Source organism: Leptopilina heterotoma, unplaced genomic scaffold (assembly GCF_015476425.1).
Source record: "Leptopilina heterotoma isolate Lh14 unplaced genomic scaffold, ASM1547642v1 Lhet_267, whole genome shotgun sequence".
Classification (NCBI taxonomy): domain Eukaryota; kingdom Metazoa; phylum Arthropoda; class Insecta; order Hymenoptera; family Figitidae; genus Leptopilina; species Leptopilina heterotoma.
Genome location: NW_025110976.1, coordinates 950,691 through 1,094,869, shown reverse-complemented (window position 1 = coordinate 1,094,869; position 144,179 = coordinate 950,691). Strand labels below are relative to the sequence as shown.

General features: G+C 30.9%; 1 protein-coding gene and 1 long non-coding RNA gene across 4 annotated transcripts; one reads left to right on the top strand and one right to left on the bottom strand.

Annotated features, from left to right (window-relative positions):
• Positions 1 to 62,757: 62,757 nt before the first annotated feature.
• LOC122503628 (alpha-glucosidase-like) lies at positions 62,758 to 141,436 on the bottom strand. 3 transcript variants are annotated; one of them, XM_043614249.1, is made up of 9 exons: positions 141,382 to 141,436; positions 111,689 to 111,840; positions 108,789 to 109,123; positions 98,082 to 98,207; positions 96,962 to 97,381; positions 96,023 to 96,236; positions 68,198 to 68,393; positions 64,986 to 65,126; positions 62,758 to 63,333 (listed from the first exon to the last, which is right to left on the bottom strand). In XM_043614249.1, exons 2-9 carry the CDS (start codon positions 111,834 to 111,836, stop codon positions 63,261 to 63,263), a joined length of 1,653 nt encoding a protein of 550 aa, XP_043470184.1. In that variant the 5' UTR covers positions 111,837 to 111,840; positions 141,382 to 141,436; the 3' UTR covers positions 62,758 to 63,260. The 3 variants fall into 3 exon arrangements, 2 of the variants coding, with proteins under 2 accessions (XP_043470184.1, XP_043470185.1); XM_043614250.1 differs by lacking the exon at positions 141,382 to 141,436 and adding an exon at positions 113,593 to 113,606; XR_006301765.1 differs by lacking the exon at positions 68,198 to 68,393.
• On the top strand, positions 124,012 to 125,294 carry LOC122503630. Its single transcript, XR_006301766.1, has 2 exons — positions 124,012 to 124,116; positions 125,125 to 125,294. It is a non-coding gene; the product is annotated as an uncharacterized LOC122503630 (long non-coding RNA).
• Positions 141,437 to 144,179: the final 2,743 nt, after the last annotated feature.

Sequence of the window (144,179 nt, the reverse complement as noted above, 5' to 3'; positions counted from 1 at the left end):
CACCCTGTCTCTACCGTATAGTTAAGAACTACCTCAAAGATAGAATGCTACTGTACGACACAAAGCAGGGCACTCGCAGAAGAAAGGTGACCGCAGGAGCCGCACAAGGTTCGGTTCTGGGACCGGACCTTTGGAATGCCACCTACGACGACATCCTAAAACTGGAGATGCCAGAAGACTCCTTCCTAGTAGGCTACGCAGACGACATAGCTGCCATAATTGCAGCCCGCAATCTTGAGCAGTGTCAATTGAAGCTGAACGAAGTGATGAGAAAGGTGTCTAGCTGGATGGAGGACCATAGTCTCAGCTTGGCCCTACAGAAAACTGAAATAGTAATCATCACGACGAAGCGCATCAACCTGGAAGTGAAACTACGAGTAAGTGAGAACGACATACAGACAAAGACCGCAGTGAAGCAACTTGGAATCCAAATAGACTCGAAGCTCACGTTTTGGAAGCGACGAAAACGATGAACCTAAGCAGACTCATGGCTAACATAGATGGACCTAAAACATGTAAGCGTCGACTTATTATGTCTGTCGCTATATCCATTATGTTATATGGCGCAGAAATCTGGGCGGACTCACTTAAAATCGAGAAATACAGGAAACGGATGGCCGGAGTTCAACGTAGAGCTGCACTAAGGGTTACCTGCTCCTACAGAACCGTGTCAGAAGCAGCAACACTCGTCATCGCTGGGATGATACCAGTTGATCTCTTGGCGCTAGAAAGAAAGCTCATCTTCGGTATGAAAAAAGAAGTCGAAACAACTATAGCAAAACAGGAAGCCAGAAAAGTCACAATCGATTCATGGCAGACAAGATGGGAGAGCGCAAGCCAAGGAAGATGGACAGCTAAACTTATTAAAAATCTTATATCCTGGACACAAAGAAATTTTGCAGACGTAAATTACTACCTAACACAATTCCTGATAGGACATGGATATTTCCAGGCGTTCCTCTATAAAATAGGTAAAACAAGAAGCCCAAAATGCTGCTACTGCAACTCTAAGAAAGACGACGTTGGACATACATTTTTTGCATGCGACAGATGGGTACACAAAAGAACGGCGCTAGAAGTTGAAATAGGAGAAATAACACCTGACAACATAGTAGGAAAAATGCTTACCAATCAACAAACCTGGATAAAGGTCGCCAACTACGTAGAATATGTACTTCGACAAAAAAACTGACGAAATAGAAAGATCAAAAAATTAAAATAACCAAGAGGGATAACACCAGTCGCCGATCACCTTAATTCCATGATGTAATGCGAAAGCGGTTTCCAAGGAATAAAGATAGGCGTGAATATTGTAACGTGTTTTTTTTAGCATCGAGTGTGCACTGTATCTTTTTTAACTATTTTGTACATTCTCTGTATTTTTTCTCGTTACCACCAATAAATTATTATTATTATTATTATTATTATTATTATTATTATTTTTTTTTTTTTTTTGCTTAGGGACTTTTGGGAAATCTGCCTACAGATACCTTGCATTCCGCACTCCAAGGTTATGTGGGGTTGGTATGATAAAAAAAAACAAAAGGAAATATAAAAAAAGAAAAATAAATAAATGTTACAATAAATTTAACAAACTGGCGACCTACTACCAGCCCGACCCACTAAAACCCGTAACCCTTCTTTTGGAGCCCTTTACCCTCCCTCGGAACTGTCGTAAGACTTTAGCCTTCGAGGGTGGCGCTCCAACTCTGTCGCTAATGCGACTTTCTGCTTTTCTCTGCGGTTATCCTGCGTTAATAGTTAAAAATTTAAAACTATTTCAATATAAAAGCGGAATTAACAGCACAACAATAATAAAAAAAAAAATGTTTAATCAAGTGTAAACAGTCAAAAGATAAAATTGCAAACGGATATATAAAAAAAAAGAAAAAATAAACGCGTATATAATATTGAAAACATAAAACAAATTAAAAAATGTAGAAGGACAAGTAAATCACAAAATAAATTAATAAAAAAAAAACAAACAAATTAAAAGCTGTTTAAATTACGCTTTCTGGCGGCCGTCGAGATCCTTCCTCGACATAACCAAGATTATGAAGTTCTCGACTTGCCGCCAATTCTCCTCTGACTGGGTCATCAGCGATACCATGTTCTCCGGTGTAACTTGACTGTTTACACCTTCGAACATGGCCTGCCTCTCCAAGTCCCATTTCTTGCATGAGAAGAGGGTGTGCTCCGCGTTGTCCTCAGGGAACTGGCAATATGCACACACCTCGTCCTCGCGTAATTTAAAGCGGCACAGGTACGAGTTAAAACACCCGTGACCTGTGAGCGCCTGAGTCAGATAATAGGAGACTTCTCCATGCTTTCGGTTTATCCAGGTGGTGAGTGTTGGAATCAGACGGTAGGTCCATCTGCCCTTTTCCTCCCCATCCCATCTGTCCTGCCATGTCTCGATAAGTCTGTTTCTCGCGTATTTGCGGATGCGGTCTTTGCTAGGTCTTTCTTCCTCTGGGTACTCGGGATTATTTCTTCTTTTAAAAAGAAGAAATACTTCCTCCCTTTCCCTTGCCATAAGATCTGCCGGCGGGACACTTGCAAGGACTTGCACAGCACTCGTCGAGACCGTCTTATACGCAGAGACGATACGGGTAGTAACACATCTCTGCGCAGACAGCATATTATCGCAAATGGTTTTGCTTCTTGTTTTAAGTGAGGGAGCCCACGCTGCTGCTGCGTAAAACAGCTTAGCGTGGGCAACACTAACCACCAGTCTCCTTTTCCTTTCACGTGGTCCGCGAACGTTTGGCATAAGTCGTGCCAAGTCTGACGCACACTTTATCGCCTTATTCAAGGCCGTCGCTATATGGTAATGGAAGTTTAACCTTCCATCGAGCTCCACTCCTAAATACTTAATATGTTTACTCCACTTGACCTCGAATTCGTCTATCACGATTCGTGGGAAACTATAACCACGTCTGTCTGTGACGAGCAGAGCTTCGGTTTTTTCCAAGGCCATTTGAAGACCTCTGGCATCCAACCAGCATTTATCTCGCCGCAGACATTCGTTCACCAATGTCCCAAGGGCTTCCTCGCTTTCGGCTGAGCACACGACCAACGCATTGTCCGCAAAGCCGATGATGACCGCGCCTTCAGGTAGACCCATTCGCAGGAAGTTATCATAGGATACATTCCACACGAATGGTCCCACCCTCGAGCCTTGGGGGGCACCACTTTGCATCTCTTCCTTCAGAGTCCAGTTGTCCCCCTCATATATTACTCACCTGTCGCTAAGATAATCATTCATTATCCGCAACAAGTAGGGCGGTATTCTCTTCTCCATCATCGACTGGATGAGATCTTTCCATCGTGCGGAGTTAAACGCGTTACGTATGTCAATAGCCACCAATGCACAGAAGCCCTTCTTCTTCTTTGGTCCCAATTTGTTTTTTCCCGCTTTGGCTATGTCCACAACTGCCTGAATGGCATCAACCGTGGACCTGCCTTTGCGGAAACCAAATTGGTAATCGGATAGACTATTCTCTCCGGTCAAATGGGTTTGCATTCTCTGCAGAACCATATCCTCTAGAAGTTTACCCATCGTATCTAACAGGCAAATAGGCCTGTACGACGAGACTTTATCCAGAGGTTTTTCACCTTTTCTTAGGAGGACTAGCCTCTGCCGCTTCCAGTCGCGGAAGAACTCTCCTTTTTTAAGGCAAAGATTGAAACATCGGAGCAGAATCTGGGGTGAAGTGTCGATAACCAATTTTAGGATCTCGTTACTTATCCCATTGATTCCAGGCGCCTTGCCTGTTTTCAATCTTCTACCTGCATTTTTCAATTCTGTAAGAGTGAAGAGTTCCTCCTCACCGACTTCGCAGGTACTCTAGTCCTTCCTAACCCACTGTTCTGCAGGAGGAAATAGAGCTCTTATAATCCTTCTGACCCAATCGGGATTGTCCAGGCCGGGGGTCTTTTGCCTCGTTCCTAATTTCTTAGTAACGATTTTAAAAGCCAGACCCCATGGGTCCTTCTCGACTTCATCAATTAGGTCTTTCCAGCAACGGCGTTGTGACGCTCGAATCTCTTTTTTCAGGCTTTTCTTGGCCTCCTTAAATACTTCCTTTAGCAAAGGATCTCCCTTAGAACGGGTATAATTCCTTCTAGCTTTGAAGCACGCTTTCCGCAAGGAGGCCAGCGCATCCGACCACCAGTGCACCGAGCTTTTACGTGAAGCGGTACACCTGCGACGCGGCATAGATGCATCGCAGGCAGCGGTGATGGTTTTCCTCACCGCTCGTACCTCTGCATCCAGGGTATTTGGCCTCTGCACCCAACCCAATTCCTCAATGAGGCGGGATTCTTCCAGGGATCGGACAAATTTCTCCTTATCGATTTTCTTTACATTCCAGGAGAGGCGTTTTCGACACGGTGCTTCCTGTCTTCCACCATTTCCTGTGTCTCCCACTGAGACTGAAAACTCGATGTACTGGTGGTCACTTGCGGTATACTCCTCAGAGACTCGCCATTCGTTTATGCGTCTGAATAGAGGAGATGATGCAATCGTAAGATCAATGATCGATCCAACTGCACCCCTCCTAAACGTCCATGTCCTTCCCCGGTTCACAATCGTTAAATTGCTCCTGGAGACCATTTCTCCGATCACTCTGCCTCTTTTATCGAGCCTTGACTCGCCCCACTCCGGCGACTTAGCATTAAAATCTCCGGTGACCAGTACATCCAACCTGGATCCTCTAAGGCTCGACTCGAGTTGCCGAATGTCAGCTTCAAAGTCCGTCAGTGCATCGTTTGGCGAGAAGTAGCAGCTGTACATACGTATGCCCGCAACCTCTACCCAAACGAATCCACTGCTCGTCTCCAGATACCTGGCAACCCGCAGCTCAGGATTGCACACTTGAACAGCGGCCCTACCTGATTTATCCTGGTACCAAGGAGCGAGGTCGTTTTTCCTGTGTTGCTCGCTGCAGAACAGGATGTCGATCCCTTTTTCCTTAACCGTCTGCATCAGGAGGGCCTGCGCCGTCCTGCAGGTGTGCAGGTTGACCTGCAGAAACTTTAAGGGTTTGCCTTTTAAGCCTCTGCAGCAATTCCCTGTAAACCGGGCAAGAGCTTTTCCCGGATATATGGACAATATCTGTCTTTCCTAAATCTGTGCATGTTAAGCACTTAGGTTGTTCGACAGAACAGTTCTTTGCCATGTGACCCTCACCGCCGCATCTCCGACAGTTTTTAGTTATGTCGGGGCCTTTGCATGATCGGGTCACGTGTCCATATGTAAGGCACTTTTGGGCACCTCACAACTTCCAGATGCTCTCTGACTTGGACGTTTAGCCATCCTATTTTCACTTTGCCGATCTTGAGCAGAGTCTGACTATCAGCCTCTGCCAGGCGGACCAACGCAACTTTTGTGCCACTAAAACGTGGCAGAAGTCTGCACACTATGTCCGTGTCAGGCTTCCCCAATTTCTCCCTCAAAACTGAAACTACATCCTCCTCAGTCGTAGTTTCATCAAGGCCGTTCAATTCCAGACACCTCTTATTTACAAGAGCCGTAACCTCGGCCCTACCATGTGAGGCCGAGGCCAGAGCCCCCGCAAACTTCAAGGTGTCACCGCCCTTTCTCACAACGAGGAGAACATCTTTATTGAGTGCCCTCCTGATCCTGAGAACCTCAATATTGGACTCTTCAGGCCTCACAGAGCGTTTCATTTCAGTCACGATCTCAGCGATAGCCTTTGGGTTTTTCGCTGAGATCCTTACTGCCTCTGTATTTCTCGGCTTTGAAGGATACTTTTAGAGCTCCTTTTCTTTTTTCTTTTTTAAGACCTTCTTTTTGGCCTTTGCCTTTTTATCGATGACAGCGGCAAAGCCGTCGCCATCCACTGTGTCATCCTTTGAGCTAACTGAAGCGTAAGTCTTTTTGACTTCTTTCTCGGCTTTTTCTCCACTACCTGGCTTCAACGGAAGGGTTTGCGCAGGTACTTCCTCGAACTTCCTCTTCTCAGACTGGCCATCAGGATGTGGACTCGCTTCTGGACCATTCCCGCTTCTCCGGCGCTTTCTATCATTAGTTGCACCGCTCGGACTCGCCGCAGCACGCCTCTGTGATGGTGATACACAGTTTGCGTTTGTTGGCTCTGGGATTAGGAAGGGCTCGGGGATAAATCGCATGTTCCTGCGAATTATTTCGTGCACCTTTCCTAACGCCACCATTCCGTCCTGGACGTCCTTGCTAATGTTTTTCTGCTTTTTGCAGGCCCGCCACATACCCTCGAGTATTTTAGGCATTAGTTCGACCTGCTCTACAACATTTTTTTGGAAACTGTTAAGTCCCTTCTCCGCAGAATTTTCGTTTTGGCCCCCCCCAAAATCCGTGGGGCCTGCGACGGTCTTGGAAAGACCGACGGGAGTATTGTCCCCTTGCGGGGTTCCTCCTTGGGGTAATTCATTTACACTTTGACTCATCTTCATTAATTATTATTATTATATATATTATATATTATTATATATTATATATTATTATATATTATATATTATTATATATATTATATATTATTCATTATTATTATTATTATTATTATTTATTTTTTTTTTTTTGGTGCCTACAGATACCTTGGATTCCGCACTCCAAGGTTATGTGGGGTTGGTATGATAAAAAAACAAAAGAAATATAAAAAAAAAAGAAAAATAAATAAATGTTATAATAAATTTAACAAACTGGCGACCTACTAAAAGCCCGACCCACTAAAACCCGTAACCCTTCTTTTGGAGCCCTTTACCCTCCCTCGGAACTTTCGTAAGACTTTAGCCTTCGAGGGTGGCGCTCTGACTCTGTCGCTAATGCGACTTTCTGCTTTTCTCTGCGGTTATCCTGCGTTAATAGTTAAAAATTTAAAACTATTTCAATATAAAAGCGGAATTAACAGCACAACAATAATAAAAAAAAAATGTTTAATCAAGTGTAAACAGTCAAAAGATAAAATTGCAAACGGATATTAAAAAAAAAAATAAAAAAAATAATAATAATAATAATAATAAACGCGTATATAATATTAAAAACATAAAACGGAATAAATTAAAATTGTATAAGGACAAATAAATCACAAAATAAATTAATAAAAAACAAACGAATAAATTAAAAGCTGTTTAAATTACGCTTTTTGGCGGCCGTCGAGATCCTTCCTCGACATAACCGAGATTATGAAGTTTTCGACTTGCCGCCAATTCTCCTCTGACTCGGTCATCAGCGATACCATGTTCTCCGGTGTAACTTGACTGTTTACACCTTCGAACATGGCCTGCCTCTCCAAGTCCCATTTCTTGCATGAGAAGAGGGTGTGCTCCGCGTTGTCCTCAGGGAACTGGCAATATGCACACACCTCGTCCTCGCGTAATTTAAAGCGACACAGGTACGAGTTAAAACACCCGTGACCTGTGAGCGCCTGAGTCATATAATAGGAAACCTGAACGTGTTTCCTATTTATCCAGGTGGCGAGTGCCGGGATAAGGCGATAAGTCCATCGACCTTTTTCCTCACCATCCCATCTTTCTTGCCATCTTTCTATGAGCCTGTGCCTCGCTTCTTTGCGGATCAGGCCCTTGCTTAGTCTTAATTCCTCATTCAAGGAACTGCTTTCTTTAGAAAAGAGAAACATTTCTTCCCTTTCCCTCGCCAAAAGATCTGCTGGCGGGACACTTGCAAGGACCTGCACAGCACTCGTAGATACCGTCTTATATGCAGAGATGATACGCGTTGTTATCGATCTCTGCGCAGACAGTATCTTTTCACAGATGGTCACACATCTTTTACTCCTCAGGGATGGGGCCCACGCTGGTGCTGCATAGAGCATTTTAGCGTGAGCGACACTCGCCACCAGTCTTCTTTTTTGTTCACGGGGTCCGCCAACATTTGGCATTAATCGTGAAAGATTAGCCGCACACTCGATCGCCTTATTTGACGCCGTAGCCATGTGGTGGTGGAAGTTTAACCTTCCATCCAACTCCACACCAAGATATTTAATTTGCTTACTCCACTTGACCTCGAATCCGTCTATCACGATTCGTGGGAGCTCATAACCACGTCTGTCTGTGACCAGCAGTGCCTCGGTCTTTTCCAGGGCCATTTCAAGACCTCTGGTATCCAGCCAGCTTTTTGCTAGTCGCAGACATTCGTTCACCACTGTCCCAAGAGCCTCCTCACTTTCGGCAGTGCACACGAACAACGCGTCGTCCGCAAAGCCGATGATCACCGCACCTTCGGGTAGATCCATTCGCAGAAAATCATCGTAAGATACATTCCATACAAATGGACCCACCCTCGAGCCTTGAGGAGCCCCACGCTGCATCTCTTCCCTGAGAGTGCAGGTGTCTCCCTCATATATAACCCACCTGTCGCTAAGATAATTATCCATTATCCGCAACAAGTAGGGCGGCATGTTTTTCTTATCCATCGACTCGATGAGATCTTTCCATCTTGCGGAATTAAACGCGTTGCGTATGTCAATTGCTACCAACGCGCAGAAGCTCTTCTTTTTCCCAGGTCCCAACTTGTTTTTTCCTGCTTTGGCTATGTCCACAACTGCCTGGATGGCATCAACTGTGGACTTGCCTTTACGGAAACCAAATTGGTGATCCGATAGACTATTCTCTCCGGTCAAGTGGCTTTGCATTCTCTGCAGAACCATATCCTCTAGAAGTTTACCCATCGTATCTAGCAGGCATATAGGCCTGTATGATGAGACTTTATCTAGAGGTTTTTCACCTTTCCTCAGGAGGACTAACCTCTGTCGCTTCCAGTCGCGGAAGAACTCTCCTCTCTCAAGGCAAAGATTGCAGCATCGAAGCAGAATCTGGGGTGAAGTGTCGATTACCAACTTTAGGATCTCGTTACTTATCCCATTGATTCCAGGCGCCTTGCCTGTTTTCAATCTTTGGCCTGCTTTTTGCAGTTCACTAAGTGTGAAGAGTTCTTCCTCTTCGACTTTGCAAAAACTCCAGTCCCTTCTAAGGTATGGCTCCGCAGGAGGAAACAAAGAACTTATTATCTTTCTGACCCAATCGGGATTGTCCAAGCAGGGGTCTTTTGCCTCGTCACTAATTTCTTAGTTACGATTTTAAAAGCCAGACCCCATGGGTCCTTATCGACTTCCTCGATTAGGTCCTTCCAGCTACGGCGCCGCGACTTACGGATCTCTTTCTTGAGGTTCTTTTTCGCCTCCTTGAAAGCCTCTTTCAGCAAGGGATCTCTCTTAGATCGGGTATATGTCCTTCTTGCTTTGAGGCATTCCTTCCTCAAGGAGGCTAGCTCCTCTGACCACCAGTGCAAGGATTTTCTTACGGGAGTGGCGCCTTTGCGTGGCATTGACGCATTGCAAGCGGTGACTATCATGTTCCTCACCGCTCGCACCGCCCCATCCAGACTGCTCGGCCTCTTCACCCAGCCCAAGTCCTCAATTAAAAGGGCTTCTCTTAGGGACCGGCCGAATTATTATTATTATTATTATTATTATTATTATTATTATTATTATTATTATTATTATTATTATTATTATTATTATTATTATTATTATTATTATTATTATTATTATTATTATTATCGATGTGGCGCCAAGAGTCTGCGCTTTGGAGCATAGTTGAGACCATGTCATCAGCGGTGAATTGAGTTTTCACCGCGTCAAACATGGCCCGTCTTAGCTCACTCCATTGCCCGCAGGAGAAGAGAGTGTGTTCCGCGTCGTCTATTTCAGCGCCGCAATACACACATTTCGCCTCTTCTCTGATCCTAAATCTATGAAGGTACTGACCGAAGCAGCCGTGACCAGTCATCGCTTGCGTAAGGTAATAGCCAACCTCACCGTGCTTTCTTTCTAACCAGGTGGCGAGGTGGGGAATCAGGCGGTATGTCCACCTTCCTTTGGATTCCCCATCCCATCTTGCCTGCCAACTATCGACTAGTCTGATTCTTGCCGATATGCGGATAGCCATCTTTAGGCTACCGCCGCTCTGTTGTTCCTGCGAGACAACTCGTTCTTTATTGAGCTGAAAGACTTCCTGTCTTTCTCTTGCCAACAAATCTGTTGGCGGTGTACTCGCAAGAACTAGAGCAGCGCAATCAGACACCGTCCTGTAGGCTGAGATTACTCTCCGTGCGCTCCCTGTCTGCACAGAGAGCAACCTGTCCAAGATGGCGTGGGTCTTAAGGGCATCAGCCCATACAGGGGCAGCATAAAGCTGCTTTGCTAGACCCACGGTCGCCACCAAGCGCCGCTTCTTTTCCCTGGGACCACCGATGTTGGGCATTAACCTAGATAGGTTACCCATACATTCGGCGGCCTTGAGTGCTGTGATGTTCACGTGAGGACCGAAGCTTAACCTTCGGTCCAACGTCACTCCCAGGTACTTAAGTTGATTTCCCCATGAGACTTCAGTTCCTCCTATTTTCACCTTTGGGGCTTCAAAAACTCGCCGGACTGCAACAAGCAGAGCCTCGGTCTTCTCTAAGGCCATTTGCAGGCCATGACGAGACAACCAACGCTCTACTCGTCGCAGACTTTCATCGAGTTTTATCTCGAGGAATTTGGTTTCCTGCGCTCTACACACCAGAAGTACGTCATCTGCAAAGGCTTTCAGGATCGTGTCTTCGGGCAGCTCCATTCCCAGAAGATCGTCGTACATGACGTTCCATATGAATGGACCCACCTTAGACCCCTGTGGTGCCCCGCAGGTCATCTCTTCCTTGAGATGGAACACATTGCCTTCGTACACGACCCATCTGTCGCTGAGATAGTTGTCTATCATTCGCAACAGATAAGTCGGCACTCCTTTGCGTCTCATTGACTCAATGCAGATGTCCCATCTCGCGGAATTGAACGCATTCCGGATGTCGATGGAAACAAAAGCACAGAAACCCTTCCTCTTCCCCTGATTGACTTCCTTTGCCAGTTTCACAACAGAGAGTATTGCATCAACTGTTGACCGACCTTTCCGGAAGCCAAACTGGTTCTCTGATAGGCTATTTTCGCCTACCAGGATTCCCTGAAGTCTTTCTAGAACCATCCCCTCTAGAAGTTTGCCCATCGTGTCCAATAAACAAATTGGTCTGAACGATGAGACTTTATCCAGAGGTTTATCGCCTTTCCTAAGGAGAACCAACTTTTGCGCTTTCCAGTCGCTGAGGAACTCTCCGGCTTTTAAACACGCATTAAAGACGTTGAGAAGCAACTCTGGGTATACCGCGACGACCTCTTTTAGGATCTCGCTTGGTATTCCATCCCTGCCTGGCGCCTTGCCATTTTTCAACGCCCTTGCCGCCTTTTTAAGTTCTTCAAGCGTGAAGAGCTCCTCCATCTGTACTACGCAAGTATAGTCCTCCCTGGGGCTCGGTTCCACATGGGGAAACAGCGCTCTTATGATTTTTTGGACCCAAATCGGATCGCCTAGACCAGGGGTTTTTTGTCTTGAAACTAATTTCTTAGTTACAATTTTAAACGCCAAACCCCATGGATCATTCTCGGTCTTCCCGATTAGGTCCTTCCAGCACTTTCGCTGGCTACTCCTTATAGCCCGCTTGAAGATTCGCCTGGCTTTATGCCAATCTTCTTGCAGCGTGAGGTCTCCCTTCGAGTGGGTATATTTCCTCCTCGCTGCATTGCATTCTCTCCTTAAGCGGGCTAATTCATCGCTCCACCAGTACAGAGCACCCTTCCTAGCTTTTGTTTGGCGCCGGCGAGGCATGGAGCAGTTGCAAGCATCCGCTATAATCTGCCTCGCCTCTTGCGCTATACCCTTTGCAGAAGTTGGCTCCTTCTGCCAGCCGGACCTCTTGATGAGGCGAGCTTCGGCCAGGGTCTTTACCAACTTCTCCCTATCTAGTCTCCTGAGGTTCCAAGAGGATTTCTTTTTGCCCTTTTGTGGACGATTGCACCCTCCCGGCTCTTCCTCGGAGACTGAAAACTCAATGTACTGGTGGTCGCTCATGGTCACCTGATCCAGCACCTTCCAGTTCTTTACTCTGCGGGCCAGGCGAGGAGATGCAAATGTCAGGTCAAGAATTGACCCTAACGCTCCTCGCCTAAAAGTGAGCTGTTTGCCCCGGTTCATCACCACCAGGTCATTCGCCGAGACCATATCGGTGACCAAGATTCCTCTCCTGTCCTGGCGGGTCTCCCCCCATTCCGGCGACTTACTATTGAAATCTCCCGCAATGAGGACATCCCCGCCGAAAGCTTTTACGCTTTCCTCAAGAGAGCGAATCTCGGTGTCGAACTTCTCAAGGGGATCGTTTGGGGAGAAGTAGCAGCTGTAAATACGAACACCCGCCACCTCCACCCAAACGAAGCCCTTATCCGTCTCGAGGAAATCGCCTACAACGATGTCCGGGTTGCAAACTTGTATCCCGGACCTCCCTGATGCGTCCTGAAACCAGACAGAGAATTGTGGCTTTCTATACTGCTCACTGAAGATCAGTATATCGGCCTTCCTCTGCCTGGCAGTCTGCATCAGGAGGTCCTGCGCGACTCTTCCTCTTCCGAGGTTAACCTGGAGGACCCCGAACTTTGGCTTTCAAACCAGACAGGATTCCCCAATAAACTGGGCAAGCCCTGCTTCCCGGAAGGTGGCTTATCTCCTTGGACCCCTTGTCGGAGCAAGTCATGCAACTAGCTGGGCTCTTGCAGGACCTGCTCTTGTGATCCAGGCCACCACACTTCCAACAAGCGTTCCTTCGATCTGGGCCACCGCAGCCCCGTGCCAAGTGGCCGTAGCAAAGGCATCTAAAGCACCTATCTACTTCCACTCTAGCCCGGATTCTGCAGTTAACCCAGCCGATCTTAATGCGACCGGTCTTCAAAAGCGACTCCGCGTCCGCATCTGGCAGACGCAGAATCGCCATCTGCGTGCCGCCGTACCGAGCAACTAGCTGGCAAGGCACTTCCAAGTCGGGCTTGCCCAGACAACTCCGTACTGCCTTTTGTACTCCTTCTTCGACTACGGTTTCGTCGAGGTCAACGATTTCTACCGACCTCGTCGAGACCACAGTCGTGACTTCCGCCTGACCTTTGAGGACAGTAGCCAGCTCACTGCTGAACCGCGTAAGATCCTGCCCCTTCTTAAGAACCAGAAGAACTTCCTTCTTTCTGGATCTACGGACTGACAGGATCTCAACGTTGTTTTCAACAGGGCTGACCCCTGCGAACATATCATCCATGATCTTGCCATAATCTTCCTCTTTCTTGGCGCTTATTTTTATGGCATCTGTGTCCCTTCTCTTTTTTTTCTTTCCCCGTGCTTTTTTTTGGGTCCCCCCTCTGGGTCTTCCCCAATTTTTTCTTTCCCACTTTTCTTTTTTTTCTTTTTCCTTTTCCCTGTGGCCTTAATCCAGGTATCCCCATCATCCCCAGCGGTTTCCCGAACCTCATCAGCAGATGGCTCTCTATCAATCTGCCGAGGTGACTCGAACCCCTTTCCTTTCTTCGAAACCCTATCCTGGGGTGTCGTTGAAGCCTCCCTCTTCTTTTTATTTGAGAGGGGAGTCCCCATAGGACTATTGGCATGCTTCGGGATATTTCTTCTTGCCTTTAGGAGGAGAGGGCCAGCTTCTAGTTTTTTAAGAAGCTCTCCCCCCTCCTCTTTTAAATCCCTGGCAATGCCGGCGGCACTTTCACTAAGGTGAAAGGCCTCCACGGCACTGTCCTTCACTGGCTTCGGGTTGTTCTTCAGGATGCCCTCCTTCACAACTTTAAGGGCCCTGGACATTTCCTCCGAAACTTTGCATTGCCTCTCCATAAGAAGAAGCATCTTCTTAAATCCCTCAATCAACAGGGATGTATTTGTTTGCCTTGTAATGGAGGCAAAGGTTTCTACAACCTCTGTCTCCATTTTTGAGTCACCGTTATGGTCAGAAGGACCAGTGTGCTGTTGGCCACCCCCAAAATCCGTGGGCCTTGCGTCGACCACCGGGGCTTTCACCCGATCGGAATCGACGGCAGGATTACCCTCTGTCGAGGTACCTGCTTGGGGTATAATGTTGTTTACATCACACATTTCCATTTTAAACTTGAAAAAAGACTGACTTATATGGGTGTGATTTGTGTATCGTGTGTATTGTGTTGTGATTAATGTGTAGGTGTTGTAATTGTGTGTAACCCATATATGTGTTAGAATAGTGTACATTTGTTGTGTACTGTGTCTGACGGACCAGAACGACCATGCACATCCCCCGTCTCTCATGCGTATCTCACATTCACGGGGGTAGCGCGTTTATAGCACCCCCCCACATGCAGAAAAAAGGAAGAAACCTCCGCAAAATGTTCCTCTTTCATTCCACATACTCTTTCATACATCAGTCTCAATTTCATTGAGACAAACCGGATACCGCCAAGGCTGGCCTATTGGACAGACTTCCCGGTTCCATAGTGTCATCAATAGAAAAGAGACTGCCCAATCGTGGAAGCGGCCGTCTATAGGCTACTCTGGTTCCGCATTTAGGGCAGGGGCCGTTTATAGGCTACTCTCCTGCCCACATGTACTCCTTCATACACATTTGTTAAAGCGGCCGTTCATAGGCTACTCTGCTTCCCATTCATGGAAGGGGCCGTTTATAGGCTACTTTCCTTCCCTTTCATGCTCTGAATATACCGAACACTTTGGTTCGGATTCTCCTTTGCCCAAACAAAGGGATAAACGCGTTTATAGCGCACCCTACGTTCATACTGTACCATTCACACAGACGAGGAATATACACGGACGCACCAGTCCGACAAACTACCCTCCTCCTCCTCCAAACTACTTCACCCATGTACACGCATATACGTAAAAAAAAATACATAAATGAGTATAAATGCGTATAGAAGATGGAGTCCCGAGCTTGGGACACGGTTCTAAGCGGAGTTATTATTATTATTATTATTATTATTATTATTATTATTATTATTATTATTATTATTATTATTTTAATATATGCTTAGTTTATAATCTTTAACGTCCGAGATTCTTCATAAATTAAGGCAAATTAAACGAAAACATTCGGACAATGAATAAAATATTTATTTACTCCAACGTTTCGAAATCTAAATGATTTCCTCTTCAGGGAGTCAAAAACATAATAATTAAAATATACGAAGACTTAAATTTTCATATGCTATGACGATACAAAATTTTTTAAAAATTGATTAGATTTTTTTCAAACATGTTTCTTGGGGGTTTTTAAGATCGCTGATTACGAATCTGCAGTCATTTTTTAAAAATTCAAAATGGCGGATCCAATATGGCGGCCAAAATTGAAAAATTTGGTGGATTTTCACTTTACTTGGTATATAGGGGTTTTCGGGGTCGCTGATAACAGATTTGCATTCAGATTTTATAAATTCAATATGGCGGATCCAATATGGCGGCCAAAATTTAAAAATTTGGTGGATTTTCACTTTACTTGGTATATAGGGGTTTTCGGGGTCGCTGATTACAGATTTGCAGTCAGATTTTAAAAATTCAATATGGCGGATCCAATATGGCGGTCATTTTTTTGAAAATTGATTTATTTTGCTTTAAAATGGGTACTCAGTGGTTTTTCGGATCACTGATAACAAATCTTCAATTAGATTTTGAAAAATCAATATGTCCGTTTGAAAATAATGTAATTTTTATTTATGTCTGTTTATGGTAACGGACTCGTTTGGCTTCGAAAGACCTGTGCAGTAGTTTTCTTTTTAAGTTTACTCTTCCTGGAACAATATCCCTTTTTAGCATCCAACAATAGTCAGCCATCATATTTACGTCCCATCTGCCTTGATATCTGCTCTCCATTTCATTAATATCTTGATGAAACCGTTTTCCTTGTTCCTCGCTGTAGTCTCCTAAATTTTTGGGAAAGTAACTTAGATGCGAATGTAGAAAATGGAGCTTCAAACTCATCAAGCATTCCAATTTTTTAAAGTTTTTGATCATACCATTCACTATTAGTTCCCAATTCTCGCTCTTATGGTTGCCAAGAAAGTTTTCAATAACTCCCTTAAAACTAAGCCATGCAGCTTTCTCCTTTTTACTCATTACTGTGATAAATTTTTCATCTTTTACTAGTTTGCGAATTTGAGGCCCAACAAAAATTCCTTCCTTTAATTTAGCATCAGATATCTCTGGAAATTTTTGTTCCAGGTACTTGAAACATTTCCCTTCTTTATCTAAAGACTTTACAAACTGTTTTATTACCCCTAGTTTAATATGTAAAGGTGGTGGAATTACCTTTGTAGGATCAACTAGAGGTTTTTTACATTCTCATCATATGAGAAAGTATTAGTTTTGGTCGAAAATTGACTTTCGCTAATTTCATGAAATCTCGACGTTTTGGGATCCCCTGAGTCCGAAAAACATGGTCTAAAAAAAGTGTCTGTCCGTATGTCTGTCTTCGTGTCTGTCTGTAGACACAATGGTGTCCCTACGATAACTCTTGAAAAACTTATTGCATCAACTTGCAACTTTGCATGCACAAAGTTAGTGTTAAAATACAGATCGAGTTCGTTAGCCAGCAATTTTCGTCGGAAACTACGCAAACTACAGTAGTTTCAAAATTTTAAAAATTCAATTTTTTCAAATTTCACTATTTTTAACTTTATATTACTTTAGATTAGACAAATACAAACAACTTTCCACTACAACATTTTTTCATAGAAAGTCAAATTTCGGAGTTATAGGCTCTTAAATAGCAAAAAAATACTAAAAAATCCGAAAATAACGATAAAAATCAAAATTTCTCAAAGGAAAAAAATTATAACATTAATTTCCACATATTCTCACCCCATTGTACTTAAAAAACACTCACATTAATCAAAAACTACTAATTTCTGGAAAAACCATTGTATATATATATTTTTTATCATTTTTTTAACAAAAAATCCATATTCCGACTCAATTATCTCCAAAACTATTGCCTCTGGGAGCTTGCTACCAGAGACTTTTTTTCTCGTCTTACCATCAGCTACAACTTTGCTGTTGACAACTTTTAACTAAACTTAAAACTTTTCGACTTATTTGCAAAAAACTAATTTTTTATTACATTCTCATCTTATGAGAAAGTATTAGTTTTGGTCGAAAATTGACTTTCGCTAATTTCATGAAATCTCGACGTTTTGGGGTCCCCTGAGTCCGAAAAACATGGTCTAAAAAAAGTGTCTGTCCGTATGTCTGTCTTCGTGTCTGTCTGTAGACACAATGGTGTCCCTACGATAACTCTTGAAAAACTTATTGCATCAACTTGCAACTTTGCATGCACAAAGTTAGTGTTAAAATACAGATCGAGTTCGTTAGCCAGCAATTTTCGTCGGAAACTACGCAAACTACAGTAGTTTCAAAATTTTAAAAATTCAATTTTTTCAAATTTCACTATTTTTAACTTTATATTACTTTAGATTAGACAAATACAAACAACTTTCCTCTACAACATTTTTTCATAGAAAATTAATTATTTTTTTTTTAAGTTTTTGGGTCAGGCTAGCTTAACTGGGTTAAAAAAGTTTTATTGATTTTCTAAAATGTTATAACTAAAATATATTCATAAAAGTTTTAACATTTTAGAAAATCAATGAAATTTTTTTAATGCAGTTTGGCTGGTCTGGCCCTTTTTTACATTTTAATTTTTGGTCCTATCTTGTTGAAAATGGTTTTTTACATTCTAATCACATGAGGAGGTATTAGATTTGATGAAAAATTGACTTTTTATACCTCAGGTTGAATGAAAATGGCGACCTTTTTTTCCCATGGACAAAAAAAACAGCTAGTCCCATGCGTTATTTTTGCTCATGGAAAAAAAATGCCGCAATTTTCATAGAAGTCGAACAAGTGAATGAGTTTTACTCCCTGTCGTCTGCTATCTTAAATCGCCACTTTTGTGCCTTTGGAATAAAAAATATCGTAAGTTACACGGGACTTAAAGGCTGCCTTTACGGTACCTTGTTGCTTAATATACTATTTGATAATTTTATGAAATCTTTGCGTTTTGAGGTGCCCTGAATCCAAGAAACATGGTCTGTCGATTACGTCTGTCTGTCTGTCTGTCTGTCTGTCCGACGATAACTTTTGAAAAACTTAATTTTTTCAAAAACTTTTTTCGAATTTTTGACTTTTTGTCTCAGCTTAGTGGAGGTGTTTTACTTTTGCTTGTTAAAACGATGGGTAAATATTACATTCACTGTATCCAAATTTACATGTTTTTAATCATACACTTGATATATATTTACAAATCACGTATATAGGGAAAACGGGACATAATGGCTAAGAGGCGTAATTAATAATTGTAATTTATTTAAAAATCGTAAATCGAAATGATTTCACTCCACAGACAACTTGATGTACTGCAAGTTTCTACAAAGGTTGATTATTTATTATTCAATAACTATTGTAAGAAATATAGTAGAAAATCTGTATTTCACATATGAAAGTAACTTTTCAAAATTTTCATTTTTTCATTCTAATTTTTTTAAAATAACTTTAAAAAAGAAACTAAAATCGCGTTTTAAGCTTGAAACATTTTTTGAGGGTCAATTTTAGATTTTTGATTCACACTTACTGTATTGATAAAAATTACAAAATATTTCCTAAGTACCCCTAGGGCGTGTTGGCTAATGCAACACGCTATGTATAACCCGTGTAGAAATTTACCGTGGAAGTGTATGAGAAACTGTCCAGTTGCGCTAGATTCAATCTAGCAACTAGATGGGAAAAATGGACAGGCTTGAACGAGGGATGTAACACTAGCAACGTCAAGATTTTGTACAGTTATTTTGTCTAGTCCTTGTATAGTAAAATAAATCATTCCTAGCCAGTTCCTGGAAATTAAAATAAGCAGTTTCTACATACTGGCAATAATTGTTAGGTTTATAAATAATAGAACAATATTTTTCAACTTTATTCTTTTGTTTGTTTAACTTTTAAACAAACAAAACAGTAATACAAAAGTATTTGTTATTATCACAATTCCTCTTACAATTATTTTTGAAATTAATTGTAACATATTTTGCTACATTGGATTTTTTCTTTAAAACACAAACACATTCACTATAAAGATTCATACTTGTATACCGATAATAAAATTAATTGTATATTATATTGTTGCAATCACAAAAAATTTACTTAAAATTACCAAAGTTTTATTACTTATTATGAACATTATAATATGAAAAACAATCTAGACTATTAATGATGACATCACATGTCCTTTTTCTAATAAATCTTTTTTTCGCTGTAATATATTTAAACTTGTACACTGTCCCTGTTCAAAAATGGAAAACTGAAAACTTTTCACTAGATTTATAAATTTGATTTTATCTTCACAACAAGATAAGTTACAATTGTAGACTCTTGGTTTCTTTTCATCAAGCACTACGTCAAGAACTGATTTCGTCTGCTAGCTTAGTAGACTCTCAGAGCCACCTTCTCCACGAACTTGTACTAAATTCTTAAGTCAGCGTTCTAGACAGTGCCCAGCTAATTCTTGGACAACCTGCTATACGAAGTTGTACTGAATTTTCAATTCAGTATCCTAGACAAATTTTAGCCAGATTCTAGACTGTCTTCATAGCGAAGAAAATAAAGGGGAAAACTGTACATTAACATTTCGGGGCCAGGACAGTTTATTCAGAATAATTTTCCACGACAAATGCTATCTAGCTGTAGTCTATTTCTAGGAAGGCCACGACAAATTTCTACACGGGAAAGAGCAATACCTACGATACCGACGAAGTGTACGTTCATTGTAGAAAAAAAGTAAGCGTAATATAGGGACGTTCGACTTTTTAAAAGAAAGCTGAGGTACTAGAGTAACTTTTCTAGGAGATAAACACTTAATTAAAACAAAAATGTCCGTGTAAATCAACAAAGAGTGAAAAGTTAGCCATTACGCTCCGGTCTACACTACACAAAAACCTTGATACTAATACTTTAAGAATATTTTATCTGCTTCTGCAAATAATATTTCTACTAAGAGTTAGTATAATTAAAAATAACTTCACAATTTAAATCATCAAGACCAAAAATATACATTTAAATCCACTTTATCTCGCAATCATCAGCAAACAAAAACATGTGATGAGAATGTAATCCTTAAAGTCGTAGTAACTTTAAGAAAAAAAAATGTTTTACGAAACATATAATAGGAAACAAGAACAAGAACACAAATAATGCACAACAATTGCAGACCGCCGCAAGCGAAGCGAGCCATTTGCGCGCGAAGCGCGCAACAACACACGGAGCGCGAAGCGCGACGATCAATATTCGCGCGCCCCGAGGCGCGCTGAAACTTGCGAGCGAAGCGAGCCCCCGCGCGAAGCGCGGATGAGAATGTGTCCGCGCTTGCGCGGACAGATTTTTTATAATATTTTTGGAACCTGGTGTAAAGGATGTTCTTTTGGTCGATTCTTTTTGTACGTAATGTTTTTTTCGATCTCTACTGTCCCACAAAAATAAAAGCAAGGTGTTTTCGTAAAATCTGCTTGTTGGCCCAACATGATACTTATAATTTTAAAATCTCCACAAATTTGTAAATTCATTTATTAGTCCTTCAATGCCAGAACAATATACTAATGAAAGCTCATCATCTTTTGTAAAATATTTCCGAAATTCCTTTTCTCTGTCACGATAAAAGTAAGCTATGGTGCCTTTAGATAACAAATCTTTCTTTTTTAAAACTGAAGCTCGATATTCTGCTCCATTTTTGGGTAATTTCAAATCTTTGATGAGGTTGCTAAGCTCTTCTTGCGTAAAGCCTTCTTTAACCTTTTCTTCCTGATAACCATCTAAAACATAAATATCATCATTGTCTTCTACAATATTACTAATCTCATCACTTATATCGGAAAGTACATACTCTAATGGTGAACTGTCGATTTCCATATTTGCAGAAGAAAGAGTTAAATGACTTAAAATTTCGGGTTTTTTCACAGATACTACACATGCGTAAATTATATTCTTTTTATTATTTTTATTATAGCCCTTTACATTGGTCATGCAAAAGTAGCAATCTTCTCGATTCAATGGTTTTTTCCACAATGTTGGTTAAATAAAAAAAAAATAATAATAATTTATTTAATGTTTTAAACTACAGGTGTTTATCCTCTTTCGTATCATTCCAACGAGTTAACATTGTGTAGCAGGAACTGCAGATTGTATGTGGAACCTATTTTTCATTCTGATTGACTATCTCATAATCAAAACAATCTTTGTAAATTTGTTTAATGTTTTCATTAATTGATTTGCGATTTTTCGGGATATCAAATTGTCCGCATACGTAACAAAATACATCTGCATTGCTGACACATGTATGTTGTGAGGTTGACACTCCAAAAAGAACTTTTGAAGCGTTTGAAGTTTTTTTATTGTTTTGATTTTTGAAAGCCATGATATTTAGGAAAATGCCCGCACGCTAGGGATCCTGGTCCGATCGCAGGCGAGTTCACCGTCCTAGGGGTGATAACCCTCATACCTCCGTAGGCCTAAGTATGAAAGCTTTCCGACTTTGACGAGGACATTGTCAACTCGTCGTCGGACACACTACGGTATCATCCTCACACCCTAACGTCCCCCTGCAAGGCAGCGCGCCTTCGCTGGCTTTGTTACTTCGATAGGCAGGAAGCAAATCATTCTACACATCCCATTTCGGGGCAGTTGTCATCGCCTACTACATCTATCGAAGCAGCAGGATTAATAGACCTTTTCATTTAAGGAATCTGTACTGCGCAAGCGCGGAGTATATATATATATATATAACTTCCGACAAAGTTTCGAGCACTTTTTGTACAAAATGCACAGTGCCAATAGTAAAAAGTAATTAAAAAATATTACTAATGAATGTTGAGAAAAAAATTAGCGTGTATTAAAAATGAGCAGTATCCCTGAGAAAAATAATCCACAAAGGAAAAAAATTGATGCACAAAAAAAATATTGTTTTTTGAATTGCAAAAGTGATGCTCGTTGCAAGTCTTATTTGACTGAAAATTATTACTTTATATCTTTCCCAAAACCGTTTAAAATTTAGAAAATGAAATATTAGGAATGAAAATATTCGAAGTAATTGCAAAACTTGTCAAGTATATCGAAATGAGACCTTTGGGTAAGGTTATGTTTATAACATAACATAACCTTATTTACATGTAAACAATATAGACTTTTTTCCCTTTAAACACTGACTTCGGCTTTATAACCATATTTTTAATTGACAGTCAGTATTTTTCTCTACCTGTTCAAACATTAATTTTGCTTCTGGAATATCATTTTCATCGAGTTTTTAATTTAAATTGTTATTAGCACAATATACATTCTGACACAAAGTTGCTCAAAAATTTTGAAATCGCGCCGTCTGTCATGGCGTAGCTTCAACTTCCGGTCTTAAATGAAAAGGTCTATATTGTGCCAAAGCACAACGGAAATACAATACAGTATTATGTCCTAGCAGGCCTGCGTTCAAGAGAAAAGTATTCTGCAATTGTTGAATTGAACTTCATCCAGAAATTATGCCTAATTCTCTAGAAATGTTCCTAGATGTCGTCTCGATAAATACATTTTAATTTAGGCATTCAGGTTACCAAAAATCTGCATTTCCTGCTGCATAAATGTTTACCAACAAACTTTTCGAAACTTTTAAATTTACCGACTCCCAAAATGCTTGCATATCAAGTCATATTAGACCAGTTGTTAGAAATTTTTAAAGTCTGATTTGAAATTTGTGATCAGCGATCCGAAAAACCAGTGAGTACCCATTCTAAAGCAAAATAAATCAATTTTCGAAAAAATGACCGCCATATTGGATCCGCCATATTGAATTTTTAAAATCTGACTTCAAATTTGTAATCAGCGACCCCGAAAACCCCTATACATATACCAAGTAATGTGAAAATCCAACAAAAATTTTTAATTTGTCCGCCATATTGGATCCGCCATTTTGAATTTTTAAAAACTGACTGCAGATTCGTAATCAGCGATCTTAAAAACCACCGAAAAACAAGTTTGAGAAAAATATAATCAATTTTAAAAAAATTTTGTATTTTACATAAATTACATAAAATCTGACATGTTTTTTGAGGTTAGAAAAAAATCCTGACGTGATGGAGCAAATCTGACTTCGGATTCGTGTTCAGCGCATCAAAATACATAGGGGTATGGTACTGTGGACTTTCGCGCAGGGTACTTCTCTTTTTTTGTGGGGCTGTGTAATTCACAATAAAATAAAATAAAAGTAATTTGTCAAATTAAGTAGAAACGTATTGCAAGCTGCAAAGTCAAATTTAAAATTTGACATTATTTATTTAATTATTTATTATCTATGTGTTATTTATTATTATTTATGGTTTTATACCAATACGGATTATTTATTTATTTATGATTTTACTCCATCGTCAGGGCATATAAAAATTTAAGTCTTCGTATATTTTAATTATTTTTTTTTGACTCCCTGAAGAGGAAATCATTTAGATTTCAAAACGTTGGAGTAAATAAATATTTTATTCATTGTCCGAATGTTTTCGTTTAATTTGCCTTAATATATGCTTATTTATTTTTCTAATATTAAAAAATGATTGGTCAGATTCTTACCATTTTTGCTCCTCCTACCGGCAAAACAAACGTGACACTGAAAACGTGTATTAGCTCTTTTAACCTTAAATTTCACAACCATACCACTTTCCTTAAATGTGTTTAATTAATAAAACTTCTTTAAACGGAGTATCATAAGAAATTTACTGACACCATCTACTATCAGAATTAATTCAGTAGATAAAATTGAATTACATTAATTTTAATAACATAATGTGTCGCGCTATTGAGCAGTGGGAGCCTGTACTGAATATGTTGGTATTTTGAGTGTGAAAATTCAAACCCCGTTTCTAAGAGACTTGAAATTAAAAAAAACATTTACTTACCTCCAAGCGATTTAAATTTAAGTGGTAAACACAAGTGACAGCATCTCTCGAAAAAAAACGAAAACTGAAATGTCGGTAAATTGAGTGGGAAAGTTTAAAATCCCACCAAGCGACTTGAAATTTGAAAAAAAAATTAATCTCCCACAAAGGGGATTTAAATTAAGCAAAAAAATGGCGCCATCTAGCGGTGGCAGCTAAAACTAAAAATGTCGGTAAATTGAATGGGAAATTTAAAATACCCCATCAAGCGACTTGGAATTTGAAAAAAAATTAAATCCCCCACCAAGGGGGTTTAAATTGTATGGGATTTTGGTATTAAATTAAGTGGATCCCATTAATACGTGAACAAATAATAACTGACTCCATTATTAACAATAACAAATATTTATTTAATTCGAGATATAAATGAGATTAACAATACCTCTGAGAAAACCTTACTCTGAGCACAGCCAGACGAATAATAATCAGAATTGTACAGAGGAAATTGATAAAATAATAATGATTTCGTGATTTCATCGAAAAATGAAGTTTTTTATACCAAGTGCACTCTTTCTAATGTGACTACAAAAAGTTCCGCGCTCTATTTGATAATATAAAGTGTGAAATTCTTCTGTAGAGTGTGCACTTCAAGATAGGTTTGCACATTTTAACACACATAGAAGTGTCACAGAAATCATTTAACCTTATTTTCTCATTAAATTGCACAGGCCTGTAAAATTCAATTTTTTAAATTTTTTATATCGGGGTAGTTTCATATGTATGTTTGTGGTTTTTTATTGTCCGCTGAACACGATTCCGTTGCTCAAAATTTCCTAGCACGTAAAGATTTTCAGAAAAGTGGAGGTAAAGACGCTAAAAATTGTATTTTTGGGAGGTTTTCAAAAGTTTTTCCTCTTTAACCTTAGGTGCTGAAGAATTCCGTGTCAACTTTTATCAGTCCATCTAAATATAGAAATTTTTCAATTGATGTAAAATAATCAAAGAGTTCCACGCAACGTCCTGCACTTTGACAGTATATCGACTCGTCTACGCCAGCGCAGCGAGGCGAATAACACTTGTTTCTGAATTACCAAACCGAGCAGTAACTCTTCATATCGATAATGATATTTTCTTTTTTTAACTGTCATTTGTATTTTATTTTTTATTCAATATCTGGTGAATTTATATTTTTCTAAAATGGTCAAATTTACAAAAAAATAAATCCTGGAAGAAATTTTTCGAACTAGCAGTATAGATTCCACTGTTAATTTTATTTTAAATAAATCAAATTTAAATATTCAAACTGTCGAAAATGAGGACTTAATATGTTCAAAAAAGAATTTACAGCTTCTCAGAAGTAAAAGAAATGAGAGATTTGAAAAGGTACACAGAATAAAAAGTAGATTTAAAGAGAAAAATGCTTCATAGTTGGAATCTGATTTTCCAGTTAAACTTAATATTAAAAGCACTTCCGAAAAAGTCGTAACTCCACATTTTGGTCGTCCAAGACTCGAATTTGATAAACTGTCTGATTGTTCGAAACGTAGAAAAGTACAAAGTATTAGTTCTAAAGCACAATATGATCCTAACAGACAAATAATGGCTTGTTGTTACGCAGCAAAACGAGGTAAGTACACAGATTTATGTTCTAATTTAAAACTTATTTCTGAAACCATAAAATCAGCAATAGTTTCTCTCCAGTCTCTGTTAAATCATACTGCAAATAGAATTGCTGAAATGCAGAAGTACGTGCTACTTCAGTATATGCAGAAGGAAAATCTGACAGAAATAGAAATTCTGATGATAAGTTCATGGGGAATGGATGGCAGTACAGGCTATTCTTCTTATAAACAAGGTTATAGATTAACTCCAAACAATGAAAGCCTTCAAGTTCATAGCTTACTTATTACTTCTGTAATTCCTTTGACATTAATAACTGGTGACTATGTTATTTTGTGGAATAACAGAATGTCTCAGTCACCAAGATCTTGTCGGCTGCTTCAAGTGTTACAAGTTAAAGAGTCAGCGGAAGTAATTTTAGAACAGAAACGTGATGTTGAAGCCTAAATAGAAAATCTTAAAGTTCTTGAAATTTTATTAGATGACGGTAAACTCGTAAGAATACATTTCGCATTATTTTTAACCTTAATTGATAGTAAAGTACTTAACATTATTACAGGAACAAAGTCAATGCAAACTTGCCCAATATGTCATGCGACACTAAAATTGTTCAATATCTTGTCTAATATACAGAATGGCACTTTTTTACCAAATGTTAATTCGTTAGTTTATGGAATAAGCCCACTGCACGCGTGGATTAGAATTTTCGAATGTTGCCTACATATTTCATACAGACTACCCTTCAAGGCTTGGCAAGTACGATCTATCCAACAAAAAGCCTTGTTTGCAGAAAGAAAAAAAACATATTCAGAACATTCTTTGGGAAAAGATAGGACTTATAGTTGACAAGCCAAAAGTAGGAGGTGCTGGACCACTTATGATGGTAATACTGCTCGCAGAGCCTTTGAGAATCCAGATTTGTTAGCTGAACTTCTGGAACTGAACGTTGATTTGATTCGCCACTTTAAAACAATTTTAACCGCTATTTCTGTACAGCTACTAATCGATGCCCTTAAATTTGAACAACTCTGCACTCTCACTGCAAAACTTTATGTGGCTCACTACAATTGGTATCCAATGCCTTCAACGCTACATAAAATTCTCATACATGGGGGAGATCATAAGATCATGTATGTTACCTATTGGAATGCTTGTCGAGGAAGCTTCAGAAGCTCGCAACAAAGATTATAAGAATTTTAGGCAATTTTAGGCAATTTCATAGAACCGCGAAGTCACGTTTCACGATGTTTTTTTATAGAATAATGAATACTTCTGATCCTCAGCTATCAGCAACTTCCTTATCTAAACGTATTCAACGCAAAAAATTTCTGAAAATTTCAGAAGATGTTAGAAATTTATTGGCTGTTCCTGAAATAACTCGAATCAATGAGGACATTGGTAACACATCTACTTCAGATGCAGAGGAAGTCGAAGATGATGAAAATGAACATTTTGACCTTTCCGAAACCTTGTTACTATTGAACGAGGTCGAATTATCAGACGAAGAAGATTTTATGTAATTTATTTCGTTATAATTTGTTTAGTTTCGTTTCAAGTAAACAAATTTGTAAGTAAGTAATGCAAAATTGTTTAAAGAATAAAAAATGTTTTAAAATAAAAAAAAAAAAAAAAATTAAAAACAGAAAAAAAATAAAAATAAAAACAGAAAAAATTTAAACAGAAAAAGCAAAAAAAATAAAGCGCTTCGATAGTCCAACTTTCAACCTTTACGTGGTGAAGCGCGTGAGTAGGATTAATATAATTGTCTGAAACTAATGAAATTGTTGGCATTTTATAAAAATATTTTACCTTCTATTTTGCTCCTTTGTGTTTTTAATACCTAACATTTTTTAATTTGATGTCCGCCATATTGAATCCGCCATTTTGAATTTTGAAAAACTATTACCGGATATGTAACAAGCGACCAAGAAAACCCCCGAGTAACGATTTTCGAGACAATCTGATGAATTTTTAATTTGATGTACGCCATATTGGATCCGCCCTTTTAAAAATCTAAAGTCATATTCGTAATCAGCGACCCCGAAAACCCCCGTGTAACAAGTTTCAGACGAATCTGTCAACTTTTTTGACTTTTGGCCAAAAATCTACCTTCCTGGCTCACTGTGGATACGTATAAATAAAATTAAAATTCTAAGTCGCAAGTGTGACTTTTTTCTTACGAGAATACGTTCTTAAATTAGGCTGATTATTAACACTAAGGTCTCGATTGCTGGACTCGGGCAAAGGGTCCGAATGACCATTCAAAGAATCATTCAACAATGAAGGAAGAGAACCCTGATTTTCAACCTCTATGTCTCTCGCAAAAAAGGCAGGTTTGATGTTCTCCACCAAAACGTTACTAGCAGACCCATTTACGTCAATCTTGAATACCCTGTCCGAGAGTCGACTAAGAACTCTGTGAGGTCCAGAATATGGGCTCTCCAGAGATTTGCGAGCCAAAACTCGAAGAAAGACTTGCGAACACTTAGACAACTCCTTATAAACAAAGATCTTTCGCTTGTGTTTGTGTTCTACTAGAATCAGTCGAACCTCCCACATGTGCTCTCGGAACTCCTCAAGAAAGATCTGCGGATTAGGCGAAAAATCATCCGGTAGAACAAATTCTCCCGGAATACGCAAACTAGTCCCGAAAACAAATTCCGCCGGAGATGAACCGCACTCTAAGACATTATTCCGCAATCAATTCGCCATCTTGAAAAGCGATCAATGATCGTCAGGCAATAGCGAAAACCGTTATCGATAAGTAAAGGACGAACAACGTCCATATGAATGTGTCTAAATCGAGATTCAGGGGCAACAAACTGTGAAGGATTGAGAACAGTATGTCTTCTAACTTTCGAACGCTGGCAATCGAGACATGACTTACACCAATTCCCAATATCACGACTCCTATTCGGCCACACATAACGCTTCCGAATTATGCGATCAGTAACTTTCGCGCCAGGTTGGGAAGGGTTGTGCAACATTTTAAAGATCCGCTCTCTAAAAACCTTCGGGATGAAAGGACGAAGAGTTCCGCCTCCCAATTCGCAATAAATTGGACTGCTACTTGGGCCCCATAAAAGTTTTTGCAATTTCAGCGATAGATCAGATGACTGCAACACACGCTTCAGATTCTTATCGGACTCCTGAGCTTCGGCAAGTTCGGCAAGTTGAATTTGAGTCGGAATTACAATAGCTTTGACCCGGGACAAGGCGTCAGCGACCACATTTTCATCACCGGGTAAGTGTTCTATTGAAGTTGTATACTGAGAAATAAATGACAATTGGTTTTGTTGCCGAGGAGATGCCTTTTCCGGGCGATCTGAAAAGGCATAAACCAAATGCTTATGATCTGTAACAATTTTGAAATTATTTACTTGAATGAATAAGGTCCTTGAAATACTTGAGAGACTCGAAAACGGCCGTGAGCTCGCGATCATACGTACTGTAATTCAACTGTGCCGGGCTAAATTTACGGGAAAAAAATGCCAGAGGCTTCCACGAATCATCAAGAAACTGCTCCAGCACTGCGCCCATTCTCGAACTAGATGCATCGGTGACCAGAAGCATTTTTGCATTCAACGATGGATGAGATATCAAGGTCACATTGGCTAAATCACTCTTCACCTGATCGAAAGCGGCCTCCGCGAGGGAGTTCCAAGGAATCCTACATTTATCGTTTTTTTTAGAATCCTTGAGGAAACTGTTCAAAGGACCCTGAACCTGCGCTGCGTTTGGAATGTTACGGCGATAAAAATTCACAAGACCAAGTAATCTTCGAAGCTTTACAATAGTTTCAGGTTTTGGAAATTCTAAAATTGCTTTTACCTTTTCAGACCTTGGTCCAATACCATGTTCAGAATTTAAATATCCCAGGAATTCAAGCTCCACCTGACCGAAAACACATTTCGAAAAATTGATTCGCAGACCGAAGTCCTTGAGGAGCTGAAATACAGTTTTCAGATGATTCTCATGCTCCTCTTCATTTGAGGACGCAATGAGAACATCGTCGACGTAGGCAAACACAAAATCTAATCCGTCCAAAGCTCGATGGATAAATCTTTGAAAAGTCTGGCTAGCGTTGCGCAGACCGAATGTCATCACCACAAATTCGAAAAGACCGAATGGGGTGACAACAGCCGTTTTCTCGATATCTTCGGGCGAAATTGAGATCTGGTGATATGCCGCCTCAAGATCAAGTTTTGAAAAGATTTTCTTTCCATGGAGATTAACCAAAAAGTCATGGATATGTGGCACTGGATACCTATCCGGAATTGTAATGACATTTAAACCGTGATAATCCCCGCAGACTCTCCACTGATTGTGCCCCTTCAGAGGTAAATGAATCGGAGATGCCCATTTACTAGAAGAACGACGACACTTTCCTGCTTTGACCCATTTATCGAAACAATCTTTCGCGTATTTCAGTTTATCTGGTGGAAGAGGACGTGCACGAGAGAAAACTGGATGACCTTCCGTGATGAGCTGATGATGAACATCACACGATACCGGGCGTTGGAGTTGAACTAAACCAGTAATTTTGGGAAAAGATGGTAAAATGATATTCGCATAAGTCGATTTTCGATCAGTGGTTGCCACATCAAGAAGAGATACGTCCTTCATAAAACTAACGACTTCAACACGCGTAAGAGGATTAACCAATCTGCGCCGACGTAGATCGACGACTAAGCCAAAATAAGACAAGCTCCTATGATGGGACAAGGGACTGCTGCTACGCAAAAGTTCCACGAAATCGCACGCCTCAACCCGATATTTAAGGATAAGTTTCTTTCGCCGTAGGTTGATATTCGAGTATCGTTAGCAGCAAAAAGAACAACTTCCGTCGGTTTAACCTTAGATTTTTTATTTACAGGAACAAGAGAGATGTCCGAGCCAGTATCGACAAGGAACCTCATCCGAGTTTCGCGATCAAAAATATGAAGACGCTTAGACGAGACACCCACCCCGATTGTTTTCACGAAGTGGGGGGAATTCAGTTTTCCGAATCGTTCTTTTTGTATTTCTCGGAGTAATCAATCCACGAACCCGGTTCTCTACACGTTTTTGCATTTTTCCCGAATTTACTATGGTAACAATACCTTCCATTTGAATTTGCAGATTTAGATCGACTTCTATGTTTTGAATTGGATCGAGATCGTTCAGTAGGTCTTCTCGCGCGAGAAGGATCAGATTTTCGATCTAAAGAAGCAATTTTCGCAGTTAACATATCAATTTTCTCCTCGAGCTTAAATCTTCAACCCTAGTTGAAGCAACATTTACGGTTGTCAGTTCAACACTCTCGAATATTTTATCGGCCATGATGGCAAGATCAGGAAGTTCCTTGATTTGCGACGCCTCTAAAATAGCACGATGCTGAACGGGCAATTGATCCAAAAAAATAGATCGAATGATATCGGTACCGCACCGATTATCATTCAAGATATTCAATCGACTAAGGATTTGTGATGGTTTCCCTGCAGAAGAAACATCACCCTTGAGTAACTGCCGTAGACGAGCTAGAAGAAACAGAAAAATGACTTATAATTCGCGTTTTAATCTATTCGTAAAGATCGTCCGGACGAGGAGCTTTAGTAATCAAATCACGAATACACACGATCACTTCCGGACCCAACTCGGATATAACATGGTTAGCTTTTGTTCTGTCGCTCGTAATTCTCGCGTTCGCGAAAGCAGCCTCGACCTGAATGAACCACAAACTCGGATCTTCGTTGTAAAATCCCGGAAGCCTTGATAAACAAGTAACATCCACTTGATTATTAACATGGAGTTTCGCAATGCGCGCGACAGCTTCGTCAAGTTCGAGCTTTAATTGATCTACCTCCTCTTTACATGCCATTTTGAGAAAAATAATTTAAATAAGAATAAAGAAAAACACAAGCGAGATTTAAATATTATAAATATTTATAAAATTCTTTAAAATAATCAAAATGAAAAAGAAAATGCTTTAATGTTTTCAAAAATAAAATAATATTCGGAACCTCAATGAGTTAGAGAAAAGAAAAAAATCATTTGTTATCAAAAACAAATTCTATACCCGAATCCAGCAATCGAAACGCAATTCGAGTCACATAGAGAAAACAAAAATTTTTAAAAAGCAAAAACAAAAATATCGTTGTCACTATCGATGAATAAAATATTTCTAATAAAATATTCTCAATGTCGCAGTTAAATTATTAGAAAACAAATAGACAAAAATATAACATAATCAGAAATGTCATTGAAGGTCGTAACAATTTAAAGTTTTTCAAAAGTATTATAATTTTCAAACTAATAAAAGAAAGAAAAAATTTACGTTAATTAATTACAAATAATTTTAAATCATTCGTAAAGATGACGCGAAAAAAAGTAGAATTGCAATCGTTACATAAAATGATACAACGAAAATTATGTTATCAACCCACACGGGTGTTGTCAAAAGAATTCTCATTTTGAAAACAATTCTTTGAACAATAGATTGTAAAAAAATAATTTTTAAATAAAAAAAAAATCTTAAATATAAAATTCTTTGAATATTTTTCATAAATTTTCACGAATAGTATAAAATCGCAAAAAAGAAAATGTTATATCAAAAGATAATGCGCGGAAGCACAATTCAAATATAAGAAATTTTTGTAATCTTATGAGTTTTTAAAGAGAAAAAAATTTTTACTTAAATTAGTTTGCGTCGATTGTAATACGTTAAAAAACAAATAAAAACAATAAAGATTGAAAACGTAAGGAATAGTCCCTCGAGATAGATGCAGTCAGTATATGAGATGTACAGTTCCATCCAAAATAAAGTCCTTCATTCAAATTGGCGCCAAAAGTTAGAGTCGTAAGGAACCAGGCCTCGTGATTGAACTCCAGAATATACGCCGTGAAATTTATGAAAAGAAGGGACATATAAGGGGACAGAATATTTTGAAACTGTTATATTGCACACAGGAAGGAAAAATTCGCGTACCTGTTAGCATAGGCAGGAGTGGTATGCCTATGCGCCGTTTCAAAAAGCATTTTAAAAATACTGTTTTGACTGCAACCTCCGTGAAAATAACGTCACAGATCAGCTGAACATCCTTCGAGGTAAAAATGTTTGTAACAACGAATATTCTGCCTTGCATTACAACAAAAATAAAATTCGTTAGGATCTCCTCACTGTTGGTGAATCCTTTACAAAACTGGCTCATTTAAAATTACCGACACAGGTAATTGGTTAACTCCAAAATAACTGGCACATGGCATGATCTCATGGCAAATATATTTTTAAAAAATGATGACTTAAAATCACTTATTTTCTCGGAAATATTGCCAGGGATTAATTAAGGAAATTTTTCTAAACAGAAAATTACTTGAGATGTATTTAGATTTCTCATACTGACAGAGATAATCTCGAGTACAAAAAACTGTATTGTCCCGACGCGAAGATCACATCGGAGTCACCACTATGGGATTTTGGTATTAAATTAAGAGGATTCCATTAATACGTGAACAAATAATAACTGACTCAATAATTAACAATAACAATTATTTATTTAATTCGAGATATAAATGAGGTTAACAATACCTCTGAGAGAACCTTCTTACTCTGAGCACAGCCAGACGAATAATAATCAGAATTGTACAGAGGAAAGTCACTAGCCACGTGATAATCAAAAGTCACTAGAATTAGGAGCAACGTCGAGGAACATAAGTCCCCACAATTTAGAAAAAAATGGCACCATCTAGCAGTGGGTTCCGGGACTAAAAACTCGGTTGGTAAACTAAACACCCCTTATAACCCACTTTTGAAAGTGAGTTATTAAGAAAATCTACCTTACCGACCACCGGTAACTGGGCCAAGATCCCCATATCTCTACTACTTATATAATAAAATATATTAGGGTCAGTCCATTATATTTCACCTGAAGCCGTTGCGGCCTATTTTTAAAAAAATCTCATAATTTGTAAAAATGATGTTTAATATCCATAGAATTCATTTTTGAGAATTCTTTTATAAAATTTTTTGAATTAAACTTAGAATTTTAATTTTTAAGTTAAGTTGCACAGTAAAAAGGTTAGATTGTCAGTTCTGATAATTTAATAAAAAATCATGGAAATTATTTAGATAATACAAATTTCTTGATTGAAACTTGTTAAAAATGAGCTAATTTACTTGTATAAATAGATTATTATGTAAACATACCCAAAATAATAGATAAAAATTGATTTTAAAACTTAACTATAAAATGTCAAAAGTCACTACATTTTATTTTTACACTTTTCTAAAAAGTCTATAAATATTAAAAAATTTATTACTACATAATGTAAAGTACTTTCAATATACTTTCATATTATGTGCTAACTTTTTAATTAACTATAATAATCTTCGTATTCTTTCATTCAGTCTGTCCAGAGCGTGTACATTCTGTCCGCAGTGAGAGAGAAAGGTTGATAGAGAGAAAGAGAGGTAAGTATCGCCTGTCCTTTTAGTTTAGAGTAGGAGCGAAAGAGAGGCGAATATTATTATTATATCTATATATATTAAGTTAGTCTTTCCTTATATACTCTGTTCACAGTGAGAGAGAAACAGAGGGAGAGAGGTATTGTCTCTCCTTTTAGTTTAAAGTAGGAGCGAAAGAGAGACGAATATTTAAGAAAGTAATTCCCACTTTTTGGGTTTAGAAGGGGGTACCATGTTTTCTCCATTTTCCGTGTCAGGTAGAAAGAGAGGAACAGAATTTGATAGGGGAAGGAAAAGTGGGGAATTTTACTTTCAAGCCAAAATACGAAATGGGCGTCTTATTTCCTTATTGGCTAATTATTTTTCTTTTTCCACTCACAAATAGATTAAGGAGTAAAAGAAAGGCAGATCGAGAACGAGGTATGAGTGAAAGGTATAAATTTTATCGTTGTTCCATAAACCAAATGGACAATTTTTCATCAATTTTTGACTCCCACCCCGCCTCCAGTTGTGAACAATCGCAAATATTTTAAAAAACTAATTCGTATAATTATTTAAGATTCAATTATCTTCGAACAATGGGTAAGGCTTTCTGAAGTGTGCCGATGGTTTTTTAAGCCTGTTACGCGCTGTAAAAAAGACATGGAGCGTGCAGTTTCACGGGCGGTTGCACTGCCGCGTTAAATGCGTTTAATTGGTTTCAATCTGTTAGTTAATGCTTTATTTATTAAGCATTTGAAACATAATTTCGAAAATTTTAATTAAAATTAAATTCAAAATGGCGGATCCAATATGGCGAATAATATGGCGCTTAACAAAAATATAGCTTTATTTTGTAAATAAAATGCGGGCCCAGAAATTTTTTTTTGTTTTTATTTTCGGATTTTTTATAGTGTCAAGAATACTCTCCTAAAATAATATTGCAAAATTCGAAGTAAAACAAAAATTATACATCCTTATTCTTCGCCACGTCAAAGATGTTTTTGTATGCGGATAAACAATCGTATGATTTAAATGTTTTCTCATTTGCATTTTTTAAAAAAGACAAACAAAAATGTATTTGGTGTTGCTGATCAAAAATTAGATATCAAATTTTCAAAATTGAAAATGGGGGATCCAACATGGCGGAAAAGAAAATTTTTTTATTTAAATTTTTTTTTGTTTAATTTTTTTTCGTACACCATATTGTATCTGCCATTTTTCATTTTTAAAAAATTATGTCATATTCGTAATCAGCGACCCCAAAACCCCCGTAACGATTTTCAAGCAAATCCAATGATTTAAAAAAAAGAATGTCCGCCATATTGGATTCGCCATTTTGAATTTTAAAAATCTGATTCAATATTCGTAATTAGCGACCTCGAAAACCCCCGAGTAACGATTTTCAAGCAAATCCGATGATTTTTTAAAAAAAATTTCAAATCTTATGAACAAAAAAATCTCGCCATTTCGGAGATATTGACATCTGGACGGTTTGTCCCACTCTCCCCAAATATTATAATATTATTTTAATGATTAACCCATTAACGCCTAAAATAAGAAAATTCTTTGCGCAAATTCAACCTATACTTTTATGAATAAAACAGATTATATTTTATACCGCAAGTATGTTTCTTATAGGTATTGAGTGTGCTCTTATCGATTCCGGGGTGAAAAAAAAGAATTTCGTTTAAAACAAAAATTAAATATAGCGGTTTTATCTTTAAAAACAGAAAAGAAATTTCATTTTTTCAAGTTTGGTTATTTTTTTTACCCATTTACCCATCCAAATATTTGGATTCAGTAACCTCAAAAACATAAAATATAATGATATCTGGCATTAAAAGAAATAAAAAAATTTAGCAAAGTTGTGACACGAAAACCTTATTTTGACTGCTCTGCTAAGGAGTTAAACGTGCGTGAATAATATTCAATTCTCATCCATAGAGGCACAAAAATTGTATACTTTAAAAAAAAGTAAATTAGAATGTAAAATTTAAAGATAGCGGACCAAATATGGCCTAAAATATGAAGGGAACTTTAAAAGGGGTGGTGACTATTTTTCAAAATACTAAAATGTAATTAAATTCGCCTAAGTTTTCCTACTCGAAGGCTTTTGGGGTCGCTGATTACTAATTTAATGTTATTTTTAAGAAATTCAAGATAGCGGATTTAATATATAGAACAAATTTTTTTTAAATTTATGCAATAAACCTTAATTTTGTCACTCGGGAATTTTTGTGGTTGCTGATTACGAATTCAATTTTAGTTTCCCATAAATCAAAATGGCGGATCTAATATGGAACAGAATGTTTACTTTATGCAATTAATCTTAATTTTGTCACTCGGTGGTTTTTAGGGTCGCTGATTACGAATGCGATGTTTGTTTTCAAAATTTCAAATGACTAATATAATATGGGAAAGAGAAATTAAAAAAAATTTTCTATACACGGTCGCTGGTCGTGAATCGACGCAAGTGCTAAAATAATTGTCAGTGAGCGCTCCTATGACATTTACAGCTAACTGACTGGTATTAGAACTCTCGAGTAACAAAATTACGGTCAATTGCATAAATCTAAAAGAAAATTCTGCCATATTGAATACACCATTTTAAATTTATGAAAACTTACATCAAATTCGTAATCAGCGTCCCTAAAAACCACCGAGTGACAAAATTAAGGTCCATTGCATGAAGTAAAAATTTGTGTTCTATATTGGATGGGGGGAGGGTCAAAAATTAATATAAAATTGTCCTCGTGGTTTATGGACGGCTTATACCTCGACTTATATCATGACTATTAATAAATCTCGGTGTCAATGTTTTGACAAAGAAGGAAGAATACTTCAATAAAATAATTCTTCTGATGTATAATTAATATGGGACATTCCACGTCAACCGGATCAGTAGAATGTCCAAAATTCTATGGGACCAATATGGCGGTCGAATTTAAAAAAATTAATTCGATTTACCTGATAATTGTTACTCGGGGGTTTTCAGGGTCACTGATTACGAGTCTGAAGTCAGATATAAAAAATTCTAAATATCGGGAACAGCGGATCAAATAAATGACAATTGCTGATTAAAGACAATGCTATTATTGGAGCCCTGAAAAGGGCTGATTGCAAATCATTCTATTTAACTTGGGTTTGAAAATTCAATACTGAACTATAGAAAGATTATCTACTGCACCAGAGTATCGTTTTACTGCCAACTGATTATTACCAACAGGAATAAATGCATGCCCACTTTGGATCTTAGTGACGCTTGGTGCCTTTGAAAATCTTTTCGCAAGTTTCTTTTGAATCTTGCAGTGCATTTGCTTGGTGTAATAAAGAATTTTCATGTTAACAAATTTATTTTGTGCTCATTTGTATAAATCTGGCGAATTTACAATTGCTTTTGATGGTTCAGCTTGTAGGCTAGCACGTGTAGCTTCTCTTTTCAAAATAGAACCAACGCCATCACAAGCACCTTTGCCGTGGGCAATTGCATGACAAAACCATTCTGCTTCAAGGCTAAAGTCCTGTGCATGATGCATTAAATTCATCATTTAAAATTTATTTTTATAATGTTGCTTAGCACCATCAGTAGCATAAATAATTTTTTTTACTTTTGGGCACAATTTCTTTATTTCAGGCACTACCATTTCTTGCATGATGTACACAGCACTTGTATCGTGGGTTGTAGAGTCAGATAAAAGTACAAAACTAAAGTGCTTAATTTCATTCTCAGATCTATAGTAGACTACTACAGGATGTACTGTGCATTGGTCATTATTATAGTGGAATGCTTGAGCAGCATTTTGTACAATATATGCATAATTTTCAGAAAAATCGCACTGTACTAAAACCTCATCATCACTTAGATTCTCCTTTCGCTGGAATAAAAATTCTGATTGGTTCTTAGCAATAAAATGATGGGTTAATAATTTTTGCAACTGATCAGATAATTCATCAACGAAATCTTCAGCAGAAAGACATTCTTTATTAAGCGTACACCTGTCAGTAGACTGCCATTTGCTATAAATGACTTGAGATATTTGGTTTTCTTTTAGAACTTTCATTATGTAATCAGAAAAGATTTCAATTTTCGGACAGTTCTTGCATTTATTTAAGTAACAAAGTGGTGACGCGTTCTGACAAGTGATGAAGTTCAAGCAATCAGTATAATTTAGTAGGGGGCTCTCTTAATTATTTGTCAAACTTTTGAAATCAAGAGCGTCAAACATTAATTTAAAATTCTCGTGAATAACACATACACATACGCTATGTGTCCCACTTGCACCAGCAAGTACACACCATTTTGGTCTCAAATATGCAAATTTACTTAATCCAATATGGATTTCAGGATTCTCTTCTCTGAATTGACTATAGAGTACTTTTATATCAGAAAGTAACAATCGTTTCTGTACACACTGTTTTTGGCCATTAATTCTTACGCTTACGACATCTTTTTTATTCGCCATAATCCTGCTATTTACTTCACTCTCATAGAATTTCTTAACTGCTACTACAGTACTTTCAAGTAAACTTTTACCCTTTTTTGGAGGTGGTGTACCTAAAACTCCTGCAGCCTTTTTTAATTCCTTGGATTGTTGTGCCATTCTATAAGAAGTATTAAATTCTTCTCCAATTTTACGAATTGACCAACAATTAGGAGCAATTGTGAGAATAGATAATCTTAAAGGGTCATTTTCCGGTAAACTAGAAAATTTTTCTTTGAGTCCTGTCAAGAGTTCTTCTAACTCATTTTCTCTAGACAAACATTTTTTTTCTTCGGATTTCCTTCTTCCGGTGTGTCTAAATTGTTCGATTTTTCAGATAAAGTTACATCTTTCGCACTAGAGTGGATTTTTTCAGCGCACATAGTTCTACAAGTCTTACATATTTTTGCTTTATCTGGCAAATCAGGAAAATTAATTACCCTGAAAACCCCCGAGTAACAATTATCAGGTAAATCGAATTAATTTTTTTAAATTCGACCGCCATATTGAATCCGCCATTTTGAATTTTTAAAATCTGACTTCAGATTCGTAATCAGCGACCTCAAAAACAAAGGCACACAGTGTTACTTACTTTTTTTCAATGTTTTGTTTTATGAAATCAGAAGATTTTCAAACGAAAATTTTATTTTTAATCACTTTAGGCGCCATATTTGTTCCGCCATATTGTTTTATTCAAAAAACCAGATTGCTTTTGATAGAGGACATTCACACGATTATTTTAACCCTTTAACGTCCAAATTTTTTTTTCCATTCAAAATTCATGACACTTGGTACCTAGGGGTTTTCGGGGTCCCTGATTACGAATCTGATGTCAGATTTCAAAAATTCAAAATAGCGGATCCAATATGGCGAAACTGAATTTTAAAATTTGGTGAATTTTTATGAAACTTGGTATCTAGGGGTTTTCGGGGTCGCTGATTACGAATTTTAAGTCAGATTTTAAAAATTCAAAATGGCGGATCCAATATGGCAGACCGAAAATTTAAAATTTGATGGATTTTCATGGAACTTGGTATCTAGGGGTTTTCGGGTTCGCTGATTACGAATTTTAAGTCAGATTTTAAAAATTTAAAAAGGCGGATCTAATATGGCGGACCTAAAATTTAAAATTCGTTGGATTTTTATGAAACTTGGTATGTAGGGGTTTTTGTGGTAGCTGATTATAAATCCAATGTAGCTTGGAACTAGTGGCTTACTAAGTCCACGTTGTTAGTTCTGGGTCACGCAAAGTGTAAGTTGGTTTCGTATTTAAAAATTATTAAAGACCTAATACAGTTTCTTAAATTTATCCATTATCTTTAAATGCGACATTTTGAATATTGAAAATATGACATCTAATTCGTAATCAGTGACATCGAAAACCCCTAGATACCAAGTTCCATGAAAATTCATCGAATTGTAAATTTTCGTCCGCCATATTGGATGCGCCATTTTTAATTTTCAAAATCTGACATCAGATTCGTAATCAGCGACCTCGAAAACCCCTAAAGACAAAGTTTCATAAAAATCCATCAAATTTTAAACGTTTCGATACGCCATATTGGATTCACCATTTTGAATTTTCAAAATCCGACATCAGATTCGTAATCAGCGACCTCAAAAACCCCTAAATACCAAGTTCCATGAAAATCCATCAAATTTTATATTTTTGTCCGCCATATTGGATCCGCCATTTTGAATTTTTAAAATTTGACATCAGATTCGTAATCAGGGACCTCGAAAACCCCTACATACCAAGTTTCATGAAAATCCATCAAATTTTAAATTTTTCGGTACGCCATATTGGATCCGCCATTTTGAATTTTCAAAATCTGACATCAGATTCGTAATCAGCGACCCCGAAAACCCCTAGATATCATTTTGTAATTAAATATATTAACCCTATTTGAAGATAGGTTTTTTTATTCTTTATGGTACAGCATATGTACCGCTGGACGTTAAAGGGTTAAGACCTTAACTTTTGAAATCGGTCCCATAGAATTTTGGACATTCTACTGATCCGGTTGACGTGGAATGTCCCATATATATAAAGTTTTTCTATCGCTTGACTGAACTAATTAAAACAAAAACCATTATTTTGTAATTTGACTTGCTTGGCACTTTGAAACGTCTGGCAACACAGCATTTCTTTAGTCGTGTTGCAAATGCTTGGTATGACTTGTTTACATTTAGTTTTGAGCAGGCCCGTGACACTTTGAGTTGAAAATGGCAAATATGATGTTATTCGACACATGGCGGCGCCACGTATGTAGACGTCCCATGCTTATATAGACATTCATGTTTACAATGTTTACTTGCGTCCAAGGGTGAAAAGACAGTTGGGTTTTCAAAAATGTAATTTAGAATTTCCATTGTACACATTGTTTTTTAAAATATTTATTAAATGTAAGTTTTTATGAGTAAATTAAGTAATTCTATGCGTTATTACTAAAGTGCAATGGGTTTAAAGTGTCTTGCTTTCGGTTGCAAGTCAGGTTATGAAAGTAACAAAGCAATTGACAAACAAGATCGTATAAGTATTTTTAAAGTTCCGAATGATGCGAAAATTATTAAAAAATGGCAATTGGCTATAATGAGAGACGACATTAAATTAAAGGCGGGTAATGGTGTGTGCAGTAGACATTTTAAAGATGAAGACATCATTCGTGAAAAATTATTCAAAGATCTTGAAGGAAATGTTGTAGCAAGGGTAGGTGTTTAACAGTTAATATAAATTTTTTCATTTTAATTTAGCAGTTTTATTAATGTAAATTTTATTGTATTGGTCAATAAAATTAATTTATTTTTAATTTTAAATTTCTTTTAATTAAAAAAATTAAATTAAATTAAATTCTAAAACTTACGCATAATTTTATATAAATATTTTCCTTGTAAATTTAATAATTTATAATCATTAATTAGAAAAAGTAGTTTTTTGCAATCAATTATGGTTAAATCTATATTTATAATTAAAATTGTTGAAAATTAACTCGTGAGGGCCAAGGAAAAAATTTTTTTAAATTTATTTATTCATATAAATTTTGCAGTCCTTATGACTGCTTATGACAATTAGCTTGATAAATATTATTTAGTTATGTAAATTTTCTAAATTTTTGTAATTATTTTATAGACTCCATATCTAAGACCAAAAATGAGGGAGGGTGCAATACCATGTCTCAATTTAGGCCGACCAGAGAAACCAATTCCAAAACCTACAGCTTTAGCTTTAAAGAGAAAAGCAATGGATAAAAATTTGCAAGCAGAGAGCTCAAAAAAAGCAAAGATGAAAAATTTGACTGAAATTCTCAATGATGTACGAAATGTGAATGAACCGTATTCAGACACTCCAAATTCAAAAGATTTATTTAATCAAATTTTGAAGGACGAAATACATATTAATATACCTGTCTCTTGGTATAAAGCAAATGTCGTTTGGTGTGGTCAACAAGGCATCACTTTCTCTGATCGAATTGGAATTAAGGGCAAAAATAATAGGATAGATTCAGTTTGTAGAAAGGAAATAACGATTGATGAAAATATAGAACTTCTAATAAAAATTAATGGTAAAGATTTCAACCACACTGACTTTTCTATTGAGAATAATCAAATGCATTCTGCAAAGGACTTAGAAGAGGCAATTAAATCAATTCACGGACTTCAAGTTTGCCGAGGTTGCCCTGATGTTGAAATTAATAAAACCAATGCTAACGATCTCTATTCTTTTGCCTATAGAGACAATATGAACATTGTGCGCCATAATAATTGTTTTAAAATTTTAAAGGAGGACGAAGAACAAAAGGGTCATCAATGCAAATCTTGTAAAGTTGTAAAGCAACGGTTACATATGAAGATGATTAGAAGACAACATTGTAAAAAATCAAATTATTTAAAAATCAACGACTTAAGTCCCAGAAGGCAGGAAAAAATAAAAAAAATTGGACAAAAACTAAATTCAACGGGTAGGGCAAAAGAAAATGCACAGGCCAAAGTTCGGCAAAGCCGCTGCAGTAGAAAATCCAAAAGGGAGAAGATATTCCGATGAATGGATAGTCCTCTCTTTAATTTTGCATATGCGTTCTCCTGCTGCGTACAGATTAATGCTCGAAAATAAAATGATGCCCTTTCCTGAAGTTCGAACAATTCGAAGGTAAGACGTCAAGTTAATTTAAACATCAATAGTAAATCTTAAATTTAATTTTTTTTTACAGATACCTGTCAAGAATGGAATGTCCATGTGGCTTCGACTCCCGATTTTTCGAAATACTGAAAAACCACTTATCTGAAAAAACAGAAATGGAGAGACATGGCATTTTATTGCTAGACGAAATGGGAACCAGGAAAAATTTACTGCTCGATCATAAGACCATGCAGTTTAAAGGAGTCGAAGACTTTGGCGACAATGGTCCAAAAGATCTGGATAAAGAAATGGCAGATCATGGTCTCGTGCTGATGTTTCAGCCATTGTACGATGCTTATTCGCAACCAGTTGCCGTTTTTGCATCAAGTGGACCAACTAAAGGTGATGTATTAGCAAAATTAGTAGTGCAATGCATTGTTCTCCTTGAAAAAGCAGGTGCAAAAATTCACGGAGTTGTTGCGGATGGTGCATCTACCAACAGACGAATGTGGTCAGAATTGGGATGCAGTGGAAAAATGGGAAAAGGAGTGTTTAAAAATTATTTTGAAAACCCAGTCGATGAGAACAGAAAAGTATTTTTCTTCTCCGATGCTCCTCATCTTATAAAAACTATAAGAAATCGTCTGTTAAATGGCAAAAAATTAAAGGTATGATGTTTTATTAAAATCAAAAAATTTTAGTAATTTATATTTTAATATTTACTTTACTGTAATTATTTATCTATTAATTAGATTCATCCAGATGAAAACTCCATTGATTGGGAATACTTCCAAATTTTGTATGAAGTAGAAAAATTTCAACCGACTGCAAATAAATTGTGCCCAAAGCTCACTGATTCTCACATTTTTATAAAAAACAATAGTTTTCTTAAAATGCGAGTGTCATTAGCTACGCAAGTAAGTTTCTAAAAATATTCTAATTTATCTAATTTCAATAAATTTTTGCACTTTATAAATAGAACAATTTGTTATAATTTTTTTATTAATGCAGGTATTTAGTAAATCTGTCGCTCGAGGATTACGCTTTTATAAAGCTTATGAGACCAGATTAGAAAATTCGGAATCGACATCTGATTTTTGCGAAAGAATGAACGACATGTTCGATGCATTAAATAGGACCACGTTAGATTCAGGACTTCGACTTGATTCTGATGATCTTAGAGTAAATATCTTAATATTTTAAATCTTCCATATTTATTTAGACATTTTTTATCTAATACAATTATTTTCATAGATATTACGTGAGAGTCTCGAGTGGTTGGATGCTTGGGAAAATCGAGTTAACCAAAATTTAATTGATCGTAACGAATTTTTGACGCCGGAAACTGCAGAAGGTTTAAGGATGACTTTGAGCTCTACTTTGGACTTAGCTGTTTATTTGCTTCAAGATTTAAAATTAGAGTACGTCTTGAGCGGCCGAATAAACCAAGATGCTTTGGAGGTATCGAAACTCATTTAAATTAATTTATAAAATCTTTATTTAAACAAATTAACTTCATTAAAGAAAGTAAGAAATAATAATAAAAGTCAGATATTTTCCCTTCTTACAATTTTAATCGAAAATTATCCAGAATTCGTCCTGATTTCTGACTCTGTGTGATTTTTCTAACTTTCTTTTTAGAGTGCAAGAAGTGATATTTACATAGTTTTAAATTAATTTTAATTAGAGTATTAATTAATTAAATTATTAATTTTTTCTAACTTTATTTTTAGAGGGCAAGAAGTGATATTTACATAGTTGTAGTTTAAAATTAATATTAGAGAATTAATTAATTAATTAATTAAATTGTTAATTTTTTTAACTTTATTTTTAGAGGGGAAGAAGTGATATTTACATAGTTTAAAATTAATTTTAATTAGAGATTTTATCAATTTTAATTAGTTCACATACAAAAGCTCAGGCTTGTTTATGTTTATAATTTATATTTTTAGGAAAAAAGACATCGAAGAAACAAATTAATGTGAAATTTCTTTGATTCGTATTTATATAATATTTAATAATAATATATTTAATATAATTAGATATAATTAATTATAATTAGATATAATTAAATATAAGTAAATATAAGTAAATATAGTTAGATATAATTAAATATAATTAAATTTATATTTCAAGTAATTTATATTTTTAGTAAAAAAGCATCGAAAGTACAAATAAATGTGAATTATGTTAACTTCGCATTTATGAGATAATCATTTCAACTTTTTTCTAATGTGAATTGTTTAAAAAAAATAAAAAATGTATAATATTTGATTTTTTATTTAGAGGTTTTTCGGGACAGTTCGACTTACAGGAGGCACGAATAATCATCCTGCGACTCCCACTTTTTTGCAAATATACAAAATCTTGACATTTTATGGTGTCTTAAATCCACCACGTACAGGCAATTGTTCATTTAAAGAAAACACTCCGTTAATCCAATTAAAAACATTAAAAGAAATTTATAAAACAAACAAGACTTCCTCATGCATAGAAGAGATTAAGAAGAAATTAGATATTATTATTGAAAGAGAAGATACTGATTTTTCGGACTTTACTAACGCTAAAGATCACGACTATGATTTGCCTGAGGTTGTGGATTGTTTGTTATATTTTATCACTGGTCAAGTATGCAAAAATATATCACAATTTTTTGAATGCATAGTATGTCGCTCTGCTTTTTTTTATTCGGAAGATGTTCCTGAAGTAAAAAATTACCCGTTGGCCAAATTAATTACGTTAGACAGTGATAAGAAATTACGACACCCTAATAAGAAGTTATATGACTTATTAACAAAAATTGAAGCGTGTTTTATGAAAAACAGTAATAGGAGCAATGTGTATGACTTAGTCATAAGTGAAGTAACACAAGAACAAATTAAGTTTCCTTGCCCTGATCATGCTGATGAAGTTCTTGCATATGTGTTAGATTTTTACTTAAAAATTCGAATGAGAAGTTTTATAAAAATGAAAATGACAAATTCCAAAAAAAGAAATTTAGTCCAAAAGAAGGCTGCTAATTTAGTTCCCACTTAGGAAAATGTGATGTTTATTATATGTGTATGTTTAATATATGGTGGATATCACGTCAAAACTCCACCCAAAAAAAAAATGTTGTCCAATTATTCCCAAATTTTTTTTATGATATGCCCTATAGGTTAGTAATTTATCATATAAATTTTTTTGAATTTTATAAAAAATTGTCCAAGGGGGAGGGGGTAGAAGTTCTGAACTTTTGCGTGACGCGCTCCACTTTGATTATTTCTTATAATTAGAGGAAAAAATTTAAAAAAAAATTAGAATATGGGTTTTTTAGATTTTTTCATGGGCTTTCGAATGGCAAAGTCTATTTTCAAAAATTTTTTTTATTTTGACATAAATTTTGAAAAAATAAAAATAAATTTTCACTTTTCGCATCTTTGGGTTTATTTTTTCTTTTTCCTTTTATTTTTAAATGAAAGCTGAGCTTTTTTCTGATGAAATACTTGTTTTCCAAAAAACTGTTTTTTTTTGTTTTCGAGAAATGAATTTTTGAATATAGCGCATCACGTCGTCGCGCCGCAATTTAATTTATAAAACGTTACAATGAACTATTTTCTGCATTTTACAGGGTTGAGACTGACATTAGAACAATATAATGCCTGCATTATAGTTTTTTTTATTTTTTTAAATTAAAAAAAATATTTATTTTTTAAAATTTTTAACAAAATTTAAACAAAAATTTTTTTAGACTTTTATTTTTAATTTAATGCCTACAATTTATTTATTTTCATTTCTAAAGTAAAAAAAAGCGAACAGAAAAATAAAATACAGGCATTAAATTAAAAATAAAATTGCAAAAAAATTTTGTTAAAAATTTAAAAAAATAAATATTTTTTTTAATTTAAAAAAATAAAAAAAAACTATAATGCAGGCATTATATTGTTCTAATGTCAGTCTCAACCCTATAAAATGCAGAAAATAGTTCATTGTAACGTTTTATAAATTAAATTGTGGCGCGACGACGTGATGCGCTATATTCAAAAATTCATTTCTCGAAAACAAAAAAAAACGGTTTTTTGGAAAACAAGTATTTTATCAGAAAAAAGCTCAGCTTTCATTTAAAAATAAAAGAAAAAAGAAAAAATGAACCCAAAGATGCGAAAAGTGAAAATTTATTTTTATTTTTTCAAAATTTATGTCAAAATAAAAAAATTTTTGAAAATAGACTTTGCCATTCGAAAGCCCATGAAAAAATCTAAAAAACCCATATTCTAATTTTTTTAAAAATTTTTTCCTCTAATTATAAGAAATAATCAAAGTGGAGCGCGTCACGCAAAAGTTCAAAACTTCTACCCCCTCCCCCTTGGACAATTTTTTATAAAATTCAAAAAAATTTATATGATAAATTACTAACCTATAGGGCATATCATAAAAAAAATTTGGGAATAATTGGACAACATTTTTTTTTGGGTGGAGTTTTGACGTGATATCCACCATATTATGAAAATGTTTTTTCAGAGATTATATATTATATTTGAATTTTGTCTGAAATGGTTAAAATTCAGACGTTAAAAATTAAAATTTATATTAATGGTTAAAACATTTAATGAAAATTTAAAATAAATTACTATTATTTATAATATTATCAGAATATTTATTTTAAACCTCCTATTTCTAAAATTTATGCTTTTTTCAAAAATTATTTAATAATTTGCATATTTGATTATTTTGTAAAATAATTTAGCAAAAAATAATAAATATAACATATAATTTATTGAAAATATTTAATAATTTTTTATTTATTCTTTTATTAATTAACTTTAAGTGAAAACATATGTTCTGGAAATAAAGGAAAATTTTAAAATAAAATTGTTTTGAATTTCTTGACATTCAAACCGTTCAAATATATAACGTGTTGGACGTCTGCATACGTGGCGCCACCAAGTGGCCAATAACAGTTCTCTTGTCACTTTTCTCTATACGCTAAGCAAGAAGAGTCACGGGCCTGGTTTTGAGTAGAAAATTGTGTGCAATGTTTCCAGATGTTCAAACAGCTGTCCAATATACTGTATAAAACATGAAATTTTTTTACAAATTAATTTATTGCAACTCTCACAGGTACCTAATGACACTTTTTAAACAGATATTTAACCATTATATATCTGTCTCGTATTAAAAAATGTTTTAATAATTTCTTAATTTTAAGTACTTTGTGGTGAGTAAATATGTTTGAAAATGTACTCAATTTCCACAAAACTGAATGTTAAAAGTTAAAAACAAAGACGCTTATAACTTTTTTCACAAGTCCCCACAGGTCTAAAAAACTTAACTACATTTTTTAAAAACTTTTATCTAACAGTGGTACAAATTTCAACAAATTGGTAATGTTAATTCTATTTGCGGAAAAAACTTTCTATTATCTTGAAAAAATCTGTAATTACCTTAACGTTTTATAAACATTTTACAATATAGCTCAGTGTGTTAAATTTAATTTTTGGTTTTCGTGTTTTATGTTTTTTAATTCTTCAAAAAAAAATTGTAATCTTTTTCCAATATTTTAGAAAAAGAAAAAAACGGATCATAAGGTCTTACATTTTTATATACACACAATAAAATAAGGTCTTGAGTATCAAAAGACAGAAACAGAAATATCGCGCGCGCTTTAGCGCGCGTAGCTCTGCTAGTTTTATAATAAAGAAATATGAACAATTTTACCTTTAATATTGAATGTTTCATGATTTTCAGTGATTTTAATCACTTATTTCTTCTCAGGTGCAAGACCAAAAAATCCCATTTTTGTCTTAATATTTAAGTTTGACCTTCTTTTCCATTCTATTAAATTTTGGTGATGGAGAACGAGCTACTTTGTAGTTTTATTCATGTTTTCACCAAAGAAACTGGACTTAATGACAAATTTCAATTACTTTTTCATTAAAAACGAACTTTAAATCATCATATTTCTGTAACAACAATAGATAGAATAGTTTTTCTTGTTTAGTTTTCCAGGAAATTTTATGTACTTTAATTTTCATTTGCATAATATTAGTGTTTAATGACTTATAAAAGAGTAATTTTCAGAAAAACGAAAAAATTTACACTTTTTCGACTTTTTCGACAATTTTTTAGCTTTATATATTAAAATATTGTTTTTACTAAATAGAATGTTTTTTAATGTTAAAAGATATCTTTTGAAGCAATAAATATTGTTTCAAACATTATCCTTCAGAAAATATGTACAATAACCTAGAAAAAAATTAAAAAATCAATATAATTTGAGTTTCCCTCCAACGATTAATTTAATTTTTATCTTAAAATGATTATTAGACATCACTTAAATGATATCAAAAATAAACCAGAAAGGGTCATGACTTTTGGGTTGAATTTCATCCAAGCTCACTGTGATGCATCTCGTATTACTAGGGGTAGGAAAGAAGCTTATTCTGATATAGTTATGCGGTCCCGCTAAATTAAGACTTGATGCAAGTATTATTGACAAAATTTCAGCAAATTTAATGGAATTAAGGAAAAGGTAGCCAAAAGATTTTTGTAGGCGGCCAAGAACTTTAAGAGACGTAAAATTTTGGAAGGCTACAGAATTCAGGAACTTTTTATTATACAGTGGTCCGATTGTTTTAAAAAATATTTTGACAAAAAAAAAGTATAAAAATTTCATGTCTTTTCACGTAGCAATGACAATACTTGTAAGTCCTGTTTTTATTAAAAATCGAGAAAGCTTGAAGTACGCTCAAAAGCTTATTCAATCTTTTATTGAAATCTTTCAAAGTATATACGGCGAGAAATTTATGTCTTAACCTTCCATAATTTGCTACACCTTTGCAAAGATGCTAGAATCTATGGTAATGTAGATTTATTTTCTGCATTTAAATTCGAAATTTCTATGACAAGCATTAAAAAGAAACTAAGGAAAAATATTAAACCTTTACATTTAGGGTATCTGATTAAGAATCTGAAGTCATATTTCAGAAATTCTAGCTTCATACTGTTCTATAGTATAAACAATTTGTTATTATTACCAGCTTTAAGCGAATTGTATCAAATTTGAACATTTTTTTCAGTCATATGGGATCCGCTATTTTCAATTTTTAAATTGCGAATTCAGATTCGTAATCAGATACTCTAAAAACTCCCGAGTAACACGTTTCAATTAAGGAGTCTTGTAACTTTTTTAGCACTAAAATCGGATGAGTTTAAAAAAATTTTTGCAAAAAAAACAAACATAATTTCAAAATAGATAACTTAATACAGGTTCTAAACCTCGAAATACTTATAAATATTAAAAATTAAGAAAATGGCAAGCTTTTGAATCTAAAAACCTGAAAAAACACAATTTTTTTAAACATAAATGATACACAAAAAATGTAATTTTCAACATTAGTAGTAAATTAGGGGTTTAGGTCTTGTATTAAGTCGTCCATTTTAAAATAAAATTTGATTTTTTTATTTTAGACGATTCTGATATGAGCTACAATGACAACCAGTAATTTTTAAAAACTTCTGATTCTAATGCCTAAAAAAGTTACAGGACCCCTTAAATCTGATCAAATTATAAATTTGTCCACCATATTGGATCTACCTTTTCTAATTTCTAAAAAGTGAGACCATATTCGTAATCTGTGGCCCCATAAGTCTCCAAGTAACACGTTTTAAGGGAATCGGATCAAATTTGAAAATTTTTTCCGCCATAATGGATCCGCCATTTTGAACTTTTAAAAAGTGACTGCAGATTCGTAATTAGGTACCCTAAAAATCCCCGAGTAACAAGTTTTAATCGAATCTGATTAAATTTGTATTTTGTTCGGCATATTGGATCCGATATTTTGGATTTTTTAAAAAAAACTTTAGATTTATAATCGGGAACCCTAAAAACTGTTGAAGAATGAGTTACAGAATAATTTATCTCGTTTTTTGCTTTTAATTCATAAAAGTATTTTGAGATTTTTGGACCTTTTGACTTTTGACAGCTCTATTGGTATCAGAAATGGAATTTTTTAAAAAGCGCCGATCGGCATCTTAAAGAACATGAATGTAGAAATCTTTTAAGCCCTAGAACGTTTAAATCCATCAAAGCAATTTTTGTTTGTAGCACTGTCCGTGTTGACGTGGAATGTTCCTTATACTTACCTTAATATTGTTAAATCCATTGAAAAAATATATCGTTGGAGAATTGCATAAAACTGCTCACATAACATTTTTTCCATCTTATTTCTGACGTCGAATGAGAAGAAAGATTTAATTTTATTGAATTTTATTATCATTATTAAAGTTTTATTATTATTGCTGTTGTTGTTGGTGAAAAAATTTGATATGCTTTGGGTAAGAAAATAATCCTATTTTCATTCATAGAAGAATAAAATCCTATGTTTTTCTTAAAATTACAATTTTTATTTTCCTCCAGTCCTTTTTTATATTTTACAAAAATTTTATTAAAAGATTACAGAATATTTTTTTAAATAATAGTAAAATGTTTTAACGAATTATTCCTGCAACGTTACAGTAATATTTCTACAATATTACGCAGCAACTTTCAAAACATTTTCTATGATAAGTTTTTGTAATATTTCTGGAATGTTTCATAGTAATATTTGTTGAGTCGGACATTAGCAATGTGGGTAAATAATTATTTTTAAAAATATTTTTTGAGAATAATGAATTGGAATCATTAAACATACTATTTTTCATACCTCAGGCACAAAATAGGCGCTTTTAGATAGCAGCCGACAGGAACTAAAAGCCATTCATTTGTCAACTTGAATGAAAATGGCGACCTTTTTTTCCCATGGGCAAAAAAAACAGCTGGTTCCATGCGTTATTTGCTCATGGGAAAAAAAGGCCGCCATTTTCATGCAAGTCGAACAAGTAAATGACTTTTACTCCCTGTCGTCTGCTATCTGAAATCGCCACTTTTGTGCCTTTGGAATAAAAAATATCGTAAGTAACACGGGACTTAAAGGTTGCCAATTTATTTACGATGATTTCTGTGCCACTCGTTACGGTCTCGGGGCGCCTACGGCGCCCTCGACCTCCACTCGTGTCACAAAAATCACCATCAATAAATGGCTACCTTTACGTACCTTGTTGCTTAATATACTATTTTATGTCTAATATGTTAAGTATTGCATATTTTACTTATGAAATATATATTAAAACAGTTTGAGGGCAGATAAGTTACAGGTCAACTCTTGACCTGTAGGTCAAAAAATCTTGAAACAGTAGTGGCGACGGGGTAGATATCTTTTTGTAATATAGGGACTTGGGGAGATATAGGATTAGCAGGAGGTTATTGAATCCCACAGAATACGACGAGTAGTACAGGAGGAGTAGGGAGAAGGAGAATTGTGACACAAGTAGAAGCCAGCATGGTGAACTAGATGTTTTTGAAAATGAGACCCAGTATCAGCATCGAAGCATTAACGAGTTCGTAGATCGAAAGAATATAATTATCAGCATTATTGAGACACCAATAACGCGAGGAGGTATAAGTGGAGATTTTCAGCGTTCAAGTAATGTTAATCCATATCGTGAGCGTAGAAGAACGATACTGCCATTATCGTCTGACGAGTCACACGCCATGCCAAAAGGTGATGGGGATTATACGCATACACATAACGGATTATTACAGACACACGATTTCTTAGTGGAAAATGCTGCGTCTTGTCTATAGAGAATTAACCCCAGAGTATCGCCGTTATCTGTCAGCGCACGAGGTAAGATCGCTGAGATTTAGCGAGAGACTCGAAGCAACGGATTCTGCCATAATGAGCGCTCTTGACGGGTCTATAAAAACTTTGGGAAAATTAGAATTGTTGCTAACTATGGATGGTTTCTCATAATCGTTTGTATTTAAGGGGTTATGCCACCCTGAACGCATGAAAATCGGATGGTTTTTTTGGAATTTTTTTGACGAAACAATTTGAGGTAGGAATTTTTTACATTTATTGCTAATTTAATACATATCTTAAGCTTTATAAATATTAAAAAAATGGTTTTTAATTAAAAATGGCGGAGATATAAGCATTGGCGTGGATTAGTTTTTCCGGAGCACTCCTTGATGGTGTATGCTACATGATTGGCATTTCAATTTTTGTCTGAAATAAGTAAACAAATATTTTTCTTAAAAGGTGATAAATTTTAAACAGAGTGACAAAGATGTTTTTAAAAAAAAATTTTTACGCAAATGGAAGCTCTTCAAAAATTGACTTCATGTTTTGGGCTAAAAATACCGTATAAAAAATTGGATCTAAATTTTTCAAATTATTCAATCCAAAAAATCCCACGTCACTCTGTGAAAAATCTATTTAGCAAAATGTATTTTAATTTTCAAGTCAATCGGTTAAATAGTTTTTGAGTTATCATGTACACCGCCTCGAAAAATGTGGTTTCGAGAAAAACGCAAAAGAAGAAAAAGTGTACTTTAGTGTATTATAACTTGAAATTTTATCAACTTACTAATTAATCAGCAATTCCTGAGCCATAATACTCTTCCCCTGAAATGGAAAGAATGTCATCCGATTCCTTTTGTTGACCTCTATTTAATTTTCTGGCCTCCTTTGTAGTCTCCTGCGCTCTCAGGTTGGCGATGGACACTCGGCGTTGGTCAACTTTTTCGCACATTCGCTGTGCATTTGGTCTGATTTTTAAATTTAACACTTCTTCTTTAATACTTTCTACCCGGGCACACTTTTTGACATTTTTATTTAATATTAGAATTTACGTATAAAACTCAAGAATCTTTACTCTATAGCTCGGATCCAAAGAATGACAAGTTTCGTAAGGTGCAAAACACCTTTAGAAACGAGATTCTACTACAATGGAAGGGATACAATCAATAGGACCCTTCGTAAATCATGAAAGGGCCCCCTAGACCATTCGAAAGTAGAAAGTCGTTAAGAAGGCGCCAAATGGCTTCCAGCAGCTCTCGGCGCGCTGACTTCTAATGAACATAACTTTCGTAATTATTGAGACATTGTCTTCCTAGACATCTCAAAATACTCGTTAGAATATAAACTTTGAAATTAAGCAAAAGAAAAAATTCAATATTTTGAAATTTCCAGGGTGGCGTAACCCCTTAAGACCATTAGTTCTTTAACGCAGGATTTAGTCCTAGGCATGGATTTCTGTCGTTCTATGGATACGGATGTGGAGCTAGGAAGAAAGTTCCACAAAGATGTTCATGTTACATTAAAAGAGTTTTTCTGATCTCAGATCTAAAATGAGTTTATCAAATATGTATTTTGGTTTTTTAGTATTTAGAATTACAAACATTCAACTTCTAATGAATAGTACACGGAGAGAAATTTATAGTAGTGGGTAACATAATTGTGGTTAGGGTGACCATCTTTAATGCTACGTATACAGACAGCTATCTAGATAGTCATCGTTACCATCAATATCATCAGGAGTAACATCTTGGTAGTACGGGGTAGCATAACTATATTTTTTTTAGCATCTGTGATGGTTGGCAGTAGCATAATGATAGTATCGTGTAACATCATCTTTTTAACATCAAAATCTGACTATCCATTTCTCTCAGTGTAAATGTCTATTTTTCACGCTGAGGCACTCAAGTCTTTTCCGATAAGGAGTTCATCCCCCTTCAAATTAAAAATAAATCTTATGCACGAGTTGAGGAGCTTTTCAAGTTTATAATTCAATTCATCTGTCACATTATTGTATACAGCGCAGCATTAATCAAAGTGAGGCAATACAAGTAAAGAAACTAGTTGAATTTTTAAATCTACTAAAAGAGCTTTTCTATTGAACTTAAACTGTTGTAATGTCGCATAAACACTTTTGTGAAGGTGACCAATAAAGTAGGCCTAAAAATAACTCTTAGATTTTTAAAGGATTGAACATAAGTAATCACAGTGTTGTTGATCTTAACTGGGGGAGAAGTATTTAAATTTAAACTATTTAGATTTTATTTTTTTATGGTAATCGACAGATTTTATGTTGCTTTTTCAAATGCAAAAGTCAAAAGTTAAAAATATCAATTACTTTTGACAATATATCGTTTTAAAGATGGGTATGTTAGGCGTAGTTAACCTCAATCGTTGACTGTCCACGATAAAACACGGCTTAGGTCAAAAAAATCAATTTGAGTTTTTTATGGTAATCGACAGATTTTATGTTGCTCTTTCAAATGCAAAAGTCAGAAGTTAAAAATATCAATTACTTTCGACAATATATAGTTTTAAAGATGGGTATGTCAAGCGTAGTTAACTTCAATCGTAGTACTTCAATCGCTCGCCCTGTGAAATTCACGTTTGGGAGCTAAGCCTTGTTTTCTCGTAGACAAGTAATGCATCTTTATGCTCATTAAGCATCCTAACTTACAAAAATTTTTAATCATATCACTAACTATTTGCTCCCAATTTTCACTCTTGTGATTACTCAGAAAATTTTCGACAACTGCTTTGAAACTAAGCCATGCGGCTTTCTCTTTTTTATTCATCTTGGTGATAAATTGCTCATCTTTTAACAATTTGCTAATTTGTGGTCCGTCGAAAACCCCTTCTTTTAGTTTCGCATTAGATATTTCTGGAAACTTTTGTTCCAGGTATTTAAAACAGTTTCCTTCTTTATCTAAGGCTTTGACAAATTGTTTCATTCCTCCTAGTTTCGTGTGTAAGGATGGAATTATCACCTTTGAAGGGTCGATTAGGGGATTTTCTATTATATTTTTTGAACCTGGTTCGAAAGAATTCCTTTTTGGACATTGTTTTTTAATGTAGTGATTTGCTCGATATCTACTGTCCCACAAACACAGGAAACATGGTGTTTTTGTAAAACCTGATTGCTGTCCAAGTAGTATGCTTAAAATCTTAAAATCTCCACAAATTTGTCAGTTGTGTTCTCGGTATCTAATTTTATCCAAAACTAGTTTCATGTATTCATAGTTTTCTTTCATTTCCGTTGAATGCGCTATTGAAATTGGAGCATAAATATTAGTATTATGTAGTAGTACTACTTTTAAACTTCTTTTCGAAGAGTCAATAAATAGTCTCCAATTTTCATCTTTGTATATATTTGTTTTTAATTTATTCATGAGTCCGACAACATCTAAGCAATATACCAACGACGGATTTTCATCTTTTGTAAAATATTGTCGGAATTCTTTTTCTCTGTCTCGATAAAAGCTAGCTGTTGTGCCTTTTGATAACAAGTTTTTCTTCTTCAACACTGATGCTAGGTATTCTGCACAATCCTTCGGCAATTTTAAATCTCTAATGAGATTGCTAAGTTCTTCTTGGTTAAACGTTTGTCGAATCTTTATCTCTTGTTTATCATACGGAAGGTAATAGTCGTCCTTATCATCGGTTCTCATGTCTTCATTTTCAAAATCTAGATCATCTTCAGTTGAACTGTCAATTTCCAAGGTTTTGGGAGAAGAAGGTGGATTGCATGAAATTTCTGGTTTTTTTACAGTGGGGACATTAGCATACAATATGTTCTTTTTATTTTTGTTATTATATCCTTGCACATTGGTGTTGCAAAAATAACAATCTTTTTGATTTAATGGTTTTTCCCACAAAGTTGGCTTTATAAACTTTAGTTTATCCTCTTTTTTATGATTCCAACGAGTTAACATTGTGTAACAGGAACTGCAAATTTTGTGTGGAACAAAATTTTTATCCTGATTGGTTATCTCAAGATCAAAATAATCTTTGTAGATCTGTTTGATATTTTCATTTATTGATTTACGATTTTTGGGGACATCGAATTGTCCACATATGTAACAAAGTGCATCTGCATTGCTGTCGCATAAGTGTTCCGACGTTGTTACTGCAAAATTAAGTTTTGAAGCCTTTGGAGTTTTATTATTGTTTTGATTTTGAGAAGCCATGATTTATGTGAAAACCTGCACGTTAGGGATCCTGGCCCGATCGCAGGTGAGTCCGCCGTCCTAGGGGGTGATAACCCTCATACCTCCCCAGGCCTAAGTATGAGAGCTTTCCGACTTTGACGAGGACAAAGTCAACTCGTCGTCGGACACACTACGGCATCATCCTCACACCCTAACGTCCCCCTGCAGGGCAGCGCGCCTACGCTGGCTTCGTTACTTCGATAAACAGGAAGCGAATCATTATACAGATCCCCTTTCGGGGCAGTTGTCATCGCCTACTACATTTATCGAAGCAGCAGGATTAGTATTGTGCTGAAACACAATAAAAGTGCAAAGCGTACAAGGTAAGCAATGTATTTTTAAGGAATAAGATAGTGAAGGATAGAGGATATTAAAGTTCCTTTTTATCTCGTTGCTTACAAATTTATTATTTAACTTTTACATCTTATTGTCACATTATTACCCCAATGAAAAAAGTTTTGTGCATTTGCCGAATTGATCTCTATGAAGCAATGAGACCCAAATGTCAGTTCTTGAGAGTAGTTCATTACAAAACAAAAAATTACAGTTCCCGCTACACAACACTCTACCAAAAAATCTTTCGGAGCAGCCACACGGAAAAAATTTCTGTGCACCGTTTATCTCTATATGTGCACCAATGGTCCTTAATTACAGTACAAATCTTACACTTTGAAAAAAGAACATATACGGCCCTTTTTAGAGACAGCAAACGCACTTCCATCGGACAACCTCTGCACTAGGCGCTGAGGATAAATATTGTCCCACTCATTTCTTGTGCAAAATGCTATACTGCGCATTAGGGACAATATAGTCCCATATTTCGGATTAAATACTGTACTTATTCTCGTGCTACATTCGTCCCTAACTTATAGTACATCAACTGCACTGGAGGTGAGACAAGCGGTGCACGGACATTTTTTCCGTGCAGGGGGTTCAAAATGTGAAAGTCTGACTATAGATTCCTAATCAGTGACCCAAAAAAACCCTAGATACCAACTTTGAAGTAAATCCATCAATAGTTAAAAAATTCGTCCCCCATATTGGAGCCAACATTTTAAATTTTGAAAATCTAACTTTAAATTCGTCATCAGCGACCCAAAAAACCCCTAGATACAGATCTATAAATGTAACCTAAATTTTCCTTCTAATAATAAATTACAACAATTATTTATCTGAAAATTTCAGTGGGTATTTATAGTTTATAAGAAGATATCTACATTTGTTGCATTATTACATATATTAATTGAAGTTTTCTTAAAAGGAAAATTTCGTCCGAGGTTCTTTTAGAGGTAAAAATGTGTATTAAAGTGTTTTCCTTTGACTTTTAACCTAAGTTTCTTTGTTTTGTAACATAATGCTGAATTGTTTTTGAGTTAAAAAAAATTTAATACATTTTAAATTTAAATAAATAAATTGTTTCCTGATAGTAAAACATTTCATTAATATATTTTTATGATTAAAATGATTCAATTTTTTCATGAATTTTGAAAAGGGCTCAACTCTGACAACTATAATATCAATTTTCTCTAACTACAGTGAGTTATTAACAGTTATTATTTAAAATAACAGTTATTAAGGACATAAAATCTAGTAACTACGAAAAATAGCTGGACTCTTAATCAAAGCTGTTTGAAATAAACAGTTTTTTGTGTCTTCTGTAAAATTTTGAAAAACCGAGTTGAACAATCCAATAAGAATTGTCTTGCAATAAAGGTTGAATAAGAATGAGCTTGCGAATTTGTTTTTCCATAAGCATTATATAAACGGGAGGCGTCGAGAAATTGAATTGTTATAAACAATGGTCATCATTAGGTAAAATTTAACTCAAAAAAATCTAAGGGGGTAGAAAATATCAGGATTCGTGCAGAATATTTATAAAATATATCTAATAAAACTCTAAAAGTTAAATAATTGAATTGTTATGAACATTGGCAAGAACCAATCATTAACTGCCAGAATTTGGTATTCTTTTGAAAAAAATTTATTAAAAAATAAAAATAATAGGATCAATCCATTATACTTGACCTAAACCACGAAACTAATATTGTTATAAATACTCATAGAAAATCACAAAACTCATTAATGTCCTCAATTAGTATAATTAAAATTCATAATTATTGATCAATAATTAAATATCAAAGGACGTTAAAGATTATTAATAAAATTTATAAAAAATCACGAAATTCAAATTGTCAAAAATACTTATAATTATCATGAAACTCATAGTCATAAATAATCATAAAAAATACTTCAACTTATAGTGCTGTAAAAACACTATTACATTTCCACACTAATTTTAATGGAAATACTGTCAAAAGAATTCAAAATCTACATTAGACTATAGCGCCCTTTTTCATTTTCATGTGTCGGTAAGTTCATTTCTAGAATAGAACTTATCTTCTGAGCTTGTTTCTATGATAAATTCATAATGAAATAAAAGAAAAAGTTAAATCGTATCTGTTTCTGCGTTTAACGTGCATGCATGAGGGAGATGACAAATCATCATACTCTGACCAATGGGATACGCGTTATGTTACAGAGCTTCGAGAGATTATCGAATAGAGATTTCTTATTAAGGATTAGAATTTATAGATTTTTTTAATCATTTTCAAAAACTTTCACCACTAAGGGATGGTTATTTGACCGGCAATGGCAGAGTTTCATCTCTTTTCTTTTAATTTTTTTTGTTTTTTTTAAATGTTTTAAATGTTTTTTTTTAATTTTTAAATACTTTTATTAATTTTGTTTTCTTAAAATATTTTTATATTTGTCGTAACAAACGACAAAAGACAAGTGACGAAACATAAAAGACGAATGACAAAAAAACGAAACAAAATCAAGAGAAAAAAAGGGAAAATGTCAAACGACAAAAAAACAGTACTACTCTCCTATTTTGAATAATATTATTGTAATAGTCGTAACATTAGATTCGCCATTTAAAAATTTTGTAAGAATGATTCGAGATTTGTATTTACACACCCCGCAAACTTCCAAGAAGCAGCATTCAGTCCTATATTGTCAATTTTTAATTTTTGACTATCATATTGTATCCATTATTTTATAGTTAGAGAAACTGACTTCAGATTCGTAATAAGTGACCTAGAAAAACCTAAGCGGTAAATTTCAAACAAATTTGATGGATTTTTTATTTCTTCGTCCAACATATTGAATCCTCCATTTTTAATTTTAATAAACTGACTTCAGATTCAGCATCAGCGACTTTAAAAACCTCCGAATGCCAACTTTTAATCAAATTTGTTTCATTTTTAAATTTTGTCTGACATATTGGATCCGCCATTTTAAATTTTGACAAACTGACTCCAGATTTGAAATGAGCGACCCCAAAAACCACCGAAAGACTACTTTCATGTAAATTTAATTAATTTTTTAATCTATTGTCCGCCATATTGAATCCGCCATTCTGAATTTTGAAAAACTGACTCCATATTCGTAATCAGCGGCCCCAATAACCCCCAAGAGACAATTTTCAAGCAAATTTGTTTCATTTTTAAATTTTAAATGCCATATTGGATCCGCCATTTTGAATTTTGAAAAACTGACTCCATATTCGTAATCAGCGACCCCAAAAACCCCCGAGTGACAACTTTCAAGTAAATTTGTTTAATTTTTAATTTTTGTCCGCCATATTGGATCCGCCATTTTGAATTTTAAAAAACTGACTCCAGATTCGTAATCAGCGACCCCAAAAACCCCCGAGTGACAACTTTCAAGTAAATTTGATTAATGTTTTACTTTATCGTCCGCCATATTGACTCCGCCATTTTATATTTTCAAAATTTGGAAAATCTGATTCCAGATTCGTAATCAGCGACCCCGAAAACCATAGGTACTATACCTATTGCAGATATTTCTTAATTGCCCTAATTATGGGACTGAAAGGGTTAAGGTAGTACGCTCGCGACAGTCACTCTCAAAAGTAAATTTTAATAACATGCTATAGTATGGTGCAGTTACTGTAGCATTTTTTTGCTTGGACTGTACTGAATACATAGTCAGCCCTATGTACAGACACACTCACATACAAGTATACTAGTCAGGTTAGAATATTATATTATATCTTTTAACTGAAACGGTTAATATTGTTAAATCTTTTTGTTTTAAATTTTCCAAATATTTATTTATAATATATTAGTTTTTGAAAACAATCTATAGACAATTTTAGAAGTTATTAGAAGAAATGTGCCATTTATATGCACTCTTTACAGGTTAACCATGTTAAATAACAAACTTTTAACTTAAATGTTTGTAGATCTTGTTATTAACTATTCATATTTTAAATTTCAGGGAATTCTATAGAAAATTGCGATCGCGAGCGTACTATCTTAATTAGGTTAAATATCAAATTTTGGTGGTAACAATTTACCGTGGGGGTGGTTTTAAGGGGTGAAACATGTTCAACAAAATTTTTTTCTTATACTGAATACTTTAGGGTCAGTCCATGGACTTTCGTCTGAGAGTCGTTGCGACCATATTTTTAAAAAATCTAATTTTTATATATGTGAAACTCGATGATTTTCTGAGTTCATTAATCATAATATTATGTTACAAATTTTATTTCGTTTAATAATATTAATTATTAAAAGTAGATGGTTCACGATGTGATTTCGTAACCTTAAATTTTTCAAAAAAGTTGTAAGTGAAACAAGTATAATTTTTTTATATAAAAAAATTTTTTAAATCAATTTTCGTCCACAAATAATAGAATTTTTAGTTCATTTTGGTCTTTAGAACGTGCAGAATGGAAAGATTTATATTTGTGGTAAGTACCAACCCCTAATATTTAATAGTTTTTGAATAATAACGTCTTTTAAAAAGTTGAAAAATTTGAGGTTACGAAATCACATCGTGAACCACCTACTTTTGATAATTAATATTATTAAACGAAATAAAATTTGTAACATAATATTATGATTAATGAACTCAGAAAATCATCGAGTTTCACATATATTAAAATTAGATTTTTTTAAAATATGGTCGCAACGACTCTCAGAAGAAAGTCAATGGACTGACTCTTTAGTAAATAAATCTAATATACATTATGACTTTAAATTAACCACAAAAAACTCGGCTATTAAATGGTTAACTGATTATATACTATTCTTTCCAGTAGAGTAGCATTGATAGAAGTGGGCCACCCGCCGTTTTTGCTTTTACAAGTGACATATCTGTCAACCGAAATTTTTTTCTTTTGTTATCAACAGGTCGACTTTCAGTTTGTCATTACAGAGTGCGACGTACAAATGTATCTCTAGCAATTAGTGCCAAAAATTATCTACTTTTTTTTCTCATTGTAAAATTTATCGTTGTTTACATAAGTTATTCATCGAATTCAATCGAGCAAGTAGCCTTTATTATAGTATCAGACCTAACCTTAAAAAATTTAAAGAGACTGTTTCATATTGTCGCGAGGTTTAAGGACACGTTATTTCTCCTCAAATTATGCTTGTGGACAGAAGTGGGACATTTTCTGTAAACATAAGTGGGCCACTGCATTAAAGTTTCGTTTTGACATTTAGTGATTTTGTATAAACTAATGAAGTGGTTCTATGAATTACTTTGAATTTTTTAGCAATCATGACACCAAGAAAGGCTAAACCAACTGGTTATAAACTCATTGACTACGGCAAATTACTTTATGCTATAAGTCAAATAAAAATTAATAAAATTACGGAACGCACTTCTTGTGCTTACTTTTTCAATACTATTTATTGAAAAAATTAATCATTTAACATAAACAATCATAGTGCTTGATCCTTTTTCTTATTTTAGATGAAAAACTTAGGTAGCCTATTTCTGTCAACAAAATCATGATATCGCAAATTTCTCTTTTTTGCATAACGATGTTAAACAATATGTTAAAATTAAAAATTTTAAAATCTGTGTTTGCTTAAGAAAAAAAAGGGTTCAAAAATGTTAATTTCTGAATTTTCTATAGCATGAAAACCAAAGTGTGGCCCACTTCTGTCGGTACTACTCTACCTTTGACAAAGAACAGAGAATTGAAATAGATCGGTAGTCTGAAGGGTGCTGCGGGGTCCCCAAAGTGATGGTTCTTTACGATTATGTTTCGATTTTAGGGTTTATAATAAAGTCACCAAGACCGAAAATGTATAATAATTATTGCAAAAAAATTAGACAATTGGATAAAAATGGTAACAGTAGTGTTTACAGTTATACATAACTTGTCTGAAGTTTAAACAATTTAAAACTTATCTCTTCTCTTTCCAAGTAAACACAAGTGATCAAATTTTTAAATTTGACAATCTTAAGTCATTTATCAGTTATCTTTTTTTGATTGCATTTCTTTAGGTATGTTTCGTAAAATGGGTAAATAATTTTTGTTTATTTTTTAAAAATATAATTATAATTAGAATTTTTATTTACTTTAATTTAAAAAGGTACAACAGTTATGAATTTTCTTATTATTACAATACACAGTAGTTAAAAAATGCGCTTTAACAAAGACGTATCAATTAAAACGACGTTTCAAATTTTTGAGTTAAATGTCAGTAATATTAAGAATATTGCATTGTTAATAATAATTGTTTATAACTATCATAAGGTTTATTTAAACAATAATGTCTTACTGCTTTAACAATATATTAAATAGATATTTAAAATATTTAGATCAATATTTAGACCAATATTTAGATCTTTTATATGCCATTTAACGTTATAAATATAACGTTAAATGGCATGTAAAAGATCTAAATATTGGAAAATACCACCTTTTTACAGATTTTTCGAATTTACATAACGCGAAGAATTTTAAATTTTCAACATTTTGTAATTACAAGTTTAAATTTTTAAGAACAACTTCAGTAAGATAAACTATTTATGCTTCCATTACCCAACGCGATCATTCACTGTTTTAATGTTCTTTTGCAATTAAAACCACAGTTGCGTTAGGTGGAATCCTTACTTTATTAGATTTTATTAGACAACTGCAAAAGATTAAATCACGTAACATTAATAGACGAGAAAAAAAGTATATGCAACTCTAATGTTGTATTTTGATTCAAATTGTTCTACTATTAAAATCTTCTTTATTGAAAGAGTCTTTTTCAAAAACTTTTTATTTTTAAATAATATTTATTTTTACTTATTTACACATTCGCCTATTGCTTAATTCTAGCTTAAAAAAGTTCCAGTGGAATTTTTTTCTTACAAATTAATACTTTAAAATCTAAACTTATTGAATATTGCGTCTACAGAACGACTGGAAATTAGAAGTAAGTAAATAAATTTATTAATTTAAAATGAAATTTAAAAAAAAATAATAGCTAGACCCTCTTTAAGAGGTAAGTTTATGATAATTTCTATGATTTTTGTAACTCTCTTTTGCATAAATTCTAATAATAATGAACCTTTACAGGTGTTTATATTATTATTATTTCTATTGTTACCATAATCTCCATTCATTCTTTCTATAAAAGACCTGATGAGAATGTTAAAGGCATCAAAACGCCCACACAGCACCGAAACTTTCCTAAAAATTTATTAAAGATTTACTTGCAAACTTCGAAGTATTTACTTGAAAAGTTTAGTGAAAATTTTGTAAAGATTTGAATTAAATGTCCCACTTCAATAAATGTTTAGCGTGAAACTTTCCTGAAAATTTAAAAAAAAATTTCGCCTACTGTATATAGGCGAAAATTTAATTTAAATTTTCAGGCAAGTTTTAAGTTACATTTTCGCTTATAAGAGAGAAGTCGAAAATTTAATTTAAATGTTCAGGAAAGTTTCAAGTTAAATTTTTAGGAAAATTTGACTATAAACATTTATTTAAGTGGGACATTTAAATCTTTACACAATTTTCACTAAACTTTGCAAGTAAATTTTTCGAAGTTTGCAAGTAAATCTTTAATAAATTTTCAGGAAAGTTTTGGTGCTGTGTGGGCGTTGTCCAAACAAAATATATAATTAACATAATACGGTCTAAAAGCTTTGTAAAATTTACTTAATCAAGGAATTCTTATATTCTTTGATTTTTTTAAATAATACCACTATATCGTTGAAAATAATTTATCAAAAATTCATGAAATAGAAACCAAAAAATTGTCATTATTAGGCTTACCTAGTTTTTTAAATAAATTGCTTTTGTAATTACAAAAACGGAAAAGATTTTCAGTATTAGTATAAAGAAATTGGTAATCAGTTTTTGAATATTATTTTAATAGCAGTAAGATAAAAAAAATAATTTTTTAGATTGTAATTTTTTAAAATCATCATTTGATATGCAATAAAAGATACATATTTAAGATTTTGATAATAGTTGCAATTTTTTCATCAAAATATGTGTTAAACAAAAATCATAACTGTATAAAAAGGAGTGAAATATGAACTTCTACTGCGCAGGCTCACGTAAGCTAGAGCCTGTCATTAAGCGAGTATTTTTTTTCTGCGACAGAGTTTAATTTCTAATAGAATTTACATAGTCAGTTCAGTCTCCTTAGTCACCAAATATTTCTGGTATGTCGGTATGTCCTAAGGATTCATTTTTAAAATGTTTCCTTAGTGAAAGTCCTTTAATAGTGGAACAATTTGAAATTCAGAAAATGATTTACATATTTGAATTAAGTTAGTAATAACTTACTTAGAAATTAAATCCGTTCCAGGAGTAGCTTTATAGAGCGTTATTTGCGAAGAAGTCTTTTCAAATTTATTCAAGTTGACAAATTGTGTAAAATTATTCAAGTTTATTACGACATATACAGACTTTTGCCCTTTATATTTTCTAAAAAAAGAGAAAATTTATTGCGGATAAAGATAATCGATATATTTTCTTTAAATTAACTTCAAACTAGCATTAAGATAAATTTTGATGTATCTATTAACAAATTAAAAATTTTTACTTAATTTTATGGCTAAAAAAGCAAATAAGACGATGAGAGAATTTATCAGTATATGAGCGAAATAACCCCGTCTTACGGTATAGGGTAAGTCCGGGGGAGGTGGGCATAGTTTCTTTAAAGTACTGTAAAAATTGTAAAAAGCGATTTATGTCTACACTTTTATTGATAATTAAACTTTGAACACTTAACTTTAAAATAACGGAAAATAAAATAAAATTTTTTCATAGGAACAATCTCAAAATTTACATTTTGTAAAATGTGCATTTGCAGAGATGGCCAATACTTATAATTTTTTACTTTTAGCTTAAACTTAATTTTTAATCGTTCAAAATTATTTTTCTCTTATTCTGGTCACATTTTGAATATTTATTATGGAATTCAGTGCAGTTTTCATGTAGCCAAAAATGTCAAATACTGCAGTGAATCCAATATTCAATAAATGTCGTTTGATTGTAACTTTCGGCTCAACCTACAAATAATATATCTCCATCTCTGGTTTTAATTAGATGAATTATTTTGTTCTCAGACTTTTTTAATTTGTTTTTCTTCAATATTTCTTAAGTATCTAACATTAACATAAAAAATTTTAAATTAATGTCATCAATGGCCATCTCACCCAATAATATATGACAAAAGTAAACATCAAAATATTAAATAAATACTAAGATAATTTTTTCATTCATTTTTTGTATATGTCGAAGCGTGGGTTATGCATTACTAAATGAAACTTCAAATAAAAAAATCCGTCATAAATAACAATATAGCAATAAAAATGTGAAATTCTCAAATTATTATTTTGGACCCATACAAAAAAATGTAGAAGGATTACGCTTACACTTTCATTATTTTTCAACAATTTGTTGTTTACATTTATTAGTAGTCACAAAAGGTTGAAGAATAACCCGTAATAAATGATATTTATTAACAAATTCTGTGAAATATTTGAACTGTCCATCTCTCCCGTATGGCCATCTACCCCGGACTTATCCTTCTCATTTTGTTTTTTAACCCTTTAATGCCCAGTGTTTAAATAAGTGATTTTAAACACCCTTAATTACAGAGAATTACGGAAATTACATTCCTTCCCGTGTAGAATTTTCCCTAATATTCTTTACCTAAAATTGAAGTTTAGTAGGTTTCTGGTAAATCCGTTAAGCCCTTGCATTTTCAGTGACGCTCTGATCTTCACAAAAATCTTGAAAGGGAAAATAACGAGAGCTTTATGAGAACCCTAACCTTTAAGTTACTTTCCATATAAATGTGTACGTCCACATGAAAAGGGCTCATAATTATTGTCGGTTCTAGTTTTCGAGATAATCGCAATTTACTAACTTTGGAGCAAAATCTTAATTTTTGTTTTATTTTTTATTATCAATCTACATGTTTTGACAAGTCGAATCATTCGGTTTTCATTAATTTATCGATAATTTAACTGTTTGATTTCATTGGTTCGGTAGAAAAAAGAAAAGGGCCCATTTTGTCGGTCCTTTTAAAATTATTCTGTATTTTCAAAATGGAGGGGAAAAAATTAACACCTCATAATTTTTCATGTTTAAGGTGCTCTAGATTGTAAGCAATTCTTATCTGAATAACTTCATAGAAATACCAGAGATATTGATGTTAGAGTCTTGGTTTTTGGAGACGTAGAAGTGAAAATTTCAATATTTCGTCAAATTATTCATAATAGAGACTTAAAAAATGTTAAATAAGTTTAATTTCTATTCTTTCTCTTTAAATGACACAATAAAATTTAACCCAATCATTAACTTTGTAAAAAATGATTTATTAATAAAAAAAAATTTGTTCTCTTTATTTAGGAAAATTTTTTTTTTTCAGTTTCAAGTGAAGTTTTAAAGTTTTTACGCTCTTTATTTAGGCTAAAGCTTGCAAAATTAATAAATAAACAATTGATATGTTACATCATTATTCATTTTGTCTCAATCTAAAATTAATTATTATAGATGATCAAAAAACAGGTCAAAAATTTTTATTTTTAAAAGAAATAATTATTTTTTAGATCAATTTTGTAGCCCAGGACAATACTTTTTAAGTAACAGAGAGAAATTTTTGCAAAATTTTGTTTGTGTAAAAATATTCTTCAATATCAAAACCCGTCTCAACCTGCGAACCTTTTCCCTACTCTTTCCACTATTTTTTGATATCTTGACAGTTTTAAGTTGCAAAATCACATTACATTTGAACGGGTAGAAAAGCGACTTTATTTCTAATTAGTTTAAATAACTTTTTTTCAGGTATGCATACCCACAAATATTTACCTAAGTGTTCACTATTCTGAGAATAATAGAAAAAACAGGCGTTTTCCAGGAGAACATTTAACATTCCATGGCAATGTTCCCACAGGGCTAATGCATGACGTACCTAATATTATTATATTAAGAAATAAATTTGTAAAAGAATTAAATATATTTTGTTCATTTGAACATTGAGATATTCAAGGGCATAAAAGATAAAACAAATATGTAACCTTAAATTATTTGTCAGATGTGTGAAAAGAAATCGTCGAGCACTCGCAATGTTTCCCCACGAAATATTTTTGTCAATAAACGAGCGTAACAGAAAATCCTGAGGTTTTACTTGTTCCTTGCATTTTACCTTATCATATTCATATAACTAATAGGAAAATCTTACTAGGTATATAAAAGAATCCTGATGAAATTTCTCCACGGGTTTAAAAAAAATTGGTCATTAAAGGATTAACAATAATAATTAAGTAATAAGACAAAAACGAAGACATTTAGAAAAAGATTCTTTAATGTTACTTCAACGTTTCGAAATCCACGGATTTCTTCTTCAGAGAGTCAAATTAGTAACAGTCCCGAAATCGGTGGATTTCGAAACGTTGTAGTATCATTAAAGAATCTTTGTCTGAATTCGTATTTGTTTTATTATTAATACTACTCAGACGTTAAAGACTTTAAATAATTTAGTAAACCTTGAAAATGCTAATATATCATTTTTTAATATTTTTATCTTTAAATTTCCTTTTCTAACAGATGGTATTTTTCTTAATGAGGCAATATCTTTATAATAATTGTAATAGGATTCTCCTGCAGCCTTTTCAAACTCTAAATTTAGAGTTTTGTAATTTTCATTTACAGGAAGCCATGTTTGTAGATTACTTGAGAAACCTGTAAAAACATAAACTGATTACTATTTTTATATTTGAATTTTATTCAAATTTTACATTATTTCACCTTCCTACAAAAGGAACTAGTGCTGCACAGCGATCGAAATTTTGACAATTATCGTCTCGTTTCACGTGTTTCAAAACAAGTTTCTGAAATCGAAATCTCTTTCTATCTTCTGTTATGTTTCAATTAACTTCGTCTCGAAAACTGTTCGATTTCAATGGCAGGATTTTTCGCACACAAGGAAATCAAACATTTTCGTATTCTAGGGTTGTTTTCACCTCTAGAAGCCACAAACGACTTGATCTAGCAAAACGGGAACAATATTGAAGACATTGACGATGATGATATTAAACTTGCTGCACTTTTTTCATCAAAAGGCAACAAATCGAACAATTCAACATCCCAAAATAAGAATAAGTCTACTGAACATTGGCGCAAAGAAATTGGTTATTATTTAGATTCAGGAAGAACCAATAAAGACATTGATATTCTTCAGTGGTGGAGACATAACGCGAATAAGTTCCCTAACTTAGCCCACATGGCGAGAGAATTACTCAGCATACAAGCTACTTCTGTTTCCATCGAAAGATTATTTTCTGGTGCATCATTGACAATAAGAAAGCACTGAAACAATTGAGCAAAAAGTACTACAAGTTTGCACAGTTTAATTTTTGTTCTACAGTTATTGCTTTGCATTGTCAACTTTTAGAAATTTTAAAAAGAAAATTTATTTGATTAAATAAAAGATTAAATGATTCAACTAGTTGGTTATTGAGTGATTGTGCGTATTACTACGAGTGCTTCATTTACTACGAATTTAATTGAAAATATAAAAATAAAACTTTATTTGACAGATAATAGTCTATGGGTGATTCTTCTGAAAGTGCCACTTTTGAAATTCGATTTTTCAACTTATTTTTTTTTAAATTATATTGTTTTTTTTATTGAACTTACTTTATTTCATACTCAAGAGTAAGAATTCAAGTTGCGCAAAATTAATTGTTGAAAATATTAAAGTTTTTTTTCTTTAAAGAATATTGTCTTTGTTGCTCCAATTGATCAGCTTTATTTGTTTCGTGATTTTTTTTATTAAATATACACACTAATATAATTCATAATAAAATGACACTGTTTAAAAAAGTAATAATTTGCATATTTTAATACTAAATATATTCAGTTTAATAAAAATAAAAGTCTATAGTTTATGGTTATTTAGGTTAATATTTTCAAATCAATGCAGGTAAATACTAAAAACAAAAAAAAACTCGCACATTTCAAGGAAAAAGCTTCGGAGATGAAAGCTTCGGAAATGAAAAATAAATTTTTTTTTCACATTTATTCACATTAAGGCACAATTAAAATATATTTTTTAGTAAAATTTACAAATTTCACACCGTAATTTTATATTATCATCAAAAATATTTCATCAAAGTTACTCGTATACTCAATTATTTAATAAAAAGCAAAGCTTCCCTTGCGAAATCGTTTTACCAAATGTCTCCCCACGTGGGTATACATTTGGGATACATTTGGGAGACATTTGGTAAATTGCTTTATAATTCTGTTAAAAGACAGAATTTGATGAAAAAAACGATTGGAAATTGAAAAGGAACATTTGGAGAATGAAATTATGCAAATATTTTTATAAAGAAAGCTTTGAATAATTAATAATTAACTGAAATGTGCAAAAATGTCATTGTGATTTTATAGCAAGGTTATTTTTCATAATTACTTATGAAAACGGTGTAAATAAAGGAAAAAATAGTGTATATTGTTAAAAGAACGTAAAAATATTAATTACATCTATTAATAAGACTAATTAAACAATAAAACTTGTAATTTAATTAAATGCAAATGGTAAAGTGATATTAAAGTAATATCTACTTTACCAACAACTTATTCTATTTCAGCTTTAGAAAGACACTAGAAACAATCAAAAGTCCCTAACGGCAGATATCCCCGCGCACGTTGTTTTATCCCCACTTTCTCTTAGAAGGGCCTTAGAGGGGGAGTTCAGCAAGGGTTTCAAGTGGCTTTTGAAGGCCAAAGGAGATCAATTCTTTCTCTTCTTCAAATCAGACGTATTTCTTGTGAACGAAATTATAAGTTCAATATTGTTAAAATTAAAGGACTTAATCAAGACTGTTAATTTATAATTAAACAATTTACCTTCTTTTAAATAAAACAGAGTGAAATATATTTTATTATTTGAATTCAACCGCCTAACTTCCTACCTGCCAGGTGACTACTTCAGTAGTCAAAGCAAGAACAAGTTCGCCCTCTCTTAAAATTAAATTGTACCTAACCTGGGACGTGACATCAGCTTTAGAAAGACACTAGAAACAATCAAAAGTCCCTAACGGCAGATATCCCCGCGCGGCGTTTGGTTTGACGCAATATTCTACAGGGTGTTCTTTTTTTAATGATGGCAGAGAAATGCTACTTTTATATTAAAGTAACCTACGGTTATTATTTCTAATTGTAAAATAATTACCGTTTAAATTTTTTAATTATAGTCACCATCAATATTTTCTAAAAATTAAATATTCTCACCTTTTTTCCAGGGCATGTTCCGAATAGAAAAATTGCATTTAGGAAAAAGGAGGAATTTAAATATTATTTTTATTGGCCAAAAGTCTCTATCCTTTTTCTCTTTAAAAGTTAAAATAAACATTATATGGGGCATTCTCCGTCAGATTTTCACTCAAAATTTTTTTTGTATTAAAATAATTTTTTTCGAATTCTATATGAAAAATAAGTAATTACGTGTTTTTTTATTTTTTTATTTGATCAAAATTATAAAAGTTATGATTTTTTTAAATTTAACATCTTCGGAAGCAAAGGATTTTTGAAACACTTTTAACTCCGTTATACCAAAAGATAAAAAATAATGTAATATATGAAAATAACTTGTCTTTTCTTGAATATTTCAAATATGTAATAAAAAATAACTTTAATAAAGCGAAAACATTAAATAAATTGAAATTTCGTCTAACATGTGACTTTTCTCAAATATATAAATATATAAATTTGAACCCTAAAGAACACCACTTTGGCATAAGTTGGAAAAATTTCTATATTTATCAGTGGTTGTAATGGAAGAAAAAAATCGAAAATCAATTACTTCGCTTTTGAGAAAAGTCACATTTTTGAAGAAATTTCAATTTATTTAATGTTTTCGCTTTATTAAAGTTATTTTTTATTACATATTTGAAATATTCAAGAAAAAACAAGTCATTTTCATATATTACATTGTTTTTTATCTTTTGGTATAACGGAGTTAAAAGTGTTAGAAAAATCTTTTGCTTCTGAAGATGTTAAATTTTAAAAAATCATAACTTTTATAATTTTGATCAAATAAAAAAATAAAAAAACACGTATTTACTTATTTTTCATATAGAATTCGAAAAAAATTATTTTAATACAAAAAAAAATTTTGAGTGAAAATCTGACGGAGAATGCCCCTTATATTTTTTAAAAATGATAAATATTCTTAGAATTTTTCTCAATGGAGCAACGAATAAAAACATTGCGCTTTTTGTAAATAGGAGGAGGAAATATTTAATTTTTAAAAAATAAAACATAATCCCAACCCCCCCCAAAAAATTGATGCTTTTAGACGAATAAAAATAAGAAACAAACTGCTCCTATTTTCAAAATCAATTTTTCTATTTGTTGGTTAAGTTAAACAAAATGGAGAAAATACTTAATATATGAAAAATAAAACATTATAACCTCAACCCCCAAAGAAAAAATGGTTGCTTCACAACAATGAAAATAATAAACAAACTCCTCCTATTTTCAAAATCAATTTATCTATTTGTTGGTTAAGTTAAACAAAATGGAGAAAATACTTAATATTATATGAAAAATAAAACATATAACCTCAACCCCCAAAGAAAAAATGGTTGCTTCACACCAATGAAAATAATAAACAAACTCCTCCTATTTTCAAAATCAATTTATCTATTTGTTGGTTAAGTTAAACAAAATGGAGAAAATACTTAATATTATATGAAAAATAAAACATATAACCTCAACCCCCAAAGAAAAAATGGTTGCTTCAAACCAATCAAAATAATAAACAAACTCCTCCTATTTTCAAAATCAATTTTTCTATTTGTTGATTAAGTTATACAAAATGAAGAAAAGAATAATATTTTTAAAATAAAACATATAATCCCAACCCCCTAAGAAAAAATGGATGTTTTAGACCAATCAAAATAATAATCAAACTCCTCCTACATAAAGAAAGAAAATTTTCTATTTGTCGCTTTAGTTAAACAAAATATGAAGCGAATATGTATATTAAATTTAAGCTCAACCCTTTACAAAAAATATACTTCTAGCTAATAAAAATAAGATTCAAACTCCTCCTACTTAAAATTAAAGTTTACTATGAACTATACAAAAATAGATTGAATCTCCTCCTATTTTTTCGGAAAGGGTTGTGGTTAAATTTCATATTTTTTTAAAGTTTAATATTTTCTCCATTTTGTTCTATTTGAACACACGAAGGAAAAATATCTTTCATTCAGAAGGAGGAGTTTAAGTTTTAATTTAATTGGTTTAAAACATCCATTTTTTCTTTTGGGGGTTGGAAAAATATGTTTTATTTTTTAAATATTAATTTTTTCTGCATTTTGCGTTTAACTTAATCAAAAAATAGAAAAATTGATTTTGAAAATAGAAGGAGTTTGGTTGTTATTTTGATTGGTTTAAATCATCTATTTTTTCTTAGGGGGTTGGGTTTATATGTTTTATTTTTTAAATATTAATTAGATTCTCCATTTTGTTTAACTCAACCAATAAATAAAACATTGCATTTTGAAAATAGGAGGAGTTTATTTTTATTGGCCAGAAGTTTTTTTTTCTTAATGGGTTAAGACTAAATGTAACTTTTTAAAAATTAAATATTTACTCCCTTTTTGTATTGTTGAACCAATCAATAAAAAATTTGTTTTCTTTAAGAAGGAGGAGTTTGAATCTTATTTTTATTAGCTAGAAGTATATTTTTTGTAAAGGGTTGAGCTTAAATTTAATATATTCGCTTCATATTTTGTTTAACTAAAGCGACAAATAGAAAAAAGGTGGAAAAAAAAGGAAAAAAAAGGAAAAGGAAAAAAGGTGAGAATATTTAATTTTTAGAAAATATTGATGGTGACTATAATTAAAAAATTTAAACGGTAATTATTTTACAATTAGAAATAATAACCGTAAGTTACTTTAATATAAAAGTAGCATTTCTCTGCCATCATTAAAAAAAGAACACCCTGTAGAATATTGCGTCAAACCAAACGCCGCGCGGGGATATCTGCCGTTAGGGACTTTTGATTGTTTCTAGTGTCTTTCTAAAGCTGATGTCACGTCCCAGGTTAGGTACAATTTAATTTTAAGAGAGGGCGAACTTGTTCTTGCTTTGACTACTGAAGTAGTCACCTGGCAGGTAGGAAGTTAGGCGGTTGAATTCAAATAATAAAATATATTTCACTCTGTTTTATTTAAAAGAAGGTAAATTGTTTAATTATAAATTAACAGTCTTGATTAAGTCCTTTAATTTTAACAATATTGAACTTATAATTTCGTTCACAAGAAATACGTCTGATTTGAAGAAGAGAAAGAATTGATCTCCTTTGGCCTTCAAAAGCCACTTGAAACCCTTGCTGAACTCCCCCTCTAAGGCCCTTCTAAGAGAAAGTGGGGATAAAACAACGTGCGCATTTCCTAGTCTACTCTCAAAAGATTTACTAAGAAAAATATAGAAACTGAATTTTCTGTTGCGTTCTATTTTTAGAATCTTTGGTCAGGCGACTTAAAATGAATCCTTTGTATATCTCGAGTTTTATGTTTACTTCCAAATTTTAGAGTTGTTTAATAGAAAGAGGCTTCAAGAGTTCTTTGAAATTGTATAATATTATATTATGTTTGAGATATAATTTCATTTATAATTGGAGTTTAGTTTAAATAATGAATTTTAAATAATATAAATAGTGAAAATAAAGAATATAATAAATTATAATTTATAATTTATAATTGTAATTTTGCAAAATATGATTAATTATTAATTATTTATATTTGATTTTGAATCTTCCCGCGTTTTACCATTAGGGTAGAGTTCTCAGCAAAGTTTTCGTATTTCTGTTGTTAGAATATGAAAGTGGCGTTATTTACATTGTTAAATTCGACGATAACGTCACACCTTCCCCCTTAATAAAAGAAAAAGTCACATGATAAGTGATCTTTTTCTACATAAAAATATGATTTAAAAACAATTGAGTCAATTAGCAGTATCTTTCTCGTAGAAGTAAATACATATTTTAAAATCGTAGATTTATCGTGAATTTTGCAAATTAAAGCAAGATTAATTGTATGATTTTTAGTTTTTACAGTTTCTCACATTTTAATGTGCGTTTTCCAATTCATAACAAAAGATGATTTTTAATTTTGTGTTTGCGACTGCAGGTCGTCTTGAATTAGGAGTATTCGCATTCGCCTAGACATTTAACTAGGGGAGAGGAAAACTGCAGAAAACCTTCTCCCAAATACAACTGGTTTATTGACTGTCGAATTATCAAACCTTCCGCTTAATATATCGCCATTGGAGTAGATAACATCAACATTTACAATCAACATAACAAAATTAGAAACAATTAGAAAAAATATTCTTTAGCTAATATCAAATTACAATTAGATAAGATTTAATTCCAATTTTAAAAGATAAAATAAACTTAAAACAGGTTTATCTCTTCATAATAAGAAACCATTGCATTAATAAATTAATTACGTATTCATAATAATTTGTCGTACAAAAGAATACATAGAAATTACTTGTAATATTAATTCTACTTCGCAAAAAGAAAACACAAATTTAGATATTGACGATAGACCAAAGAACCAAATATTACATGTATATAAAAATTATTTTATATATATATATATATACATATATACACACATAACGATATATAACACGATAACGCAAAATATAAAAACCACGCATTATAATTCGAAATTAATAATATACTTGAAGTTCTTCATATTTTTGATAGTTTGAGTGCTTTTGCATGTGAGTTTCGATTTATATACGAAAAAATTAATTTTGTTTTCCCTCGCTCTAAAGTATAAACATTGATATAAATTATATCAATTTTCAAATTTTCTTTCTTTTAAAAGTTAATCCTGTCTTTGTTTTATTAAAAATTTAAAGTATTTAAATTAATCTGTAAAAAAAAAAATTTTTTTTTTCTCTATGTTTATGGTGTTTTCATATTATTTACTTTTATATTTATAATTCCATAATTGATAGAAGATTGTTGAATCTCTTTGTAAAGTTAAAAAATGTTTAAATGTTCGACAACATTAATATGACTCCTTTCTGAAAATTCTAAAATCATTATGAGAGAAATCTATTCGCGAATTAACGCTAGCACCGTTAATGCTATTTTTTTTTTTTTTTTTTTTTCAACAAAATAAGAGTGGTTTAAACGTGAGAATGTTCTCCAAATTTCATTTGTTTTCGGATTTTTATTCCATCGCTAAATTAAAAATATATCGATTTATTGAAAGCAATACCGTGATATGGCCCCATGGAAGATTTTGTTTCTTTAATAAATTTACGTCCAATATTTTACTGTCAATTAATTCTTTACTTGCAAGAGAATCTAAAACACAATCACAAGAATGAAAATTTATTGCGTGACCTTTATGCTTTGTTGCCTTGTCTTTGCTGTAACTAATACAATAGTTAGCAATAGTAACATCTTTTAGACCTTCGACTTGTGCATTAGGTGAGTGGGTGCCCCAGTGCTTGCAATTCTGGATTCCCAACCTGCTCAACTGAATCGGCATCCAGACCCTTTCGCTCGGCCTCTCGGGAACCCTCTGGGCGCCGTTTACGCGGGGGATGCAATTCAGTATCTTGCAGGACCTCATTACTCTCCTCGTACCTGAGAGGTTTACATGGTTTAACATATCCTGCTCAACTGGGTTAACATCCAGACCCTTTCGCTCGGCCGAGGGAACCTTTGTGCGCCGTTTACGGGGGATGCATCAGTATCCTGCAGGGACTTAATACTCTCCTTGTACTTGAGAGGTTTACATATGGTTTTACGTATCCGCAAGAGAGGACCCTTCGACTCACAAACACATTTTCGACCAGCTGTCTATAGATTTTCTCGATTAGATTAGATTAGATTTTCCCGATTTATAATTTATAGTAAAATCATATTCGTTTAATTTAATCTTCCATCTGGCCAGTCTCGACACGGGGTTTTTGAGATTATGAAGCTAGACAAGAGGGCGATGATCAGTAATGAGAATAAATTTTCTTCCGAAAGGATAAGGACAAAAATGACATACGGCCCAAACGATAGCAAGGAGTTCTTTCAGTAGTATTATAAATTTATTTATGTGGGAATTAATAAGTGCTATGCAGAAACTATAGGCGAACCTTGGCCAGTATTATTTAGATATTAATATTTTACTAGATGAGGATTAAATTTCTGTTTTAATGAATAACCAAATTTTGAATATTTTAATGTAAAATAAAATTAATTTCAACAAGTCTATTTTTAGAAAAAACATTAAAAGTGTTTTGTTGTAACGATGTTCTTTTAGACTTCTTTTAATAACTTAATAATTTAATAATGATTGTAAAATAATTAGAATTTTAATTTTAAACACTAAGAATCTGTTGACATGAACGAGTCATAATTATTATAAGATCACCTTTTACTAATTTTTAAATAGTTCCTATATATGTATTTTCTTACCTAATTAGTATTCGATTTGACTACGCGTAACGCGATTAGTTTTAGAAAATTTGTTAGTTTACTCATTTTAATTTCTTATTAATTTTGTTTTAAAACGCAAAAGTTAATTTATTCCAATAAATTGTAGAAGCTGAAAAAATTATAAAATTTAAATCTATTACGACTTACTACTTTGAAGAGCATAAAATGCATGAATATTGAATGAATGAATCCTGACGTTGTACAAACAAAACAGTCCCAAAAAATTTTTAAATTCACTAATCAGGAGTGCATCGCTAGATTTTCCGAGGAGAAAAGTGTACCATTTTCCATTCCAAATTTGCCACCTTGAATCGGTTGATGAACCCTGGTCCCACGGAGAATCGCACTTCACGTACGATCATCCCTCGTAGGATCGCCCTGGGCACGATCTCCATCGATGGATCGCACTTCACGTACGATCCTCCCTCGCAGGATCGCTCGGGGCGCGACCTCCCACGTTGGATCGCACTTCACGCACGATCGTCGGTCCATGGATTCAAAATTAAGCCCTCAATTTTGAATATTTAATTTATTATGTGGTCAAAAATGACAGTTTACACAATATATAATGTTCTATTGTCACAATCACAACAATCCCACTTGCATCCACAATTTCCATTGATATTTAATTAATTGAATACAATTAATAAAGGAAGTAAATGAATTTCATAATTTCCATCATCCAGGTGCAATATCCCACCACTGTCACCAAATTTTGTCACGTCCCAGGTTAGGTACAATTTAATTTTAAGAGAGGGCGAACTTGTTCTTGCTTTGACTACTGAAGTAGTCACCTGGCAGGTAGGAAGTTAGGCGGTTGAATTCAAATAATAAAATATATTTCACTCTGTTTTATTTAAAAGAAGGTAAATTGTTTAATTATAAATTAACAGTCTTGATTAAGTCCTTTAATTTTAACAATATTGAACTTATAATTTCGTTCACAAGAAATACGTCTGATTTGAAGAAGAGAAAGAATTGATCTCCTTTGGCCTTCAAAAGCCACTTGAAACCCTTGCTGAACTCCCCCTCTAAGGCCCTTCTAAGAGAAAGTGGGGATAAAACAACGTGCGCATTTCCTAGTCTACTCTCAAAAGATTTACTAAGAAAAATATAGAAACTGAATTTTCTGTTGCGTTCTATTTTTAGAATCTTTGGTCAGGCGACTTAAAATGAATCCTTTGTATATCTCGAGTTTTATGTTTACTTCCAAATTTTAGAGTTGTTTAATAGAAAGAGGCTTCAAGAGTTCTTTGAAATTGTATAATATTATATTATGTTTGAGATATAATTTCATTTATAATTGGAGTTTAGTTTAAATAATGAATTTTAAATAATATAAATAGTGAAAATAAAGAATATAATAAATTATAATTTATAATTTATAATTGTAATTTTGCAAAATATGATTAATTATTAATTATTTATATTTGATTTTGAATCTTCCCGCGTTTTACCATTAGGGTAGAGTTCTCAGCAAAGTTTTCGTATTTCTGTTGTTAGAATATGAAAGTGGCGTTATTTACATTGTTAAATTCGACGATAACGTCACACTGAAATAGAATAAGTTGTTGGTAAAGTAGATATTACTTTAATATCACTTTACCATTTGCATTTAATTAAATTACAAGTTTTATTGTTTAATTAGTCTTATTAATAGATGTAATTAATATTTTTACGTTCTTTTAACAATATACACTATTTGTTCCTTTATTTACGCCGTTTTCATAAGTAATTATGAAAAATAACCTTGCTATAAAATCACAATGACATTTTTGCACATTTCAGTTAATTATTAATTATTCAAAGCTTTCTTTATAAAAATATTTGCATAATTTCATTCTCCAAATGTTCCTTTTCAATTTCCAATCGTTTTTTTCATCAAATTCTGTCTTTTAACAGAATTATAAAGCAATTTACCAAATGTCTCCCAAATGTATCCCAAATGTATACCCACGTGGGGAGACATTTGGTAAAACGATTTCGCAAGGGTTCAGAGATGAAATTAAATTTTTACTCAGGCCAATAAGTAAAATTTGATTATTCATAAAAGCAATAATTCCCCTCCTTTTCACAAATAATGTATGAGCAAATTAAACGTCAGACACTCAACTTTATTTTAGTGTGCATTAAAATTTTGTTTAGAATAGTTTTAATGTATAAAAATATCATTAATCATCGTGAGGTAATTTTAACCTAAAACTGAAGACAAAGTTTTAACATTTTTATCATATATAAAACGGAGGTTTAAAAATTTTTAAAAAGCACATAATGATAGAAAAAACATTGTACTTTCTGACACTATTTTTTTAAAAATTCTAAGAGTTTGAAAAAAAGCATAAAAATTTAGTTTTCTTATAGATAACCTATTGGAGACATGCTAAAAAGGATTCGGAGATGAAATTATTTGAGCTATTGCATAAATTCAGTAGAATAAAATTGTTTAATTTTTTATTTTTAATGGTAAGTAAGTTCTAAATTTTTATTATGAAAATGGTTAACAATTATTAACGAGTAGTTTTTATAAAATTAGTCGAGAAATAAAAAATATCACAAAGTGTCACTTTCGGAAGAATCACCCCTATAAAACAGCTATAATAAAACTTTAATTTATGGGCAATTCTCTGGAACCTTTAACCTTTAGGTGTCTTATATTTATTATGCAATTACTCAATATATATCAAGTGTTTTATAAAAAGAATTAGTGTTCCATGTAAAGAATGTTTAATAATATTAAATCATGTTAGTTTTAAAATTATTAAATTATGTTTAATAATTAATATATATTTTTTAATGTGGAAAAGTAAGCAAATCACGAGAGTCCTTAGGTACTTTCGAAAACATAAACTAATTTTATAAGTTGGCACATCAAAATAGAATAAAACGACGAATACATAAATGTAAATGAATATCTAAGGATTATTTTTAAAGTAATTAGAAGATTATACGCATTGGAAAGTAAAAATATTTAATTTCGAAAAATTTCCCTTATTTTCGTGTCAGAACCGTAACTGTAAACGTACTTGCAGATATTTCAAGAGTGCCTTAATAAAATGAATTCAACAATATATAGAATGAAAGCTTAAAACTTACTGAAACTGTGGCCAGTTGAAATTTTTATGTGCAATAATTTATAATGAAATTATTGAAGAATATTGTTCTTGGATTCGACAGAGAACCCGATTATGTCAGGACTGTAACTGATTCGGCACAATTAAACGAAACTATAAAAATTTATCAAACTTCTTCGCACATTCGCACAATTATTTTTTTTATTTGTGTGTAAAAGCACGCCTTAAAATTTTCAATAACTATCGAGATACAAGGAGGTACTTGTGAAACTGTCAGAACCGTAACAAAATAATTTTTTATCGCAATAAATTAGGATTTTAAGGTTGTAAGTGTTATAAATTGATAACTTCACTATTAACCGTTTTCTTTTTAAAGTTCAAAATAGAAATATGTAATTTGTAAAATTAAAAATAATGAGGCCAATGAAAGAAATTTAGAATAAAAAAGCAGAACAAATGAGGGAAAAGAGAAGTAAAAAAAAAAATTGGACAAGTGCGAGTTGTACTCGCACTGCAATGGCGGGTTCCGTACACAAATATTAAAACAATACTTGCAACATTTATCGGTAATTGGTAGAATTAATATAAACAATTAAAAAAATATATTAAAATCATTTGATAAAAAAATAACTAAAAATATTAAAGTATTGTATATGGTGGATATCACGTCAAAAGTCCACCCAAAATAAAAATGTTGTCCAATTATTCCCAAATTTTTTGTATGATATGCCCTATAGGTTAGTAATTTGTCGGATAAATATTTTTGAATTTTATTAAAAATTGTCCGAGGGGGAGGGGGTAGAAGTTCTGAACTTTTGCGTGACACGCTCCACTTTGATTATTTCTTATAATTAGAGGAAAAAATTTTTTAAAAAATTAGAATATGGGTTTTTTAGATTTTTTCATGGGCTTTCGAATGACAAAGTCTATTTTCAAAAATTTTTTTATTTTGACATAAATTTTGAAAAAATAAATTTTCACTTTTCGCATCTTTGAGTCAATTTTTTCTTTTTCCTTTTATTTTTAAATGAAAGCTGAGCTTTTTTCTGATGAAATACTTATTTTCCAAAAAAACGTTTTTTTTTGTTTTCGAAAAATGAATTTTTGAATATAGCGCATCACGTCGTCGCACCGCAATTTAATTTATAAAACGTTCCATTGAACTATTTTCTGCATTTCACAGGGTTAAGACTGACATTAGAACAATATAATGCCTGCATTATAGTTTTTTTTTTATTTTTTTAAATTAAAAAAAATATTTAATTTTTTTAAATTTTTAACAAAATTTTTTTGCAATTTTATTTTTAATTTAATGCCCGTATTTTATTTCTTTGTTCGCTTTTTTTACTTTCGCTGTTCTCAACTTTGTCTCAGCATTTTTTGTTTTAGTGCCCTTACTTTTTGAATCTTTTGATGCTGGAAACTCCACATAATTTAAACCCTACGAAGTTTTTTAAGGAACAATTTTTTGTCATTTGTAGGAATATCCTGTCGAGTCAAAAGATTAGAAAAATAAGTGCACGAAAACAAAAAGTACAGAGACAAAGTCGGGAACAGCTAAAGTAAAAAAGGCAAAAAAAATAATAAAATACCTGTTTTGAAAATGTAGCGAAATCAGTATTTTGAAATATTTAAAAATCGGAGGAAATTTTTCAACATCAAAAAATAAAAAAATGGGAAGAAATGAAAATAAATAAATTGTAGGCTTTAAATAAGAAATAAAAGTCTAAAAAAATTAAATTTTTTTTAATTTAAAAAAAATAGAAAAAAATAATGCAGGCATTATATTATTCTAATGTCAGTCTCAACCCTGTAAAATGCAGAAAATAGTTCAATGTTACGTTTTATAAATTAAATTGCGGCGCGACGACGTGATGCGCTATATTCAAAAATTCATTTCTCGAAAACAAAAAAAACGCTTTTTTGTAAAACAAGTATTTCATCAGAAGAAAGCTCAGCTTTTATTTAAAAATAAAAGGAAAAAGAAAAAATGGACCCAAAGATGCGAAAAGTGAAAATTTATTTTTATTTTTTTTAAATTTGTGTCAAAATAAAAAAAATTTTTTAAATAGACTTTGCCATTCGAAAGCCCATGAAAAAATCTAAAAAACCCATATCCTAGTTTTTAAAAAAATTTTTTCCTCTAATTATAAGAAATAATCAAAGTGGAGCGTGTCACGCAAAAGTTCAGAACTTCAACCCCCTCCCCCTCGGCCAATTTTTTATAAAATTCAAAAAAATTTATCCGATAAATTACAAACCTATAGGACATATCACAAAAAAAATTTGGGAATAATTGGACAACATTTTCTTTTGGGTGGACTTTTGACGTGATATCCACCATATATCTAATATTGTAAACAATAATTTTCAAAATTATAGTTCATCTGCTTATTATTGTTTACAATATTAGATATATAATACTTCAATTTTTTTAGTTAGGGGAGAGTAGGCTACATTGAACCAGCGTCAACAGTAAACCACTTCAATTTTCTGAGAAATGACTGAGTGAAATTTTTTCTTATTTAATATATAAGTTAGTTTTACTGAAACAAACTATGTCCAAAAATTTCGGGCACGTAGGTTTATTATTTACAAAGAAAAACTAAAAAAACTGTTTTTCACGTACAAAACAAAAAATTTGGTGGAATTATAATGACGTTTTTTTATTGAAATAGGAAGTTTTAAAAATTAGTAAACTTGCGATTTATTTCGCTTAGGGTGTCAACTTCAATATTCCGATGTGATAAAGAACTTTAAATCTTACACAAATTTATTATAAACCATTTTTGTTGTGAATGTCATGTGAATACAGTGAGTGCGGCATCATTAAACCACCCGAAAAAGCAAAGAATTTTCAATTTTAAGAGTTGTAAAATTGTCTGCTCTACTAATTAGTAAGAAAAATACTGGAAGACATGCTTTCATCACAATTGTGAACGAGATAAACTCAAACTGTCACTTTACCTACCTAACCTGACATTAAAATACATTAATCTCCTATATTAACAAGTAATAACAATTAAATAACAATTTTCTATTTTTTTGAGTGGAAAATAAGATTTTTTACAATGTGTAAGTGGAAATATTATTTTTGAAGTAAATTGTAGTGTTTTATTAAAGGTGGTTCAATGTAGACACACATCCTTCAAAATAAGAAAAGTGTGACTTGTTAGAAAAAAATTAAATTTAATTATTTAATCATAATAATTTGTGTTTGTAACGTGTGTATTAACTAAAGGAGTACTTCAGCTTAATTTTGATACAAAAACCTGATCGAAATTAGTAAAATTTAATTAGTTCTTGGACTTTATAAAATACCCAGTTCAATGTAGCCTACCCTCCCCTATTTTTTTATCAAATGATTTTAATATATTTTTTTAATTGTTTATTTTAATTCTACCAATTACCGATAAATGTTGCAAGTATTGTTTTAATATTTGTGTACGAAACCCTAGGAGGGGGACACGATTGGCTATGGACACAAGAGTTTCACCAATAGGGTTCCGCCGGTACACCGTAGGTATGTACGGAACCCTAAAAAGGGAAAAAGAAGCAGAGAATACAATTAAATTTGAAAAACTTGGATTAGAGAAGGAAATTATTAAGATTGTCTAGAAAAAATATTGCAATTACGATAAATTTAATTAAATAAATAAATAAAATTGGGTCAGTCCATTATATTTCACCTGAAGCCGTTGCGGCCTATTTTTAAAAAAATCTCATAATTTGTAAAAATGATGTTTAATATTCATAGAATTCATTTTTGAGAATTCTTTTATAAAATTGTTTGAATTAAGCTTAGAATTTTAATTTTTAAGTTGAGTTGCACAGTAAAAAGGATAGATTGACAGTTCTGAAAATTTAATAAAAAAGCATGGAAATAATTTAGATAATACAAATTTATTGATTGATATTTGTTAAAAATGAGCTAATTTACTTGTATTTAAGACGGGTTCCACGTCAAGTGCCCCAGGTCAAAAATTTACATGGAATATTTAAAAAATTTGTAGTTTCTTTAAAACAAAACGAAAATACGTTTTCTATTTTGGGTTTTTCTGCTGTTTTTCAACATGGACAGTTTTTATTTAAAAAAAAAAATTTTATTATAAAGGTGAGGTTTTTTCCTAAAAAAAATGTATAGGTCAAAACGTGGGACAAGAACTTTTAACTGGTCAAAATAAACATTTACTTCTGCAGTGCACCGACCCGCAGTGGAATTTTTTTTACAATTTACTATTAAAAAATGTCTACACCTTACAATTTTTAACCAATTTGAGTGTTCTTTGTTTTAAATTAAAGGGGAATAAATTCTTAAGACATCCTTTGAGGACAATTTTGGGGATTTTAATTATTTATAATTTTTTTTTAATCAAAGTTAACAAATTAATACACTTTTTTAAAAAAGGACGTTTATTTTCTTATTCCGTTGCTGCACATGATCTAAATCAATTCAAATTCATCCAATATGACCACCAGATAATTACTAAAGCATAAAATAATTTATTTCAATTGTTATAAACAATATACAGCCCAACAACGCGCAGGGGCGGTGGATTGCAGAAGTAAATGTTTGTTTTGACCAGTTAAAAGTTCTTGTCCCACGTTTTGACCTATACATTTTTTTTAGGAAAAAACCTCACCTTTATGATAAAATTTTTTTTTTTTAAATAAAAACTGTCCATTTGATAAAAAAATGAAATTTTATTTTTTAATTTATTTTTTCAAGGTCAAAAAATTTTTTTCTCTACATTTGTTTACACCAATAGAAAGTGTTGAAAAACAGCAGAATAATCCAAAATAGAAAACGTATTTTCGTTTTGTTTTAAAGAAACTACAAATTTTTCAAATATTCCATGTAAGACCAAAAATTTAAACTTTGACCCCCTCCAGTTTTTATATTCGTTTAAATAAATTAATAATATTTAATATTTTTTATTGTATCTAATAGGACTACTGTTTGTGCAAACTTTTTACCTGATCCCAAACATTTCAAATTTGGACCTGGGTCACTTGACGTGGAACCCGTCATAAATAGATTATTATGTAAACATACCCGAAATAATAGATAAAAATTGATTTTAAAACTTAACTATAAAATGTCAAAAGTCACTACATTTTATTTACACTTTTCTAAAAAGTTTATAAATATTAAAAAATGTATTACTACATAATGTAAAGTACTTTCAATATACTTTCATATTATGTGCTAACTTTTTAATTTTATAATAAAGAAATATGAAAAATTTTACCTTTAATATTGAATGTTTCATGATTTTCAGTGATTTTAATCACTTATTTCTTCTCAGGTGCAAGTCCAAAAAATCCCATTTTTGTCTTAATATTTAAGTTTGACCTTCTTTTCCATTCTATTAAATTTTGGTGATGGAGAACGAGCTACTTTGTAGTTTTATTCATGTTTAAAAAATCTGCTTCCAAAAGCGAGTTTGTTGGTTAAAATGCAGGTAATTTTATAACACTGAAGTTGGCTATCTCAATAGTTTTGCAAAAATCTACTTGCATTTTAACCAACAAATTCGTTTTTTCAGCAGATTTTTTAAACTGAAAAGTAATTTGTTCTCCATCACCAAAATTTAATAGAATGGAAAAGAAGATCAAACTTTAATATTAAGACAAAAATGGGATTTTTTGGTCTTGCACCTGAGAAGAAATAAGTGATTAAAATCACTGAAAATCATGAAACACTCAATATTAAACGTAAAATTTTTTATATTTCTATATTATAAAATTAAAAAGTTAGCACATATTATGAAAGTACATTAAAAATACTTTACATTAAATAGTAATAAATTTATTAATATTTATAAACTTTTTAGAAAAGTGTAAATAAAGTGTAGTGACTTTTGACATTTCATAGGTAAATTTTAAAATCAATTTTTATCTATTATTTTAGGTATGTTTACATAATAATCTATTTATACAAGTAAATTAGCTCATTTTTAACAAATATTAATCAAGAAATTTGTATTATCTAAATTATTTCCATGCTTTTTTATTAAATTTTCATAACTGTCAATCTAACCTTTTTACTGTGCAACTCAACTTAAAAATAAAAATTCTAAGTTTAATTCAAAAAATTTTATAAAAGAATTCTCAAAAATGAATTGTATGGATATTAAACATCATTTTTACAAATTATGAGATTTTTTTAAAAATAGGCCGCAATGGCTTCTGGTGAAATATAATGGACTGACCTAATTAAATTCACTAATTTTTCATTAAAACATTAAAATTTGACCAATTTAATTTAAATTTAATATAACTCAAATAGAGAATATTAAAAAATAAATAATAAATATTATAAAAAAGTAAAGACAACCTAAATATTTAAATCCAAAACAATCGAAAACAATTGATTTTAACATGTAAAAAACCGTCTTATTAAAAAAGAATAAAAATATATGAAACTTTCAAAATATTAGGGTGATGTGGGGTGATGTGAAACATGGGGGATGTGCAACACCGCCGATTTCTGATCTACAGTTCGATATTGAACAGAGCCAAGTATTGCCATTTGTTTGTGTCGTCAGTAGCTTGTTTTTGAAATAAAACGCACGAGACAGCTCGCAGCTAGGTTTGCTGTACGTAAGTTGACTTAAATTTCTTGAGAAGGAAATATTTCTCGCGCTTTACATTTCTAGTCGTTTCGTGAAGGGTTTTAATTTATTTTATAGATAAGAATGTGTTTATTGTTGGTTTTTTAAGGGTTATATCTGTTTATATTTTGTGTTTCCATTGCATTGTATTGCGTACAAATCATTTTTCGCAAAATATCATATTTGGGGTGATGTGTAACACTTTTTTTTGGGGTGGACGTAACTACTTTTTACGTGCCATAACTGCAATTCACATGATGAATAAAAATTTTTTAGTTATTTTCCTTTAATTATATTCCTTATTCAGTTATGAATAAACAAAAAATTAAACAAAAAAATTTTTTTTTCTTTAGTGAAATCTCTACTTTTTAGAGGTCAACTATAACTTATTGTTAGTAAATTTTTTTGGCAGATTTCGATTAGTTTGCATTGAAAGAGCCTAAAATTAATAATTAAAGAGATTTTCATCGATATTTATGTATTACATACCTGAATTTTACTGGTGTCGTACATCACCCCAACTTTTTTGGAAAATGCAAAAACAGACGTTTTTGAAAAAGCGAAAAATTTGTAGGAAAAATTTAATGATGCAAAAATATTCTATTATATTGTCTCTAAATCATTCAATTTTGAAATACTTAAAAATTTAATTATTTGACATGTTCTTCGTCTAACGAAAAAAACGTTGCACATCACCCCACAACACCCTACATTTTAAACTGCAAAAATAAATTCTGAATGCTAAGTTTAATTTATATACAAATTTTTATTAATGTGCTAGTAAATTTTTTTTTTCAAGTCAAAAGTTAAAGGTTCCAGAGAATTGCCCTTTTATTAATAGTTATTTTTAATGAAAAATTCTAAAAAAATTCATTTTAATACGTTTTATTTAACTTTGAAAATCGCTAGTTTAGATAAGAGCACAAAAAATTGAATTAGTGAGTTGAGAGTGCTTTCAGAAAGATAAATATATTTATGTGTTTTGTAAACAAATATTTAATGTTAAGTTATTTCTAAATAAAGCAATGACATTAGTTTTTATAAATTTAAAGAAAATTTTATGTTTTTAACGTTTTTATTATTTAATTTTAAACGTAGAATTGTCACACAACCTGAAATATAGTTGTTGACAGTTCGTGTTTGTATTCAATAATAAAATAATTAAATATATTATTTTGTCCTTTTGAAATAAATTAAAAGATAAAATCTAAGTTATTAAATAATAATTTCAATTATAGTAATAAGGGAGCGTTCACAAATGATGTCACGTTTTTGGGGGAGGGGGGGGTCTCTACTAAACGTGACACAATGTATTTTTACATGTGAAATTGCATGAAATTGCATGACAGGGGGAGGGGGGTCTAAAATCCCGAAAAATTGCGTGACATCATTTGTGAACGCTCCCTAATACTTAGCATTTGGAACGTTCGTAATAATTCACGCGTATTAATAGACACATCGTAGTAATGCACGCGTAGTATTTCAAGCAAATTCGTAATAATTTACACTTGTGCACTTTTTTTAGATATTCCTTTTTTAATACAAATTAAATTATTTTTATGACTCAAAGACTTTTTTTAATTCTAAGAAAGATTAACTACTCAGTAACAAAAATTTACAAAAAATTAAGATTAAAAGCTTCAAATTATTCTTTATACGTGGCTGATAAACAATTTTTCAAAATTTAACACAGGATGGATACAATTTTCAAAATTTCATGAAATCGATTGAAATTTGTTACTCGGGGGGTTTTCGGGGACGCTGATTACAAATCTGAAGTCCATTTTGAATCTGAAATTTAAAATGGCGGCTCCAATATGGTGGATGACAATATTAAAAAATCATCGTATTGGCTTCAAAATTGATACTCGGGGGTTTTCGGTATTACTGATTACGAATCTGAAGTCAGATTCTAAAAATTCAAAATGTCGGATCACTTAGGTACCATTTTCTCGACAACCACTTATCGGATATGGTTTTTTTAAAATACTTGTACATTAATGGACTGTAATATGGTCTTTCGGTCTTACAATTAAATTAGTTCATTTAAATTTGTTTGCTTATTTAACAGAAAAATCAAGAAAACGGGTAATTATTTTATCAAAATGGCACAGGAAATTCAAAAATAAATATTTGTCCTTATCGAACGATCAGATTTTAGTCCTTTGTATATAAAATCATCAGAACAAAGTGTGATAAACAAAATTATTTGGAGTTGAGAAAATAGGACTTAAAAATAGGCTTATTTCAATGGAATTTTACAACTGCTCATGCCCCCTTAACAAGGAATTAAAATTATGATCTGTCTCAGAAAAAATATCATCGGTCTTACACTCAGATTCAGCATCGCCATCATGCACGTAAGATTCGCCAGAATTATTAGCGGATGAAATTATGTTGTCATTGATATATTTTGTCGTCCGGCATTTACAATTTTTTAAATCTGACTTCAGATTCGTATTCAGCGACCCCGAAAACACCCCGAGTAAAACATTTGAAGCCAATAAATGAAATTTTAATGTTGTCTTCCGCCATATTGGATGCGCCATTTTAAATGTTGAAAATATGATTTTAGATTCGTAATCAGCGACCCCGAAAATCCCCGAGTAACAAATTTGAAGCCAATACGATGATTTTTTAATCTTGTCGTCAGCCATATTAGATGTGCCATTTTGAATTTTGAAAATATGACTTTTGATTCGTAATCACCGAGTAACAAATTTGAAGCCAATACGATGATTTTTTAATCTTGTCGTCAGCCATATTAGATGTGCCATTTTGAATTTTGAAAATATGACTTTTGATTCGTAATCACCGAGTAACAAATTTGAAGCCAATACGATGATTTTTTAATATTGTCGTCCGCCATATTGGATCCGCCATTTTGAATTTTTTTAACCCTTTGAGGGGCACATTATTCATATAGGCGGATTTTCTTTACAACTCAGTTTTTAGAAATTCAAAATTGAGGATCCAATATGGCGGACATTTTTTTTAATTATTCGGATTTGCTTGAAAACGTTTACTCGGGGATTTTTGGGGTCGCTGATTACGAATCTGATGTTAGTTTTTAAAAATTCAAAATGGCAGATCCAATATGGCGGACAATTTTTTTTAATTAATCGTATTCACTTAAAAATGTTCACTCGGTGGTTTTTGGGGTCGCTGATTACGAATCTGATGTTAGTTTTTAAAAATTCAAAATGGCGAATCTAACATGGCGGTCAATTTTGTTTTGAATTAATTGGATTTACTTAAAAATTGTTATTTGGGAATTTTCGAAGTCACTGATTTAAAAATTTCTTCGCTAATTATTGACCCACAATCTAAATTTAAAAATGAACTAAACATTGGATCCCAAAAACCTCCGAGTGACAAGTTTCCGGTAAAACTAGACAATTTTTAAAAAATCTTTATTAATATTGTATTCGCCATTTTGAATTTTTAAAAACTAACATCATATTCGTAATCAGCGACCCCAAAAACCCCAAATAAACATTTTCAAGCGAATCCGATTAATTACAAAAATGTACGCCATATTGGATCTGCCATTTTGAATTTTTAAAAACTAACATCATATTCGTAATCAACGACCCCAAAATCCCCCGAGTAAACATTTTCAAGCAAATCTGATTAATTAAAAAAAAGTCCGCCATATTGAATCCGCCATTTTGAATTTTTAAAAACTAACATCACATTCGTAATCAGCGACCCCAAAAACCCTCGAATAAACATTTTCAAGCGAATCCGATTAATTAAAAAAATGTCCGCCATATTGGATCCGCCATTTTGAATTTTTAAAATCTAACATTAGGTTCGTAATCAGCGACCCCAAAAAACCCCCGAGTAAACATTTTCAAGCGAATCCGATTAATTAAAAAACAATGTCCGACATATTGAATCCGCCATTTTGAATTTTTAAAAACTGATATCATATTCGTAATCAGCGACCCCAAAACCCCTGAATAACAATTTTTAGTCGATTTTAAAATGTTTAAAAAATTCGTGATTTTTAACAATAAGTTATGATTTTTTTTAAACAATCGGAATTTTTTAACATCCCAGTGAGAAATTTCCAATAGACTTTAATCGGTCCAATATCGGTCCAATGTTGGTTGCTGTGCTGGGCGCCGATTGACTCCCAATATTGGACCAATATGGGCTGATGCTTGGGATGTAACGGGTTCGCCAAGCATCGGTTGTTAATATTGGTCCAATATTGGCCGAATATTGGCAACCAAGAGAAAAAATTTTTTTAAATAAATTTTTTTAATTAAATAATAATAATAAAAAATTAATGTTTATAATTTTTGTTGAATATATTTATTTGTTTAATTATTTATTTTTAATAATTCATGTAAATAATAAATAATTTATTATTTATAAATTATAATTATTTAAAAATGCAGCAGCTATTAGGAAATAGCATTCTGCAAAAAAATTCTATCATTGAAAAATCAATGATAGGCGAGAGATATCTGCGTCATTAAATAGATTCGCAGATGATAGGCAAGAGATATCCGCGTCATTAAACAGATTCGCAGATATACTCTGGTCTCGCGACGAAACTCTCGATACTTATATACACTGGAGTCGCCGTGTCAGTTGCGAGAACGGTTACAGCGTCCCTCTTGCGGCAGAGATAAGAATTGTCACGTAAACTGCTAAATCGCTTTACCGACCACCTTATTATACCCGCAGTTTACGTGAAAATTCTTATCTCTGCCGCAAGAGGGACGCTGTAACCGTTCTCGCAACTGACACGGCGACTCCAGTGTATATAAGTATCGAGAGATTCGTCGTGAGACCAGAGTATATCTGCGAATCTATTTAATGACGCGGATATCTCTCGCCTATCATTGATTTTTCAATGATAGAATTTTTTGCAGAATGCTATTTCGATTATTTCCTAATAGTTGCTGCATTTTTAAATAATTATAATCTATAAATAATAAATTATTTATTATTTACATGAATTATTAAAAATAAATAATTAAACAAATAAATATATTAAACAAAAATTATAAACATTAATTTTTTATTATTATTATTTAATTAAAAAAATTTATTTAAAAAAATTTTTTTCTCTTGGTTGCCAATATTCGGCCAATATTGGACCAATATTAACAACCGATGCTTGGCGAACCCGTTACATCCCAAGCATCAGCCCATATTGGTCCAATATTGGGAGCCTTTATTGGACCGATGATTGGTCTCTTGGCTCCCAATATTGGACCGATATTGGACCGGTAAGAAATTTCTCACTGGGATGATCTAGGTTACATCTTTTTAAAGCCCAATTCTTCCTGAAGAGAACGCACTAAATTTGTCTTAAAAATATTAATTTTCGTCAAAGATATTGAGGTTTTTAAAGGTGGGACGTATACGTCCCACCGCCCCTGAAAGGGTTAATCTTTCTTCAGATTCTTTTTAGCGAGCCCAAAAATCCCCGAGTATTAAATTTGAAGACAATACGATAATTTTTGCTTCCTCGTGAGGAAGCTTTGTAGTCGTTTAATTAACAAAATTTTTAAAAATCCATTTAACAAATTTTCTTCTATATAGGGCTATGTTATATAAGACCCTGAACAATTGTCCGGATGTATGTATGGATGTGTGTGTGTGTGTGGATCCCGATTTTTGTGAACACGATAACTCGAAGAGGTTTTAACGAATTTGGCTAAAATTTACCAGGTATATTTATCATAAAAATATCTCGAAATGGATTGATAGACTTTAAAAAATTCTCAGAAAAAAAATTTTTTTGGACTTTTTTCTAAAAAATTTTTTTTTTTTTAAATTTTTTTAAATTGGTTATTGAAGTTAATATATAATAAAATTTTATTCTTTGCATCAAGACGAATCGATTGGTATATAAAAAGTATAAATTGTATGAGAATTTATAGATTAAAGCTGAAAAATTCGCATTTTTATCAAAAATTGAGTTCTTTCTGCAAAATTATGTTGCTGTATAAGAAAATCTTACTCATTTATTTCTAAAATCTTATTCTTTACGCCAAGACGGATCGATTGGTATATATAAAGTATATATTTTACTTAAATTTATAGAATTAAAACCAATTATAGACAAAAAATTTGCACTTTTAATAAAAATTTATTTTTTCTTAAAAATCATGTTGCTGTACAATAGAATGTTATTATTTATTGAAAAATAAATCAAAAATCTTATTCTTTGCATCAAGACGAATCGATTGATATATATATAAAGTATATATTCTATTGAAAATTATAGAACTAATTACAATTAAAGTTGAAAAATTCACTTTTTGACTAAAAATTTTTTTGTTTATTTAGACTCATATTACTGTATAAGAAAATTTTGTTTTTTCTCTTAAGACGAATGAACTTTATTTTATAAATGTTAAATTGTATGAAAAATGATTTAAAAATGAAATATATTTATCGTTAATGCTTCCTTCACGAGGAAGCAAATTTTTTTTGCTGATCGTAAAGAGGAAGCAAAATGTTCATGTAATGAATATCTGGATTGACAACTTGTTTAATATTGTCGTCCGCCCTATTGTATCCGCCATTTTGGATTTTTTAAAACTGTCTTCAGATTCGTAATTAGCGGCCCCAAAAAACCCCGAGTAACAAATTTGAAGCCAATACAATGAATTTTTAATATTGTCGTCCGCCATATTGAATCCGCTATTTTGAATTTTTTAAATTTGATTTTAGATTCGTAATCAGCGACCACGAAAACCCCCGAGTAACAAATTTCAAGCGATTTCATGAACTTTTGAAAATTGTAGCCATCCTGTGTTAAATTTTGAAAAATTGTTTATTTTCAGGCGCCATTTTAAATCAAAAAATACCAAAAATCTTAAAACGCAAAGCATATTTTCAAACAAAAACTATCGGGAACACGTTTTTTATACCTTAGATGACTTGGAAAAATCGATATGACAACTAAAATTGGATCTGAAAAAAAATTACTTTACAAAATCTAGTATTTTTTGAGTATTTTTAAAAAAATAAGGGTTAAACGTCACTTTTTGTAAATTTTGACCATGCCATTCGAAAGAGCGACCCCAGAAACGTAAGGATTGTCCTTGTAGATTTTTTAATAATTTTTTTTCTTTTAATATTATGAGCTTGAAACCAAAGTTAAAAATCAGCACATTTGGGCGTTAAAGGGTTAACAATTCATAGAATTTTCCAATTACCGGTTGAACATGGTCATACTTAAAAAGAAATAATGGCCTATGCTTAAAAGAAGTTATGAAATTTTTTGCAGGAAATACGGTTTAAAATAATATATTAGAGAACCAATGAAATTTATTGATATGTTTATAAAAACTCTGATGTTTAAAAGAAAATTTTAAATGAAGTAATTATGCGTAAAGTACATGTAAAATGTATAATGATTTTGAAAATATTAATTCAAAAAATATAATTGAAATGTATTTTAATAAATTTAAATCTGGTGTAAGTGTGCAAGACTCATTATCAAATTGTGCAAACATATATTGATATTGTATAACCAGAATTGACAAGAAATATCCAGATACCAGCACTTTGTAAAAATAATTTTTTTCGATTTTCATGGAAGAAACTAATGATTATATAAAATAAGGACTTTATAAAAATATTCCTTTTTCAACCTCTATAACTTTTTTATAAAGAGTTTTTTTAGAAAATTAAAAATTTTCAATACTTTCAAATACGACTTTTTATGTGGGGACAGTTGTGGAACCGTCCTTTACTTGTAAAATCAGAAAAATTATCTAAAAAGACCAATAAAGGTATATGAAGGGTGGCATGACAAAAGGGGTCAAGCCACAATTTCATGAATTTGCAGGAAACAAAAATAAAACATTTAAAAATTTTCCTGGTCATATAAAAAAATCTAAAAAAAACCTTTTCGAGATATTATTTTGCTTTACCAGTGGAAATACAATTTATGAAGATAAACCTACAGATTAGTGAGAAAAATAAGTAAAAGTGGACCATTTTGGGGTTACGTCAAATGCCCATATTTTCTTTTAAAATTAATTGTTAAAAAAATATCCAGTTTAAAGAAAAACTGAAAAATTAGTTTGTTAATATTGAATTGATGAATTAAATGCAAAAAAGTTTGCTTCAAAAAAGTTGTTTGTTTTCAGGAAAAATGTAAATTAAATACTTATTTTTAAAAGTAAACAGTAACTAAATTTTCAAATGCAAACTACAATAAGGAATATTTAAAAATTTACTAAAGAATAAAATTTAAATTGTTGAAAATTAGATGAAGGATAAAACTATTTCTAAACAGACATAAAATTTTCTAGCAAAATTTAATATATGGGCACCTTGCACGTGATTTTTGAAAATTTTGTACAACTCATTAAACGCGTCGACCCACTCCAAAACTTTTTGGAAAATCTTCTGTATATTATAAGGTATAAATAAATTTAAAAAAAGGGTCCAAAGTTAAAAAAAATTAATTTGGGTTATAAAAAAAAAATTTTTTTTTAATAAAAAATTTAAAAAAATTTTTTTTTTTATTTCTTAAAAGTTGAAAGAAAACTAAAACTTTCATTCCTTGACAAGTTTTTTCTAAACTCAATATTTTCAGACTTATAAGCTACTGAAAATATGTCTACAGTTACAAATCCAAAATTTCGAAAATTCATAACTCGAAAATTTGGGCGATTAAACAAAAATAAAAAAACACGTATTTCTTTTTTTTCCATATAGATTGAGAAAAAAATACGTTTAACCGAATTCTCAAGGTCATAGGTAAATCTTGCGTGGAATTGCCCTTATATATATATATATTATATATATTTAATAAAATACCAAAAATAAGGAATATTTTTAACCTAATGTGGTTAAAAATATTCCTTATATTCTTTTGTTTTTTAACTGAATTGCATTGTCAGTAGAAATTTAGGCTATTTTTTTATTCTTATTTTTATTAAAAACGAGTTTAAAAACACAATTTACAAGAAAATCCTTTTACAGAACTGTGTAAATGAATTTACTTTATTTTTTTAAAAAAATCTTAATTTCGAAAAATTGTGGCTGACCCCTTTTATCATTCCACCCTTCATATATTTTTATTTACGAGAGCAATTCCTTGAAATTCCTGCAGAAATTTATGTTCGTATATTTTATTCTAATATTTAAATTTTTATTACCTGCTGAAGTAGAATTATCCCACTGGAAAGGTGATCGAACAGGATCTCGGAATCTTGATGGATCAGTTGTGTTAATAGGAGTATCAACCATTCCTATTTCCTCACCATTGTAAGTAACACTAATTCCAGGAAGTAATAAAGCCATTGTAGTTACTGCTAATGCTCTATGAAGACCAATTCGAGACACTAATCTGGGATTGTCATGATTGCCAGTCTAAGAAACAACATAATATTTATATACATATTACATTATTATTATTATTATTGGTACGACTCCACGCGAGTGGTCCAAAAAAAAAGAATCTTTAAATAATGATTTTTCTGTAAAAATTAATCACAGAAAATTAACAAATGTACCATTCGAAAGTTCATATAATATTCTTCAATAAATGATATACAATTAAAAATTTCAATGAATTACACAAAAAATTTATAAAATAATCGATTAATTTCTGCCCAAAAATGTCCGTACGATTCAATTATTTATTGATATTGTTCAAATAATTAGGAAAAATTATTGCAAAACATCAATTTTATTAAAAGAAAATTTAAGCGCAATAATCGTTAAAAAATTTATAAAACAAGCAAATTTTTTTAATCATATCTTGGCCTAGAGTGTAATTGTTTATATAATTTGGTCGTAGCAATTGGTAATCTTAGAAACAATTTTTTTACTACTTACACACCCCCAGACATATAAAATGTATGCAATATTGTGTATTTAAAGAATTTTTGTTTAAAATATATTGAAAAGTTTAAAAAATCATTTTTTTACACTTTACATCATCATTTTTAATGTAAATTTTAAAATATCCATTCGATTGATTGTTCAGAATCATAAAAAAGCTATAAAAAATTCGCCAATGAAGATTAATAAAAATCGTAAAATATTACGGTGAAATAATTTAAATTTTTTGAATATATTCCAAACATATTTACCACCCAGTTAGAAGTTGCTCCTTGAGGCATATTCAACATCCATTGATCAACAATATTTTTAATATCTTGAGCAGTTGAAGAATTTTTTATATCCATTAGTATAAAATTAAATGGAAAATTAATTCCTGATTCATAATATTTCATAGTCATTGATATATTAGCATAAGCTTCAACCATCATTACTCTCGGTATGTGATCAACTTTATCGGAATAATTATCTACTACTTTTCGCCATTCTTTCATTAGTTCATAATTTTTAGGCTGATCTTTAGTGTATATTGAAATTGTATAAGCATAGTCATTCATATCCGATATGCCTGATAATGGTTCATCTAAAAATCTCTCATCTTCAAAAATGTATGGCGTAGCGTCTATTCGAAAACCGTCGACTCCTTTGTCCATCCAAAAACGTAAAATATTCTACAACAATAAGTTAAATATAAATATCAGTTTTGCAACATTAGACGTAAGGAAATTGAATTATATAATTAAGAGGCATGGTGGATTTGAATTACCAAAAAATGAAAACTCAGCTGGGACACTGAGAAAAAAGAATGATCAAATTTACTATGAGGAGTGTCAAACTTGAAAAAGTTGACACTATAATCACTTCCGTAAAGTAGAATTCTGTTAGTTATCTTTTTAAATATCTCCTGTTATAATTTACTCTAACTCATTACTATGCCTTTTTTTCGTAGTAACTAGATGCTATGTTATATGAGAAAATAATAAAATAATTGTCCTTTAATGATAGTAAAAATTATTTTTTTGATTGTTGAAAACTGAAGTCAGTATCTAATAAGTTAGGAGTTAGGGGTGGGATTCAAGGGCGGTGGGGTGTTATTATTTTTATCCATATCTGCAAAAAAACATGTCCATTCCAAAAATAGTCTTAAAATGTATATTTAAAACGTTTTATGTCAGCCAAATACTGATCCAAAACATTTTATAAGAACATGAATGTTCAAATAATGTTCTAAAACATCATTTAGCGGACATAAAACGTTCTGAAAACGTTTTAAGAACGCTTTGGGAACGAACATAGTTTCTTGCCGAGAGGGGTGTATTTCTGTTAGTATACTGACAGGAAACTTTTATCTTAAGGCAAAGAAATACTAACCTTCATTTCATCAGATAATTTTTCATTTCTATAATTTAAATCAGGCTGAGTTATTCCAAATTGGTGAAGATAAAATGCTTGTCGTTGCTCATTCCAAGTCCAAGCTGAACCTCCAAATACACTCCTCTATATTAAACATATAATACAGTGTTGCATTTAAAGTTATTGCAATATTAATTTGACTTTACATAATACAGTCCCATCCATAGATCGATTTAATTAACTATATTATTAAAAATACAACTGTCTTTAAACTGAGATAAACGTCGAAAATGGAGCTAAAAATTTAAAAACATTTGGAAAGCATACCTGTATAATGTATCTTTATTTATTTCGAACGAAATATTAAGACTTATTTGTTTCTAGCAAATTTTTAATCTCAACTTTGATTCCTTCCCAATGCCAAAAAAGTTTTAGATACAGTTTGAAATTCGGCAAGCATATTCCTTGTAGGGGGTCTGTAGGAATTTCAAATTGTTTCTGAGGGTGGAGTCCCATGGCAGCGTTTTGCGTTGCGTTTTGTAACTAGGCCATGAGTGTGAGAGAGATACAGATATAGGTTTGCTCTATTTGCACTCATTGCCTAGTTACAAAACGCAACGCAAAACGCTATCATGGGACTCCAGCCTAATAAAACCTATTTAAAATGGAAAATGATTTTCTGTTTCTTATTTAAAATGAAAAATGCAAAATGTGTATTTGAAATAGATTAACATAAAATGCAAAATAGTTTTTTTTAATTTTTATTATAAAATATGTATTATGTTGACAGTTTCAAAATAAAATACCGTACCACGGTCAAAATTGTAAGTCCATCCATTTTCAAGGAAATAAAAAAAGTTTTTAAAAATAAAATTTATGAAAACTAAAATTTGTTTCGACATATGGTTTGAAAGATAATAAAATTTTGAAAATAATAAGACCTTACAGAAGTAATTTGGCCAGTATTTTATTTAGATATTTTTAAAAAATAATAATTTTCAATGATATGGTGTAGATTTTTTAAGAAAATTTAATAAAAAAATATGTTTGAATTTTAAAAATTATTTTTCTGTTCAAAAGATTGTTTCAAATTTTTTTGGTCTAACTTTGACGACCTGCATTTTCAAAGAAAAAAATTATACGTTAATGACTATAAATAATCCTCATTCTGTAAAAAATGACCTTTAAAATAAGCTTAATATTATTAAATAGCGTTAATTACATTAGAAGTTATTCAAATTTTTGTAAAACATTGAAAATTATTATTTTTAGGGTTCCGTACACCTACGGTGTATCGGCGGAACCCTATTAGTGAGACTCTTGTGTCCGTAGCCAAATCGTGCCCCCCCCTAGCAGCTAAACTATTTGACCTAAAGAGCTCAAATTTGGTCCAGATATGTATTTTCACTCGTAGATTACAGTAAAAATATAGCGCATGTGATTGGATGTGATGGTCATAGCGTTGTCAAGGAAATAAGAAAATTTTTGGCCAAAATGCATAAAAAGTGACCATTCCCCCCCCTTAACTTCTAAACTATTCGACATGGAGAGCTGAAATTTTGCATGCTGGTTTATCGTAGTGTATTATTACAGTCTGACAACAAAAAATTTATTTAAGAAACTTTTTTTAAAAAAATAAAAAAAAATTTTTTTAATTTTTTTTAGTTTAAACACGTGGCATTAAATATTTTAAGGAAGAGTGAAGTTTCTTAAGAGAATAAATAAGAGATTATTTTCTGACTTGAATTTCTTAACTAAAAAAAATAAAAAAAAATAATAAAAAAAAATTGGACAAGTGCGAGTTGTAGGGAGCGTTCAGACCTTCTCATGCAAAACTTATGCATGCAGGTTGCCATAGTAGCGTTCAAGAGTGAGAGAGATAAAATAATTTCCTATCTCTCTCACTCTTGAACGCTACCATGGCAACCTGCAGTTTTGCATGAGATCGTGTGAGTGTACCCGTACTCGCACTGCAATAGCGGGTTCCGTACACAAATATTAAAACAATACTTGCAACATTTATCGGTAATTGGTAGAATTAAAATAAACAATTAAAAAAATATATTAAAATCATTTGATAAAAAAAAATAACTAAAAAAAAATTAAAGTATTGTATATCTAATATTGTAAACAATAATAATAAGCAGTGGAACTATAATTTTGAAAATTTTGTTTCTCTGCTTGTTATTGTTTACAATATTAGATATATACAATACTTAAATTTTTTTAGTTATTTTTTTATCAAATGATTTTAATATATTTTTTTAATTGCTTATTTTAATTCTACCAATTACCGATTAATGTTGCAAGTATTGTTTTAATATTTGTGTACGGAACCCACCATTGCAGTGCGAGTACTTGTCCAATTTTATTTAAAAATATCTAATAAAATACTGGCCAAATTACTTCTGTAAGGTCTTATTATTTTCAAAATTTTATTATCTTTCAAACCATATGTCGAAACAAATTTTAGTTTTCATAAATTTTATTTTTAAAAACTTTTTTTATTTCCTTGATAATAATTGGACTTACAATTTTGACCGTGGTACGGTATTTTATTTTGAAACTGTCAACATAATACATATTTTATAATAAAAATTAAAACAAACCATTTTGCATTTTATGTTAATCTATTTCAAATACACATTTTGCATTTTTCATTTTAAATAAGAAACAGAAAATCATTTTCCATTTTAAATAGGTTTTATGAACCTATTTGGCGTTTTGTATTTTAAATAGATATGAAAAACCATTTTACCCAGCTCTGCTCTCTCACCTCTACTGCCTGCCTGCCTGCGCAGGCAGGAGCAATGAGAGTAAGGGAGGAAAAACATTTAATTTGAATTTTCTGACTCTCTTACTCTTATGTGTTACCATGACTACCTGCAGGCAGTAGAGCTGTGCGAGCGCCTTCAGTTTCTGAGGCCAAAATAATATGCATTTAGATATCATTTTGTCCGCAGCAACTTAAAATAAAGTACTTTTATTTTAAATGTATATCTTTAAAGAAAATTGTATTAAGAGTTGTTCAAAATAATTTTTTCAACATTTTTAAAACATTATTATTTTCTTAAGTGATAAATAATGATTTATTTCACAAACGCGCAGAAATTAAAGCATCCGCAGCAATAATTAGCGCACTTCTCCTATGTCTGTTTACTATCGTTTACATTGAAGTGATAATTAAATATATTAACCCTAAAAGGATTTTGAAAAATTTTCAAAATGGCGGCCGCTACGCCATATTGAAAATGAGTGTTGCGTTTTTTTCAAAAATTAATAACTCTGAAACTTTTTGATCGATTTTAATAAAATTTACAGGCGATATAGTTAAAAATACGTAGTTTAATTTGATATTATGAACAAAAAAAAATTTCCAAAATTTGTCAAAAAAAAAGTCAAAAAAATTTTTTGAATTAATTTTTAGTTCAGTTGGCCTAATTTTTGAATTTTCTAATAAGTAAATATCGATTCCTTGTAATTTCACCTTTCATTTCATAAAAAAAAATTTATGGAGACTCTAATAGTTCTCGAGATATTGCGACTTTAGTGGGAGCGCGTACCGCGGAATTAAACTCCGTAGCGAGGCGGAATATGAAGCGAGCGTACAAACGTGCACAATAGGGTGTCCGTAACAATGCGACTTTCGAATTTTGTTTACGCCACCCCCCAGTTTAGTTCCAATAAAATAAAAAAAAATTTCCCAAAATTTGAAGCCGATTGATTAATATTAACACGTGCCAGAGATCCATCGAAATTTCCCATTAAAAATACATAGGAAAAATGCACTTTTTAAAAAAAAATTAATAACTTTTTTAATTTTAATGCAAAAAATTCTCCAGGTCACATTTGCCTTCATTTTTAGCTGCACTATAAGATAGCACTTTGCCAAAAATTTAATTTTGAAAAATTTTTAAAATGGCGGATGATTAAAGTGGGTCATAAAAATGCACCACAATATATCCAAGGTTTTAACACATAAGTGTTGTCAAAAATTCAAAAAAATTACTTACTCGGGGCTATTTTCGATCGTTCATCATGAATCTGATATCAGAAATTAATTTTTCCAAATTTTCGATCCAATATGGCGGGTTCAAAATTTTGATTTTCTACATTTTTAAAGTAAAAATTCTAAAACAACGTCAAGGGCGATTTTTGGAAGCGCTATTTACACTCAGAGAAAAAGTTTATTTCACTTAACCAAACTGTTTAATTAACCTATTTTATTTGTCACGATAAAACAATTTTGTACATGTGTGAATTTAAAAATGGCGATCTCACTTGTCTACAGTCCGCGTTCGCGTCAAATTTATTTGTTAAATCGGTAAATCAAAGAAAAAAAATTATAAGTGTCGGTTAAATAAATATTAAATACCTTGTGTTCATTGACTTACTGCATATTTAATTTGTACCAGTGAGAAGAATATTTACAAAAAGGTTTTGTGAAGTTTTCAGTTTGTTGTTTCGAATAAACTTTTTTCTGAGTGGACGTATAAAAATCATAATTATAATATGTTTAATGTAATATTTCAAATGTTTTTTTACAATTAAGTAATTTTGTTTATATGAAGAAATACATATATAATATTTTACTTAATTGTTATTTATTCTCCTCTAATAATGTTTGAGTTTCCTAATTTAATATTTTCTAGTATACATATTATTGGTTAATTTATAATTTATTATATGTATAATTTTAACATATCAATAATTATATAATAAATTATAAATTAACCAATAATACGTACTAGAAAATATTAAATTAGGAAATTCAAATATTATTAGAGGAAAATAAATAACAAAATTAAGTAAACAAAAATATTTATTTAAATAAACCAAATACGTTTACTAAAACTATTTATTTGAATCAAACAAAACTTTTCTCTTGAAATAAACAAATGTTTTAGTTATATTAAATAAAATTTTTTGGTTAAGTGTAATAAGCATTTGGTTAATACAAATAAACGTATTGGATGAAATTTTTTGGTTGAATCAAACAAACGTTTGGTTGACTGTATAGCAATGCATTTATTTGGTTGATTCAACCAAAATTTGGTTGATTCGAACAAATTTTTTTCTGAGTGTACGAATCTAATGTTAAAATTTTATTTTTCAAATTATTCGATCCACTATGACGGATTCAAAATTATGATTTTCTACATTTTTAAGTAAATAGTCTAAATATTAATTTATAGATTAATATTTACAAAAAATAATTATTGGGATGTTTTCGAAACTCTTTTATAGAAATTTAACTTTTTATACCTTTGCTCTTAAAAATCGATTATTAAAGGAATATTTAAAAAAAAAATTTGAATCCGCTATGCCATATTAGATTCGGTAATTTAAAAAATAAATTTTTAACATTAGATTCGTAAATAGTGCTTCCAAATATCGCCCTTGACGTTGTTTTAGAATATTTACTTCGAAAATGTAGAAAATTAAAATTTTGAACCTGCCATATTGGATCCAAAATTTTGAAAATTAATTGTTACGGACACCCTATTGTGCACGTTTGTACGCTCGCTTCATATTCCGCCTCGCTACGGAGTTTAATTCCGCGGTACGCGCTCCCACTAAAGCCGCAATATCTCGAGAACTATTAGAGTCTCCATAAATTTTTTTTTGTGAAATGAAAGGTGAAATTACAAGGAATCGATATTTACTTATTAGAAAATTCAAAAATTAGGCCAACTGAACTAAAAATTAATTCAAAAAATTTTTTTGACTTTTTTTTGACAAATTTTGGAAATTTTTTTTTGTTCATAATATCAAATTAAACTTCGTATTTTGAACTATATCGCCTGTAAATTTTATTAAAATCGATCAAAAAGTTTCAGAGTTATTAATTTTTGAAAAAAACGCAACACTCATTTTCAATATGGCGTAGCGGCCGCCATTTTGAAAATTTTTTAAAATCCTTTTAGGGTTAAATTTAATTCATATAAGACTTCTATTTCCCAAGGTTTCGAAGAAATCGGAAGACCACTTGCAAATCGCTTTTTTTCTGACGGAGTCTTACCCTAATATAATAGTTAACACTAAGAGTAATTGACATTTAATATTTTTGTTCCTCACGTTCATTCCTACTGTACCACGCAAACGGAGCAACCTGTTATGGTCCGCCATGTCCAACTTCTCATATTGAGCTATCGGTTTGATATGTTTCGTAAAACGCGGATTGATATTTACGCCCATAGAAACATCTAATCGTCATAAGAAAGCTTGTTTTATATTCTCTATTAAATATTATTTTTCCCTAAATCGCCCTTTTTTCATTTTCTGTCTGGATTTTTAAAAATTAATTATCAAAGTCAAAAATTACACCAAAGGAGGGGAAGTTTTCGACTTTGATAATTAATTTTTAAAAATTTAGACAGAAAATGAAACTTTTTTTCATTTTCTGTCTGGATTTTTAAAAATTAATTATCAAAGTCTAAAATTACACCAAAAGAGGGGAAGTTTTCGACTTTGATAATTAATTTTTAAAAATTTAGACAGAAAATGAAAAAAGGGCGATTTAAGGAAAAATAATATTTAATAGAGAATATAATTCAAACTTACTTATGACGATTAGATGTTTCTGGAGCGTAAATATGAATCCACGTTTTACAAAACAAAACAATAGCTCGATGTAGGACATGACCGACCATAACGGGTTGCACCGTTTTCGTGTTGAAAGTGTTTACGCTATGGTAGTGTAGGGACGTAGATGATCAACAAAAATAATAAGTCATTACTTTTATTATTTAATATTATATAAATAATTATATTTATTTGTTTATTTATCTATTATTATTTAATATCATTCTTATTTTTTAGAAATGTTATAATGGAAAAGTATAAAAAACAGTAATGTAAATTTTTTATGAAAATATTATTAAACATAATTTTTGTCATAAAATTGGATCTTTTTTATGAAAAAAGTTCTTTTTACGAAACACAGAGGTACTCAGAATTTATTTCCAATTACGAAAACCATTTTTGTCTTGAGAAAACGACGTTGATGTTTGCAAATTTTTTCTAACAATTTTTGAAGTCGATTATTAAATTTTCGTCTTTTTTCAACACATTACTGCTTTTTTTTATTAAAAAGGGCATTTTTTAAAATTTATTTTCCTAAATAATTTCATATCATAATTTTTATTCATGAAAAATAGAAAAATTAAGATCAAATTTTGATCAGATATTAAATAAATAAACAAATAATTTTCCATATAGAAAAATTGAATAACATTGTTATTTTTAGAATTTTCAGTTTAAAAACAAAGATTTTTTTCAAAACAATACTTTTTTAGGTAATTATGAAAATCATCGATTTCATTTGGAATTTTTTTGATGGATTTAAAAACATATTTTCTACAAATTACGCGTGTGTTTCGAAATCCACCAATTTTTAAGCAAAATTAAAATTGAAAAAGGGTCAAAATATTTTCTGTCCGCTTTTATTTTATGACCGTTGAATTCCTTACAAAAAATTACTTTAAAACTAATTTTGTGGAATATTTAAATTATATTTTTCTTATACCTATTTAAAAATATCAATAATAAAAATAACAATAAAAAATTTGAAAAATTATGCACTTTATAATTTTTTATTATTTTTTTGTTTGTTTACTAAATTTATGTTTAATAATATTTTCATAAAAAATTTTCCTTTATTGTTTTATTACTTTTTCATAATTATATTTTTAAAAAGTAAGTATAATAATAAATAATAATAAGATATAATAACAATAATAAATAAATAAACAAATAATAAATATAATAGTAAACAATAAGTGTAATTGATATTTAATATTTTTGTTCCTCACGTTCATTCCTACTGTACTACGCAAACGGTGCAACCTGATATAGTCGGCCATGACTAACCTCCCATATTGAGCTGTGTGACGAACGACTATTATCTCGCTCGAATATTTCTCGATTAATCGAGATGCGTTTAAAATGTCGCGGCAAAATATACACTGTTAGAAAATTCTGTTGTGATTTTACAGCAAAGGTACAAGAAACAATTATCCATCAAAATAATAATGTAATTTTACTTCACTAAAGTGCTGTAAATTTACAGTATACCATGTATTTCGAAAATATTCCCTACTATTAATTCGGAAATTCTACCATTTGAATATTTACATAAAAAATAAAAACTGTTTACATTGTTTTCTGATATGTTATAATAAAAGTAAATTAACTAAAAAAAAAGTTTTATTAGCATTTTATTATCATTATTACGGAAATGCGACGCCACGATTTGAACCCTTAGTCGTATATAGTGTTGTATATCTTGTATGGAGCCATCAACCTTGGGAGCTGCGCCTAGACGCGCTCGACCAAGGGAGGCTATGAAAGTCTCTTGCAAAGTATTATGTATATATTGTCCCGACGCGAAATAGTCACTATAATAATCAAATTATTTATTATATGAATGTTGAAAGACTTTTCTTCGATCGACAGTTAAAAATGAATTAATTTAATGTAATAATCGCAAATTAATAAGGAATAAAATATTATCTTTTTGTCAAATTATAAAAATTAATGTTATATTTATTAAAATTATACATCTCCGAACTAAACTAAAGTTAAATTAAAATTTTGCATAAGACAAAAAATAAAAATAAACTAAATTTGTTACAGTATCAAATATAAGAAACATGTGTACCATACTCTATTCTTCTTTTCAGTCCAAAATTATTCACTACTAAAATGCAATATAATTAAAAAATAGTTTTTATTGAAACTATTTTTAAGCTTAAAAAATGATTCAGCTATACTTTTAGGACTTAAAATCATATTCTTAAGGTTAAAATTCAGTCAATGCTATAGTTATAATGTAAAAAACCTCAGCTAAAATCACAAAATGAATATCTGTAAAATTCTTCGAGTTTTATACTGTGATTTCGCAAACAATTTACTGTAAATAAAAAGTACAATTTTTTTTTGCTGTGAATTATTCAAATACAATGAAATTTTGCTGTATTTGTAAGGTTTTACTGTAAAAATTACAACATTTTTGTGAATTTACTACATTTATGTGTTATTACAGCAAAAACTGTAAATTCACAGTATGTTTGTACTGTAAAGTTGCTGTAAAATTACAGAAATTTCTAACAGTGTAATACTAATTATATTTTGATTAAAACCCTGAGATTGAATTGAACTTAGCATCGTATTTTTACAAACATACCTTAAAATAAGAATGTATTCAAAAACATTATTATGTTAAAAATATGAATGAAAAGAAGAATTAAGAAATAGCCGTAGGGATTTCTAAGCAATATGTTCTTCTAATAAAATCATAAAATTTAGTCTAAGACTCAAAAACACATTTCCAGTAATAAGGAAATGGAATTTCCTGTCAACTAAAAAAACAACGTTTTCTAGAAATTCAATAGAGTTGTAAACCGTAGGTAAAGAAGGCGTCATAAAAATATGCGAACCAATTTCTTAAGATGACCCTTTTTTAGGCAGAGCAATAAAATCACATCTGCCTGCAAAATTCGTTATATCCTTTTTCTCATGAAAAAGGCACGTTTTGGAAATCCCACATTTGGCATTTTTTCTGATAAATAAATATGAATTGATTTCATTTATAATTTCTATAATAATTAAAATAATTATTGTAATTAAATTAATGTTACATATTTTGATATTGTACTAACTTCTATTCCAAATTATACCTTACCAATTAATATCAAAACAACTACTTTATTTCTTATTGTTATTAACTAACAAATGTTGAACGTGTATATATGCGTGTGTGATGTGCAGATGTATATATGCACATGAGTATGTTTACATATTAGAAATTATGTATATATTATATTATCTTCATGTTATATTCTTTATGTACAATATAATTATAATGTAAGACACTTCACACATTTAAATGTGGTGTAATTGTAATTTAGATTCATTAATCATAATCGAACAATTTATTAGAAATATAGAAAAGTATGATGAGTGAATAGTATGTATAAGACATACTCTTTTATGTATGTATAGAATTCACAGTGTCGTGCCTTAAAAGTGTTAGTGTCTCGATGTTGAATACATATCCAACAAGAGTGCGCGTCATAGTGAGCATGCGCATTCGGACATTCGTCTCGTCTAACAACAAACTTGTAGAGTTCTAAGCTTGCGCTTGACTAGAAAGGTTCTTGTCGTCTAAGTTCCTTAGTCAGCTTGATTAAAACAAAGTATTTTAATAAACTTAAAGGGTTTTACCTTCGAAAGGAGACAAATATATTATCTTCTTTCGAACGGGTTTCCCTTCCGTTGTACGGAATTTAATCTTGTTTTATTTAAATTATCCCGCTTCCTTTTTAAAGGATTTAACCAAGTCGAATCCGGCCAATCAATCACTTTTGTTAGAGTTGCGTATTAATCGGTAACTCGGCGCGTAACAGCTGTCAGTTTGCTATGTTTTGTAAAACGCGGATTGATATTCACGCCTATAGAAACATCTAATCGTCATAAGAAAACTTGTTTTATATTCAGTATTAAATATTATTTTTCCTTAAATCGCCCTTTTTTTCATTTTCAATCTGGATTTTTTTTAATTAAATATTAAAGTCAAAAAATTGGACCAAGAGTGGTGAAAAGAGGGGAAGGTGAGGAGAAATCGCTCGCTACGCCTATGCGTTCTTTTAAATATTTCCCACCGTGCAGCGTCCTTATCAGCGACCCCCAAGAACAAACAAAGTAATCCATAATAATTCTTACCCAGTTATTCGGTTCTTTTATGGTTCCGTTTATTTTGTGTCCTTTATGCCATACATAATAATCAGTATATGGTTCAATTCCTTTAACACTTTTTTGAAACCAATCATGTTGGTCGGAACTGTGATTAGGTACAAAATCCATTATAACTTTAAGAGACCGTTTATGAGCTGCTTTAACTAAATTTTCAAAATCTTCATTAGTACCAAAGATTTTATCTATTTCAGTAAAGCTAGATGCATCATAACCATAGTCAATCATTGGACTCTTATAAATAGGTGACAACCAAAATGCATCTATATGAGAATCAACCAAGTGACCTAATCTTTGTTCAATACCTTAAAATCATAAATACAAGTTATTTTACGATTATACTTCTCTAATACGATATTTTATATCCATTCATTAAATATTTATTTTCTTAGTTTTGATTATTATTGATGTTATTAGTACTAATAAGTACACATTTTTTTCGAGGACCTTTGGGAAATCTTTTACAAAGGACAGAAAAATTAAATATAAATTTATATATATATATATATATATATATGTGGACGTCCACATGAAAAGGGCCCATTTTGGCACTATTGGAGTTATCTATATGGGCGTATTCCTGGCAAAATTTGGAAAATTTTGAGTGGTCTTAGAACTTTTTTAGTTAAAAATTCGATGAGTTACGGAATTTCAAAGTTTAGAACGCCAAAGACCTCATTTCGAGAAAAACGGAATTAAAGATTGCGATACAAACTAATTGTTGTATCTCCGGTTCTTCTTGGAAGTTATTCAGATAAGAATTGTTTCCAGTTCAGGGCACCTTGAAGACAAAAAACCAACAGGTTTTAAATTTTTAAAACCATCCCCCCTCTTAATTTTGAAAATAACGAAAAACCGACAATATGGGCCCTTTTCTATAAAAGACAGTTTTTCTATTAAAAAACCATTTTTTTACAAGATTAATGATTAGATACAATTTTATTGTGTCAATTGAAGAAAAAGAATAGATATTAAACTTATTTAAAATTTTTTGACAGTCTCTATTATGAAAAAATTGACGCAATATCCAAATTTTCATTTCATTTCATTTTTTACAAGATTAATGATTAGATACAATTTTATTGTGTCATCTGAAGAAAAAGAATATATATTAAACTGATTTAAAATTTTTTGACAGTCTCTATTGTGAAAAAATTGACGCAATATCCAAATTTTTATTTCGACAATTACGAAAAAAAGACTCTAACATCAATATCTCTGGTTCTTCTGGGAAGTTATTCAGATAAGAATTTATTGTTTACAGTCCAGGACACCTTAAAGATAAAAAATCAAGAGGTTTTAAATTTTTCCACACCTCCATTTTTAAAATACGGATTAATTTTGCAAATGACCGACAAAAAGGGCCCTTCTCATTTTTCTAAAGAACCAATGAAATCAAACAGTTAAATTATCGATAAATTAATGAAAACCGCATTATTTGACTTGACAAAACACGTAGATTGATAATAAAAAATAAAAAAAAAATTAAGATTTTGCTCCAAAATTACTAAATTGCGATTATCTCGAAAACTGGAACCGACAATATGGGCCCTTTTCATGTGGACGTCCACATATTATAAATATTCCTTTAGAAAAATCCCAAAAACTGCATTTTTCCGACCACCTGAGTAGGTATAACCCTTTAAAAATAATCTAGAAAAATTGTTCTTAGTGAATCCGATGAATATTTGAAAAAGCCGTCTCGATATTGGATCTCCCTACTAAAAATAAAATCACAAAACGACAGAAATTTAGTCAGAATCTCTGACGTTTTTAGGCTGCATTTGTTACGATTGCAGCCACAGAACGTCAGGCTTGAGTCATGTTTAATCAGAAAGCTTCAAAAGTAGTCAGGTTTTTTATACAAAGTCGACACCCTTTTTTACCTGGAAAAAGGTCAACTGACCGTCATAAAATTGAAGGGAAATCTTTTTATTTGTTTATATTCATATTTATTTAAACATTATACTTGTTTCATCGACTTAGAATTCATCTAACAATATGCTCTTATTATGCATGCAGTATATCCTTTAGAACTTAAATTCAAAAATGATATCCATTTTTATTTAACAATTACGGTTTTCGAGATACGTTACAGTTTCCTTAAAAAAATGTTTTTTATAATAAATTTTAGATATTTGTAATTGTGGAGATTTCTAGATTTTGAATTTATATTCATTTTACTTGAAATTTTAAAATTGCAAAACTTTTGAGCAATATAAAAATTAGGTTAGAGACCCGAACCTCGTAACAATAGACCCGCAATTCTATTGTGAAAAAGGGCTACGCACAAATTTCAAGTTTTAACGGTACTTTACATTTACCGGCTATATTTCGGTGAGGGGCTGTAAATAAAAAAAAAGATTTCAATGCTCAATAATCACAATCCATAAACATCAGGATTTAACAGGAGCATAAAAAATCCTTTAGTCAGAATTAACCAAAAGCTTCAGGAATCGTCAAAGTAGTCACAAAACATCAAAATTTCTGACGTTCTCTCTTTATTTCTGATTTTATTTTTACCAGGGCTTACATTTTTAATTTTAAAAAACAAAGGTTATATACGTAATCAGAGATTCGAAAATCCCCTGAGTAACATGTTTCAAGCGAATTTTAACAAATTTCAAGAAATTTATCTTACTAATTTATCCTAGGGCTAATAAGCTCTTCAAGGAACGAAATACATAAATCGATACAGAGCAATGAGTATATGTATTAACCTAAGTTGAACATTATTTCATGAGATTTTAAATGTGGCGCGTTTTAAATCATTTAATTTTAATTTAAACAATTAAAATGTTTATAAGCATATATATTGTTATCAGCACTTTGAAACTCATTTAAACATAGGTCGTACATTTATTTATTACCTTTAAGATCTCCAATCCCGTCTCCATCGCTATCCATGAAACTTCTAGGATATACTTGGTACAGTGACATTGTTTCCCACCACAATTGTGTACTTTGTACATTGCAGGTAAGAAGGGCCAGAACGCATATTTCCATGTAAATCCTCATTTTTCTAAAAAGATGAACAAATATTTATTAACAATTAGCAAAATATTCCTCGCTCGCCATTTTGACGGTTTTATTTTAGGAGATAATCTCAATTCTCTTAAAGTGGTTCAAATTTTTTATTTTGCTTCCTCATAAAGGAAGCCTTATAGTGATGTCGATTTCCGAATTTTTTAAAATCAATTATTTTTACAAATTTTCAAGTGTAGTATATATAATTCGTCGAGAGGAACAAATGTCCGGATGTATGTGTGTATGTATGTGTGTGTGTGTGTGTGTATGTATGTGTGTGTGTGTGTGTATGTCACCGATTCTTGTGGACAAATTTTCTCTTACACGTCTTGACGGATTTTGATAAAATTTTGTAGGTGTATTACGGTCACGAATACCAAAAATCAGACAGAAGGATTTTCAAAAATATCTAAAAAAAAAATTTTTTCAACAATTTTTTAATTTTTGAAAAAATTAATTTTTGGATTTTTTGAAATAACTTTTTTCTATATTAAAATTTTTATTAATTCTTGTCAAAATTGCATTCCTGACATAAAAACGAATCGATTCATGTATATAAAGTATATATTTTATCAAAATTTATAGAATTAATAAATATTTTAATTTTTCACAAAAAATTGAAATTTTGTATTTTTTGAAATTTTATCTTAACACTTTAAAATAATTATTCTAAAATAAAAAATTAAACAATTGGTATATATTATATTGAGGAAGCTTAATGATCATGAAATGAACAACTTGTTTATTTTATTGATGAAAACCAAACTCCAAAATGCCCCAAGTTAAATTATGTGTTTACGATGCCTTTATCGTAATTAAATAAACTATCACGGATAAAAATAAATAGTAATAATTATACTAGTTTCGATAGAAAATTACTACTTTTAAGTAGTAATTTTGAAACTGCTTAAGAAATAGTAACTTTTGCTTCGTTTTCACACGATTTTTACTTTTTTTAAAAAGTTTAATTTACTTTAAGGAATCTAAATTTGATTAAAAGCCGAGTAATATTTAAAATGTCCCGAACAATTAATACTCCGAGCGAAGCAACTTTTATTACGAATCAGAGCAATTATTACTATTTCGGAAAGATTTTTACTCGAAAAAGTAGTAATCCTTACCCACTCAATGGCGCGCCTCACACCGACGGGTAATATTACGTGCTACATGGGTTTTGATAAAGTGAATCATACATTTTATTTATTTAGATAAGTTACTGAATTAAAATATAAAAATTAATAATAATAATGCGATAATAATAATAATAGCCCAGTGGGCAAAAAATCATCATTGTTTTAAAAACGTTCCAAAAACATTTTTGGAACGTTTTTAAAACAATGGTGGTTTTTTGACGACTGAGAGGGTAGGGTGGGGCATTACTGTTAGAGCCGAATTTGAAAAATTAAATAAATTAATTTAATAATATCAAATTTTTAAAGAAACTTTAACTAAACGTGTCCTTCGGACAAAATAATTTGTAAAGGGTAGTGGATTCTTCCCTCTACTTGGTTATTGGTTCAACCAAGGGGTGAGAATCCTATCCCTTGAATTTGGAGAAGATAGGATAGTTTTAGGAATAATTAAATTATAAGCAAAAATAAGATTAAACAATATAAGATATATATTTTCCCAATGAGTCCCTAATACAAATAAAACTAATCTTTACGTGTGTAAAAAATACGTGTGAATCTGTACGTGTGAATGAGATAATCGTGTGTGTCGTAAAATGTAAGATGTTTTTACTCACTACTTGGTATTCTGTACTTCGAAATTCGAATCCAATGACGAATCTTGTTTTTATCCTCTTTACTATGAACTTTAATATTCCTTAGATAATGCACAATGCTGAGACTTCAATTCTTTTACTCTTTAACATAATTTATGATTTCTTTAAATTTATTTTCATTTCTTTTATTTTAATATTTCTTTTCAATTCCCTATATTTAATTTTTATTAAGTAAATTCTCTCTATTTATTTTCTTTCACTATATTTCAATATTTTTCTTATATTTCTTTGATTCCTTTAATTACACAATTTAATTATTTATATTCAATATATATATTTTCAATTCAATCTTCTTTAACTTTTATTTATTTATATTATTCTCAATTGTATTCACTTTCTTTAAACAAACTTTTTATTCTACCGTTAGACTTTCGATACGATTAACACGGCTAAATGCCGGACTTAGAACTTCAGGCTACAATGGCCTGGACTAAAACTGCGGGCCTAAACTGCCCGGGCTAATTGCCGGCTACAACGGCCTGGCTTAAACTGCCTCGATTTCCCGGTGTCAATCAATTTTATTGAAAGACGATTTAGTGGGGAAATCGTATGTTAGGTTCATTGTACTTGACTGTTGTCAAGTCAATTTCTGCAACCTTGCAGATTTAGGCAGTGGTGTGATCCGAGTTCAGTGACTTGGATGCACCACTCCTTATATTGAGCAATTTAACTTTGATATTTTCTAACTAATTTTCAAAAGGGTCAATAAACTGTTTGTCCAAGAAAAGGAATTTATTAAGAAATACCGTGTTTTATTCTTAGGCTTTTCATTTCAAATTGTGAAACTTAAAGGAATGTTAAATCTATTGAAATATATATTATTTATATAAAGTTAGATCTTTTTCCAATTAAAATATTCTGGATTAAGATATTCAAAGAGAAGAATGTCCCTTTTGTGAAATTTGTTGTTGTTTTTGTGTAAATGTTTTGTGTTGTTTAACAAAATCTCAAATTGCGTGTAATTGTTGCATGTAATTTTAGTTTAAGTATAATTAAAAAAAGGTATTAACAATATAAAAAATTACGGAGTTCGGCCGTAACAATTACTATTCTTGTTTGGATTTTTGAGTCTAAAAAGTGTATTTAAAAAAAATAAAAAAATTAGTAGGACTGTTTGAAAACTTGACTTCTTAGCTACAATTTTGCCATGTATCATTTTGCTGTAACTCGATTCTGTTCCGAACTACAGCGATTTTACGAAACCCTTTTTTTATCTCGAAAAAAACGAGGGGCGAAACTATTCCAGCAGCTATTAATGATATAATACTAAAAAAACTATAAAAATTAATTTGTAAATTGGAGAAGTTTTTCTGGTTTTTCTCTTCCAATTTCTCACCATTCTAACCTAAAAACAAGCACATAAAAAATACTGTTTCGTAGTTTTCGCTGTCATCAGTGGGCGAATAGTTTCGCCCCAACCGCACATTTTTTGAGAAAACACTTGTAAAATTTTTGAACAATAGAATATCAAAAATCTATTATGATATTCGTGGTCACCCAGTAAGAAACGAAAAATTGAAAAGTATTAAAAAGATTCTATTCTTTTGAATGCCATTTCTGTCCAATACTTTTCTATCCAGTGAGAGCAATATGAAAAGTAACGATATCAATCCTCTTGAATACCGCCCAGTAAGAAAGCAAAGATTAAGAAGCATTAAAAAAATTCTATCCTTTTGAATACCATTTCTGTCCTATGCTTCTGAATTCCGCGACAGTAGTATAATAATATAATACTAATATTGTTGACATATAGAATGTTCAATTACTTTCAAATAACTGCACTCAAGACTTTATTTGATATTTTAAAAAGGAATAATTATTAAATTATCAGTTAAGAGGGTTAAAAGTGTTTAAAGGTCTCTGAAATTTTTAGGTTACGATTTATTGTCTAACAGAATAACGGCCCTGACTCGTTTAAATGACGTAAAATTGGTAAACAATCAATTTTTCAGCAAGTCTTTCTTTGAACACAAACACTTTTTGCAAAATCTGCCACTGTGTGTATCTTATAAATTACAAAAATCCAGAAGATTGCTTGAATGCATGCAGAAACGCGGTTCCAATGAAAAATTCAGTGCTTGGATACAACAAGGGGACGTACGCTCGGCGAGCCGCTTTAACCCCTTCACAGTCGAGTGAAAATAAAGTTTTTGTGCCATAAGTGTTCAAAAAAATTTTTTTTTTAAAAATCATGATATTGTCATATTATATGTTTTTGAGGTCACTGATTCAAAATCCGTGGTCGAAAAGCCAAAATTCAAAATGGCGGCTTCAAAATATCCACCAAAAAAAATTAAAAAGTTAACGAATTCGTTAACTTAAAAATTTTTTTTAGCTTTTTTAAAGCAGCCATTTTAAATTTTGAATTTTCGACAACGGATTTGGATTCAGCGACCCCGAAAACCCCCGAGTAAGGATTTTTAGCCATATTCGTTAACTTTTAAATGTCTTTTTTTTCGATGGCCCTATAGAGCCCATGGACATACAGGGCACGACATTTTTATGGCTCTATAGAGCCCACTGACAGTGAAGGGGTTAAAGTCAGTCAAAGGTACCGTAAAGTGTAAAAAATGATAATTCAAAATTTTGAATTTTGAAAACTGCCATCTCATAGGAAATAGAAATGCGCATCTTTTTTTCCTTTGAAATTTCTTTGAATAATTAATATTTTTATATGATAATGGAAAAAATGTGATTAATTTTCATTGTCAAATTTCATTGAATTTTAAAATATAAATCGTCGTATCTCCGACAAAAATGAATGAATTCTTTTGATTTTTGGTATACAAATGCATTTGGACCTATAGAAGACGACAATATCACGAAAATGTTAAAAGCAATTAATTGTTTATTGATTTTTAATTGTTAATACTGACCGGTCAAAAATAATTTTTTCTTATCTTTGGCTGCAAAAAGTATGCGGGGAACTTTAAAATTCAAACAACTTCCAGTGAGACATTTGTTTATTACGATGTAAAAAAGTTTTCTGTAAAATTGAAGAAAGATTAGTTTTATATTTACATAAATACAATAGTTTTAAGAAAAATGCTCGCGCCGCCAACGATCCCTACCGCACAGGTTTTAAGGTTAGTTGCACAGTAAAGTTTTATTTATATATAAATATATGTGTGTAATATTTGCATTGAATTATTTATTAACTATTACATACTATACAACATAGGTATAAACTTTTTTAATAATTTTGTAAAACATGTGTATGAATATAAATATTACAAATAATTCTAGCAGTATTTAATTAAATTTAGATTAATACACGGAGAAACTTTTAATACCACTAACTCTTAAAACTGGTGAGACATTTTAGTATGTTAGGTTAGATTCAAGGGAAAAACGACATAGGTTATAGAAATTGCTATTGAGACTATCAAAAACACTCATTCAGTATATATTTTACAGTTCTTCATAAGGAAACTAACGAAAATTAGTATGTTGTTTTAGAAAGAAAATAATAATTTTTGCAAAGTTGGGAAAGCCATGAATTAAAAAGAAACACAACAAATTAATTGTCTATAGATACTCATAGAGACGATAGTGATACTTGGATCTGATGGTAGATGGCATTAGTGTATGTCACTGTAACTGTAGGTAAATATATTTAACACGACGTAAGAACCTAACCTATATTATTAACGCACACACGCACACGCAAGTAAAGACACGACGATTGGTCACGGAAACCGAAAGATCGCACGATTCGTTAGAAGTACACAGCTGAATCGTCCTTATATATTAAACGAGTGGAAAAATATGTGCCTTCGAGAGAGAGCATTTTTTAAAATAACTTACTAATCAAATTATGTAAATAAGTAAAAGTCGTGAAAAAAATTATGTTATATTGAGGAACAGTTCTTGAATTTAATTTGGCATGAGGAGACATTCACGTTTATTAATAAAAGGTTTTTTTCTTTCATACACGTGTGAATTTCAACTTCGAAAACATTAGGGTTAGTTCGCGACGTCAGGTGATGGACTCGGTGATGCTCGGGTGAAATCGGTTAAGTCCGCCCGCAGTCCTTCCAAAATTGGTATGTTACGTTAGAATGTCTTTTATATATTCTATCTATATGTGTAAAAAAGGTTAGAATTACCGTATTATTTCACAAACAAAAAATGGCATCTTATTCTTTTCTAAAGAAAAATAAGACTATTTCTAATGCAGATAGTAATTTTTGTACACCGAAGGTTGCTTAATATATAACGAACTTATCATATTTTCGTATTAATGTTGAAATTATTAGCACAACGCACGAAAAATCCTCACATTCTAACGTACTTTTAGAATAAACATAACCAAATATATTTAATATTATAAGAAAAAGTTTCTCCGTGTATCTGTGTTAAAAGAAATGTTTTTATTTTAAACATTATAAAATTTTTAAGACGTTTTTAGATGTCAATGTTATTGTTTAAAAACTGGAAAATATTTTTATTTTAAACAATTTTTGAAAATTGTGATTTTTTGAACTATTATATTTTAATAGATATTATTAGATTATACTAGATTCAACGTAATATGTAATTAAAAAGGACATTAAGTGTTGTTACAGCATATTAAATAATAGTTTTAATAGATTATAGAGTCGATAAAAATTGAGTTGTAAATAAACGATATACTAACAAAAATAAATATCAGAAATAATCTTAATTTAATTAAATACTGCTAGAATTATTTGTAATATTTATATTCATACACATAATGTTTTACAAAATTATTAAAAAAGTTTATACCTATGTTGTATAGTATGTAATAGTTAATAAATAATTCAATGCAAATATTACACACATATATTTATATATAAATAAAACTTTACTGTGCAACTAACCTTAAAATCTGTGCGGTAGGGATCGTTGGCGGCGCGAGCATTTTTCTTAAAACTATTGTATTTATGTAAATATAAAACTAATCTTTCTTCAATTTTACAGAAAACTTCTTTACTTGGAAAAAAAGTACTTTGCATTTATTGAAAAAACGCTTTTTAGTCGATTATCACACACAGTGTTGGTATTCAACAAAAACAGTTTATATATCCGCTTCGGCGTACACGAAAAAGTTGGCTCATATTAAAAGAAATGTTTTTATATAAACCAATCGGCTTTTTAATATTGCAAGTTAAAAAAAATTGATTGTTGTCAAACTAAATAAAAGTCGATTTAGAATTTTAAAGTTTAATATTAATAAATGAAATATCAATATAGGCCGGCCAAAATAATTAAAATTTTCTTTTTTACAATAAGCAACCATGACAAATTGCTTACACTATGTGAGTCCCAAGAGAAACTATTGTTTTAAGCAAAATATTAGCAATTTTAATTTATTAAATTTTTTCACTAATCTTATGGTACTAAACTTTATTTGGCGCAAAATATAAATAATTATTTATTTTTTATTTCAAAAATATGATGATTAGACCATGACGATTTTGTGATTCCCTGTGCAACTTTAATGCTTTTAACAATAAAAAACAAAAACAATTTTTTAAATTAGTTTCTCTTTTGGTAATTCACTTAGGAGAGTTTATTGGTTATTTTTTTTACTTCACAAAATATGCAACTAAATTCTAAAGAAAAAGATCTTATTTAAATATGGAAAAAAATAATTAAATTAATTGCTCTGTGGACAAAAAATTTGATACTGTGTATCAAAGTATGTGACCAGTGGTTTTTTTAGATGACAAACTTGAAAAGTTTTTTGAAGGGAGCACGGTGGACTTGAACCAACTTTAAATAAAAAGTCTTGCGAAATGGGATATTTTTGTGGATTCCAATACTGGAGACCTCCCTGAGTATTTTGCAACAAAAATTAAAATAATCCATTGGGCCGTTTTTGAAAAAAGTATATTTTCTTCATACCTCGGTCAAAAGTACGTACTTCCCTCTGCGATTTCGCAGCAGAAAGTCAAACATTTGTGCTTTGGTTGATTTTCATACCTAACCTTTATTACAGCGGGAGTAAAAGAATTCTCTGTCGGTAAAAACACCACTGTCGGTAAATAAGAAAATTTCGAGTTCAATGACAATTTAACGAGTAATTGTTATCGCAATATAAAATGAGAAAAAAAATTATCAAGAAATCTTTTTATACTTTATAAATTTATTATCCACAAGCTCTGAATATTGAAATAAACGAAATCTTATGCTGATATAATAATTTTCAAAACTTTTTTAAATAAACATTAAAAACAAAAATAAAATAATTAAAAAATTTTTAATTTCTTTTTTAATACGTTCCAAAATGTTATAAGAAAATTTTAATAATTTGAAGAAATAATGAAATTGTGTTCATTAGAACGTTTAGAATTTTAGAAACATAAAATTAATTTTGTACCACTAGAAAAATTCTTTTGAAAATATAATATTAATTTATCTTTTTCACATTTTTTTCGTGCCTGCCCCCGACCAGAAGCACTCGCTTCGCTCGTGCATCAAATGTCGGGGCAGGCGAATGATGTTTGCAAGAGAGAGACAGAGGGTGTTTTCGACGTTGACACTCTGAGCGCTCTGAAAGTACGAAACGTGGTTGGTTGGGCTAGGGGAATTCTGAATGTTGATTGGCTGAACTTCAAAATTCATAGTTTTATGCTCTGGTTTCCACACTCTGTATCGCTCGGTATCAAAGGTCCGAGCGATACAGAGTGTGGAAACCAGAGCATAAAACTATGAATTTTGAAGTTCAGCCAATCAACATTCAGAATTCCCCTAGCCCAACCAACCACGTTTCGTACTTTCAGAGCGCTCAGAGTGTCAACGTCGAAAACACCCAGAGAAATAACCAGAGCTTTACAAGTGTCCGCTAGAGGCGTTGAAGGGAGGAGCAACAGTAAATAAAGATGACCGGCTGTCAAATGAAACACGATTGCAATTTTCTTAAAAAATAAATTAGCGAGCGTACTTTCGACCGTATATAAAGAAAAATAGTATACATTACACGGGCAGAAATTCGAAAGCCCTAAACTACGCGATGGTGCCCTCGGCTTCGCCTCGGGCATCATTTCGCGCAGTGCAGGAATTTCGAACTTTCTGCCCTTATAATGTAATATACTATTTAGTATTTCCATCCTGAACTTTGTATACAAGCACTTAAAAAAAGGTACAAAATCAAATTTAATTTCAATTTCATGAGTGTAAAATAGTATTTTGGATGGCATAATCTGAATTTGATGTTGGATTTAAGAATTTCAAAATGTCGAATCCAATATTGCGACCAAAAAGTTTAAAAATTGTTTAGATCTACTTGAACCTCAATACTTGAGGGTTTTCGGGGTCATTAAACCTGAATTCAATGTTAGGTTATGAAAATTAGAAATGGCGGATCAAATATGGCGACCAAAAAGTTTAAAAATTGTTTAGATATACTTGAAACTTAATTCTGGGGGGTTTTTGGGGTCGCTTAATCTGAATGCAATGTCAATTTTTGGAATTTAGAAATGGTGGATCCAATATGGTAAACAAAATTTTTAAAATGGTATGTGGATTTAATGGTCTCCATTGTCGAAATATTTTTTAACCCTTGGGCGGGCAAGCTAAAAAAATTACGTAAGCGGGTGAGCGAGGTCCATTGGAGCCCGCTTTAAAAACGCTTACTAAAACCTTGATCTTTGTATATATTTTGTTTTCTTTTTATTATACTAGCTCCTCCGACGGCCGCAAGCGGCCGTCTACGGTGCTGGTTTTTATATGTCCATTGTCCAAGTCTATTATTTCATTAATAATAATATTCAAATTTTTTCAGTTAATAATTTGCTTATTTATATTTGAAATATTGACGTTTTTTTTGACAATGCAAAATAAGATTTGTTATGTGTACTTTCTCTTAACAAAAATAAAATTTATATATTCGCGCTCTTTTTAAATAACATACGACTGCAGCGCCACCTTCACATGTACAAAAAATTTTAAAAACACCCTTCTATTAAGATTTTACATTCTCATTGCCCATTCTTTACTTCGATACTTTTCGATACATTCGACCTTTCCACTCCATGTCTTTTTTAAGAAAGGATTATGAATTTTAATGCATTAAATTTAAAATATAAAAATGATGATTAAGATTTTAAATTTAACGAACTGTTAGATTTGCGAAGTATCCTGGAAAATACACACACCGTTCTGAGTGCAAGGCAGGATTAATTTGTGTAGGCGCAAATTTCTTGAAAGAAAAACATTATTTTGTTATTTGTATATAGACAATTAGTAGGGGAGAGTCTCCAGTTGTGAGACACCTCCAGTTGTGAGACAGTCAATTTTTTTTAACATGCAATATTAAAAAGCCGATTAATTTATATAAAAACATTTCTTTTTATATGAGCCAACTTTTTCGTATACGCCGAAGCGGATATATAAACTGTTTTTGTTAAATACCAACACTGTGTGTGATAATCGACTAAAAAGCGTTTTTTCAATAAATGCAAAGTACTTTTTTTCCAAGTTAATTAATTGGAAAAGGTAAATGTAATGCATTTTCTTTTAGTGTTTTCCTTATATTTTGTGATGCAATATTGCATTGTTCCAATCTACGGTTGAAAAAAATTTAATTTTCCTTTTTCAAAATAGCGCCAATTTCTGGGTGTGAGACACAGCATATCACCAGTTGTGAGACGGTGTCAACACCCATCTGGGCAGCATAAAAAATACGACTTTGCAGGCATACTATTTAAATGTTGTTTTATTTTGTCTTCTAGTATTTTTGGGCATGTCAAGTGGAAAAAGTAAATTGATTCAGAAGAAATCAATTTTAATGCTCTTGTTGAAGCTATTAAATTGTGTTTATTTGATAGTCATATTTTGGCGAATAAATATTATTATTTAGTATGTACTATAATATATATTATTAATATATTTAATTATTTCTACTAAACATAACGTTTTATGTCAAACTTATTAAATTTTAGCATTTTTTAATGAGTGTCTCACAACTGGAGACATTTTTTTTTGACAAAAGCGATGTGCTCGGAAAATGTATCGTAAAATTTTTCGAGTTTATCGAAACACAACACTTTCTTTTAATAAAAGTTGCGTAATTCTGTTATATTTCAAACGGTGTATTTTATTTACAATTTCGTTTACCCGTTTACAGTTTACGGGTCAAAAATAAAACCCGTCTCACAACTGGAGACTCTCCCCTACAATTTTTATCATTATGACATTGCGGGGTCCTCTGGACCCCGATTGCCATTTTGTGCTGGTAAAATGTTTTAATACACACGTGACATTATTTACAGTTGGAATATGAAAACTGTAAAAATATTCAGATTATTCGGTGGTACTTTTAGTCTATTTAAGAGAATTTCTAGGATGAATTCATTTTTTCATACAGATTTGGAGAAATTTGAAAAATAGATACTTGCGGGGTCTAATGAACCTCGCTTTCCCGTCCAAAGATTAATCAAAGCAGTTTTAATTGATTAATTATTACAGTGCTATAATGTGTAAATAAGTGTTAATTTTAATTGTAAGTAATGTCATTATTTATATAATCTTATTTGTCTATTTCCTTTTTTAATACAAGTAATTCATTCAAATACGGAAATTCGGATTCAAATTCAGCGATACCAAAAGCTCTGAGTAATGAGTATCAAGCAAATCTAAACAATTTTTAAACTTCTTGGTCGCCATATTGGATCCGCCATTTCTAATTTTCAAAACCTAACATTGAATTCAGATTTATCAACCCCGAAACCCCTCAAGTATTGAGGTTCAAGTAGATCTAAACAATTTTAAAACTTTTTGGTCGCCATATTGGATTCGCCATTTTAAAATTCTTAAATCCAACATCAAATTCAGATTATGCGATTCAAAATACTATTTTACACTCATGAAATTGAAATTAAATTTGATTTTGTACCTTTTTTTAAAGTGCTTGTATACAAAGTTCACGATAGAAATACTAAAAATTTCTTTTTTCAAAATCGGCCCGATGGATTATTTTAATTTTTATTGGAAAATACTTAGGGAGGTCTCCAGTGTTGAAATCCACAAAAAAATCGCATTTCGGAAGACTTTTTATTTAAAGTTGGTTCAAGCCCACCGTGGGAGGTATCGAATTATGAAAAGTTCAAAGTTGAATGATTTAACTGTGCCAGGTTTAATAAAATTTATTTTCAAATAAACCTTCAAGATATATGTACTTTTAACGGCGTTGGAGGTCGGGAACTGTCAAGTGTTGCCAACCCACTCTCCCCCACTGTCCAGTATGTTTCGTGTAATTTTCCACTTTGATCACTTTTTAAAAAAAAACAAAGAACTTAATCAAAAAAAGGGCTCTTTACCCTAAAATAAAATTAAATAAAGAATTAGTAAAAATTTATTTGGTCTCGACACGATGTTTCTACAAGCCACAAAACGATTTCTACGATTACAATTTACAGATGTAGTTGGCTTGATATGGGGAAACATGGCCGCACAACAGAAGGTGGAGTAAGGCGGGGTTGCCTACGTAAAGGCATAACATTATCATAATACAGGGCAGTAAGTTTTATTTTGTTGAAAATTATAAAAATAACATTTTGCAGTAATAAAAACTAATATAATTAATATAAATAAATGGGGTTCTGTTTATAATAATATACATAATATAAAATATGTTGAATTAAAACGAAAAATATGAAAAGCATTTTTTTAAATTCTGTTATTCATTAAAATAATTTTTTAAAGAGATTAAAAATAAAAATTTCTAATTAGTACCTCTAGAGGTACAATTTATTGAATTGTAATTAATAAAAATAATAAAAATGACAAATATACAGAATTTTGAAAAATTAAATTATTTATAAAAATTGAATTTTTTGTATTATTATATGTAAAAATTAATTAATTAGTAATTGGAAAATTATATAAAATTAAAAATTATTTATTAATTAAAAAACCGTAAAAATATGTATTATTTTTTTCCTTATATATTGGTTAAATTATTAGTAATCATGTTTTCTAGTCTATTAAAATTTATTTATTTTAATCCTTTGTATAAAAATAATTAATGTAATTATGTTTTTTTATTCCTCAATTATATAAGATAATAAAAGAAATTTATCGCTAATAAATTTTCTATTCTAAAACAATAATTACTTATTCTACTATTTTGAAGTCCCTTTCAATAGGCAACCAATTTATAAGTTTATTTTTTATGTTGAAACTGTCAATTTGTATAGCGAAAACAATATTGACGCTCGTTGAAAAATCGTATTATTAAAAACAAATTTTTTCTTAAATCGTTATTTCATATATAATTACAATAAAAAGCCCTCTTTTTTATAAGTTTCTGCTTTTTCTCTTTCCATTTAAATTATCCAACACTTTCAACTGCTTCATACAAAACTTTTTACTTTGACAATTTTTTATAAAATAATTTGACACTTTCTCAAAAAAAGAGCTCTTTACCCTAAAATAAAATTAAATAAAGAATTTGTAAAAATTTATTTGGTCTCAACCCGATGTTTCTACGAGCCACAAAACGATTTCTACGATTACAATTTACAGATGTAGATGACTTGATTTGGAAAAAAATGTCCGCACCGAAAGTTGGAGTAAGGCGGGGTTGCCTACGTAAAGGCATAACAGTATCATAAAACAGGGCAGTAAGTTTTATTTTGTTAAAAATTATAAAAGTAAAATTTTGCAGTAATAAAAACTAATAGAATGAATATAAATAAAGGGATTTTTGTTTATAAAAATATACATAATATAAAATATGTTAAATTAAAACGAAAAATATGAAAAATTTTTTTTTAAATTTTGTTATTCATTAAAATAATCTTTTAAAATGATTAAAAATTAAAATTGCTAATTAGTACCTCTAGAGGTAAAATTTATTAAATTGTATAATTAATAAAAATATTTAAAATGACAAATATACAGAATTTTGAAAAAATTAAATTATTTCTAAAATTTATTGAATATTTTTGTATTATTTTGAAAAATTAGTTAATTAGTAATTGGAAAATTATATAAAATCAAAAATTAATTATTAATTACAAAATCATAAAAAAGTATTAATTTTTACCTTATATATTTGTTAAATTATCTTTAATCATTTTTTCTTGTCTATAAAAATTTATTTATTTTATTCCTTTGTATCAAAATAATTAATTTAATTATGTTTTTTAAATCCTCAATTATATGAGATATTAAAAGAAATTTGGAGCTAATAAATTTTCTATTATAAAACAATAATTACTTATTCTACTATTTTAAAATCCCTTTCTATAGGCGACCAGGTCATATAAGTTTATTTCCGACATCAAAGCTGTCAATTATTTGTATAGTGAAAATAATATTGACGCTCGTAGAAACATCGTATATTATTACAAACAGATTTTTACTTAAATCCTTATTTCATATATATAGAATTTTAATAAAGAGCCCTTTTCTCTATAAGTATCTGCTTTTATTCTTTCTTTTTAAATTATCCAAAACTTTCGACTGATTTTTATGAAACTTTTTATTTTGTCAATTTTTAAAAAATAATTTTAAACACTTTCTTAAAAAAAGAGCTCTTTACCGTAAAGCGAAAATAAATAAAGAATTATGTACCTATTTAAAATTTATTTTGTTTCGATATGATGTTTTTATAAGCCACAATCTTATTTCCACCATAAAAATTGAGAGCTGAATGTGACTTGTGGAAGAAAGTGTCCAGAAATTTTGTGAAGGTTGCCTACGTAAAAGACTAACAGCATCAAAAAACTAGGAATTAGTAATTTAATTTGTCAAGTAATTTAAACGATATTTTGTAATAATTAAAGTTAAATATAAGAAACATAAATAAAGGGATTCTTATTTATGAGAAATGTACATAATATAGGGGAGACTGGGGCGAAAAGTTAAATTTTGCATAAATGATTTTTTTTTGGCAATATAAGCCGCTTAGATGCAAATATTTGTATATCAATATTGTAGGGCAACTTGTCCTCTACAACTTTCAATAAAAAAGTTCCTGATATTTTCGCAAAAAATACATGTTTTGTCCTTTTTTGAAAATTTTGTTTTTTTTAACTTTTCGCCCCATGCTGGGGCGAAAAGTTAAATGGCTGGGGCGAAAAGTTAAATTCTATTTTTAGCCTACTAAAACTATTTTCTGATAGGTGATAAATAGTAGATATGTTAAAGTATACGTAAACAAGTAATTTAGTAAATAAAAGATCTTTGTTTATTTGACAAAAGCTTTAAAAATAGTTGTAAAGTTAAAAAATTGAAATTTCAAAAAAAAAAATTTTTTTTGGTTTATTTCACGTGAACCGGCTTATTTTTTGACAGAGTACTTGCCAAATGTCAAATAAATAATGTTTAAACAAATAAACCCAAAAAAACGAAAAATAAAAAAAAAAATTTTAACAACATGTAAAAATACATTTAACTTTTCGCCCCACCCATTATTTAACTTTTCGCCCCAGGGTGCGTTTTGGCTTTAACAACAAATATAAAAAATCTGACTAAAGATATTTAGAAAATACATGTAGGTATCTCTTCAGGGGACCCAAATAATGAAGTAAAAAAATCGCGGTGAGAAAAAATGCAAAAAATATACTTAAAAGTTGATATTTTCTTTTTCGAAAAAATTTTCAAAAGTAGGTTGAAAAAAAACTTTTAATATTGACACCACAAAAATAAACAGAATTGCACACAACTCCGGACATTTATTTAGGGTGATAACACCCTTCTATAATTAAAATTGCAATGCTCTAACTATTTTCGTTCGAAAGATAATGAATTTTAACGGTTTTGGTAGTTTAACTTTTCGCCCCAGTCTTCCCTAAACATGTCAAATTTAAAAAAAAGGTTTTGATAAATTTTTTATTTTTTCAATTTTGATATATTTATTAAAATAATTTTTTGAAATGATTGAAAATTAAATATTTTCTTTTAAGGTACAATTTATTAATTTGTAATTAATGAAAAATTTCGTAAAATTACATTTATTGTATTTTTACATTCTCATAAAAAATGACAAAGTCTTGGATTTGTGCGATGTTGAGAAATTTCTAATTTTTATAAATCTTCATTTTTCATGACCCCCTGATGAAACAAAATTCACCCCCGATGAAATTTTCAAAATTTTGTATTTTTTACAATTTTCAAAAAAATATTTTTTTCTAATTTTTTTCTTAAATTTTGTACAAAAACAAACAAATTTTCCCTTGGACACTTTTTTGTAAAAAAAAAAATTATGAATTTTTTTCAAAATTTACTATTTAATGCTTTTTTAAATTTTATGTCAGCCATGTATAAAGTATACATGGCTTGAGTTGTATGTGAGACATTCCAGGCCAAATAGGAAATTATTTTGCTTTTGCATCTCAAATTTTTTTTAAACTTTTTTTTCTTTTAGTACTCTTTGAAATGAGCTACCTTGATTTTTTTCAAATTTTTTCATAAAGCGGTTTAAGAGATACAGATTTTTGAGAAATGACGTTTTTTACGTAAATTTTTTTTAAATGCTTATAACTCGGTCAAAAATTGATTAAATTGGAACAAAAATCTTTTACAGCAAATTATGCGTTTTCAGACTAAGTCTCTCCAAACATAAATTCTTTTCTGTGTAAAATCGTGTTTGCATACGATCGGACAAGACTTAAAAATTGTTAATTTAGTGTTAGTTCTTACAAAAAATTTTGAAAAAAATTAACCGATACACACATTGTTGAAAATGAAATTTTATTTTAAAAATTTTAAAATCTTATCGTAAATTATTTACAAATATTTTTATTGCAAATTACGCGTGAAAACAAAACTTTTCATTATAAAAACATCTAATTTAATCAATTTTGACCGAGTTATAAGCATTTAAAAAAAATTTAAGTAAAAAACGTCATTTCTCAAAAATCTGTATCTCTTGAACCGCTTTATGAAAAAAATCAAGGTAGCTCATTTCAAAGATTACTAAAAGAAAAAAAAGTTTAAAAAAAATTTGAGATGCAAAAGCAAAATAATTTCCGATTTGGCCTGGAATGTCCCACATACAACTCAAGATTCAGCTAAAATAAAAAGAACAAGAATATATTTCTACCCAAAACATAAATTTAGAAAAAATACCAGGAATAGATTTTACGCAAGTATAATATGTATATAATTATGTGGACGTCCACATGAAAAGGGCCCATATTGTCGGTTCTAGTTTTCGAGATAATCGCAATTTAGTAATTTTGGAGCAAAATCTTAATTATTTAAAATTTTTTATTATCAATCTACATGTTTTGACAACTCGAATCATGCGGTTTTCATTAATTTATAGATTATTTAACTGTTTGATTTCAGTGGTTCTTTAGAAAAAAGGAAATTGGCCCATTTTGTCGGTCATTTGCAAAATTAAACAGTATTTCAAAAATGGAGGTGAGGAAAAATTTAAAACCTCTTGATTTTTCATCTTTAAGGTGTCCTGGACTATAAACAATTCTTATCTGAATAACTTCCCAGAAGAACCAGAGATATTGATATTAGAGTCTTTTTTTTGTGATTGTCAAAAAGAAAATTTGGATATTGCGTCAATTTTTTCATAATAGAGACTGTCAAAAAATTTTGAATAAGTTTAATATCTATTCTTTTTCTTCAAATAACACAATAAAATTGTACCTAATCATTAATCTTGTAAAAAAATTGTTTTTTAATAGAAAAACTGTCCTATTTAGAAAAAGGCCCATATTATCGATTTTTCGTATTTTCAAAATTAAGAGAGGGGGATGGTTTTTAAAATTTAAAACCTATTGGTTTTTTATCTGAATAACTTACAATAAGAGAACTAGAGATACAACAATTAGTTAGTATTGCAATCTTCAATAATTCCGTTTTTCTCGAAATGAGGTTTTTGGCGTTCTAAACTTTAAAATTCAGTAACTCAGCGAATTTTTAACCAAAAAGTTCTAAGACCACTCAAAATTTTCCAAATTTTTCCAGAAAATCGCCCATATAGATAACTTCAATAGTGCCACAATGGGCCCTTTTCATGTCGACGTCCACAGATAATTATAATTCTTCCATAAAACTAAAAACGAAGTATCACTGACAATATAGTATATTTTTATATTTTATATATATTTTAACATAATATGAACTAATTTTTATAAACACGGCTCCCCTAGGACCAAGAAGACTAGAGACAGGAGGTAAAACTTCGGTAGTGGGGGTATGGCAATGCTGAGTCGCTCAGCTGATGTATGGTCAGGCGTTTACTTTCAAAAAAAGTTTTCACCGCAGTAGACCAGACGGACTTCTGCGCAATCTAACACACGTAAACACGGGAAAATATATTCTATACAAATACAATATGAAATATAAGTGTTTATATTTTCAAACATCTTTTAGTTATTAAAAAAACGTTTTAAAAACAAAAAAATGTGTAAACTGTAGCATGAAGTGTATTAAAAGTTAACAAAAAGTAATAGTCATAGTGTTGTGTAGGTTTATCTTTCTTCTTGTTACAACTTTTCACACAGCACGTTTTCGGAATTTTTTACTATTTGAATAACAATTTAATAATCACTCACATTATTTCTATATATCCGTTATGACACACATTGTCAATTGTGTCTCGATTGTACCGATTGCACTTTAAAGTTAACCTCAAATTAAAATCATATCATACACATATGTAAAACATGGTATACAAGAATTTGAATGTGTGAGTGATGTGCAGAAGCACCGCGCCGGCGACTTTTCGAAACGAAAAACGCCTGGTTTTTCGTTTTTTTGGGTTTATTTGTTTAAACATTATTTATTTGACATTTGGCAAGTACTCTGTCAAAAAATAAGCCGGTTCACGTGAAATAAACCAAAAAAAATTTTTTTTTTTGAAATTTCAATTTTTTAACTTTACAACTATTCTAAAGCTTTTGTCAAATAAACAAAGATCTTTTATTTACTAAATTACTTGTTTACGTATACTTTAACATATCTACTATTTATCACCTATCAGAAAATAGTTTTAGTAGGCTAAAAATAGAATTTAACTTTTCGCCCCAGCCATTTAACTTTTCGCCCCAGCATGGGGCGAAAAGTTAAAAAAAACAAAATTTTCAAAAAAGGACAAAACATGTATTTTTTGCAAAAATATCAGGAACTTTTTTATTGAAAGTTGTAGAGGACAAGTTGCCCTACAATATTGATATACAAATATTTGCATCTAAGCGGCTTATATTGCCAAAAAAAAATCATTTATGCAAAATTTAACTTTTCGCCCCAGTCTCCCCTATATTATGTACATTTCTCATAAATAAGAATCCCTTTATTTATGTTTCTTATATTTAACTTTAATTATTACAAAATATCGTTTAAATTACTTGACAAATTAAATTACTAATTCCTAGTTTTTTGATGCTGTTAGTCTTTTACGTAGGCAACCTTCACAAAATTTCTGGACACTTTCTTCCACAAGTCACATTCAGCTCTCAATTTTTATGGTGGAAATAAGATTGTGGCTTATAAAAACATCATATCGAAACAAAATAAATTTTAAATAGGTACATAATTCTTTATTTATTTTCGCTTTACGGTAAAGAGCTCTTTTTTTAAGAAAGTGTTTAAAATTATTTTTTAAAAATTGACAAAATAAAAAGTTTCATAAAAATCAGTCGAAAGTTTTGGATAATTTAAAAAGAAAGAATAAAAGCAGATACTTATAGAGAAAAGGGCTCTTTATTAAAATTCTATATATATGAAATAAGGATTTAAGTAAAAATCTGTTTGTAATAATATACGATGTTTCTACGAGCGTCAATATTATTTTCACTATACAAATAATTGACAGCTTTGATGTCGGAAATAAACTTATATGACCTGGTCGCCTATAGAAAGGGATTTTAAAATAGTAGAATAAGTAATTATTGTTTTATAATAGAAAATTTATTAGCTCCAAATTTCTTTTAATATCTCATATAATTGAGGATTTAAAAAACATAATTAAATTAATTATTTTGATACAAAGGAATAAAATAAATAAATTTTTATAGACAAGAAAAAATGATTAAAGATAATTTAACAAATATATAAGGTAAAAATTAATACTTTTTTATGATTTTGTAATTAATAATTAATTTTTGATTTTATATAATTTTCCAATTACTAATTAACTAATTTTTCAAAATAATACAAAAATATTCAATAAATTTTAGAAATAATTTAATTTTTTCAAAATTCTGTATATTTGTCATTTTAAATATTTTTATTAATTATACAATTTAATAAATTTTACCTCTAGAGGTACTAATTAGCAATTTTAATTTTTAATCATTTTAAAAGATTATTTTAATGAATAACAAAATTTAAAAAAAAATTTTTCATATTTTTCGTTTTAATTTAACATATTTTATATTATGTATATTTTTATAAACAAAAATCCCTTTATTTATATTCATTCTATTAGTTTTTATTACTGCAAAATTTTACTTTTATAATTTTTAACAAAATAAAACTTACTGCCCTGTTTTATGATACTGTTATGCCTTTACGTAGGCAACCCCGCCTTACTCCAACTTTCGGTGCGGACATTTTTTTCCAAATCAAGTCATCTACATCTGTAAATTGTAATCGTAGAAATCGTTTTGTGGCTCGTAGAAACATCGGGTTGAGACCAAATAAATTTTTACAAATTCTTTATTTAATTTTATTTTAGGGTAAAGAGCTCTTTTTTTGAGAAAGTGTCAAATTATTTTATAAAAAATTGTCAAAGTAAAAAGTTTTGTATGAAGCAGTTGAAAGTGTTGGATAATTTAAATGGAAAGAGAAAAAGCAGAAACTTATAAAAAAGAGGGCTTTTTATTGTAATTATATATGAAATAACGATTTAAGAAAAAATTTGTTTTTAATAATACGATTTTTCAACGAGCGTCAATATTGTTTTCGCTATACAAATTGACAGTTTCAACATAAAAAATAAACTTATAAATTGGTTGCCTATTGAAAGGGACTTCAAAATAGTAGAATAAGTAATTATTGTTTTAGAATAGAAAATTTATTAGCGATAAATTTCTTTTATTATCTTATATAATTGAGGAATAAAAAAACATAATTACATTAATTATTTTTATACAAAGGATTAAAATAAATAAATTTTAATAGACTAGAAAACATGATTACTAATAATTTAACCAATATATAAGGAAAAAAATAATACATATTTTTACGGTTTTTTAATTAATAAATAATTTTTAATTTTATATAATTTTCCAATTACTAATTAATTAATTTTTACATATAATAATACAAAAAATTCAATTTTTATAAATAATTTAATTTTTCAAAATTCTGTATATTTGTCATTTTTATTATTTTTATTAATTACAATTCAATAAATTGTACCTCTAGAGGTACTAATTAGAAATTTTTATTTTTAATCTCTTTAAAAAATTATTTTAATGAATAACAGAATTTAAAAAAATGCTTTTCATATTTTTCGTTTTAATTCAACATATTTTATATTATGTATATTATTATAAACAGAACCCCATTTATTTATATTAATTATATTAGTTTTTATTACTGCAAAATGTTATTTTTATAATTTTCAACAAAATAAAACTTACTGCCCTGTATTATGATAATGTTATGCCTTTACGTAGGCAACCCCGCCTTACTCCACCTTCTGTTGTGCGGCCATGTTTCCCCATATCAAGCCAACTACATCTGTAAATTGTAATCGTAGAAATCGTTTTGTGGCTTGTAGAAACATCGTGTCGAGACCAAATAAATTTTTACTAATTCTTTATTTAATTTTATTTTAGGGTAAAGAGCCCTTTTTTTGATTAAGTTCTTTGTTTTTTTTTAAAAAGTGATCAAAGTGGAAAATTACACGAAACATACTGGACAGTGGGGGAGAGTGGGTTGGCAACACTTGACAGTTCCTGACCTCCAACGCCGTTAATTTAGAAGAATTAAAAAAAAAAATTAAATAAAATGACTTTAAATGTTACTTTTCTTTAGAAATAATTAATTTATAATTAATTGTAAAATCTTTAAAAATTTTATGACATTAATTCCTAATTTAGTTTTATTATCTAGATAGGAATATAGTTTTTAAGTAAAATATTAAAATTAAATTTAAAAAGAACAATTTAAAAATTTAGAAACAGAAAGAAACTATAATATAAGGTTACAAATGCAATACTTTACTATATCTATATATTTATTCATGTCAAGAAATAAACAGAAATCGTTATATCTTTGATACATTGTGCTATAAAGTTAAAATCTAAATTGAAAATTTTCTTATATTTCTTAATGCATTATAATTAAAAAAATTTACTTTAATAATAATTAGAAAAAAAGGTACAGCCTACTTAATCATAGACACGCATGGACACAAATTTCCGCTTTTTCGAGGAAATGCTTATCAATTATGCAAATTCATAATTTTATAAATTGCCACTTATAGATGGGACGTTCCACGCCAACAAGGACAGTCTCCTAGACAAAAATGATCTTAACGGATTTAAGCGTATGATAGCTTAAAAAATTCGTGAATTCGTCTACTTTCGAATTTCGAGTGGCGTTTTCAAAAATTTTAAATAGCGATGCGAATATGGCCGATAAATGCCATCATGTTCTGGAATTTTAAAATGAATTTGTGTATTTAAAGCCCAAAAGAACTCAAATTATTCTCAAATACCTTACCTAATAGTATTAAAGGAGGCTGAATGCAAATCTGATGTTAGTTTTTAAAAATTCAAAATGGCGGATCCAAAATAGCGGACAAAAATTAAAAAACGATTAGATTGGCTTGAAAATTGTTTTTTGGGGGTTTTTGAGGTCGCTTATTACAAATTTGAACTTAATTTTTACAAATTCAAAATGGCGGATTCAAAATGGCGGAAAGAAATTTAAAAAATCGAACATAATTGCTCGATATTTGTTTCTCGGGGGGTTTTTTGGGTCGCTGATAATGAATTTGAAGTTGATTTTTAGAAATTCAAAATGTCGGATCCAAAATGGCCGAAATAAGCTTTAAAAATTGAACGTAATTGCTCGATACTTGTTTCTCGAGGGGTTTTTGGGATCGCTGGTTATAACTTTTATGTTAATCTTTTTCAAATTTACTTCCAAATTATTTTTTGGTCCTGTATCTAAAAGAAATTCTTATTGACAGCATAGTAAAAAAATCTTTGGACAATAAGTAACAATTGGATTAGGTGGCCCTGAAAAGGGCCGATTGATAGTTTTTCTATTTTTATTCTTCGCTTTTGAAATGTTTGGAAACAGATGTTATACAAATTCGTTTCCAAATTATTTTTTGGTCTCGTAACTGTTATAGATATTCTTATTGCCAGAAAAGTAGAAAAATCTTTGGACAATTTGTAATAATTGCATTAGGTGGCCCTGAAGAGGGCCGATTGATATTTTTTCTATTTTTATTCTTTGTTTTCAAAATCTGGTGACCAATTCTCATTAAAAACAAATAAGTAATAAAAATGTCTATAATAAGTCTATGTCAATAGTTGACAACATTAGTGGTAGTCGTTGCACTTGAGTATTGTAAAACTTTTTATGTTTTATTGTCTTCAACTACAAATGCATGACTGCTTTGAATATGTTTGACGGCAGGTGCATCTGTGAAACATTTGTTTAGATGCCTTTGCTTTTTTTTGTGTGTTGCTGCACTGTAATAAAATATTTTTAACCCTTGAAATTTCGATTGAGCCCACTTAAAAAGGGATTCCGGCGTTAAAATTGCTTCTGTAGGTTTTGCCTGCAGACTAGCACGTGTTGCTTCCCGTTTAAAAACTGACCTATTCCATCACATGCTCCTTTACCATGGGCGGTAGCGTGAGTGTGCCACTCTGCATCAATGCCAAAATCTTCTTTGTGATGTACTAGATTGCACATTTGGTACTTATTTTTGTAGTGCTGTTTAGCACCGTCAGTTACGTAAATAATTTTTTTCACATTCGGGACGATTTTTTTTATTTCGGGAATTAAAAATTCTTGAAGAATGTAAGCAGCAGTTGCGTCATGAGTAGTAGAATCCGACAATGCAATGAAACTGCAGTGCTTCAACTCCGTTCCAGATTTGTAATAAACAACTGCTGGATGCACTGTGCATTGGTTTTTATTGAAATGAAATGCTTGCGCAGCGTCCTGTGCGACATACGCATAATTTTCAGAGAAGTCAAATTGAACTAACACTTAATTTTTTCTCAAATTACTCTTTCGCTGTGATATATATTCCGCCTGAGTTTTGGAAATGAAGTGATGTGGTATTAAATTCTTCAAGTTATCACAAAATTCAATTACAAAATCTTCAGCAACTAGAAATTCTTTTTTTAAGGTGCAACGATCTACTGTTTGCCATGTACTAAAAATTATTTCTTGTACTCCATTTTGCTCAAAAACATCGCTAATATAATTTGAAAAATTATCGAAATCGAGACAAAATGTACACTTATTTAAGTAGCATGCAGGCAAAGGATTCTTACAAAGCACAAATTTGAAGCAATCATTATAGTCACGTATTGGATTTTCTGACTCTTCTTTCAGTTTTTGTAGATCAGAAGCATCAATCATTGATTGAAAATTTTCATGAGTTGTACAGACACATACACTATGTGTACCTTTGGCTCCAGCCAGTACGCACCATTTAGGCCTCAGTTCAGCAAACTTACTTAAGCTTATTATTATTTCGGGATTTGAACTCGAAAATTCTCTATGCAGACTAACAACATCAGAAAGTAACAAACGTTTTTGTTTTTTTTTCTTTTTGTCCATTTATTTTTATTGAAACAGTATCTTTCTTATTTGACATTATTCTGCTATTGACATCACTCTCATACCAGTCAATGACTTTATCAATTACAACATCAGAAAGTTTGTTTCCCTTTTTCCGAGCTGGTATTGCCAAAATACCATCCGTTTTTCGAAGATTCTTGGCTTTTTGAGCCATGCTTTTAGGACAACCGAATTCTACAGCTACTTTGCGAATGGACCAACATTCTGGAGCTATTGTAAGAATGGTTATGCGTAGAGGATCATTATCTGGTAATTTATTAAATAATTCCTTTAGGCCATTTAAAAGCTCCTCTAACTCTTCTGCCCTTAATAGGTCAGGTTTTTTCGACGGAGATGGTTCAGTTTCAGAATTGTTTTCTTGGGAGAGGTCTGATTCCCCCATAGGTGTCTCATCAATGTCAGGTGTTTTATAATTTGCATAAAACCTGTTTCGACATTGACTACAAATTTTTGTACTTTCATTACAAATTCCAAATTTTTGTAACATAGGTTTAGACATTTTTCGTAAATATTTTCCTTTATGTCCATCAATTTCAAAAGGATTTATACATCTATCTAAATGAGAAGCATTTTCTGAAGATTTTCGCTTTATAGGAGCCATGTTATATTTCCAAAATCGACCGAATTCAATATTAACTGCTAACAATCAACATAAAAAATGAAAAAAGTTTCCAGTTCATAAAACTAAAAAAAACATCAATCTTAAATCGAATAGAAAAAAAATAAGAAACGGTAAATTACAAAACTGAAAGAATGTTGGACTCTCTAAAGAGTGACCAAAAATTCTTCAGAGTTATGGTACGTCAAGAATTAAACTAGAAAAAGCAATCTAAAAATAAATTTTTAAAAATAAATTCGGCAAAGAAAATTATAGAAAGGAGGAATTTTAGAAGATTTTTCAGGAATTGTACGACTGCTACGGTTTGCGATCACAAAATAAGAACTGTTTAGCGAACGAGCCCGGCTTATTCATACAGTGGTAGGGGAATATGGCTTGGTAGGATATCGCGACGCGCTGATTGGTCCGCACAAGTCACGCGAGTGTGAGGAGAAGACCCAGCGACGCGTTGATTCGTCTGTTTGAACCTCCTGAGCTCAAGAAGTTTTGGAAGCCTTAAACGCCTTAAAATACATTTAATTTAAATTTTATATTTAATTTTATTCACAAAGCAGAACTTAATAACTTTAAAATGTATGATTATAAAATTAAACTGAAAATTGTAATATCGCTTATATATTGTTATTATATATTGCTCGTCAATATTTTCTTAACAGGGTTTCTAAATAATTTTTATTGCAAGTTTTCATGAATTTTCCATGATTTCCAGGTCTTGAGTAATACGATTTCTATTATGTATCAAAAACCGTTAAAAAACATTAACAATATTATTAAATAAAAAAAAATCAAAAACAAATTAATTAAAATAACATACTTTATTAAATTAAAGCTTAGAAAATTATAATAAATATTTTTACAAAAAATATTTCTCTCAAATAATTCAATTAAATGAAAATCCGATTAAAAGCAAGTCCAAGTTAGAGAAAATTAGGCTAAATAAAATTTCCTTCAAAACAATATAGATTAAAATAAACAATTCGATTAAAAAAGAATTCTGTTAAAGAGGAAATTGGTTAAATTAAAATTTAAATACATAAAAATTCAATAAAAATAAGAAACACTTGTTGTTAGAAGAAATAACCACGAAAACACTTTTACTTGCATCCTTTCCATGTGTTGGCGAACAGGACCAATAATTTGAAAAATCGAAATGTTATAAAAAACCGCAATATGAAATTTGTTTTTACATAATCTATCTGTTATAAGCATTTTTATTACTTATTTGTTTTCAATGAGAATTCTTCTTCTTCTTAAACCAGATTTTGAAAACAAAGAATAAAAATAGAAAAACTATCAATCGGCCCTTTTCAGGGCCACCTAATGCAATTGTTACTTATTGTCCAAAGATTTTTTTACTATGCTGTCAATAAGAATTTCTTTTAGATACAGGACCAAAAAATAATTTGGAAGTAAATTTGAAAAAGATTAACATAAAAGTTATAACCAGCGATCCCAAAAACCCCTCGAGAAACAAGTATCGAGCAATTACGTTCAATTTTTAAAACTTATTTTGGCCATTTTGGATCCACCATTTTGAATTTTTAAAAATCAACTTCAAATTCATTATCAGTGACCCCAAAAATCCCCCGAGAAACAAATATCGAGCAATTGTGTTCGATTTTTTAAATTTCTTTCCGCCATTTTGAATCCGCCATTTTGAATTTGTAAAAATTAAGTTCAAATTTGTAATAAGCGACCTCAAAAACCCCCAAAAAACAATTTTCAAGCCAATCTAATCGTTTTTTAATTTTTGTCCGCCATTTTGGATCCGCCATTTTGAAATTTTAAAAACTAACATCAGATTTGCATTCAGCCTCCTTTAATACTTTTAGGTAAGGTATTTGAGAATAATTTGAGTTCTTTTGGGCTTTAAATACACAAATTCGTTTTAAAATTCCAGAACATGATGGCATTTATCGGCCATATTCGCATCGCCATTTAAAATTTTTGAAAACGCCACTCGAAATTCGAAAGTAGACGAATTTACGAATTTTTTAAGCTATCATACGCTTAAATCCGTTAAGATCATTTTTGTCTAGGAGACTGTCCTTGTTGGCGTGGAACGTCCCAGATGTAAGTGACAATTCGTAAAAATGTCATTTCGGACAAATAAATATTTTTATAAATTACATTTAGCAAAAGTGACAATGGGTAAATATATAGTTTAAAAATAATAAAGATTCGTAAAAATAAAAATTCGTATAAATAGCATTTCGCTATAAAAACTGTTCGGTTAATTGATATTTAGTTAAAATGACATTGACCAAATGCAGTTCGGTAAAGTGTCATTTGAGAAATATTCATGCGCTTGGAAATTTTATAAGTAATTAAAATTAAAAAAATTAAATTAATATAAAAGGAAGAATAACTTGGAGAAGCAAAATTACATGTTAAAATGTTTAAAGAAAAATCACGTGTTAAATGGAAAATGGAAGCAACGTAGTCGACCGCGAAGCGGTCGACGGAGGAGCTAGTAATAATAATCAACAGTATTATTAATTTAAAATTACTTAATTTAATTATTAAATTATTAGATTATTATTCTTAGATTTCTTGTTCTGATTTTGTACAAAATAAAAAAGAATTATTTCAATAAATGTTAAAAATAATTTTATACAAAGCTAGAATTGCACATTTTAATATATAAAGCTTTGGAGTATAGTATTATAATCTTAATAACTTTAACGTCAGACTATAGTAGTAGTAGACACAGGTCTACAGTAGTAGTGGTACGGATTACTACTTTTTCTAGTAAAAAGTTCGCTCTGCAATAGTAAAAGTTGTTTCTTGCAGAAGTAATCTTTTTTTCCGAGAACTAATTATTAGAATTTCTACGAGTAATATTTACAACATATCGAATGTAAAAAATAATACAAAATTTAATAAAATTTACAATGACGATGTAAAAATTAAAATTCTTAAAGCAATTTTTAAAAGTGACTAATGTAATAATTACTATTACTAATTTTCACTACCAGAAATAGTAATATTTACTTCATGCGATGTACATTTTACAATGAATAGTAATTTTTAATATAAAAGTAAAATTATTACTATTCCATAGGATTTTTTACTAGAAACTCAGCACCATTTTTCTCCGTGTAATAATAAAAATAATAGTAATAATAAAACTATAATTTTATTTATAATTATTAGGGTTCCGTAAACTGTAGGTGTTCTGTCGGAATCCTTATGAAATCACTCGTTTTTCCGTTCCAGAACACCCCTTAAATTCAAATTTTGCAATCAAAAATAATAAAAAATTAAATTATTTAAACAATTAACACTATTATTATCCGGGATTTCACAATTGTTTTAATAAATACTTGTTTTTATTCAATTAACTCCATATACATATAAAGCACGTACAAACTAAGGTTATTTTTTAATTTTGCAAATAATTAAGTTGGGCAAAAAAATCTGAAGATATTTTATGATTTTAACAATTCAGCAACAGTGTAAACAAATAGGGTAGTTGTACCAGGGAAAGAATTGACATTAGTAAAAGAACAAATTGATTAATATTTATCACGATATTTCACAAATTATAACTTTTAGTACTATAAAAAAAAATTTTTTAGTTCCTTATTTCTTCAAAATATAGTTTACGATAAAAAAATAGATTTAATATGCAAGTTATTTTTGAAAATAATTTTTCCCATAGTGGGAATTTTTTATAATTTACTTTTCAAACATTTCTAAAGCATTCAATTTTTAATCCATTTGAGTGCTCTTTGGTTTAAATTAAAGGGAAATAATTTCTCAAGTTATCCCTCAATACACACCTGAGAATATTCAATTGTTTATAATTTTTTTTATTCAAAGTTAACAAGTTTATAGTGTACTTTCCCTTAAACTGTTGTAAACAATTTTAATTAACAAATAGTTAACTTTGGTTCCTCTTCACATAAAAAATTTGGTTCTTTCATATTTATATGACGTACAGTACAGTGTATTAGTATTGGTAATAGTAGAGGGGCTGCTTTTCTGAACAACCACGTGTAAACACTCAACAAGCTCATTTTAAAACATTAATAACAAAAAACCTACAAGTAGAAATTATTTTTGATTTTTGTATATGAAAGACCAATTCAAAAATATAGAATATAATATAAATAACTCAAAATTAATTTTTTTACACTTCAGGTCCCTGTCACCGTGGAGCGTCACAACTGTTACAAATCGCTTTGTAACCATGTTCAAGATTTGTTATTTAACTGTTACATCCCCCTGACTTCGACTTTTTGCGAACCCTATGTCATCATTTACAAAACATATTCTTCAATTATTTGTAACAGTGTTTTCTGGGCTTTCATCAAAACTGCAAGACCTTTTTTTCAGAGTGTGTATTCTTTAATAATAATGTATTCATTTAAATTTAAAGGTAAATTGTTAAAATATTCACTTACCTTTATTTATAAGATACTCTGGTGAAGAAAACATTTTTTTATATTTATAACCTCTTTTATACTAGCAAGAGAAAACAATTATTGGTTACAATAATTGATTCATTTTTATTGCAAATTATTTCTGAGAATTTTATGTAGAATAAAAATACGTAAATTTCACTGAAAACGAAGTTGATAAAAACATACTTCACAATTGTTCAAATGCAGAAATATTGTAACGGTCGCATATTGTAATCTTAAAATGCAGTTATGTTTGCATTTAACTTGCAATGAATTAAATATTCCTGACACTTACGTGGAATACATTTATTTTCATATTATTAATTCGCAGAAAGATTCCTATAAAGTAAAGTGCAATTAATTTATCATCTTATTTGCGACGAGCAAATATGGATTTCCTTACCAGGGCCACATCGGGCGCATCGTTTTATTTCCTAATAGGGACGGCCCGATCCGGGCCACAGCAAAATTTCTACACGGGCAGGGCTACTTTGTGCCCCAAATAGCTATTTTTGACTCTACGATTCATTAAAATTCAGAATTAAAAAAAAATGAAAATCAACTGTTGATATATGTTGGGACATCCTTTTAAAGGTGGTCTTTGAGTTGGCCGACAAAACAAATTTTTTGTTTAAGTTGTAGTCAGAAATTCGTCCATTGTGTATGCTTCATTAAATCTTTTTTGTAGATAATCCAGAGTATACTTGTAGAAAAATGTCTTTGCAAACTATAAACGAATACAGTTTTACTACATTAACTGCTTTACATTGTGGTACGGTCTAGAATCTATATAGTTACACTACACACTTAGAAAACAATCTATTTATTCATCTTAAGCAGATTTCCCTTTTAATATTTATTTAAAAGGATTTCCTCTAAGTACAAAAGGAAAGTCTTTTAAAGTATATCCCTTAGGGGCCGTACACATAATACGTCACGCGATTTTTGACCATTTTTAACCACTCCCTCCCCCTATGTCACACTTCGTCACAAATCTTGAACCCCCCCCCTCCCCCTACGTCACGTCACACACGTAAATTTCACTGTAAATTTTATACATTGGACATTATATATTATATCCTACACTCTAAATTATTGAATCAGTTAAAAATAACTGATTTAGAAGCAAAAAATCAGACACTAATTCAAATAGTAATATTTTTTTCTGACAATTAGTTAAAAATAACTGATGTTTTAATACAATTTTTTTTATTAATTCAAATTAGTCACGTTTAACTACCTACATAGCACCGAAACTTTTCTAACAATTTATTAAAGATTTACCCGCAAGCTTCGAAATATTTAAATGCAAAGTTTAGTGAAAATTGTGTAAAGATTTAAATATCCCACTTCAATAAGTGTTTAGTGCGAAACTTTCCTGAAAATTTAACCTAAATTTTCAGGAAAATTTTCGTATAATAGTCGAAAATGTAATTTAAATGTTCAGTAAACTTTCAAGCTATATTATTAAGAAAATTTGACGATAAACATTTATTGGGGTGAGAAATTTAAATCTTTACAAAATTTTAAAATAAACTTTGCAAGTAAATTTTTCGATGTATGCAAGCAAATCTTTAATATACATGTTTAGAAAAGTTTCAGTGTTTTGTGGATAATTTTTCAGTTATTTTCAACTGATTTAGAAGCAAAAAGTCAGTTACCCTAGTAGAAATTTGTCGTGGCATGACTAGATTTATTCAAGTTACTGTACAGTTTTAGTCATGGAAGTTTAATCTAGCTTAACTGGCGAATTACTAGACAGCTACTGCATAACACTGTTAAAGAAAATATAAAGTTGAACTTGATTATTACTGCATAGAAGTCCTGTACAGTTATTTTCATGGCACTGTCGAGGCGTTCCGAGAAATGATGTTCCAAAGTTTGTCGTGGCGTTAGCGCTACCGCCAGTTTCAGTAACTAAACAGTTGTGTATTGACATTTTCGAAATATTTTCTATAAAATAAATCTTTTGGTTTTACAGTTTATAGTTTTTATAATTTTAATTTTGTTCTTTTATTTTACTGTTGACAACTAAATAACAAATTTTTTAAATTATTTAATATTAAAATTTTGATTTAATAATAAAAATTTCTTTTCAATCAAAATTTATTTTTAATGAAAATTCCTTTAGAAAAAAAAAATTTTTTTTAAATTCGCTTCAATTAATTGAGTTAATTAAAATAACTAATTTTTTAAATTCAGAAGACAATTTCTTTTCAAGATTATATACTCTTATTATATGTATAAATATTAATTTAACAAACCTGTTACATACAAAAAGTTAGAATTGGTCCAATAAAGTGAGGTTATGTTTTACATTGATGAATTGACGTTGACATATGTATAGCTCTCCGATCTGAATAACAGAACTGTCTATAATTAATGACAGTAGACAGTAACAATTTATTACTAATTCCTTACGGAAAAAATAGACATAATTCTAGTTACACCCGCGAATTATTTCTTTCAGTGTATACTCTGATGTATTTATGGAAAATGTCTACACAACACTGTTCAGTTGCTGGACTGACGGTAGCGCTAACGCCACGACAAACTTTGAAACATAATTTCACGGAACGCCTAGACAGTACCATGAGAATAACTGGACAGACAGAACTTCTATACAGTAATAATCAATAAGTTCAACTTTAGAGTGTTATGCAGTAGCTGTCCAGTAATTCGCCAGTTGAGCTAGAAAAGATGAAAAAGGGAACTGCTTTACCTGCCGGTAGAGTATGGTTCTTATTTTTCCGGAATCGTCCATCGACTAGAACGGCCGTGATGCGTAAAGCGTGCGT

What these genes read in the sequence shown, in the direction of transcription:
- LOC122503628 (XM_043614249.1), bottom strand. Translation starts at nt 111,836, where the DNA reads ATGAGGATTTACATGGAAATATGCGTTCTGGCCCTTCTTACCTGCAAT. An exon ending in GATATATTAGCATTTTCAAG is followed by an intron (nt 65,127 to 68,197) that starts GTTTACTAAATT and finishes CTCTTTTTTTAG; the next exon opens with AAAATATAAAGGGCAAAAGT. An exon ending in GGAACGGATTTAATTTCTAA is followed by an intron (nt 63,334 to 64,985) that starts GTAAGTTATTAC and finishes AATCTTTTGCAG; the next exon opens with TTGTCTAATAAAATCTAATA.